The following is a 144,179-nucleotide window of genomic DNA, read 5'->3' on the forward strand; positions in this document are numbered from 1 at the left end:
AAATGCTCCGAAAGAAAAAAAAAATGCGTAGCTTTGACTTTTGACCCATGGGTCCAAAAAAATGCGAAAAAATGAATACAGACTTTCAATAAAGTACATGATCAATTAAGGCGTTTCCGAGTTATCGCCGAATAATATTCCCTTAGTAAAAAGACGTATATGTACATATACGTCTAGTAAGTACCCTATAAAGCGCTGCGGTGGTACCTACTCCCTTTTGCTAGCTATCAGTGTATACATGATTTGATACTTGCTAATAGCTCCCATTCAAGGCAGCCTATTGTGACGGACGAGTAACTACGGAACCCTACGCTGAGCATGGCCCGACATGCTCTTGGCCGGTTTTTATTTAAAAGCTTATTGTAAACGTACTTTACGACTTATGGAATGGGAGAATATCTGAAAACGTATTTATGACTTTATAATTATTAAACATATGTAAAATTAAACTAAATGGGAAATAAAAAAGACACAGATTTATAATTTTATTTCTTTGCCGGCGGCGTAATCGGGGTTGGGATATCGGGAACACGGTTTTTCGGTTACGAGTATAAAAGTAATAGTTACTTTTTGTTTTCAACGCACGCCGAGCTTTAAATAAGCTTTGCCACCGAGTAAAACACAAAAATGTTTCACTACACACACGGAAGGAAAATATTAACTGTATAAAACGTTATAAATCAAATCCAAATTGACGTTTTTTTAACAAGCAGACGATACGTCTGCGAGCGATACTCAAAAGTTTATATTAAAGGAAGAAATGGAAAAAGTTACGCTTCCGGCAGGACTGGAACCCGCAACCTCCGCCATCCGTGCGTTGCTTGTTAACCAATTGACATACGGAAGCTTACCAGAAACTCGCAAATCTTTCCGTTTCAATTTCAATGCAACTTGAGACTCAGGTGCCATTTAAAGATGAAATAGTCTTCGGTAAATATCGCTTTACGCCACCGCAAAGGCGTGTATACATAAGGAAAGGAATAGAAAGATTTGCCAGGTTCTGGTAAGCTTCCGTATTTCAATTGGTTAACAAGCAACGCACGGAGGTTGCGGGTTCAGGTCCTGCCGGAAGCGTAACTTTTTTTTGTTCTTTAATATCATTTAAAATAATCACTTTAAAGCCAATTCAACCAACACGAGGAAACAACACAATTTTCATTAGGTACTTTGCCACTATTTGGATAAAATGCAATTATCTCATCAGTTCTTAAGGAAAAAAGAGCCTTTACGAGGCTCGTAATACGAGCTGTTGTACTGAAAAATATATAAACGGTATTGTGATTATTCTTCTGTAAAATTAAATTAATTTTACTGAATGATTTATTTGGGTTACATAAATACTATACTCCGTATCTTTAGGTATTTAAATAAAAGTAAGCAAACAATTTGTATACATTTTCGGGTATTAATTATATCATTTATTGGTTAACCAACCATATACTAAACCGCCCGGAATGTTTTCATCTACCCTCACTAGGTTTCAGGAGCTATTTGAGGGTAGATTTTGTTTACTTTTATTTATATACCTAAAGATACAGAGTTACTAAATACACAGTCAGTTACATTGGGAATAACATTTCCAAGAAAAATATTTTCATTTGATTCGATTGATTGTCAGAATAAACGTGTACCTACAGTGGCTATAGTCAGCTACAGATTTATCAGTTTATTTATAATCCTCTGTAAATAGATTCCGAATAGGTAGGAATTAAAGGGTGTCTAGCGACAGTATCTCACGAGAGAAGACTACCAGTCTTTTTCTAACTTAGAGAGAGAGGGATGGGTAATCTATCCGCGGGCCAGATAATGTCGCGGCGCTCTTGCGCTAAGCCTACAAGGTACTTACAAGTGCGACCGAGTTGTTGTTCTGCTGCAGCCACCGCAAAATGGCGCTGGCGGTGGTGAAGTCGGGGCGCGGGGGCGGCGGGATGGCATGCTGCAGCGACGAGGCCAGCTGCTGCGCCAGCTCCAGTGCTCGAGCGCGTGCGGCGCGCCCCGGGCCGGTGCCGGCGCCGCCCGCCTCTGAACACAAATATAAGCCATTCAGTAAAATCTGAGGGCACGGTAGTACCTCCCGCTAAGACGAGCCAAGCGAAGCGCAAGGGCACTACCTACCTTTTCTCGAAGCGCTTGGTCGTTTTTTTGAACCCTCATAACTTAAACTTCTCGGGATATTGGCAATAGTGGACTTATTAAACTCTTAACTAAACTCGTAAAAGTACAAAGTTTTAATTGCATAGCTCTTATAACTTTAGATTTTATTGGTATCTAATAAACCCCGATTTCGTCACTCTCTCACTTACTGATGATCATCAAAATTCTAGGGTACTTCCTGAAGTCCTAGAAATCTGAAATTTGATATAGGGACTCCTCATCCTCATAAATAATAATATACATATTTCAGGATTTTTAGTAGATAAAACTTTGGAGGAGGCCTATGCCCTATAGAGGGGTTCTCGTGCACGCTTTTTTATTGTTAATTAAAATTAATTATATTCGCAATAAAGACCGAATGCGTGTGCTTCGATGTGCACGTCCCATTGCGTTGTAAAATAATACGATGCGACGACGTATGCTTGGATGTACGCGTGTCCCGGTGTGATACGGGTGCTGCAGGTCTGACGCATATTAGGTACGTGCTGAACACGCAAGCGGTGTGACTCGGCTTTAATAGCTCGCTTTAGTAAGAGGTGCCAGCAATAGATTTTCATACAACATTGCCGGCCTATTACTTACTCTATGCACGTCCGTTTATAACTAGATATTTGCATTGCCGGCATTTATTAAAATATGTATTAGCATTTTAAAAAGTTGCTCTTAGAACTGGGAAATGAGGACCAGAATGAAGTTAAATAACTACGTAAAATGCCCAAGAAGCTTGTAGGAAGCGTAAGAGCGCTGGTGAGCTAGCGGCAAGACTTACTACTTTCAATCCAGAGGTCGCAGGTTCAAAGTCCGTCTTGTACTAATGCGTTTCTTGGAACGTATTTCATAATTTGATATATATTTTATTTATTGTCAATAACAATATACATAATGGATATATACAGATGATTACTATTTGATATTAATTTATTATTATTTGTAAAGCAGGCAGGCAGTTGAAATAATTGATAACGCCTGTATCCAGAGCACCAGAGTCATCAATAAAGTTTTCAGTGTTGAATAGAATTTGCATTGTGCTTATCTAATTTATTCTTAAACTCATTAACACTTTGGGCCGATACTATATCCTCTGGGAGTTTGTTCCAAGCTTTGACCACTCTGTTGCTAAAGAAGTGACTATGAGAGTGATGAGAGAGGTGAGATTGTCGTAGGTCCTGCGAGACACCAGCTTATACTGATGACCTCTCAGACGGTTGTTGTTATTGCGCTCTAGCATCTTATGAAAATCTTTGAGGTCATAGTGTTGGGTTAGTATTTTGTATGTCTTAATAAGATCTCCACGTTCTCTGCGCTGTTTCAAGGTTGTGAGCTTCAGGATTGCAGTCTTTCTTCTTAGGGCATGTTTCTGAGTTTCTCCGGTATCTTGGTGAAACTAATACGTTGACCATTACCAGTAATTTTTCAATGAAGGAAAACACCGTGAGGAAACCTGCATATATCCACGAATATATTCAGGTGTATGTGAAGTTCCCAACCCGCTTTCGGCCAGCGTAAACTAGCCAACTATTTTGTAAATACAAGTTTCAATGAAGAACAAATAAAAAGCACCTACAGAACAATAGATGAAGGAAGCTATATGGTGAATAGTCAACACTTACGAAGCATTGATCGATGATTAGTGCAGCATCCGTACAGAGGAGAGACGCGTTATCTCAGGGGATTAAGTTAACCGGCTTATCTCTTGATGAACTAAACTAAGTTGCATGGGCATTTACAACCACTAGGAAGATTTTCCCTGTAAGGCTAACACATAAGTAACAACTCGGAAAAATTCCATCGTTTGGTGTTTTACTTAGGCACTTATTTTTGGCTAAACTCGCGACTCACGTTTTAGAATTGTTCAATACCTAACACATTTACTAATATAGTCACTGATTTATTAATCATATTTATTTCAAATTTGTGCCTAACACAATACAGCTTCTATGGCGATGTAACAATGACTGGATGTGATGTATACGTCCCAATGTAATCACAATGGCGTAACTTTGATACGAAGATATCCATATCGATATCTCGTTTTGTGTTACGGAAGACAGTATATTGTGACTGATGGCATTAAGACATACGATCTTGTCAGTGACGGGTGAGTGCGCATTACGCTCTAGTACCTAAGTAGGCATTATTAGTACCAATAATAAAATTGTTGTCCGCTGGAATTATAAACGTTAAGGTCCCCAGCAACCTCGGTTCTCCATACAAACGTATTATGCTCTCATTTTAAAATAACTGATTAGATTGCTCTGAAACTTTGTACTTACAATAGGATAAGGTATATCTAGAGCTGTAATAAGTTTATGTAGCCTCAGATACCATAGTTAGAAAAATTCAGCGAAATTAAGGTTTTCATACAAAACTTGTTTTTGCTCTATTTCGTTTGTTTTATAAGATGGAGCAATATAAACTAATTTCAGCCCTATATATAGCTCATGTCATTATATGCTCAGTTTCATTACAATCCAACACGTAGTTTTAAAATGATAACTAAACTCCGTTTGTATGGGAATGTGGAGGTGAAATTCGCCCGAGCTTGCCGGGAACTCTTAAGATTAAGCCCATTCAGCGCTAATCACAACAAATTATCGTTCATGCGCCTCTACGAATCATTATCGCTAGTATCGCTACATACCGGGAAAATGTGCTTTTTGCCACGAAATAGTGCTACGAGCGTAACTTAGCAGTGAATGAGTTAATGACTGAATTAGGAATGAGTTAGTGATGAGAAATATCTCTTTAAGTATTTTGGAACAGAGCAAACTATACCTCAAAAGATATAAAAGGAAAGTAAGTTAAAAAATCCTTTAAGAAATGCGGTCGTATAAAATAAATACTTAATTGATTTACATAATAGTTTCAAAGTCTCCTTTAAGAGGGGCCTAACGCAAAATTGTAGTTGTTAGGTATATTGAATTGTTACGTTTTAATCAAGGCATGAAAAACTCGTAAGGGCAGACTCCAACCAAGCCCAAACCTTAGTGGTTGTTGGCTCTCTTTGCTTTGCTTGGTTCTAATTTCTTGGCTTTACGCCCCCTTTTAAGTGTATGTAGTGTGTTTGTGTGAATGTCGAGCGGTATTTCAAATATCTCATATGGAATCGACCGCTCCTCTGGAATTTTGCTATAGAAAGTGGAGAACGAAGAAACGCCAAAGTCAAGATATTGAATTTTACACACGCCTATTAAACATTGTTCACTTAAGTCACTGTAAAAAAAAATCTCGGCAAAAAATGAATAATCATTCCATCCCAACGAGACTAAAATCTTTTCGAAAGGCCTCCACTCGCGCAAATTGCGCGGGAACCGAGTGAATTGCATCCGTCTAGGAACAATGACGCTTTGGGTTGGCTTGGGAAGAAAAAAAAAAACCTATAGCTTTACCGTCGTTATAAAACTGCGCAGGAATATTTTTAAATCATATTTCCATCCATCTATCGTACGATATGAAAAGATGCAAAGTAATGCGACTGTAATAGGATCATGTGACGTGAAGCGTGAAACGTGAAGCATTTTTGCAGTAAGTACCGTAAAACGGAGTCAATAGAAATATTAGAAATCGCGGGATGAATTGAGGCCCCGTAGGTTTGTGTTCTTCTCTCACTCTCACTGAGCGTAAACGTGAGCAGTATGGATGTACATGCTCAGGACCACAGACGTGAGGAGTTTGTGGAGCGTCTCTCGCGGCTCATGTATGACCGCGCGGTCAACTGCAGCCACGAGTCGACCATCTACGAAGGATCGCGCCGCACTACAATCGACCACCAGAGAAATGGGCTGAGGACCTACCCCGAGCCCTCCTACACAAGGAAGAAGAAGAAGACACCACACACTCGGATGACGCCAATATAGGCACGACGCACACCCCAGCCTAAACTGCCGGTCACCTTCACTGCGGCCCCGCCCCGCTCAAACGGTATCACCAGGCTAGGGGTTGTGGGGTTGGATAACGGGCGGTAGCGATAAAGCTGGCCCACACCAGATCGCCAGAGTCCACAAAACGACGGCGAATGACCGTCCCAAACGGTCCACACCGCGAATGGACAGTCTCCAAAAGCAGGGACGCGGAAGATATCTCTCACACTCTCACCCATGGAAGGGAGTCGAATGATACCCACACACACACACACACCACGGGTGTTGTTTTTAAATTTCAATTTGTGGTAAGTTTTTCCAAAAAAAAAGTAATCGCGAGTTCCCTTTGCAACAATATTCATATTGTAAGTCAAAAAATCAGGATTAGAACCCAGCCACGAGAAAATTCATCAAGATTGCTAATTAATATTTTAGCAACCGTATTGTGATCTAAAAGAGCGGTAAGATTTTTCAAAAACTCTGCTCTCTGAACCTAGCACCTTAAAAGTTATTTTAACCCTGTCACACATTGATATTTTTACTTGAATACTTCGGATCATCTCACTAATAATCTCACCATTATTATAAGTTCCAGTTATTTGTGTTGATGAGTTTTGCATTTTTTCCCAACCAGAATCATTAGGACAGGACGATTGAGCGTAAGAACTGACTAGTGTGGTGCTAGTTACCGAGCTGTCGTCCTCCTGCAGCCAGATCTATACGATCTCTCACGCAATTGTAACATGCTGGAATGCTCCGACTCTTCGATCGTAAGCGGAACTTGTCCTTGATTCTTCGCAGCACAGGCCTTTTACGCTCAACTTTTAATTCCATCAAAAAAATTAAGTTTCCCAATACCTATCACTACTACCGAAAGAAAAGATCCAAAATAACTTTTTGGCCAAGTGCTTCGGTATCACAAGACTTCACGACAACTTAGTTCGACTTGTTGCCCAAAAAGTAATACACTTTTTATACCAATTTTAAATATGACATCATGATGTTATCATTATGTTATGCAAATTATTCAGCTGTATACATACGCTGTGGAACCTGCGAGTCAGGGGCATCGGTTTCCCCGAATAGCCTCTCGCTGCACACGTCCAGTAGCCACCAGCGGGTAAAGTGCTCCGGCAAATGCCAACACCCCGGCATCGTTCACGCAATCACATCACTTAGCATCCAATACCGCGCGTACAAGGAATATCAACTTCGAATAAATTCATTTAGCTTGGATAGGAAAAGGAAAAAATCGGAGCGGAACGTGTTGGAGCAAAAATGTATCTAACGTGAAGGAAATAAAGCATTGTAAATATAAAGAACGGAGTAAATCAGAAATGGATATTATTGAATGAAAACTCACTCTTTTCGTAATATTGTGTCGAAATAGGAGATGGTTCTATGCGGAAAAAAAACGGGCTGAAGAATTGTTTTAAACATATAGATAAAGTCCCCAAGTTTTTCAATTAAAGGGCTATTCAGGACCATCGCTTTCTTTATTGGACACTGGGTTATCCGGGAGGCAGATAGAGGTCAGGCGGAAACATACACGACTCTGAATACCGAGTGAAAAATACGGGATTTACATGATGCGAATGTTAATTACACAACTTTTCTGTTTTTTTCTCGTTTTCCGTTGGCAGGAAAACAAATGAAGTTGTAAAATAAACGTCAGAATGTAAATTATCTGTTCAGCAAAGATACGCATTGCGCTTTTCTCTTTGTGGAAGTCGTGCCCATAAACGTAAGTTGAAATAAATAATATCCAACAAGAGTTTAAGGAATTCATTGGAAGGAAGTATTCAACAGCCTCTTCTTTAATAACGAAATAGCGGTACATATCTAAACGTATTGGAGATAAAGGAAAATTCGTGATCCGCATAAAAAAAACGATGATAATGAAAGTCTCTCTAAGAATGTTTAGGAAGGCCGCGCCGTGATAAGAAACAGCTCAAAAATTTAATCTTGACGCAAACCGGCTGAGATTACATTCTTTCATGTGTTGGCTTTTAATATTCTTGTGACAAACAATGTGTGTTAGCGGAGTTTGATTCGTTTTTTTTTGAGTAATTTAATTGCAAGAAAATCTACAAAGATTTTTGCCGTTTGTGTTTCTTATTGAGTTTCAACATCCTTTGTAACTCAAGTTTAAGAATGCCTAATGCTTTTATATTTTATACACCGGGCTATTTTTAATTTGCGTTAAGTTTATGGGAAGATTTCTTTTTCAAGACAGAAAAAGATAAAATTATCACGTTAAAGATTTATAAAACTGCATCATTTGGCTATCTACCAAAAATGTGTGTCCTGTACTTTTATCTAACTCCTTTTTTTCATTTTCCTTTTTATATTCAGGTATATTCTATGATATTCTAACTATATAGATAATTTCGCGAAAAATTGTAGGAGTTACATAAAGAATCAGCCAAGTGCCAATCCTTTATTCATTTCAACGCAACTATTTTTCTTTTTTTTTTGCGGTTGTCAAATGTTGACGATTGACAACTGATCCCCCATCTGTTCGGGCTGTCAAACTAAGAGGTTTTTTTCATAGACTTTGCCTAAATAAATAACCGTTCGGGTACGGAACCCTGATAAAAAGGAACGCTATGTAATAAAACAGTTTCTAGTTATCTGAACTGTGAACGGATCCCTCTCCCGTCATTCAAAAACTCATTAGTGTGCTACTGCAGAACACGAGACGCGGCAACGGTTTATTTCAAACTGCTCAGCAACTATTTATGTACTTTCTCATCTTGTTTACAGTGTACTCGATCCTCATGAATAACTCAACGAATGAGAAGTTATTCTAAGTGTACCCAAGTATCTGACATAACTTATTATGTAATTTATTTCCAAAACATAAGAAAAATACCGACTTTAATGAATTTCAGTAGGTACAGTCAGCATCAAAAGTAGCGGATGAAACAACGCGCCAAAAGTATCTGATATTCCGGATAACATTTCCGAATATAGATAATTTTTTTAAATTTGCGCTCACAAATATATCTTTTATACTCTTTCTTGTTCTATATTAAAGACATCACTTTTTGTTAAGCTGTTACAGAATGGTAGATACTTATGAAACGTTATTTGATCCGCTACTTTTGATGCTGACTGTACCTATAAACGTTTTCCAATAGTTTTTATTTATTTAAACTTTATCATATATCAAAAAAGGTACAAATGGCCATGGTATAGTTTTTTTTCAAGGATCCATTACTAAATATTAATATACTCGTATATAGATTAAGAAATTGAGACATTGATAATTTGCACTTGAGTTATCTAGCTAGCTAGATCCGTGACTACACTCACGAGATGTTTATGATGCGGTGATTTTTAAATATTTTTTGATGTTTGTGCAATAGTTAACTTCAGTTACTTAGGTACACACTATACATTATCTTATGAAAGTAGAAATTACTAATACATTATTCAATCATTAACAGTCCGTGTATAAAATGCGTTCCGCCATACAAGTATTTGATAATTTGTCAACCAAGCACAGATATTTTGACAAAAAATGTGGGTAGTCTAAGAACTTGGGAGAAATCTAAAGCAAATAAAGTTTGTAAAGGGTAAAACATAAATAAAAAGGTAGATAGGTACGTGTAGTTAAATCTGCGATGTCGGTTCTTGTGCACATTTGCGACCGCGACGCGACGCGTCCGGCCGGGCGGACCAGCGGCGGCGGACTGGCGCCGCAGCCACCCTCCGTTCAACAGTTTGCACCCTCCCGCGACATCGCGCCCCCGTCTCATGTACCCTATTTATTGTAGACTCCTTCCGTTAAGTCTACATTATGTCAACTGAGTAGGTAAGGTTAAATTAGGAGGTAGGTACTACTTTATACACAATCGTGTTTCGAAAATTGAGAAAAGTGGGTAGTAATATAGGTAATCTATTTTTCTGGTTGTAAACGTTACGAGTATTTTTGTTAGAGATTCAGCTTAGGCAAGATTTAAAAGAAAATGTCTAAAAAAGTTTGTACATCAATTACTTAACCCTTAAGAGGGGGCGTAAATTGGCGTAAAGCCAGGAAATTAGAAAGAAACAAAAGATTAAGCGCGCCGCGCGAGACTTGCGATTTGCACGGGTTTTGACGTTTTTCGTCAATATTTCCCTCTGGGTTGGAAGGGCAGATGGCAGTTGCTTTCGTAAAAAATAGTGTCGTGGCATAATGCCGGGACAACGCGAGGAAGAAAAGAAAATTTGAGAAATGTTGATGTTATACTTCTGTTTGAAATTTTGCTAGTTTTCGCTTACTCAGTCTGATATGGGTGGATTCCAGTGTGTTTTGGCAGAGCCTTCGTCAGTTGAGGCCAAACAAATTTATTTATTTGTGTTAGACTATTTAAGTAGATATAAGACTATAACATAAATATTGACTGTAATATTGATTCAGGTACAATGTGGCTGACATAATCATTAAGGATTGTAAGTCCCTAAATAGTAAAAGAATAAAATAAAAAAAAATAGCTAGTCAAATCCCTTGCCTATATCATTATCTAATTTATACTAAATTAATATTGATATGGTATGCACGCCAACGATACACAATGGAGTTGGCCGGTCGAAATATTTTACAGATGGATATGGCCAATATTTGTTTTTTTTTTTTTTTTTTTTTATGGCCTTGATGCCAGTCCTTTAAGCTAAATCTCATATAACAATAATAGAGACAGGGGAAAGCTATGACGGCGCCATCTTAGTATCCATATACCTTTGACAATTGCCAGCCTCATTGAAAATGAATGAACTAAATTGGAATTTTTTTTCTATCATGCCAACTAAAACTTTTTACTGTTTTGCTTAGAGTCTGCCCTCGCTAATATAGTCTAGTTTCCGAGCGAATATTTTTCATGGCATTTGCTCTTGATTGACACATGTAAAAATTCAATATAAAAACTGCATTTTTGCGTTAGCCCCCCTCTTAAATGCATGCTGTTATGCTGGAGGATGCTCAAAATGATAATTTATTATAATTAAGGATTATTAGTTTTCATTTAAAAGAAAACTATCCAATTACAATACAGACAATAATGCATAATATATGTGTTCAAACATTCTTAAAAGTTTTAACAATTTTCTAATATATAGGGTAATAGATAGGAATTTTTTTTTTTCTTTTTCAAGTGTTAGTTTCTTTTCTGTGCAATTTTATTTAAACAACTACTTAAACGATGTTAATGAAATTTGACACTAGTATGATTTAGCAAGGTTGATAATAAATATGGCAGGCCGTATGCTTGTTTGCCACTGACATAGTATAAAAATAAAATAAAAAATAAATTAATAGTTTAAAAAATGCAATGTTTTAAAACTTTAGTTAATTACAAATAATAAGTAAACAAAAATCAACCTTGTTTTGATACCACCATATGGTTCAATATGGCTCTGAACTTGTGGTAGTGATTACTGAGTTTTGGTTATCGTCTGAACATATTGCAAAATCTTTTACATTTCATGACCATAGATAGTTATATATATTACACAGAAACATGAAAACACACTTAGCAAAAATACATTTGTGTTAAGATTAAGTGTAAATAACTTTAATTTTCAATAATGATATTATTTTCTTTTTCAAAGATTATTAGATATTGAATTTCATTTGCATTATTGTTCCAGTGTCCAACAAAAAGTTTTGGTGTGGGCATAAAAATCGTGTTTCATACTTTCAGTTTTAGACAAACTGTTGTTTGTCATCATATCTTTGCTCGCAATTGCACAGACAAAACCCTGGGTTTCTTCAAAGAGGTCCCTGAATCATAACCAGTTCACCAACACAAGCAGGTCCACGTCGGATCCAGTGTGGGCCTTGTAGAACCGCCCGTGTACCACCTTACTCTCCTACTACCACAGATTTGTGCCAGTTCTCGGTTGCCAAGGAAAGTGGTGTGAGGTTCCCGTCTACTGCCACCACATCACGATGCATCCCACATTCATTGTTAAGTAAATAATTCCTGAAATTGCACACCTCGTGGTTGTGTAGATCTTTGGTGTTTATTATTATTATGGGGCATGTTGCAGGCTGTTGAGTGGCACTTCGACCAATCAGTGATCTATTGTGACGGCCCTTTAAAGTTCTTTACTAATGCCCGTTGATTCCAGGAGTAAATAAGTTGCACACAGCTGTGAAATCTAATTATCAAATAGTTTGTTGAGTCATAATAACATCATTGAAACATTAATATTGTATGTTTCATCAATAGCATATTTTATTTATCATTATGTCATGTGATACAAACAAAACTCCATTGACATATTCTTTATAGCTCCATTAAATTTATAAGCAGTAGTTAATCACCATGAGGCAACTAAAATATAATTGTTAAAAATCTCTACAGGAATTTTCTTGTTTTGACTTAAAATTAAAATAATAGCTGCTTTATTAATGAAGTTACATTACTGTACTATAGTTTGAGAAACGCGCTTGTGTACGTAAGTTCCCGCAAATGGATTTGATCACATTGACTTAAGTATCTAATTTTAAGACTTCACTGAGCACCTAAGTGTCTTAATCAGTCATGAACAACTTTCACTTCAATGGGTATTTTATTACGTTCTCCTGACATGTCGATCAGAGGTAGGCATACTTAAAAGAACAACCAACAATCGTTAAGTTTCAAGAATTTCAAAGAACCACAAACGTTTATTATCGTCGGTGTAAAAGCTCATTGCTTGGGAGACTAGTAGAGCCGTACGCGGGTCGTGAACTGCAGTTTGCCGATCCCGAAGTACATTTAAAAGAACTTACCCGCTATAATGCCATCCATCTGCAGTAAAGCAGCTTCCAGTAACTTAGCGGGGTCTGGATCGGAATCGACCGATGTTGGATTGTTGTCGCCATCAACCTGTGTTGTTTTTCCCATTCCACGAATATAGTAATTCAGCAGTTCAATACCAAATGCAGGTTCAATTTTTATAATTAATTTAGTTGGTGATTTAGTTTAGGAAAAGTTAACTTTTTACGGTCGAACTGTCAACAAAACTTCACAAGGCAAGCAAAAAAAGCAGATAGGATGCGTTCAAATGACGGCAAATTCGGACGATGCGTCATTTATTTGCTGCTCTTGTCCACGTTGCGTCACTTTCGTTTGACATATTCAAGAAAAGAATGGAAATATTTTTATGAATTTTATAAAAAACCTGATTTTACAAGCATTTTCTCACTGAATTATGTTTGAGTCTAGCTTGACGTTCTTGAGTTAAGGTGCGACCGCACCGTAGCTTAAAAAACGGTCACGATACGGAATCGCAGTGACGCGTCGTATGCGTACCGTTTTTGACGCATGCTCCCCACACCGCTGCTTAAAATTTAAAATACGCTGACGCACCGTAAATTGATCTGCGTAAAAATCGCAAAAAATATTACACGGAGATCTTATGGCAAACACCACACCGGTGACGTAAAAGACGCAACTGTTTTGTAAATGCAACGTTTTTTACGCAAAGATTTGCGAACAAAAAAGATTCGCGGGAAGCACGTCACTGCGATTCCGTACCGTTACCGTTTTTTAAGCAGCGGTGTGGGGAGCATGCGTCAAAAACGGTACGCATACGACGCGTCACTGCGATTCCGTATCGTGACCGTTTTTTAAGCTGCGGTGTGGTCGCACCTAGGGAGCGTGCATGAACTGTAGGAGGCAGCACAGGAGCCGTCAGATTTTTGGCGCGAGGCGTAAATGTGATGTTTTTTGTTCCGATGTAGCCCGCAAGATGGCAGAACCTACTATGCACAAGAAAACACGTGACGTGTACATGTGCATGTTTATAGTTCCGATTCAGGCCACAAGATGGCAGACCCTCAAACGCGCACGGTCCCTATAGTTATTGGTGTCCCAAGGGAGGAAAAGTAGGAAATTGCGTGCCGCGTGTAAAATTGTTACCCGAGCCGAAGGCGAGGGTGGCAAACACGCGGGATGGAATGTCCTACGTTTCCTCCCGTGATGCGCATACTATTTTTCTGCTCGACGGAGGCGGAAAGCGGCAACTTCGTTTAGCGCAGAGGGAGCAAAGTTGACGCTTTACGCCCGGAGGGTAGAAAAAAAGTTTTCACCACATAGTTGGTTAGTGGTAAAGTATAAACTTACTTTACTCTTTGTGGTAAAGGCACTCTTGATTGTTCAAAAACAGATGAGAAAGCTGCATTTATATCTGTCAAGCCATTTCCGTCAGTAGAAAAAGCGGCACTATGAAAATGTAGGCGCGATTGGTTATCGTCCCATAGATTTTAACGCCTATTTCTACTAACAAAGGTGTTTGACCGGCTATACTAGGGTTGCCATACGTCCCGTATATACGGGACTGTCACCGTGTCGAAGTATCGCGTCCTGTATTATATATAACCCGTCCCGTTTTTGTCCCGTAAATTAATACCACTGTAGAATACGTATATAAATGGTCACAATCGTCTCTGTTTAACCACATTGTTTCTATAAGAATGTGAACTTAAGGCCTTTATGCTATGCATTTCCAAATTTGTGTGGTCACTCAGTGGCAAAATATGTTTAACCCTTGCAACGCTAAAGATTTTTGGAATCTTTCGCTTGCTCGGGTGTCAATATTGGCACGAGCGGTTAAGACGAAACTGGAGGACATGTGAGAAATCGCCTTTTTATACAATGTAGTCCTCAGTTTCCTCTCTGGATATTAACATTATTGAAAACACTAATTCGATTTTATATATCAACATTATCAACCACAGCTATGCCCCTATATATCGCGGTTATATTATAACACTGTGCCACAACTGGAAACTGCATCCGTGTGATATTGTACCTACTAAGTTCAAAATAGGATAAGTTTGGAAAAAAATAAAAAAGCTAATACTTCATAATTTATTAATATTTTATTAGACCCTTTACCAAATTAAACGTAAATAAATAGAACTAGATTATGGTAATAAGTACCAATCCTTTATAATCTTAATTTACCGTTACAGGACGATAAGAGAAAATTATATTTCCTAACTGCAAAATAAACTTTTCATAAAAACAAGCAACAGCCATATTGCGTACATTGTCTTATACATAAATAATTAACATGTCATTGATTCTCTAGTTTTTGTGTATAAATATATAACTCTAATGTGACAATATTTTATTTTAAAATACACACATTTAGATATGAGATATATTATATTAAACAATTTCCAAAAATGTATCTTCAATATGTATTTTTAAAATATTTAAGTATTGATCTAAGGCACAATCTGCTAAAACTTGATATAGTAACTATCACTCATAATTACGAACTGGTTTTTCATAAAATAGTATCCCTTTTAATATTAATAAATATTATTTTCATTTCAATTGACAACACAATAAATGTAACAGCAAAATATTAACGACGCCTTCAACTGTTTAAAATTACAAGCAATTGCTTTTAACCACATTAATTTATATTTATCTATCTTAAAGTACATATATAATATAACAACTTAAAAAATATATAATGTTGGTAAGCTGTGTTTTGGTATTAAGGTGAGGGTCGCTATACTAAAGGCTTGTTGTTGACTTGGACTCAGTGCTTAGTAGGTAGTATAAATGATCTATAGAATAGACGCGGCATTATGACAAATTATTATTTTGCTTTGTGAAATTCTAACGTATCCCTTTGCCAACTTTCTACAGTTTTCTAATTTAGAAATTTAATTAAAATACTGTTCCACTCATTTCACGAATAATATTAACAAATTGCTGTGGTTTTAACACAACTTCCAATACTTACTTTGTACTTACAATGTAACTACTCCACAAAAATAAAGTATATATATTAGAATTTTAACGATAATCATTTCTCTCGTGACGAAATTAACGCGATTTACAAATCTGCGACTCGATAAACAATGTAAATATGTCAACAGCAATTAATAAATAAACCTTCACTAACGTGTCTTAGGCTGGATACCGACTTCACTAATGATACCTAAGTATGCATATTATAATTTCTTCAAATCCTGGACAGTTTCTAAGTGAGGGATGGAATAAATTGATGTCATAATTGTATTTGATTCAGAAGTAAATAAAATGTCATTACATTACTAGTCGACATCACAATTAGTAATGCAGAGATTTACGTTAACTGTTAAATAAATTATTACTACATATTTAAATCTCTGCAATTATTTAACCATTTTATAATTAAGATCTCTCCCTAGTCATATCTAAAATCTACAAAATATATTATTTTTTATTAAATATTAAAGGCAATATCTATCATTAGATATGGACGGATTAAGTAAAGGCGCCCAGTGGGGTGACCGGTTAATAATATTAATAGCTCTTAGAGTCTACCTTAACTAACAGTGGCGCGGCGGCGGGACCAAATAAAAGTAAACATTCAAGTTGCAAAACCAACAATGAAACAGCATAATATAAGAAACTCTATAAATAAATATGTTGCTCGTTTCAGGTAACTCACGGACGGCCCCGCGCCGGCGCCGGCCCTACTTTATACACGCGATGACGACATAACAAAACAAATACATAACTTCGTTGGTAAACATAATTTCAGTTCCATCTAAGTAATTTCGTAAACTTAACAGGCAAGACCACAACCGAAAGTAAGTACTTAAGAGCTACAGGAATGTAAATCTCAGGTTACTTTAAGAAAAATGGAACGGACTGACCAATTACGTTAAACACGAAAAATGTACTAAAACAAAATTAACAGCTACATTATAAAATTAATTTCATTAACCTATAGCATTTTAAATTGTATCATTAAACCAATATGTCTCTATAAGCACACGAGTGAAATATATTCTATTTACCTAACTGATAAATTGAAAGTCAATATAGAAATTTAACTCTTCAAAATAAGAGATCAATATCGTTTCCCATTAGGTTGAGCACTTCTGTTGTAGAACGCTGACTTACCGCGTCCGATCCGGATGCAAAAACAAATACGGCCACGCAATATTGGTGCCGCGGGATTTGCGGATACTGATCGGACATGGGCCGTAAGCATTCTCTTAGCTGGAAAACGATGGCTTTTAGCATTTAGGACGCAAGACAACAAAGTCTTTCGGATAGTACAATTATATGATACGGGTCAGTTTCTCTAAATCTAATGGGGCTTTTCTAAAGCTTAATATTAAATAAAATAAGTACCTTCGAATTGAACCATTCGGTTTTAAACTTTCATATGCATGCATTTAAGTGTTTTATACAACTAGTCTATTCCGATTGATTTAAAATGAATTTCATTATAATGGTTTTGTGCGACGTTGCCATGCCCCACACTTAAGTAATATATTGAGCAAGTGTGTCTGCAATATTTTTCGTTTGCAATTTTAAACAATTCAACTAACGATAATATCATATAACTGAACTGACGAAAGGAACATTGTATAGATTGAGAATGAAATAAGTACATATGACCATAATAACGCACCACTTCAGCTAAAAATAATAAAACATAGCTATTAAAGAAAAGACGTATTTTTAGAAAAATAAATAATAACAACAAAATATAACTTGTACATTAAATATTAGTCGTGGACTTGCATTACATGCATATTAAGAAACAATTAATAACATAAAAATGGAATGTAGAATTTATAATTCCTGTCTGTACACAATCACAATAAGTAAATAATCACGGAAATACAGGCTAGGCCCTCTCTTCTCAACAGTGAAATGTAAAAATATATTAATTTGTACAATTTCCACCATACTTTAAAACATTTGTAAAATTCACTATCGCACCAAAAATACTTTTTTTAAATTTAGATTAGATATAGTTGTAGTACAATTATTAAGTACTGAAAAGTAGAATGGTAAACAAATACAAGACTCCCTTTACTATCCATTTCTGTCGGACTTCACAATGTTCCTAACATTGCATCCGCGAGTTGGGATTTATTTGTGATGTAAGGTGCAACAACACACTACATTAGTTTTCGTGACTATGATTCAAATGGATAGAGAAGATACTTTTAGTTACTACAATAATATTCCCCACCAAAGACTCGAATCTCTCATCATGGAATGCTACGTCACGTTTTGGAATGTAATATTGGTACCACTTTCAGCTTTCAATTTATTTACTAAGTTGAACCCCAAATCTATCTGACCCCTTCACGATTAAAATTTAACATTACCCTTTTATAAACCCTTTTCTTTAAGTACTAAAATATCCGCATAAATATCTTCACGCATTTTAACATAACAATTATAACCGCTAAAAATATAACTCGACATAATTTGCACTTTTAAAATGATATCTTCGGGGGGACGTTCAGCGCATAGCGAGTTCGAAGCCCTTCAGCGCCCGACACAGTAGTTTGAGAACAGAATCGCGTAATCGAAGACGACAGTGAAGCTCCGAAGCGCTCGTACTATGCACACACCGCGCAAGTGCATCACGAAACACAAAGTCAATATTATTGGAACGGCCCCCCTGCAAACAGTCATTGGTGACTTTTGCTGAGCAGGTGGGAGTTGAACTCGTAGACGTTGCAGCACTGCTCGCCGCAGATGTTGCACTTCCAGGGGTTGGAGTCGCAGTGGCAGCCCTTGTGCAGGAAGTAGAGCGTGGAGTCGGGGAACGTGATGGAGCAGAAGGAGCACACGAGCGAGGCGGGCGCCGGCGCGGCGTCGCCGTGCGTCGACGTGATCACGCCGCCCTCCGACGGCGACGCGCGCGAGCTCTGCGGGACGGGACCAGCGGTTACTGATTGCTAGTATGACGATTGAAATCTGACACCGGCGATAGCTTGCTATGGGGTGACAGCTGCAGCCACCATATTTGTTAACCCCCTTATTCATAAACGTCTACTAAAGTTGACAAGCCGCTAATAATCGTTTGTCCCTTTTCGACGTATTGGTATGATGGAAAGGGACAAACGATTATTAGCGGCTTGTCAACCTTAGTAGACGTTTATGAATAAGGGGGTTTTAGTTCAACCAAAGAGAATTTCAAATAGAGGTGGATTCTCAAAGAAAATTTTGTAGCCTCAGTATATTTACTGCCGTCTTTCGACACATAATCGTCTTTTGACGACCAGTTTGGCCTAGTGGATGGAACCGATGGTCCTGGGTTCAAATCCTGGTAAGGTCATTTATTCGTGTGATGAGCATGGATATTTGTTCCTGAGTCATGGGTGTTTTCTGTGTATTTAAGTATTTATAGATATTTATTTATTATATATATCGTTCTCTAAGTACCCTCAACACAAGCCTTATTGAGCTTACTGTGGGTTAGTCAATTTGTGTAATAATGTCCTATAATATTTATTTATTTATGATTAAAACTATTAGCCATTTGACTTTGATCCTTATCCTTTCACTGACATGTGTTAAATTTGTTAAATATCAAAAAGTGGCGCCATCTAATCGATCAAAGGCCAAATGTAGGGCGGCATCGATGCCCGGTAAGTATTAAGTGTATGTATAACTGACTTTTTCTGGGATATTTTTATCAAGACAAACAGAAGACATTGTTTCATTTATGCAGCGCAGTTAGCTACAGAGTGAGAAGAACAAGCCCGTTTAACAAGCGATTGAAAAGGAGAGACAGAGAGAGAATAATGGTGTTCCTCACGTTGGAGCCGCGAGCGCGACCTCGGGCGCTGATGCGGCGGCGCAGGTCCTCGCGCAGCAGGCTCTTGAGCGGCGACACCTTGATGAGCGACGACAGGCTGGACGACACGCCGCGCTTGTCGCCGTTCGCCTCGCCCTGCGCCTCGCCGCCGCCCGCCTCCTCCGCGTTCGGCTCCTTTAATACGATACGAGTGCGGATTCATAACGAGCCACTAGGACTTACGAAATCAACTACATATATAGTTCGCGTCCCCTACTAGACGGTGTGCACAAATCACTGCACCTATGCAATTAAAACTGCACGAGGTCATGCGCTTGGCGAGGAATAGAAGCCTATGGAGGAATCTGGTCTTCAACGGAAGAAGATGATGTCACGATCCTCAGCATTGAGGGACCGACTGAAGAAGAGAGATAGTTCGTGTCATCCACGATGACGCGCGATTTGTCAAAACTAACCTTTAATAACATGACAATACGAGTCAAGGCACGCGTCTTCGTGAATGACACGATCTATACAGAAGTTTTTAGGTGAATCAACTTTTTCTTGTCTCTCGTTGCCATGATTACGTTCTCCTGGGTCACCCTTAAAACAGTGTTTTATAATAACAATAATTCAGTCTATATAAGTCTTACTGCTGAGCACAAGCCTCCTCTAATGCGCGAGAGGGCTTGGGCTTATAGTCCCCACGCTAGCCCAATGCGGATTGGGGACTTCACATACACCTTTAAATTTCTTTGCAGATGTATGCAGGTTTGGTGGAAGGTGTTTTATAGCATCTAAATTATCTAAATGGGTATTTTCATGGTAGTTATAAAGTCCTTTCCATAATGTTATCTTTCAAGCTTGCTAGTAGTACAACACTTCTTCTATCAAACTGTGCTTATATTGCCCCCTGGCTGGCGGGACAGAATAACCCGAATATACAGTGCGCAATTTTGTGGGTAACAAGAATCCGAAAAAATCGTACACATTTAAAATTCTGGTTTGAGCGACGATTTTGCCACTAATTAGCAGAGGCCGGAATTCTCGTGGCAGTTTGAATTGTCAGTAGGGACTTCTCATTTATCGACTTTCGATATACCTATATCGAAATGTAGAATAAAACTAATTAAATATCATTAAAAGTAGAGGTAAATAACAAGCGATCTAACGAGGTAGATAACTTTTGAGTACCGTAAACCTACACAACTATAGTCCAATACTGCAACTATGGTCCACAAGTTCGAAAGGAAATTAAGTATCTATACCAATGTTCCTTTTGGTTTACTCCTAGTTTTACCTTCCATTTATAAACATCCTTGCCTTAGAACTACAAAAATATAGTAGAATACACACCTGAACGAGAAAAAATTAGTTTATTTGTGGACCATAGTTGGGAGCTTTGGACTATAGTTGGGTGGTTTTACGGTAGTTGAAAATAAGAAATAGATATGTGTAATAAAAACAATGAAAACGTAATAGTTTCACATTTAATACTTCAGTTTGTTTTTTTTTAATTTCACGTTCAAATATTTGATTACCTAGTTTATTTATGAAATATATGTCGTTTTTTTCTTATTATGTGCTTAAATTATACTTCTTTTACAGTCATATTAATTAACTATTATGATTTACGTAAGAAATAATTGATCCACCCTTCTCCTAGAAGTCCTGTTTAATATGCCGGATTATTACTTTTACGATTGCAATTGAATACTCATAGCGTCGGACCACGCTAACTCTTCATGGCATTAGCAATGACAGAATGTAACAATGTCATACTTCATGTCATTTTTCATCCAATTCATAATTCCTGCGGAAACAATATAGGCCTTTGTCCTTTACACCTGCATGAAATAAGATCTTTTTCGGGTAAGTGTGATGAAAATATATTTTCTTAGTCATATTCTCCTACTTTTTCTTACTTACTTCTCCTACTAAGGTGGTTGTTTATACGTCAGCTAGTGGTAATCAGGTATTTTTATCCGCGCCCGAGTTTGTTTCGGTGCACCACCCAGATAGGATGACTAACGATTTTTTGACCTTGCCTGATACATACATTTATATAATTGAACTAATTAGCTTGATTAGAAAAATTAAATTACCTCAAATATGAGTAAAGTAGCATTAGTAAATTTTGGTTGCTAGGTCGATTATAGTTAATGAAGTGATGATAATAATTTCCAAGAACCCGGTTCCACAGAATAATTATTGACGCCGCTACTTTCTTTTTGCGTGGAAAGCTTTAACAAATTACAATAAAATACATGTTTTACTTTTTTTTTTTATGTACAGTGAGCAATTACTATTCGCCTAGTACCTTTGCATACAAACTTCTATGCAGTGCCTCTTTGTCACAGAATAAATAATAGTACTACCGTACAGAAATGACACTTCCTACAAAACCGAAGTTTGACAACGATTCAGGGACGAATTATGCTGTCCCTTTCTAATGTATGGCACTAGCCCTTTCGGCTATTTAGGGTTGTCAAAATTCAAGTCATTATCTTAACTGTGGTCGTGCACGCAAAGGGACGTCAGGTTGTGCCAACCGTAATAATTGCTCGGAGCAATGCTGAGCCGACCGGAACCGAGAATGACCGAAAGGAGGAGTGTCGCCCCACTGCCCTTGTGTCGCCCGTACTGTACCTGCTTGATGGGTATGAGCGTGATGGAGGGCGTGATGCCGGCGGGAAGCTGCGCGAGCGACGAGCTGGCAACGGCGCCAGCGCTGTCGCCCGACTGCGGCGAGCTGCCACCCTCGCCGTTCATGCGCGAATCTGCGACAACGCAACCACACATTCAAGAGCTTTTTTTAATTATAGAAAATCCTTTAAAAGCTGAATTTACTTTATTTATCATTTTATGCAGGTAAGTAATTCAGCCACGAGATATGAACATAAATACTTGTAGTTGCTTGATAAGATGTATCACCAATTTCTTTTTTTTAATCTGCTTATTAAAAAAACAAAAAAATTACTTAAGGTGTATCACGGCAGAAAATATTACATAATAGAACATTTTAATTGTGTGTATTAAGAGGATAGTGGAGGATCACTTCTCCATACAAACGTAGTTCTAATTTTGATCCCTGAATATTGACAATATGTATTTTTACACAATTTGATGAAGATTGCGTTGGGAGTAATTTGATTTGCCTTCTAGACATATGAAGATAAAAATAATAATACCAACATAAATATCCACTTCAGGACTAAATGTTCCAACATTAGGAAAAGTCAAGGCACATTTGCCTATTAGGGTTCCGTAGCCAAATGGCAAAAAACGGAACCCTTATAGATTCGTCATGTCCGTCTGTCCGTTTATGTCACAGCCACTTTTTTCCGAAACTATATGAACTATACTATTCAAACTTGGTAAGTGGATGTATTCTATGAACCGCATTAAGATTTTCACACAAAAATATATAAAAAAAAACAATACATTTTGGGGGTTCCCCATACTTAGAACTGAAACTCAAAAATCTTTTTTCATCAAACCCATACGTGTGGGGTATCTATGGATAATAATAATATATAATAATTCAGCCTATATACGTCCCACTGCTATGGATAGGTCTTCAAAAATGATATTGAGGTTTCTAATATCATTTTTTTCTAAAGTGAATAGTTTGCGCGAAAGACACTTCCAAAGTGGTAAAATGTGAGCCCCCCCTCTTCTATAATAAGAGAATGATAAAACTATACGATGATTATGATGACTATATGATGTACGATTACGCAAACTTCCACCGAAAATTGGTTTGAACGAGATCTAGTAAGTAGTTTTTTTAATACGTCATAAAATTAAAAAAAAAATTTTTTCATCAAACCCATACGTGTATCTATCTGCGCGAGAGACACTTCCAAAGTGGTAAAATGTGTGTGTGTGTGTGTGTGTGTGTGTCCCATGTAACTTCTAAAATAACAGAATGATAAAACTAAAAAAAAAATATATGATATACATTACCATGCAAACTTCCACCGAAAATTGGTTTGAACGAGATATAGTAAGTAGTTTTTTTTAATACGTCATAAATGGTACGGAACCCTTCGTGGGCGAGTCAGACTCGCACTTGGCCGCTTTTTTTTAAAAGGTACTTGCAGGACCAGACAGTCTATGAGAACACCTCGTTGTCGGCCATAAGTATCGGTACCAGATACAATACAATGCTTACCGGAATTATTTAGATGGTTGGACTGTCCCGGAGAGAATGTCTCGTTGTTGTCGGCCATAGATATCTCCACGTGGGGGGTCAGATAGTGCATGGGCGGTGTAGCGTTGTCAACGGAGCGGGCGCCGTTGCTGTCGCCGCTATCCGAGTACGCGGCTGCCACGGAAACGGACAGACCGGAGCCGAGAGCTCCGAGGGCGTTGATGGCGCTCGCGTCCATAGAACCGTCGGCGTACGCGGCGTTGGCTATGCCGGCTGCTAGCAGGGAAACAGAGTTGTTGCCGGTTCCTGGGTTGTCTAGGTCGATGCCGTGTCTGAAATATTTTCCGTCACGATATACTTATAATATTAAGAGCATAGAGTTACTAAGGTCGTACTTTAATAGGATTCCCCCCTCAAAGTTCATTTTATCTAATCTTTAACTTGCATAAGATATAACCAAAAGGCTGCCAGGGTGTACAAACATAGTTCTAGTGGCTCTGTGAGCTGTAGACCTTGCGTTAAGCTTAGAAAGTGTAAAAGTGATTAGAACAAAAAAAACTATTTAATCATAATTATCATCTGGTCACAAAATTTCACGGGAATTAGTTAAGAATTGTGGCCTGTAGACGAAAACATCCGGACATATTAAAATGGAGACCTTCGCTAACGCTTCGGTCAATTAAAATAACGGAATCGTAATGAGTTCAGGCTCTTTCGACGAGCTCTCGAAAACAATTTTAATTAGAAACTTGGTAGTGTTTAGTTTTGCGCCGTATTACGTAACTTGTTAGGATAAATAAAGTAAAAACCTTGTCTTTGACTCAAAAGACAATGAGGAAAATGTAAACACGTACATTTAATACGTACTTCCCATAAGTTAAGGTAAGATGGGATTTTTTAGCTATCAAAGCTGTTTTACCGTTTTTACCAGAATACAAGGGATTCATTTTGGCAGACTATTTGTGTACCACCTACCTTGATGACATGTTTGTGTCAATTGCGATTTGCGTGCCACAGCCTCAAAACTACCAAGTGAGAAGGTTTTGATGAATGTGGTGAATATTACTTTTCATGACGCGGGTAATAAATATAGGCTACATTTTTAACCAACTCAAAAGAGCTTTTATTTTTATAAAAGCACTTACTGATTTTTTATTTTTTTTCAAACGCCTCTTATTTTGACATACCTTTTTTTTATTACGTATCTATCAAATAAAACCTAGTAGTAGTAGGACGAACCCCAAGTTTTATTTAAGGAGAAATGATTCATTGAGATGTATTTTCACTTTATTCTGTATGTGTTTCTCAGACAAACAGCCTTCACCTTCACAATAATGCTATTTAAAATTATGAAGACTATAACATAAGAGTACAGTCTCAAATAAAATATAAAAGTGAAGTTGGTTGCTATTAGATCCAGCAAGTACCTACAGAGCAGCACAAATGCCATAAATATTCTAAATTTTTTAAAGCCCCAGTGCTTTTTATCAAAGTATGACAATGAAACTGTAATACAATATACCTATTTAATGAATGATATGATTATATAGTCTAAGTATTAAATATATAGGCAAGACACTACCTTAATATATAGGCAATAAGGTCGTGTATACATATTTTTGTCACTTTGTCCGTATCGATATTGAATACCTTGACTGCACCTATCACATACAATCCTTACCTGTTAAAGAAATGAACTCGGAGGCTCTTCATGGTGGGGGCACGGTAGCTGCAGAGGGGGCAAGTTTTGACAAGGTCGTGCTGGCCGACATGCTCGTTCTGGAAATGCGCGCGCATGGCAATCTGGCGCTGGAACCCTCGGTTGCATATCGGGCAATGGTACGGCAAGCTCTTTGTGTGGGTGGTGAAGTGTTCCGCTAGATGGTCCTTGCGGAAGAACCTCTTTTGGCAGACTCTGCATTCGTAAGGTTTGACGCCGGTGTGTCGCATCTTGTGGCGGCGCATGTTGGCGCCGTTGGAGAACTTCATGTTACAGACGTCGCACTCGAAGAGCTTCCTGTGAGGGCGGGCGTCCGCCTGCGCGGCCGCCACATTGTTATTGTCGGGCGAGCACTGCGCCATGTGCGTGGTCAGTGCGCGGCTGCTGAGAGTGCTAAACGTGTTGCAAGTTGTGCATTTTAGCAGTGTGCTGCCTCTTTTAGGAGTTTCTTCTTTACTAGCTGCGGTTGCCTGCCAAACATAAACCATTACCACATAATGTTTGAAAATTGAGACCAGGTGAGATTTTTCACCACTTCAGCTCGTAAAGGCTCTTCTTAAAAAACCGATAAGAAAATTGCATTTTACCCACAAGAGGGCCAAAGTAATTTGTAGCAAACCGAGTTTTTATCTCATGTTGGCTATTAGAATATGATGACTTTGAATGATAAATATTTAATAGTGTTAATTTGGATTTGATTTGTAATGTTTTACATTTTGTATTTTCCTCATGATGGTGTGGTAAAAACTTTTGTGTTTCACTCTGTTGCAAAGTGGGTTTAACCCCTATGCCCTGCCCCCTGTATTAAAACTCTCACGACGCTCAAGATTCCACTTTTCGAACTACTTGCTATGCTTGTGGTTGAATTTTGGAATCTTTCGCTAGCTTGGCTATCAATATGAATATAGAGGAGTTAAACAACAACTTTACCCCCTTGTAAAACCAATAAATACTGTTTGATCATAACTAGAGCCAGTTTACTGGCAATTAATAGATTTTAAAATGTAATTGCATTATTCATTAACATTTGTGAATGCCAAAATGCCATAGATAACTTTTTCTAAGGGTAGTAAGTAATAGGTGTTTCATCTGATCAGGGTTGTCTTGATTTCCTTAACCTGGATTTTTGTTTGCTAGTGAAGACACTTCATGCATCGCAGGTTACGATTAATTTATTTTTAAATAAAAATATTAAGCCTCTACAGCAAAAACGATATTATAAACGTCTGAGTATTTGCAAACTGGTTGTCTAATAGTAGTAATAGTTTACTTTGGGAATGTAGGTAATGATCTAATGATAGTCCTAGCTCTTACTCATGCATCACAGATCACCTAATTAGGTAATGGAGGATATAAGAGGACTTATGGTCTAATATCTGTATTAAGTTAACCTGTTCCAGGCTTAGTATAGATTTACATATATGTCAACTGAATGTCGAACTTAGCATTCCAATTTAAGGTTCAATTTAGATTGAACTTGTGCAAAAATTAACTTGCCTTTGAAGATATTTATTTGAATAAATCATCAAAGCTATACGGGACATGCATTTTTAGGGTTCCACACCCAAAGGGTCAAACTCCGCTGTTGTCCATCCATCTATCACCAGGCTGTATCTCATGAACCATGATAGTTAGCCAGTTGAAATTTGTACAGATTATGTATTTCTGTTGCCGCTATAACAACAAATACTAAAAACAGAATAAAATAAGTATTTCTTTCCAATCTCGAGGTTCTCATCCAATCACCAAAGTTAAGCAACATCGGGCGGGGTCAGTACTTGGATGGGTGATAGTTTTTATAGATAATGGTACGGAACCCTTCCTGTGCGAGACCGACTCGCACTTGGCCGGTTTTTTATTTTAAACTAATAATGTACCAATATCAATAAGTACTATAAAATGTTATGGGTACTATAAAATAGTGGCAAGTCAGTACTGCTGTTTGTGGTAATATTGCACCTTGCACCTATACAAGCTGTAACAAAAATAGTGGAGATCTGTTTAAGGCATATTTGGTATCCTGTTCTGATTAGGAAAAGGTAGAAGTAATTTTTTAAAAGGCATCAGTTAACCCTTCATACTAAAAGACAAAAAAAAATCGAAAAAAATCATAAAATAAATAGAAGAAACTATTTTTTTCTAATCACAATACTATACTGTATATGCCCCTATACGGATCCCAACAATTTTTGTTACAACTTGTATGTGTTGACGTCTTACTCTTAGGAAATGCTTCATAATGCAAAGTCTGTTTAATCCGCACAAAACATAAAATCTGGGCATAATTGTGATATGTGTTTGCTTTTATATTTCCATTTACTTGGGAAGTCCATTATAAAATAACATTGTATTTTAAGTAGAATTGTTGTAAGATACCAATTAGATAAACCTTTCATTTGAAACTTTTTATAGCAGTAGGCAGATAAAATGAGTACATGCTCCATTAAATAGCATTGTTACCTACATAGCAGTTTAAAATGTATATATATTCATAAGTCTTAGTTTGGACCAAGCTGGAATAAAAACAACCTTTGGTATTTGTATAGTCTTTAACATCTTATAGGCATATATGCTTGTCAAGATTCAAGGTGCACATATAAAATAAGAGCATTTTATTTGTAATACATATGAAGATGTTATAATAACTCTTGTTTCTTATTATTAATTTCAATGCTTTACTTTTTATTTTCATATGGCCTGTTATAAACCATTAATTATTTTCCCAACAGGCAAAGAAAATAATTCTCACCACTTTGTGTTGCCTTTAATAGCTGAAGTTAATTTGCTTGACAATATTTTAATGCAGATACCCATCATGTTAAATACAAAGCTAAAATATACTAACTAATGAATATAAATTGATCCTTGGGAATTTAGAATCTTGATGGAAATAAGGAAAACAAGTAATCACATCTAGCAGCTGTGCAAGGTGGTGAAACCCGTGAACAAGCACTTACTGAAGAGGTTACAAAATTCAATATCTCAATAAATTGTAATATTATATCACTTAAGTAGTGAATGCTGTAATAATGCAATCATGCTTTAATAATAACATCATGTTATTACAGAGTTTACATGATAAAACCGTACCTGTTCTAGAACCTAATCAAGTAATCCACAAAATATAACTTTGTTAATAATAATATAGAATAGAAAATAGTTGTCTAGTTATAATCAGAAAGAACAATACACATGGAATTGGAGTATTTTGGCATTAAAATGGGTCATATACTTAGCTTACTAAGAAAGAATTACTTTTTAATTACTAACCGGTTCATTTTTGACTACAGGCAGGTTCGGCGACACGGTGCCTGAATCGGCCTCTGTTTCCCCTTTTGATGACATCACATTACCAGCTCGCGGCCTTTCTGGACATCACTCTCCCGTCACACTCACTTAAAATCAAAGCACAAACATTGCATTTAATATAGAAACCTACAATAAATACACAGGTGATCAGTGAAACAACAATAATTGCAACGCCAAGAAATCACAAAACAACTTCGCTCGTAAAAGAATGGCGAGGTGACCCATTTACAAAAACATACGAATTATCGACTCACGCTATACACTATTTATAAACGTTATCTATCGTATTCATCCCAAACAACACTTCACTTATCCCGTCCACCAAGTTGAATAATGAACACGATAGTAAATTATAAACTCACGTTTAACTTGATACGTCGACAACCAGCGGTATTTTAGGGAGAGATCGCTATGTGGCCTAATTCGATGCTCAGAACTCGATGCACAAATTCGTGTTACGCGTATAACTGTAAATGCACAAATAAGTCGATCCCCACTATTAACTTGCACTGATTGGACATCTTTAAACTATATTTACGCCATTAAAAGCTTTGATTTTCTAAATTAAATAATAGTATTTTATCTACAGCAATCCCATTTTGATCATGATTCGAACAGAAAAAAAATTATACCTACTTCACACAACACTACACCTGTGATGTGATTTTTTTTTTTTAAGGTCTGTGTAACTAGTAACACTGATGTGGTATTACCACTTTTCTACAATATTCACTCAATTTCCATAACAAATACGAATATACTTTACTAATAAAATATCGTTCTTTGAAATAATTTAAGGTTTTGTGAAGCAAATAATTATATTAATCGGTATTTTACAGAAATCACCAATAGTCCGAACCATACTAAAGATTCACTGCACTTTTCATATACATTTGGACTTGTTGAAGTGGAAGAGTACCACCACACGCAAAAGCCGTAACAGCCATCAAAAACTCATTTAATAATTTACCGTATCACTACTGACTAACATCTAAATTAAAACTACTTTTACAATAGCTGTTACGTTTGTTATGCATGGAGCGGAAGATGGGAAGAACAATACAATAGACAGTCACAGTGTCAGTCAGCTGCGTCACTTACGTCACTGTCAGTCGATAAATATCTACGTAAAATAAATATATTTTGTTAATCAAACTAAATCAGTTTAGCTTGAATCTAACGCCTACTTTCGTAGTTGTTGTGCATTATTATCTAATATAAGTATCCAAACTCGGTTTGTTACATGTCTTCCGTGCGTCACACCGAAATAGAAAATGTTGTGAAATTTAACTTGTTTCGGTATTCTTATTACTTATTATGTAAAAAAGCAAAAGAAGATGTGTTCATATAGTGTGTTTTCATTCTTTAGTAAGTGGCGTTTATGGATTAAACCGCTGCTGGTAGCTTTGTACGTTATACTTATAATCGTTTTAGTGCCAATATTGATAGCTCATTCCATAAGCAATGGATTCAGTAAAGCTGACCAAGGCGCCTTGGTGGGAGGTGGATTCGTCCTATTGGCGTTGCCCATCTCTATATGGGAGATCACACAACATGTATTGCATTACACAAAACCTTCTTTACAAAAACATATTATAAGGTAATAAAATACTAACAATATCTGTTACGACAGCAGAATGATCAATTATTTTAATGTTTTTGTGGTCTGTAATCTCATTATATTATATGTTTTTCATTTAATGAAGAGTCTTTCTTTCCCTCCACAGAATATTATGGATGGTCCCAATTTATGCACTAAATGCTTGGCTAGGCTTACAGTTTCCAGAACAATCTATTTATATGGATTCTCTGCGAGAATGCTATGAAGCATATGTCATCTACAACTTCATGAAGTATTTATTAAACTACCTCAATGAAGATCAAGATTTAGAAGCACTACTGGAAACAAAACCTCAAGTTTATCACATATTTCCTCTCTGCTGTCTTGCACCCTGGGAAATGGGAAGGTAATTAGGACAGTAATATTGACACTAAATAATAATAATTTATTAGATTGCTAATGATGAATTAACATTAAAATTTTAGTAATTTTCTGTTTATTTAATTATCACATATCTTTTATCCATCCAGGGAATTTGTCCACAACTGCAAACATGGCATCCTGCAGTACACAGTAGTGCGGCCCGTAACCACCGTCATCTCCATGATCTGTGAGCTGTGTGGGGTGTATGGTGAAAGTGACTTCAACCCTAACGTGGCATTCCCTTACATGATAGCCATTAATAATCTGTCTCAGTTTTTGGCCATGTACTGCCTGGTGCTGTTCTATAGAGCTAACCGGGTGGAGCTGAAGCCAATGAAGCCTATTGGAAAGTTTCTTTGCATAAAAGCTGTTGTTTTCTTCTCATTCTTGTGAGTATTTGAGATGATTCAGATTTTTGACAATTGTTATGCAGTGCCATGGCATCAATATAACTTGATTTCCAACATTAGGTATGTTTGTTTAGAGAAAAAAGTAAGTCATTCGTCTCTTGCCTGCTCATAACTGAAAGCTGCTAGAGGTTTACCACTTAACTCAGGCAGTTAGCAAAGAAGTTGTGTTGTGGTTTTCTAATATAATGTACATATCTTAATCAGTTCCATGTAGTCATGTAACCTGTGGTACATATATTTATGAAGTTGCAATTGCACAAAAAAAAAATGTTACAAAGTGAAAAAGGCTATTAATATATTAAATTGTTATTAACTACTTAATAAACAATTTAGTAATTAGTAGAATTGTTGAACATAATTAAGTGCATAATTAGTAGTAACTAATTACTATTATTTTCTTACAGCCAAGGTGTAATTATAAATATTCTGGTTTATTGTGGAGTTATATCAAGCCTATTTGGAATACCAGAATCGGATACCAAAATTATGTCTTCAAAACTTCAGGTATGAAAATAAGCCTATGCCACCTGAGTCATTAAATCGGATTGACACAAAAATACAAACATACATAAATATATATGAGTGTGTGTGTATCTTTAACCCAAGATGAACAAAAATTTACTTCCGAGCACACCTTATTGAAATCTTTGGTGCTTAAAGACACTTGCCTTCACTTGATGTTCTTACAGCTCTCATGAAGGGCACCATCAAACTCTCAATCACACAACCACCCTTAAGGTGCAGTAGGTTCTAGATTTATGTTCTTCTCCCCCTCTCACTGAGCGTAAGCGTGAGATGGATTTGCGTGCTCGGGGCCGCGTATATAATGTTATTTAATTTTAATTATTTGTGTCTTTTAATAATAATAAAAGTAATCCTTGAGTTCCCTCAAGGATAATATTGCTCATTTTTAGAAATAATTCTCATACTTTTAGTTTTTAAGCAAAATTTATTATAATTTTTTAAAGTGCATTTTAGACCTATATTCGTGATTTTTTTCAATCGAGCTAAAGTCAAAAATGGATTCGAGTCCCTGAAGTCCCTAGAAAAAGGCCTCAAGATTGCTTATATTTTTGCCAACCATATTGTGAAAAACTCGCTACGACTTTTCAATAACTCCGTTCTCTGAGCCTACTGTACCTTAAACATTGCATTTTGTCTCCAGGATTTCCTTATCTGCATCGAGATGTTTCTAGCGGCCATCGCGCACCACTACAGTTTCTCGTATAAGCCGTTCGCGAGGCACGAGCCTGACTCGCGCTCCTGCCTCGGCTCGTTCCTCGCCATGTGGGACGTGTCGGACGTGAAGCGGGACATCTCCGAGCACCTCGGCGTTGTTGGTACGTCACCTTACAGCTCGTATAAGCCGTTCGCGAGGCACGAGCCTGACTCGCGCTCCTGCCTCGGCCCTTTCCTCGCCATGTGGGACGTGTCGGACGTGAAGCGAGACATCTCCGAGCACCTCGGCGTTGTTGTTACGTCACCTTACATCTCGTATAAGCCGTTCGCACGGCACGAGCCTGCTTCGCGCTCCTGCCTTGGCGCTTTCCTCGCCATGTGGGATGTGTCGGACGTGAAGCGGGACATCTCCGAGCACCTCAGCGTTGTTGGTACGTCACCTTACAGCACGTATAAGTCGTTCGCGTGGCACGAGCCATGACTCGCGCTTTTGCCTCGGCTCGTTCCTCGCCATGTGGGACGTGTCGGACGTAATGCGGGACATCTCCGACCACCTCGGCGTTGTTGGTACGTCACCTTACAGCTCGTATAAGTCGTTCGCGTGGCACGAGCCATGACTCGCGCTTTTGCCTCGGCTCGTTCCTCGCCATGTGGGACGTGTCGGACGTGATGCGGGACATCTCCGCGCACCTCGGCGTTGTTGGTACGTCACCTTACAGCTCGTATAAGCCGTTCGCACGGCACGAGCCTGACTCGCGCTCCTGCCTCGGCCCTTTCCTCGCCATGTGGGACGTGTCGGACGTGAAGCGAGACATCTCCGAGCACCTCGGCGTTGTTGTTACGTCACCTTACATCTCGTATAAGCCGTTCGCACGGCACGAGCCTGCTTCGCGCTCCTGCCTTGGCGCTTTCCTCGCCATGTGGGATGTGTCGGACGTGAAGCGGGACATCTCCGAGCACCTCAGCGTTGTTAGTACGTCATCTTACAGCTCGTATAAGTCGTACGCGTGGCACGAGCCATGACTCGCGCTTTTGCCTCGGCTCGTTCCTCGCCATGTAGGACGTGTCGGACGTGAAGCGGGAACTTTTCCGAACACCTTGGCGTTGTTGATATGTGTTACTACTACAGCTCTTATAAGTCACGCGCGGCACGAGCTCTACTCGTGATCTTGCCTCAGCTCTTTCATATGGGACGTTGTGAACAATACATAAATTAGCCGAATTCTTGGCTCTCAGAATGTGTGTATACATTTTAAATATTTTTGATTACAAGAAATGAGATTGCTTTAATTTTCTTGATTGTGTTTTTTATGCTCGAATTTCACATTGAGATGTTGCCCATCAGAAGAACTTGATTAAGTAGCTAATGACGCATTTATGTTGTCGGGAACTAATTCGTTTATGGAGTCAACAATAAATGTTTAAACTAACATAGTTACCATTTTTATCAGGTCTGTTATTCACACGCATGTACTGCTTGAACTGCTACTATTTATGAAAAACAAAAGAGCTGGCTCTCATATAGCTACGATACGATGTCATGTACGATAACTTTTGGCTTAAGCTTAAGTACCTAGTTTTACTTTACCATTATTAAAAAAAAGTTTAATTATTACTAACCCGTTGTACCATTATCGTGCACGTTATCAATCGACCTTCGCTGCATTTAGTGCACTAACACACCAACACAGGTATTCATATTCAAGCGAACATCTACCTTATGGTGTTGTAGTATGGTGTACCTATAATTGTTTGCATTTGTCTTGCTTATTGGTTTGTAGACACAACTGCTACCCAATCCTGTGTTTCACCTGAAGTTACGTACATACACACCGACACGTTTTTCAGCCTGCAGCTGAGACCTTCTTTTTTTCGATTTTGTAGTTGTAGACGAAAATAGCTTATACGTAATTACGTACCAGTCCAGATTATATAGAGAAGCGAAAAAAAAAAACAAATTATTAATAGCCAATTGACGCTTGTATCAAGTTTATGAATAACGCCATTAGATTTTACAATTCTTCTACAACCAATAATGTTATAACTACTGTTCTTCTTTCTGTGAACAGGGAGCTCGTTCAGCCGGCGCCTGCGAGGCAAGTCCATGTACCACATGGCTCGAGGGTACGACGAGAGCTCGCGTCTAGTCAACGAGCCGACCAGCAGCTCGGCGCCGAACCTCACCGTGGAGGAGCCGGCCGTCGACGTCCGGCCCACGGTGTACGGCTCCGTGGACACGACCGTCACCGCCTCCGCGTCGGACTCCGAGCCGCTGCTTGGCTCCGTGAATGACCCTATGGCATGAGTAAGGTCTGGACATATGTTTTTATAGGCACTATAAAAGAGGCGATGACGTTTTGGGCTGCGGGCTACCGGCGGATATAGCCTATAGCCGAGATAATTGAACTTCGTAAATTTCGAGCAACTATCTGTCACTTTAATTACGCCTTGAAGTAAAAGAAAAAGATGCATGAAATTTTGCGAACTTCGGTGTTCGCGGGAGGCCTTGGTTACCTTTGTTAAATACCTACCTACCTACTGTTGTAACTACTGGTGAAAGTTAGAAATGAAATGGTACTTAGAGCATAAATGCCACTGGACATTATTGTCATTGCCTCCGCGTCCGACCGGAGCCAATACGCGGTTCGGAGGAATATAACTTTAAGCCATGATTAAGTTTTGTTTACGTTCGCGGAAATTGCGCTCGCGGAATTAGTCATACGTGTTTTGATTTTCAACTTACTTTTTAATACCCGGTGTGTGTCCGCGATCGCTCTACATATAAACAAAGAGAATTTAAAGTAGGAGGTGGATTGTCAAAGAAAACTTTGTAGCCACGGTAAATTTACTGCTATCTTTCGATACTTTATTAAAACTTTTAGAATGCCATTTGACTTTGATTCTTATTTTTACACTAATATGTGTTAAATTTGTTAAATATCAAAAAGTGGCACCATCTAATAGATCAAAGGCCAAAGGTATAGCGACATCGTTTCGAGCGATGGCGCCAAAACCTTTAAGTTGTACCCGGTAAGATGGCGCCACTTTTTGATATTTAACACATATCAGTGAAAGCACCGACCTATAACAATGACTGAAAGAATAAGGATCAAAGTCAAATGGTGTTCTAAAAGTTTTCTATGTGTCGCAGGACGGCAGTAAATTTACTGTGGCTATAAAATTTTCATTGACAATCCACCTCTATTTCAAATTCTATTTGATTTAAAAAACGACATCTATCCTCGTAAGACCCACCATACAAAGTTTCCCTAATTTTAATTTGGATCCTGTTGTATAGTAGATTAGGATGACTTTCGTTTGTTTTACAAAACAATGAAACAAAAGAAATGCTACTTTATTTAGTTTTTTAAAGGTTCAAATTAAATTGAAGCTGAGTGAACATTGGGCCTTACGATGCTGTACATGTTACATACATACTATTTCGAGCATGTGAGTTCATTCTATTATCATTTGTTCCGTATTACAGAAAAATAGTAACCTGAAGGTTATTTTGATGAGATCCAACCGAACTATATACGTTATATAGTATAACTGGCAACAAAGGTATTCAGTATATAGGCTGTATACAGTATATATAGCTGTTAGCCGTATTCATAAAATTTGGGAATATTTACCTACTGTTTTCCCCCTGTTACCACATTATGCGCATTTCTATTTAAATGTGCCCCCAACTTGCATTTTGGATTTTGGAATTTATTAATATTATTTGCACTCAGAATAACAAGCTCTTTCAATCCTAATACCTTTTTTGTATGCTGGAACATGGATCTGCGTACGAGAAAACTATTTGAAAAAATACTCGCAGCACATGAGAGGATATGCATGAAAAAAAAAAGTTTCGTTTGTCCGTTTTGTTACGGTCATAGAAGGTTGTATTGAAAACGAACCAAATGGACCCAAAAACATTTGGATTGTTTTTTTCGTTAATCGATGGTAAGAGCTCGTGTTTCCTAAGTAGAAATAATATACTTGCAAATTCCCAATTCTAATACAAAATATGGGGGTACAACTTTTAATAGAAATATCGGTATACATGATGCGCTGGATGTTGTTTTTAGTCAATAAAGCCACAGTCTAGTAAGCGAGAAACAGCACGCGTCATTCGGAACCTGACACTGACACTGGTGCAAATATATATTACATATATACAGATGATTGTGATTACATATATACAGATGATTGTGACCATTTATGTAGCTAGTCTACAGCAGTATCGATATATGGGACGCGATACTTAAATACGTCGACAGTCCCGTATATACGGGACGTATGGCAACCCTAGTTATAGGGAGGAGATACCGTAATTTGTGACTTTGCTGCCAAACATCGGTTTTGTTAGACAGTGAAAATTCTATACGTAGTATAATTAATACTATTATATTCTGTGACTACAGTCATTTCGGTTTTTATCGGATTTGAACCTGGAACGAGAACGAATGATCCTTTTTAAGAATCACACGAACATAACCGCCGACATACAATCGAAGTTACATACACTCTCATTTAATAGTACATTACGATACAAGTGCGAAAAATAGGAACTCGTGTCGATTTAAAACACTCCCTTCGGTCGTGTTTTAATTTATCGCCACTCGTTTCGAATTACTTATTCGCATATGTATCGTACAACGATTTGCAGTACGTATGGCCCTTTAAATGTTCGACACAGTAACGTAATATGCTAATTTTCGCACTAGTGCGGTAAAGTAGCACCATATGTACTGTAATAGTGCATTGTGATACAAGTGTGCTAAGTTGGTCATTACACACGAGGCGATATTGTGCGCGGGAGCTGCAAGCGAGCGCGCAATAAGAAAGCCGATGTGTGTAATGAGTATAGCACACGCGTTTCATACGACGTTTTTCAACACACTATCGAGGAAAAAAGAAACTTTCATATTTATCAAATTTTAATTGTTGTTGCGGCCGGCGGGCCCCGGAAAGTCGGCGGTCGGAGGGGCGCCGGCTCCCGCCAGTCCACGTTATAAAATCTACTTGACCAATTTAAGAAGGCTCCGTTTCCATACATATTATTAGCAATCAGTTACCTGCTTAACTCAGTCGGATAATATAATGAATAACCGGCCAAGAGCATGTCGGGCCACGCTCAGTGTAGGGTTCCGTAGTTACTCTTCCGTCACAATAAGCTAAACTGGAGCTTAAAGTATAGTAAATTGTTAACCAAGGGATGAAACGGTACCTTTCACCCGAGTTAAACAAATAGGCAAATTTGCATAATCAGTTCCTAATTAAAGTAAGTTTTTTTACTATGAAGGGAAAACTTTTTGCGATAACTCAAAAACAGCTAAACTGATCATGTCCGCTATAGTTTTCATTTAATGTCTTTCTTAAGCTCTGCTTCCACAATTTTTTTCATATTTTTTGGACCTATGGTTCAAAAGTTAGAGGGGGGGGGACACATTTTTTTTTCTTTCGGAGCGATTATCTCCGAATATATTCACTTTATCAAAAAATGTTTATTGAAAACCCCTATTAGTTTTGAAAGACCTTTCTAACGATACCCCACACTCCAGGGTTGAAGCGAAAAAAAAAATTCACCCCCACTTTACGTGTAGGGGAGGTACCCTAAAAAAAATTAAATTTTTAGATTTTATTGTACGACTTTGTCGGCTTTATTGATTTATATATCCATGCCAAATTTCAGCTTTCTAGCACTAACGACCACGGAGCAAAGCCTCGGACAGACAGACAGACAGACAGACAGACAGACAGACGGACATGGCGAAACTATAAGGGTTCCGTTTTATGCCATTTGGCTACGGAACCCTAAAAAGCACGAGTATTATAATATACTGAAATATATATGGTATATGCATGCCTGGTACTAGTTTTCGTTTCTAGATGTTGTAATACTAAGAAATTAGAGCAAGTAGATGTTTTACATACAAATTTCTATATATGTATTTTTTCATGTAGTTTAAGCAACGTCGTTTTAAAATGAGACCGTAGCTTGGCGACGGGTTCGTGTGATTCTTTGGGCCACCCCACACTAGCGTTTTTGAGCGTCGGCGTCTAGTCATCGCTATGGAAAATAGCGTCGCTGCGCAGTAGTTGCGCCAACGTTGCGTCGAGCAGCAGCCATAGATTTGACTTGACGCCGACGCTCGGGAGGCGCTAGTCAACTCTATGGCTATGGGGTGGCTTTTTATATGGTTTAGCAAGGCTTTTCGATTATAAGTAAATGAATTATCTTTGTATGTACTATTTCATATTACCTACATCACATTTTATTGCCAAAAATAACATTGATATTAAAATTAATTTAACCTAACCTAACACATTTTACACTGTGATTAATTGTGGTATCAATGTGGCATTATTAATTTGGGTGTCTTTGGGTACATTCCAAATTGTTAAGCATAATATTATTTAATAATTTTGTTACTTTACAAAAGCCCTAAGTTCACATAGGGACAAATTTTACGCGATTTCTCTTAACAAGCTAGCACACTAGCACGCTTCACCCTATTTGCTGAAATATTTGTCTTGGATCTTTTTCCATAGTAAAGGGCCAAACGACATAAGGCAACTCATTGTGTGTTATTATGGTTGCGTCGCTTTCGTTTGCCATATAAAAGAAAGAGAGGCAATACGAATGTTTATATATAGGTACGAATCCCTATAACAAAAAACACTAATTGATCGGCAGCAAACAGTTGGGTATTGGTTGTAAAAGAGCGCCGCTAGAATGTGTCGTTTAACATTTTGTCCCCTAGTGAAGCTTTATTTATGGGTGGTAGTGGTAATTTGTTCCGTCTTCGCCTTATGCGCTCGATACGTTATTCGAGTTATATGTCTCTTACCCTGATGATGATGAACTGTAAAAATTAATCGATTAACGATTTCTTTTGCTGTAAGAACAACATGTTAAATTGAATCTATCCCAAATTTCCTGTAAAGGACGAGAGTTAGACGAATACGGCGAAGTGAATTGTCGCTAAAACTTATACGTGTAATAAATATCTAATGTAATATATATTTAATCACAATATGTTATAGTTTTGATAAAAGAAAAGAATGTGTTAAACTTTATATTATTATTTGTTGGTAATTTTTATTATTTATCGTAGACGTCCACGGTAACGTATGAAAGCAACCATTTATTAAATTTCTACCAAAGCTGTAACCTGAGTAACATAGCTTTTGTCACTTCAAGCATATGCTAAAATTGCTAATATAAATAAACGATCTTCTGATCTGCGATATTGACTTATATCTTAATATATTATGTTATGATTATAAATTGTGATATATACCGCAACTTTTGGAGCGGTTCGTCTGTTAAGTTTTAGAATTAAAAGTATTTCTTTATCCAGTATGCACGAGTTTGATTTTCACTCAAGTGAAGCTAAGTCACCATGGTAAGTAAATTATCCTTTCTTATGCAAGTCAATATAAGTGGCCAGTTTGCTACATGTTAAAACTCCAGTGGCACTTCTCGACCCTCAGCCCTCACACCGATGTTGCCCTTGAGCCATCTTAGTAGTTGCTTTTTGCAGGGGCCCATCTTTTCAGGGCGAGTTACCGTCTGCCGGTCGGAACTAAAATTGGATACCTTTTATTAGGCAGGCGACGCAGGCGTCCGATAGCCCAGTATTTAGTTCATCGCTTTCATCAAAAATAATTCGAAATGGAGATGGATTGTCAAAGAAAACTTTGTAGCCACAGTTTTACTGCCATCTTTCGACACATGATTAAAACTTTTAGAATGCCATTTGACTTTGATCCTTATTCTTTGACTGATATGTGTTAAATTTGTTCAATATCAAAAAGTGGCCCCATCTAATAGATCAAAGGCCAAAGGTAGGGCGGCATCGTTTCGAGTGATGGCGCCACAGCCTTTAGCCGATGTCCGGTAAGATGGGGCCACTTTAATCAATAATCATGTGTCGAAAGATGGCAGTCAATTTACTGTGGCTACAAATTTTCTTTGATAATCCACCTCTATTTCAAGTTCTCTTTGCTTTCATTTAATAGCCTATTACATTTTAGATTGGCGGATGCTGCCTCTGCGTGCGTCCCAAGACATGGGCAGGGGCAGCATCTGCTCGAAAGGGCATCTGCGTGTTGGCTGCGCCTCAAAAGTCACGGGAAAGATATACAAACAAATTTTAGTTCATTTATATTTCGTAATATTTATTAAAATATTAGTTTTAATTGAAAATATTGGAATGTAGCATACATTTCATATTATATAACCATTAATATAGATAGTGACATAAAATGGATGAAACAAAAATAATAACGACTATATTATAATCTTACAACAGAAATAAATCAAAGTAACAAAGAAATCAAAAGTGGTAAATACTGTCTCACGTAAAAAAATAATATAATAGTCATGCCAGGTAATGACATTTTTTTTTTGCAATGCCCGACCAGAAATATACGATCATTGTCAAGAGGGTTCTGTTATTCTCATGTATAGGGTGACAGTTCAGTTTAGTGTGAAAAATTTAGTTTCAATGAAATTCCGCAATATGGCGCGTGATCATATATTACTGGTCAGGCTTTAGCTGCCTGTACCTCAGCCCCGTTGCTCGTCTAATAATTTCTCCTTGGGCTCATGTCATGAGCCCAAACTGTAGGAGGTTCCCTTTTCCCGTAGAAGAGTTGTCCGACCTTACAACATGAGCTCTACATTAGCATAATATTGCAATGTTTAAGTATATATTCGGCATATTTAATCATTATTGTTGGGACCGGCAACGTTGTCTGTTATACTTAAAAAATATCGTAGTACCTATGAGTACCTAATACTGATCTTTAAAACTTATATACTTATCTTTTTGTAGATTGTCAACAAGAGTGTTTTCTAATTGAACATTTTATGCTATCGTTACAGAATCAGTTCATCACATTTAATTTTGCTATTGATTGTTATATTTTAATGTAATTGTAGTTGTAATTTTGATTAACAAAATCAAAAATACTATCACAGCTTGGGCTCGCCATTGCCCCTTTCCAACTGGCTCCTGCTTTTGGCAAAATTGTCAAGAGCGCTCAGTCCCGCTTTCAAGCTGTTCATCTCAATTCTGTTCCACAAAGTTCCCATTATCAGATAATAGAAGCTTAGTCCAGTGATAATTATCTTTAGTACGTTGTAAAATACGTAGTCCGGCCAGTAACCGAATGAGCCTAGTAGGAACATGAACATCAGTCCTCCGGCAAACAAATACAGCTTTCTTGTTCTGGACAGGTTGGAGTAGGCCTCATCGCAGACTTTGTAGGCAGCTGCAATCGTGTCATCCAGCGACCCGTCCTTATAGACCTTTTGGTCTTTGTACGAGCCTTCAGTCGGCCGCATATGCAGTTCAAGGGCAACTGCGTTGTGGTCCGAGTACGAAAATTGCTGCCCAGGCACCCTATCTTCGAGTGGGTTGCCAAAGTTCATTACCTCGCCCTAAAAATAAAAATGCATTTTAGATGATACCTACATATATCTAGGAAATAAGTAAGTACCTATAACATAAGTGTCTATCTATCATGAACAAGATTGGCCTAGTCATCTTTTCGCATCAACTTGATAGCGTCTATTGAGAAAAAAGTAATTCGCAGGTTTAACGAAGTTTTTTAAAATTGACTTCCATGTTATTTGAACCAGTCCCGATCTCCCCTACATTAAATGATGCTGATAATCTTACCGCCCACTGAGAGTTGACATGGTACAATATATGATCAATCCTCTTCCCCTCAGGGCACAGCTTCACTTGCTTCTTATCAGAGTAGCTGTTGTTGGCGTTGTCGTTGGTGCCGGTGGCTTTCCTAACAGCAGGGTTGGTATTCTCACACTCTAAGTCGTACGGGTCTATGAGTGATGGAAGTTCTGTTATTAATCTAAAACAAAGATATTTAATTTTACCAGAGACCAGTAAATATTCAAGTCGGACAGCACTGCGTTCCTCGCATGCCTTTTTTCTATTTTTTTCATTTTAGCTCTATACCTATAAAATCTGTCACCGTGGTACTGCTATTTATGACTTCGACCGACTTTCCTAGCCGCTATAGCGAAGTACAATTAAAGTATGATAAAAGTATTTTCGGCATTCTTATTTAATGGTCGTCAACGAAATAAATGTCATATAGGATCCTGTGTGCAAATGACACAATGAACAAGGCCTGCAGTCATAGAAAGTAATCTAATTTGTTCTTAGACATATGGCAGCGCCATCTCTTTTCGCTACCCCGGAATCAATTGAGTTGATTCGGTTAGGAGGTCGAACCATACTGTTCTACCTTATGGATGGTCAGGGGCCACAAGCCTTCGGAAATTGTCATATACTTGGAAAACTCGAGCCTTGCCATCGAGCCCAGGTGCCCGAGCGGTATGTCGCGTAAACGGAGGACGCTGGTCCGATTCCAGCCCCGGCCATTGGAGGCCTTGATCATTTTTTCCTTTGAATATGACAATATATTTCGTTTATAGTTTAACAATATAGTTCGACAATATATTTCGTTTTAGTTTAGTTGTCTACTTGTAAAAAACAAATTAAAATATTAATAATAATAATATATTCTTTATTGTGCACCACATAATGAAAAGGGAATACAGAAAAAGAACACACATTACATTAGGTAACAACAGGCGGTCTTATCGCTCAAAAGCGATCTCTTCCAGACAACCTCTGGGTAGCAGGAAACCAATAACTTACAACTATGAACGGGTAGTGCTGATAGGAGATTAGAACAATACTAATAGAAACAGCATCACATATCAATCGTGAATATATATATTGAAGAATTATACTAAATAAAATATATATATGACATGCATACATATATAAATAAATAAAGGCAAATTAAGGCAGCGAGAGGGAATGAGATTTGGCGCATCTAATATCCAGCGGCAAAGCATTCCATAATCCAACAGCCCGAAAGGTGAAGGAATTAGTATAAAATTTAGAAGGAGGAGGAGCAAGGAGATGCTTTCCCGCACACCGAGCACAGAAGAGAGATATTTAAAACGGTCTTTAAGATATGGGGGGGGGGGGTAGTGGGGTTGAAGAGAATATTATAAAGAAGGGTAAGAATGTGAGAGTTGCGACGAAGACGAATTGGCAGCCACTTGAGCTGGGTACGAAATTCCGATACGTGGTCAAATTTGCGTAGGCCAAATATGAATCTAATACAAACATTTTGCAATCGTTCAAGTTTGTTTAGCTGGTCCTCCGTGAGATCAAGGTAACAAATATCGGCGTAATCTAAAATAGGGAGAAGAAATTGGGCAAGCGCAATTTTGGTAACAAGCGGCAAAAAGTTACGAACTCTACGTAGTGACCCCAATGAAGCAAACATCTTCCTACTGATCTCACCAACCTGCGGTACCCACGAGAGTGTGCGATCTATTAGAATTCCAAGATTCCTTACTTGACTCGAATAGAGAATCTGGATGCCATCAAACACTATGGCTGGCAAGTTGTGAAAGTGAATCCTAGAAGTGAGTTGAGGACTACCTAAAATTATGGCGTTTTAGACGGATTGACTTTCAGTCCATAGCGTTTACTCCAACTGAAGATGCATTCCAAGTCCCGTATTGTGGAATTGATGGTTTGAGGAAGATCACTAATTGAGCACTGTGAGTAAATTTGGAGGTCGTGGGCATAAATATGGTATGAAGAGGAAATGGCGTTAGTAATAGTATTAATAAAAATTGAAAATAAGAGAGTTGACAGTACGCCGCCTTGCGGAACGCCGGTCAGCGTGCCGCAACCACGGAGCACAAGAAGAAAAATATTTTCATAGAAAGTAATTTAATTTCTTAGAGTATTATTAAACCATATGATTTATTTCATGCTTTAAAATTAAAATTTACGTTTTGAAATTAAAAATATAAGTATTAGGGTGGCAGTTTTCATACAAAAATAAAGAACCAGCATCATGGACGGGACAGCAATATAATGCCCGTGCATTAGAGATAGCAGCAGGCGGGCCAATGTATGAAAATCTATATGGAAAGCGTCTTTGCTTTAACTAAAAAAGAAATATCATGATTGGTAATAAATTAGTGATAACAGGTGACAACTGCCCCTGTATTTTTTGTTTTTATTAAAAAAATATATGATAGAGGAGGCAAACGACCAGACGGATCACCTGATGGTAAGCGATTACCGTCGCCCATGGACACTGCAACATCAGAGGGGTTGTAAGTGCGTTGCCGGCCTTTAAGATGGGAGTACGCTCTTTCTGTAATTATACCTGTAAGACAAATCGCCAGGCCCTGTGTTGAGGTCTCCAGCAAGGATGGATACATCAGCTGTGGATTTAGTCAGATTTACAAACTCTGCAGTGGAATGTGCTTGCAGAGTTCTATGTGCTAAGTAAATGTCATCCTCATGGTACTCAGCATGTAACTGAAAACAAATTAAATTATAATTTGAAATGGTTTTGTTGATTTTTGGGTTTTTAGTTTAAAGATTGCGGCCACGGCTAAAAATCGAAGGAATATACAAAGTGGGCTGGTTAACTCGACAGATTTTAAAGGTGTATTCTTGACCGCATTAAGAGTCTAAAATGTCATACAAAGTTTTTTGAAATTGGTATTGTTTTAGAGATAATGACAATTCTTATGAAAATGTGAATCAGGAATGCATGGTCAAAATCTATCGGATTTTACCCGCCCACGGTGTATATTCATTACAAATTTTACCTCACGAGCGGAATCATGGTTCCTATAACAGTTCATTAGGGTTCCGTAGCCAAATGGCATAAAACGGAACCCTTATAGTTTCGCCATGTCCGTCTGTCTGTCTGTCTGTCTGTCTGTCTGTCTGTCCGCGGCTTCGCTCCGTGGTCGTTAGTGCTAGAAAGCTGAAATTTGGCATGGATATATAAATCAATAAAGCCGACAAAGTCGTACAATAAAATCTAAAAATTTAATTTTTTTTAGGGTACCTCCCCTACACGTAAAGTGGGGGTGAATTTTTTTTTTTCGCTTCAACCCTAGAGTGTGGGATATCGTTGGAAAGGTCTTTCAAAACTAATAGGGGTTTTCAAGAAACATTTTTTGATAAAGTGAATATATTCGGAGATAATCGCTCCGAAAGAAAAAAAAAATGTGTCCCCCCCCCTCTAACTTTTGAACCATAGGTCCAAAAAATATGAAAAAAATCGTGGAAGTAGAGCTTAAGAAAGACATTAAATGAAAACTATAGCGGACATGATCAGTTGAGCTGTTTTTGAGATATCGCAAAAAGTTTTCCCTTCATAGTAAAAAGACTTACTTTAATTAGGTACTGATTATGCAAATTTGCCTATTTGTTTAACTCGGGTGAAAGGTACCGTTTTATCCCTTGGTTAACAATTTACTATATTTTAAGCTCCAGTTTAGCTTATTGTGACGGAAGAGTAACTACGGAACCCTACACTGAGCGTGGCCCGACATGCTCTTGGCCGGTTATTTTTATTTTCATTTAAAACCAAAGCATTTTCGCGCGTAAGATTAAATTGTGACACTTAAAAGCTAAAAGCTGTTTTGGGCAGATATCAATTTAAAATAATGTCTATTCCAGAGGGTAACAAATACCAAAGAATCAAATTGAGACATGTTTCAAGAAATAGTAAAAATTAATTAAAATGCTTACATGAGTGCAGTAAATGTTAACCAGCCTATTTTTTACTCGTATCCGACACAAACCAACACCTTTGCCTCCGAACCAATCCCCATGGTGGATCTTATGGATGTAGCCATTCAATGGCCATTGGTGGAAAAAAAACGTCCTGGATAAGCCACTTCGAGAAAACACAGAGACCTGATCCAAGGACTCCACTGGAAAATAATTTAAAAAGCCATCATTTCTGTTACAGAAATCTAGTTTGCAGGAATATGTTGACATCTGATAAGGCATCTGAAAGGGCAGATAAGATAAGTCATGGCATAAGCACTTCTGCGTGTTGCTATTTAAGTTATGGGAAAGTTGATTTATATATATATATATATATATATATATATAGAGAAAGAAAATAATTTTAAAAGCCATCATTTCTGTTACAGAAATCTAGTTTGCAGGAATATGTTGACATCTGATAAGGCATCTGAAAGGGCAGATAAGATAAGTCATGGCATAAGCACTTCTGCGTGTTGCTATTTAAGTTATGGGAAAGTTGATTTATATATATATATATATATATATATATATATATATATATATAAAGATCTCATGTATGATTACGAAATGGATGTTGTAATTTGCAGTGCCCTTACTTATTTAGTTATTCTGATGTTAAAATAAATATTATAGGACATTCTTACACAGATTGACTAAGTCCCACAGTAAGCTCAAGAAGGCTTGTGTGTTGGGCACTCAGATAACAACATATATAATATACAAATACATCCATAGAAAACACCCAAGACTCGGGAACAAATATCTGTGCTCATCACACAAACAAATGCCCTTACTATTAGCCTTTGCCTTAGTATGTATTTGTGTTTGTGTTTAATAGTCTCCATATTGACTTTTGTACGAGTTCTACATTTCCTGCCACCTGGTTCTATTTTCCTTTAAAATTTATTTGTAGTTTTACATGTATGTAAAATGTATAATTGTTGGTGCAATAAAGAATATTTACTTTCTTACTTACTGGGATTCAAACCCAAGACCATGGGCTTCATAGGCTGAGTTGAGTAGTAACTAGGCCAGACTGGTTGTCATAGTCATAAAAATGTGCCCCCTCTGTTAGATTTTGTAGCAATTTGATGCACAGAAAGCATATATTTAGGGTAAACAAATAGATTCAGGCCAAGCTAACTCAGCAGCGATTTTGAAAGCACAGATGGTGCAAATGTTATACAGTGTTGCCTCGGTTGGCCAGGGTCACCTGACACAGCTATAAGTTTCTGTATGTATAAGGACAATTTGCCCTGGCAGAGTCCAATTCTTATTGTAAACAGCTGTAATCTTCATAGCACAGCCATAAAGAGCACCGCCTATGCCTATGAAAACCACCCTTTTAACCTTTTGAGCACCAAAGACGTCATATGACTCATGCGGCGACAGCCCAATGTCAACCCTAATGCATACCGACAAGGTAGACGATTACGCGCCACAGACGATAGGTGTGATGTTCAAAAGGTTAATGATTTTGATGCTAATAAGTAGGCATCGGAGTTTTTATCACATGGTAAGACTAATAGCAAGCTATGGAATCGACATTAGCAATAAAATTCAACTCATATTCATACTGATATAAGGAGGCTAAGAAGTAACATGTAAACATGTTAGGATTGGTTGCTATATATTTAAGTATTAATATGTTAACAGTATAATTTGGTACTGTGAACATTATTATTGACAATATAAATACTGTTACTGTGGCGGTATTGTCTGTGTGACAATATAAATACTGTTACACAGACGATAGGTGTGGCGTTCAAAAGGTTAATGATTTTGATGCTAATAAGTAGGCATCAGAGTTTTTATCACATGGTAAGACTAATAGCAAGCTATGGAGTCGACATTAGCAATAAAATTCAACTCATATTCGGACGTACTACTGCAAACAGGAACCAACCCACACAACGTCAAAAAATTAGTTAAGTATACAGCTAAGCCGTAAAATGCACCTTATGTCGACCCTGTAAATATCAAAGTGATGTGACAAGTATTACCTATAAAAATATCATGGTCACAAAGTTACCAGCACTCTGTTTACAACTTTATAATAAAATAAAAAAGATCCATGTCACATGGTAACCCGATACGTTGCTTAATATGCTTATTATATTTATTCTAAAAAGACCCAAGCAACATGGTTCCTAGTTAAAGTATCTTCATTATTATTCCACATGGAACCATGCGGGTTGGTTCTCGTTTGCAAAACAAAAATCGAACAAGTTGATATGTTCACAAAGATTCCTCTTTGAAGCTAGAGAAAAATATAACTAATAGGAGAAAATACAATGACGGCACTAAAGTATCATGGCTGACAACGAAAGAAATTGAGCTGAGAAAACATGAAGTTTGCAAAATATATATGAGGTCTAATTATGATGAGGAATTTAACGAAGTAGACATAAAAAAAAAGGTTCGCGGAAGGGTGACCAATATATCTATAATATATATCGAAGGATATAATGGAGCCCCTGTGGCCATCTGGAAAGCCTATCCCAGATGCAAAGTTGAAGGACTTGAAAAGCCTTCTGCATCTGATTCCACAGGTGAACCATGATTTCTATGTTAAATTGATGCCCGTTGAAAATATTGAGGATGACCTGGAAGGCTTTTCAGGTGAACCAGACTTCGAAATTGAGGAAGAAACCACTGAGTAGTAACAAAATAAAATTGGCAACAGATCTCATTTTAAGTATGTCTTAAGTTAAAATTGGATATTTTGATAACATAGAACTGTTTTTGAGTAAACTATTGAATAATTTCAGCGTTTTTGTGTAAAGTACGAGTATTGAGTACTGTTTAGTGTTTGTACTTTATATTCTTTGAAATAAAACAAGTAAAACATAGCTTATTATGGTTTTTTTATTACCTACTAGTAAAGTAACAAGGAACCAACCCTCACTGAATCTTTTTTGTTAACAGGAACCATAGACTTTTTAAAGAAAAAAACGATACACATTTTGTTTTTTGAGCAAGTTACCAGTAAAAACTGTAGAAAGTAAGGATTTGTTCGGTATTTAAATCAAACTTTTTGATTTAACTTTCCCATGTTTTTTGTTTACATGTTTTAAACAAAAACTACTTTCTCTCGAAACTGCCATCGTGTGGGTTGGTTCCTGTTTGCAGAAGTACGTCCATTCATACTGATATAAGGAGGCTAAGAAGTAACATGTAAACATGTTAGGATTGGTTGCTAAGTATTTAAGTATTAATAATGTGTTAACAGTATAATTTGGTACTGTGAACATTATTATTGACAATATAAATACTGTTACCGCATAGTAAGAAAATAAAGTAGAATACCTGTAGAAATAATGTGAATAGGGCAGGTTGCGTTTCAGTTTTTCTTTGATAAATAGATAGTCATCCTCACTCCAAACCTCCTGTAGGCACACCACTGTATGACAACTTTCTTGTAGATATGTGGAGATTGCTTCCATACGTTCTTTCCTGTTTTTAGAGACAATAGGTATGCCCCTAGAAATATAAAAGGTTCTTACTAATCAAGTAAGCTTTTAAAACAATATTCTAATTCCTAGGTTCTGCCCTATTTCATTTTAACTTTTGATTTTACTAATAATATTTAGTTTCGTAGTAACTTACCAGCAATTAAGCGTAAAAATATTTAAAGAAAAGTCAGACATGGCAAGAAAAAATAGCCGACCCTTAACAAAGAAAGTTATAGTTTTAACTACTATCTTAGGTTTTTTTATCACTTAGCTTTAACTGTGCTGCTTCTTATTAAAAATATCAAAATTAAATTATTTTTCTAGGTATCGTTTTAAATTTGAGATTGACGCCAATTTCTATCGTTTATTCCTGCTTGATAGCAAATAATGGATAACAATGATAACCTAAATAAAAATCTTAAATGTCACAATATTGTCAGAACAAAGTTTCGTAAACTTTAAACCTTCATCATATGATGAAAAGGTCTAAATTTCTTGGTACTCTCAGACTACCGGATTTGTTTGAGATACTGAATAAATCGCTCGTTTATATTATCACACCGTCAGAGATTAAAAGCCAGTCCAGATGGAACGATCTAATTAACCTATTTGATGAGGGCGGCTACCGGGAAAATCTAAATTCGTCAATTGCGGGCATTTTTCTCTGTCACTCTAATTACGTGTTAGTGAGAGTAAAAGAGAAAGATCCCGGCAAATTGCGAATTTCGGTTTTTGCGGTAATTTTTGTCTTAAAGGACTGGCATCCAGGCCATAATTGTTAAAAAAAAGATCAGAAATTAAATTGGCATCTATCTCCAATATTAGATTTATGGTGATATTTGAACGCTTTAAATTAAAGAAATGCTCGCGAAAACTAGCGTCACAAATTGGTACTCTGGCGTCCACACCTCGACTTAATCGATAATATCGCCTATCGGTCATAATCGGCGATCAAAATTCGCGTTCGAGCCAAAAAATACAGGTGCTCACTAGGGTAGGGCCCTCTGATTTGATTTCTTTTAGACAAAGGTAGCCAATTAAAGCATTTTTAAAACGTGACGCAACGCATGTTGAGTCAAATTAAAGTGTATTATATTCTATAGTGCCAATTACATCCACACTTCATCATAATTTTTTTTACATTTCAAACGATATGCTGATATTTGGTGAAACGGAAAAATACTCAGGCCTGATAAAGTGTGGATGTAATTGGCACTTCAATCAGATTGGCGAAAAATTGTTCCCGTCTGGACTGGCCTTAAAAGCGTTAACACACGGTCGAACCTATTGAAGCGGTCCTTGTCGTTAGGATCCGAACGACTTCCACGCATTCCAGCGGTAAGAGACGAAGGTGTTTTTCGATGTAGCAGTAAGACTTAAAAGCAGATAAAAGTAGGCAAAAAAAACAAATGCTATGTACAATAACTGAAGATATTCCATAACATAGAAATTCCAGTGCTTTATTTCTGATAATTTTAGCCTGTACGGGGTGCGCCTAATACTAATAGCCGTACGGTATGCACCGAACCACGACCTTGATCCGGTCCACATACCTCTATCTCTCGCTCTAACCCGTAGAAGTGTCCTTATCGGGTGTACCTTCGGCAAAACAACATATTTCTGTTTCTACGAAGTGTCACAACCGACTAGGCTAGGAGACCGATGGAGTCACGCTTTGGAGTAAAGCTATAATACGTTAGACATGTATGTAGATTTATCGCCAAGAAAAATACATAAGTTAAAGTAACATAATTTTTAAGCATTTACAATAAAAATCAAACAATAACATCAATGATTTCTGGTTCTAATGCTTCCTTGAATCCAGCAAGCTTGATGGCCGTAGAGATTTTCATGCTGCCCGCATCTTTTCTCTCTTTTCGTCCAGTCAGTTTTGTTTTTGGAGGCTTGGTTTTAATATTCGGGTCACTGTGTAGCTTCAAGTGCAATACTAACTTGGCCTAAAATAAAAAATAAGAACTGTTAAGCAGTCCGACGAAACATGCATAATACCTAGTCCTAGTCATAAATTCTATTACTTACAAAGTTAATTGTATCTAGAGACTATGATTTTAAAGTTATTTAATAAACTTTTATTATGTACCTATACCTAACGAATAAAAAATGCCTAAATCCATTGAGCCAAAGAAGGGGGCAGCCCAGAAGCCCCGTAATGTTTATTTGTGCAAAGCAGTGCAAGTTTAAATTTTTGCCACTAGATAGCAGACCCTACAAAACAATGCACAAGAGACCGTGCGTGAACTGTAGCGGGCAGCACTTGCTTATAAGAGTAAGGGTTAAAGTTTACGATTCAGGTCATGAGATGGCAGACCCTACAACGCGCACGGTCCCTATCCTGTAAGTGGCCTTGGGCTTCTATTGATCTTGCAATTTATCTAACATGTTAAATCAAGTTTAAATGTATTATTTATTTTGAACTTTGCAAAAAATTAATGTAATTATTACCTTAGTACTCAACTCTGCTCCACACATTTTACATTCATGTCTTATTCTCTCATGTTTCATTAAAATATGTTGTTTTAAATTACTGTTCCTTGAATAAACCCTGAAATAAATAGATAAATACATAGCAATATGTATTAACTGTATAATGAATATAAATAAATGCTGCCTTAATAATAACTACTAGAGGCTTTATGTCACTACTAACATTTATCTATAATTTTATATGCATTAATCATGAGTCATGGAGCGACAGTGTACAGGCGGATCTGTGCCAACTCAAAGCCGATAACTGGCAGGAAGTGGCACAGGATCGGGACAGGTGGCGTTCTCTCGTTTTGGAGGCCAAGACCCTCTTTGGATCACTGCGCCACAATAGTTAGTTAGTTAGTTAAGAAAATTTGAATTAGAGCTGTATTGTCAAAGAAAAATTTGTAACGACGTAAATTTACTGCCATCTTTCGACACATCATTAAAACTTTTAGAACGCCATTTGACTTTGATCCTTATTCTTTCAGTGATATGTGTTCAATTTGTTAAATATCAAAAAGTGCCGCCATCTTACCGGGCACTATCACTAGTCTAAAATCTCTAAGAATGAACTTTTGACACTTGAGTATTGACGTAATTAGTGATGGGGCTAAGACGTATCGTGTGTAAAATTTAGCGATTAATTATGAATTAACCGAATCGATTTTACTACAACAGATTTTTTTCTTGTTATATGCCTATATAATATTTAGTCTCACAAATCTTCTCAAATTAATAATTGATATCTATTTTATTTTATTTAGACATGGTCACAACACTAAATAAAATAAAAAAAGACGCAGACCGTAACTGTTTGCATTCTAAATTGTTATCGTAAAATATTCAATAACTAAGATATGAAGAAATGTAACATTCATTATGTTATGTTTATGAAAAGTGAAATATTGTGTTTACGTACATGACAAGGTGTAATATCGTTATGGGATTTTGTTTATAAAGTGTCTTGCGCGTTTACGTTCTACGGGCATTGCGATGTGTCAAAAGTTAATTCTTAGAGATTTTAGACTATACCTAAAGGTTATGCTGCTATACCTTTGGCCTTTGCTCTATTAGATGGCGTCACTTTTTGATATTTAACAAGTTGAACACATATCAGTGAAAGAATCAGAATCAAAGTCAAATGGTGTTCTAAAAGTCTTAATTATGAGTCGAAAGATGGCAGTAAATTTACGTCGCTACAAAGTTTTCTTTGACAATACACCTCTATTTCAAATTCTCTTGGGTAAGGCGGCAGGTTTCATGAGTAGATATGTTTATATATGGTAAATAACGCTACCTATAACAATGATGAGGCATGCAGGGCACGCGGCTTTGTATGGCGAATGCAGGTCTTCCATATTTACTGGTCTGATCATAACATACCTTCAAAGAGCAATGTCCATATTGCTAGGCTCAAATATTTCTGGACATATCATTGTGAGATATTGAAATACAACATACTATAGCATGTATAAATAATGATGAGATGAACAAATAAATTTTAAAAATATTTACCGTTCACAGTTGTCATAAGGGCATGGAAAAGTTGTAGTTTTAATTTTTGAATGTGTTTTAATGTGCCGCACCATGTGACTGCGTAGTTTAAAATGTCTATCACAGTAATTACAAACAAATGCTGAAAATAAAAAAACAAGTAGCTGAAACGATAAATATGTAAACAATCTTTGAGCTATGCAGCAGCAGTTTTTGAACTTTTTTAGTTTTCTGTGAAGCCCTAATAGGGGTCATCCATATATTACGTCACAGCAACAGGGTCACGCGGGAGGGGGGTCCCCCCTGCCAAATGTGACAGAGGGGGGGGGGGGGGGTGTTAAAACTCGAAATTTTGTGATATAATTCATAATATATGCTATGTGGTATAAGGTTTTGGTTCAACCCCCTGTCAAATACAAAAGCTGTCAATAGAACGGCACGTCACCGAAGTGTCAAAACAGAAATTGAACTATATGCGTATGCATCTAGGTCTATGTTGGTCTGTGGTCTGTGACGGATTCCTTCAGCACAGTGTGTAATTTTGGCTTGATTGCGGCCATGTGTGGTTTATGTGTTTAATTGATAGCTGTTACTATTTTAGAGGTATGACAAAGACACCGAAGGTTTTTTTATAATAATTTTCGGTGTTATTGTGATTTGCGAGAAAAACCCATAGAAACCAAAAAAATGCAATATCTTTTCTCAGGTGCATAATATGCAAATAAATAAACTTAATTCTCATAAAAGAAGTTTGAAGCCATGACATAAAAACTACATAAAAAAACACAGTACATTAAGACACAATTCAGGTTTTTGTTAAATAGGATAAATATTTTTTTGTGGGACAGTGCCTTAATGGTCGCATTTTATTTTTAAATGGACTGAATTAACACATAATAACATAGTTGTATATTAAATGCCAGCTCATAAAAATGAAGGGGTGACGAGATATGAATTTAATTATTTTTTTTGTTGAGGGTTGTCACTAAATTTTCTATGGAAATTTAATTATCATGTTCAGTTATATTCATTTATTCTGCTCATAAATAACATCGTTAAATTTGGTTTATTATATTACTTATATGATTAAATCACTCATAACTTTTTAAAACCAAAAGGTTAAAACATAATCTTCACAATTTTTTTGGTTTGTAATAGGCATCATTATGTTTGACTGTTACAAAATTGTGCTACGCAAAAGAACGTTGGGTCATATTTTCGATGAAGGACATTGATTAGTAATAGGAAGGGGTCCGCCCTCGCCCAGCTGACGCTAAAACCCAATAGTGTCCGGAGAAGCAGGGGTGAGGCGTCATGGAGCCGTAAAAGACCCATGGCACTGCTTTGCCTCAGGAGAAATTGACCCATTCTCCTGGGGGATGTCATTTTGGGCCTCGACCGAGTAACTTAATGCTAGAGGGGCATGAGGGCGCCCACAAGCTTGTTTAGTGGAAGAACAAATCCAAAATGATATCAGATAGAAAATGGGTTTGTTGGTTGACGTAGTTCGGCCCAATTCAGGAACGGAATGACGGTAATACGGGCAGTACTGCTTTATCAAAATCAAATCGAAAGACCTTTGCCAATATTTTAGGCCTCGAAGAATGGCTTGTTGATGACCTACATACTATTCCTGTGGCATTGTCATGCGGTTTTGAAATAGATTCTGTGAATTTTCAGGTATTTTGTAACAATTTGGATACCAAATACGTCAAAAAATATGGCTGGTACATGACCGTCACGGTTCATAAAATACTAATACATGGTGCGAAAATCATAGAATCTATTTCCTTACCCATTGGAATGCTCTCAGAACAAGCCGGTGAATCAAGGAACAAATTTTGGCGTTATGATCGAGAGCACCATACACCATACGCAAATTCCACCGAGCTTTAGAGTCTTCTGACCCTCTTTTGTCGACTATGTCTGTCGGTGATAGACAAAAAAACGAAAACATTCTGCCATTCCAGAAAAAGTTCTACAACTTTTAAAACACAATGGATAACGTATCCATGACGACCCGTCACCGTAAAAATAATCTGATGATACTTGTAGTGAATTTGAACGGGATACTGACTATAACGAACATAACAACATCGTATTATCATCTGAGAATTGTATTGTGATGATTGATGATGATTGATCACTAAGCTAAATTTCATCTAAATCTGTGTGATAGAGCAACAAACATCCAAACACACAAGCTTTTACATTTATAATCTTAATAGGATTTATTTTTGCGGCTAGTTTTGAACAACCCTATTTCCATAGAAATTTCTAAAATACTTAGAAACGCTATATCTCTATACCCCTTCTATTGTCGTGTGTAATTTTTTAGGACATAATAAACAACAATATTTTTCATATTTATAATGAAGAATAAAATGCGACCAACACAAGGTTCCATTAAAAATCAATAAAAAGGGAAAATAAGAAAATCTTAAATAATTCTTATAATACTACAGTTACATTTCCTATTTTATTATACGAATAGATAGTGCAATGTTACGTTACATAAGATTCTAACAAAAATAGAAACAATTATATTTTAGGAGAAAAAAAAAGTAATTTTTCCTTCAGGTCATTGACTTTTCACAAAAAAATAATTTCTACAAAAGTATACAGAAATTTACTATAGAATTTTTTATTAATTGTTTGCCATATCAAGCTCTTTCGAAAAAACACAAACTACACGTGGCCGCAGCCGGGCCAAAATTACACACTGTGGTCAGGCGTCAAAAAGGTTAATGGATGACACCATCGTATTCAGGAGACTATAAAAAAATTGTTGGGGTTTAATAACTGCTTACATAAACAAGCATTTTTACACTAAGGGGAAGTAAGATATTTTGCACTTATTTTCAGCACTCTAAGGCGCCATTCATTTATTACGTAAGTTTTTGGCAGTTTTTGGCTCCCTTCCCCCCTATGTAAGAAAAATAAGAACCTACCGACCCCCTCCCCCCTGTTTAATATTATTACGTAAGAATCTAAAGGGAATAAATTAATAATGTTACTCAAAATTAAATTAAAACTTTTAATTGAACCTATAAATTTACTGGTTACTTTTTATTTTATGATGTAATAATCAACTTTTTATTTTTCCTTCTAGCTTCATCAGTCCGCGCTTTTTAATCTAAACTTTGCGTATTTTTACTCTACATAGAACTATCACATCTCCTCCCTACCCCCCCTAACCCTAAATCGTCTTTCGTAATAAAGGAATGGTGCCAACCGCCATTAGGCACTGATTACAGTTTTTTTGGCACAAATGACAATGTATATAAATTTAATTACCTCTTCCCATGTGATCCAACCTTATGTGCTTCTGATATTTAGACCACAGGCTAAATGTGGCATTACACTCAGAGCACCTGTATATCTTATGATTACGAGCATGTTTCTTCTTTTCCTTGAGACTCACAAATTCTTTGTGACAAAGCTCACAACTGCAACATACAAAGTTTCAGTTAACACTTTCAGTGCCGGGCACCCCGTTTTCGGGACAAAATGAACACACATATGTGTTCTTGGCAATGAATGTGTTAGCTATTAGTAATATGTAGAGAAATCAACATTTGAGGGAGTATTGATAGATAAATTGACATTACATCAACTGATACAGTATTACTTAGCCGAGGCCATGTCACAATACTGTTTGATTTCAAATAGAACAATCATTAGCAAAACTGTGTTAAATATGTAATATGAATGTAATCCAAAGTATACCTGAATGACATAATTCCAGTATGTTGGTACATATGAGCTGTTAACTGATGTTTCTTCAGAAAATTCAACTTGCAAATGTCACATGAAAATGATATCTTCACTTTGTGAGTAATGTTTACATGTCTCTTCAAGTTCTGTCTGTTAGCATACTTCTTTAAGCATGTTGGGCAGCTGCAAAATGCGCCAATAACTTTATACAATAAACCCTTTTACTTTTTAATATGATATATTTATTATTATTGTGGTTTTTGGGCCTTTGAGTGCCACGTCGACCAGGTAGTGATCTATTGTGACAGCCCTTTAAAGTTCATTACTGATGCCCGTTGAATCCAGGAAATTCCAGATTCTTTGGGCCGTAATGTTCTGTACCTCATAGGATTGCAATATGTGCCGCCCTAAGTGGGTACTTCTTTTTGACATTAGTGGTCCACAGGAGCAGAGAATGTGCATTGCAGTCTCCTCTGACTCATGGCAGAACCTGCATGTCGCGTCTTGTTTCTTCCCAATTTGAAACATGTGTTTGTTCAACTTACAGTGTCCAGTCAATATTCTGGTCACCGCGCAGGTTTTGTGTCTTTTGAGCTCTAAGAGCTCCTTAGCAAATTTGTTGTTGAACCCTTTGATAATATGATATAAGGGAGTTTTTAGAAAATACTGTACCCAAATAATTATAGGCGAGCAGCTATTTAGCTGATGAGCCTATGTCACACAGTGTCCTGTATTATACAATTCAAAGTTTGTAAAGTCGTATCACATCACTAAGTAACATCAGTCTAACTTATTTTTTAAAAGCCACTTGTCCAATCTGTTTTTAAAAACATTGACCGAGGGAGCAGTTACAACACTATCCGGTAAAGAAGGTATCAGTAGTTAAGGAAAGTTAATCACTGTCAGTTTTTGTAACAATAATTAAATTTAAATAAAAAATTGCTTTTTGTGTCCTTTTTATAAACTATAAACAATATTACAATGTAAAAATTCCCATAAAGATTACATGTTTAATTAGACATAAATTTACCAGGATATAAACCGTGATTATCTTTTATATCGTTTTTATGGAGCTCCCGATATATTACGGTCAATTTAAGTCTAGTGAAACTAACCGTGAATCATTCAAAACTGTTACATGCTTAATTGTCAAAACTAACAGCAATTAGCTTTTCTTAACTACTCACTCTAATTGTGTACAGTATTTTCTGAAAACTCTCATAAGTACAAGTAAATAGTAGTTGAATACCTGAATAGCATATCACTTTCAGTGACTTTATGTATATTATTGATGTGTCTATCTAGATGACTTTTGTTCGTATAAGCTTTGCCGCAGTTAGTTTCCGGACATGGAAACCCTTTCTGAAAAGACAAATATCACTTGTGTAGACATTATAAGGCTTAGATTAAACGTTTTTCTTTACCAAGTTAGTATTTTGATGCCGCGTTTTCGATAACTCGCAAGGCCCAATATAATCGAGAATAGACACGTTTGTTTTCATAAATGAAAACAGCCAATAGTAAATATACTTTAAATACTTACGATGTTATTATGAACTAACAAGTGCTGCGCCAATCTATAAGGTCTGTTAAAAACGGAATCGCAACCTTCAAAAGTGCAGCGATGTAAAGTTTTCTGTTTAGTTTGCATGTTTGTATTATAGCTACTACATATATTTAAAACAAAAACTTCTATACAATATTATTGTGTATTTATACGAAGATTGAATTTATCTCATAACATAACAGTCTGTTTCCTTTTATACATCACAAATTTTGAAATTCACACGCATGTAACCATAGCTCGAGTTATAATATAACCTATAATAAGCGAGCGGTAGGTGCATGGTGCACGTCATAGAAAAAAAAATACTTGTCAAACCCCAAGAATATTTAAGCCACACTAAACAACGCCCAAATATTATTATGATAGTCCTAGTCAGTATTGCATTCTCTGGTCTTAACATTAACAGGCGACCGGGCCCGACAGACTCGGTCAGTGTTGTTGTACACATAATCCCACATAAAAAAAAAACTATCCTTCTCTTTTCAATCCGTTTTAATGTACTCTGTGGTGAAATTGACATGACATGATAAATAATGACGTGATTCGAGCGAGATTCACTGGCTCTCACATTTTACTTGTTCAAAATTTTTTACTGTAATTATTTGTCTATTGCGAGAGTATTTTAATTATTGATATTAAAACTATATAAAAGTCATAAGTTGGTGCCCAAAAATAATACGATAAAAGAATCAGCTGACGAACATAAACAAAGGGCATGATAATATTCTGTGAAGTGGCGAAATATTTACAAAATACATAGTGATCCGTGCTGTAGCTATGGATATTGATGGTTCATCTATGCCAAATCCCCAAAGTATTGGGGAAATAGATCAAAATTTACTTTTACAGTTTAGCTGTATGAATACTACAGATAGGGAAGAACTAATAGGTCAAATGCAGAGACTATTAGGACCAAGTTTGACCCATAACACAGCCAGTTTTTTTCTTGATATGAGTAATTGGTAATCATTTTACTATATTGCTATCTGTTATTTAAATATATTTCTATATATTTTTCGTACACACATTACGATGGCAGTTTTTTGTAATGTTTGTTATATCTAGTATACACATGGTTCTGTTATTAGTTTACATTTTAATAGCTCCTTTGATTTTTCAGGAATTTGCAGACTGCAATATGTTGCTATTTAGACTATACCTTACCACAAAAACTTCCATCAATGTCATTGAAGGCTGCTCAAAGTCAGGAAACTGCTGTTGGTCCCGGGGTTTGGTAAATACTTTCTTTTAAAAGATTTTTCGTTTTTTTATTTTTCTTAACACTGCAGTATGTGGTCCATTCCACTTCATATTCCATTTGTTTAAAAAGTGTGTTGTAGAAATAAAACAGCTTGAGTAGGTGTTTCACTATCTCTGAGAAATTTATAGTACCAATTAACCATTAAATAAAAAGAATTGCCTTCCCAAAACAGTATGACATCATTTTTTTTTATATATATTTATTTTTATTTATATTTTCGTCAGCATTCAGGATTCCATTGAAAATCTCCTTCAAAATTTTGAAATTAACTAAACAATGTTACATTCATTAAATGTAATTAACATCTTTCCACTAAGTTGCCAAATGTTTTACGATCATGAAAATAGCAATTTTTCAAATGAATATTTAGCGAAAATTACTTTTTTTGTAATTAGTAACAATGTGACAGTACAAAATGACATGAAAAAGCTTAAGTAATTTTACCCCTAGCATGAGTCATATTGCAAAAAAGTCATTGTTAAGCTGAATGCATGACTAATATCCCAAGTGACAGTATTATTGCTTTTATTATTTCAGTTTTGAACAAAATTGGACCATTGCTAATACAGGGGCTGAGAGTTGGCCTGGTAGCTGTAGACTGGTACAAGCTGGAGGAGAGCCACTTGGTGCCACACCTGTTTATGTGCCTCCTTTACCTCCGGGACACTCCACCACTGTTATGTTAACATTAGTTGCACCTAGCAGGCCTGGTACACATAGGGGCTATTTCCACTTAGTGACTGAAAAAGGAGACCAAATAGGAGGTGAGTTGTGACAACAAACCAAGTTTATTTTGTGATATTTAGTTTGTTTTTAGGTTTCCATCCCTCAAAAAGCAAAATGGACCCTTATGATTACTTGTATGATGTCTATAATAGCTAATTTGCTTCGAAAGGATCCAGTCCTTGGAAATAGAAATTTGGTAGACATGTAAATATTTTTTTCTGTTTATTTTTAAGTTTTTTTTTGTAATGTTAAGTAATGTGTATATTGATTATTGATTGATTGTATAATTATGTTTCATACACACTTAATGGTGTTACTGAATAAATAACTGAACTGAACTGAACTGAAATTGGTTACACAAAGACAGACAAAAACGTTAAAAAATAAATTTAGAACACTTATTATAAAAAGTAACAAATGAATAATGCTACCATAGCTTTCGCTTGGAAACCGTCGGATGGAAGCTGTGGCTCCGGGCGTCCTGTACACTCTTGGCAACAGACCATCCTAAGAGCTACAAGCTGTCGGGTTGAGCTGAAGCAAGGCCAGAAGGCGAGCTGAAGATAGGAAAGCGTGGTGTGAGCTTGTGAAGGCCCTTTGCACGTCTGGGGTGCTGTAGGACAACAACAACAACATTATAAAAAGTTGTTAGACAAGTTTTGTTGTTAATTAGAAAAAGTTTTGCTATATCAGTTGGTATCAATTGAAAGGTTGTTTTACAAATTTCAAATACAATTTTAACACTTGGTGCAGGGCACCCGTTTCTGACAGTGAATGTGTTAAGTGGGACAGTATGGGGAAATCTGTAACCCGTAACTATTGAAGATAGGGTAAACTGTCTTAGGACCATTAGGTCTTTTTTATGGAAACAATTTTGGCACAGTCAAATTTTGCTACTCTTGCCAGCCCAACTCCTCACGAATCCTATCTAACCTTTGATGTTGAGTAGGACCTCAGGGAGGTCTCTCAGGGATCCGAGATGTTTTGCCTTGTATGGGGCCACTCCTCTGCATTCCAGCACCACATGAGAGGCTGTTTCTTCTGTCTCCATGCATCCTTGGCATAGGGGCCTGTCTGTGACACCTGTTATGAAAAGATGTTTGTAAAATATTCCATGACCTGTTATGACACTGGTTACCATACTCACTCAGTCGGATCTTCCCTAGTTGAAGGAGTGCCCTTGTGTGTTTTTCGTTGATTCCAGGCATGGCTTGTTTGGCCTGTCTGCAACCAGTCTGGTTTCTCCAGCGTTCTGTGTGTAGTATTCCTGTGTGCCAGCAGCATTGAGCGTACTTTGCAAAAGAGTTTGGAAGAATCGGTTCCATACAATGAAATAATCTTTGCATGATACTGGGTCGATCCATATTAAAAATAATGATAACCATGTTCATAAAAATGGCATTTTAAACAACTCACACTTGACAAAAATTTTGTTTAGACTACTATGCTTAAATATTTTCACAAAAAAAATATTTAATGATTACACAACAGTTTTCCTCTATTTTCAATAGTTTCGGATTTCCCGATACTGTCATGACAAAACACCCATGACTCAGGAACAATATCAAATATACACGCTCATCACACAAATAAATGCCCGTAGATACCAGCAGAGATGTGAAAAATAGTTTATAAAAAGTATTTAAATACAAAATACTTACTTGATATACTGTGAGCGCTGATGGCTTGGCTGTGACTAGCAATCCGGAGGTCGCGGGTTCGAACCCCGGCTCGTACCAATGAGTTTTTCGGAACTTATGTACGAAATATCATTTGATATTTACCAGTCGCTTTTCGGTGAAGGAAAACATCGTGAGGAAACCGGACTACTCCCACCAAGGCCTAGTTGCCCTAGTTTACCCTCTGGGTTGGAAGGTCAGATGGCAGTCGCTTTCGTAAAACTAGTGCCTACGCCAAATCTTGTGATTAGTTGTCAAGCGGACCCCAGGCTCCTATAAGCCGTGGCATACATAACGCCGGGACAACGAGAGGAAGAAGAAGAGACTTCCTTGATATACTATTTCAAATGCAAAATAGGTATTTTCAATATTTTGCGATAAAAGGTACTCTTGAGTAATGAATACCTAGTCTGAATTAAAAAGTATTGCTCGGAATTTACAAGAGGGCAAGGCTTTCTTTATTCTTTAAAAACAGTGTGTTAATCGGTCCTCTAGAGTGCAAATTTCGTGTTCTTTCCTACATAAAAGGTTTGAAGAAAAGTATATAGTGTCTATTCCTCATAACAGCACTTGTGCTTTAAAATCGCTATAACGTTACTGTGACTAATGGCTACCAACCTAAAAAAATAAATCAAACGTACAGTTTCAAATATTGATTTGGGTGCATAGTAAAAACAATTGCGTCATAAGTCAGAAACACCCATAGACTACGAAGGCCGCTTAGCGTTGCTTTATAGTCTCTATAGGCTGCTGTGGCCAAAATAGAGAAGAAACTGTCCAAAAATGAAATTAGCAAGGAGCAAGTACCAGGGCCTCATGGGTTACGAGGTGTCGCTGACCAGCCGGGCCGGGGCGGGCCGGGCGCGTGAGAAGGTGGCTCGCGTATCTTAGCTTTACTTTTGGTTTGTTTACCTATGTTTTTTTTATTATGATACAGGAGGCAAACGAGCAGACGGATCACCTAATGGTAAGCGATTAACCCTTGGGACGCCTAGTGCCTGATCCGCACCAGTCCTGTCAATTGCCAGAGGGTCTTCAATTTTTGTAGCCGTCAACTGCCTAGTCCCGGATCTGTACAAATTGTCTCAACTGCCTTGTGCCTTATCAGTCACCAAATTTATTCTAGCATATTCTTACTTAATTTCGAGATCTAATAGTTTTATATTACTTGCATATCAATAAGTACTAGTATAAGTCGCGGCAGTCAACGGGTGCACGTAGCCTATCCGGCTTTTGAGGGGGATGGGATGAATCCGGCACTAGGCATTTGACGGGTACAAGTACGTTTGTTTGTTCGGCGTTCCAGGGGTTAACTCCGCCTATAGACACCTGCAATACTAGAGGGGTTGAAAGTGCGTTGCCGGCCTTTAAGATGGGAGTACGCTCTTTTCTTGAAAGTTTGAAGGTCGTATCGGTCTGGAAATACCGCAGGCGACAGTTCATTCCACTGATTCTACTAGTTTAAAATATTATTTTTGTTGACTCGTAGGAAAAGTATTGTATGCAACGTTGTATAAGTAGGTCAAAAAAAAATGCTCGTGATTCCTTTACATTCACGCCACCCGCCTTTTTTTACCCTTCTGATACAACTGTTGCATAAAATACTATAAAGTGATGGGTTTTAATGGTCAATTTTTAAAAGCATTCATTTAAATTTGTAATGTCTCACCTCTCGTTGGTTGGTGAAAATGTCTCTTGTTTGTTTCACCAGGGCAGAAAAGTTTGTTCACTTCTCGTGCCTTGAAACCCTCGCAACGCACAAGATTCCATTATGTGGTCACGAGCGGCGTTACTGAACAGATTTATCAGTTCCATGTTAAAAGAATAAGAGAGTTGCAAGGATTGCAACGTCAAAAGAGATTGTAACTCCTTACCTATTTTACCTAATAAAAAGTATTTCAAATAAGTCACATCTCTGATTACCAGGATTTGAAACCGGAACCATCTGCTTAATAGGCAGGGTCACTTCCTACTAGACCAGATAGGTCTACTTAAAAAAAACGCCTGCACCGTCTGGGCTATCAAAATCGCTGCCAACTTAGCTTTTTCTAACTTTAAAATTTTCCTAGGCTGTAATTTAGGTATTACTCAGTGGATGAGGTAAAACCGGATTATTACATATGTTCCCCTAATACTTTTAAAATTATAGTATATGTAGATTTTATATTATACAAATATCTTTATACTTTACAGATACATTGTGGGTGGAAGTCACGGTGGAGTCAGAGATGACCATGGCTCTGGTGGAGCAACTAGCTGCACTACCAGTCCCAAGTAGTAGAACAGATGACGCTGCCACATCTAACGTTACTCAGGTCAGCTTTTGTTCTATGTATTGTATTATCAATTTATAAATATGACGTGCACTTCTCCTACAAAAGAATCAGGACCAGGAACCTGAATCATCTGCCATTTGTATGCAAATTAACACGCCAAGACCATTGGTACAAGCTACTTAGCAAATATAAATTTACTGAGTTGCTTATCTTGAATAGATGCACTCTGATAATAAGTAGGATGTTTACACATAGTACATACATACATATGTAAATACATATTTGTATGTATATTTACTTTACGCCAATTCTTGGGATTAGTTGTCAAGCGGACCTAGGCCGATTTTATGAGCCGTGTGGCAAGAAGCTGGGACAACAATAGAAATATTTAATTTTGAAGACTATCAGCCAGAATTATTATTTGCTGCCGACTATTCTCGTGGAAAATGAATAAGAAAGCTATAAGGGGTCTTACAATATTGTCACTAATTGTTATTTAGTTGGATGTAATTTGTCTTTCTCATTTTCAGATGCCACAAGATGACCAGATGTGTTGATAAGAATTGATGCAGTGTCACAAAAATTTTAATTTAATTTTACTTATACATCACAAAACCATTGGTTTAAATTTTTATCATTATATTATAATATTAATATTTGATTTATTTAAATAAAGTTTTTTTTTTCAATTCAAAAATAATGCATTTTGTAGTAAAAATTAAGTTACTTGTATTCTTTCATGTTCCATTAATTTCTTAATCAATTGAACCACAAATGTACAAATTAAACTGGTTGCTTAGAGATAAGTAATACAGTTCGTAAGAAGCTTGCAAAACATTTCCTGTCCCTTCGCAAAATGTCCGGCCATCACGATGGCTCTATTTATTACTCACGCTTGTCTTTTTACTTTTATTCCAGTGCTCATGCACGTTTGAATACTAAGTAAATCATCAAGCTCTTGGAAATCTTTAAATGGAACTGAGTGAGGTAACTTATAAACTAGTAAGTACATACATCTTTTTTTCCATTTACAATATGTTGTGGAGAAGGGACATTCTGAAAGAGGGATTTTGTACAAAAATTACGAACTGAATTCAGTGCAGAAAAAAAGCAGAACTGCCAATCTGGATGTAAATATTTTACAAAGGTATGTTTCCTAGTGGGATCTCATGCACCCGAACTAAGTAATGTACATTGTATAATGAACACCTCCAAATGGCTTCATGCATGAATTTTTTGGAAGATATCAATCGATCCTACTTCCGGTGACGTTCAAATGTTTCTAATAAACCTGCTATTTATAGTACACCAGAAACTTCCAAATTGTGAAAGTAAATGTGGTTGTGGCGCACCAGGAGTAAAAGAGTGCAACGTACAAAAAGCGGGCGCCCTGTGACGTCACGTCACACACGGCTGCGTCAAAATGTAGGCACAAGAATCATGAAATTGTTATTTGTTTTACAAGGGGGCAAAGTTGTTTAACCGCTCGTTCTAATATTGATACCCGACCAACCGAAAGATTCCAAAATTGAACCACGAGCGTAGCAAGAGGTCCGAGAAGTGGAATCTTGAGCGTTGCGAGGGTTTCAAGGCACGAGGGTTAAACAAACTTTACCTGAACGTGTTTATTAAACAAACATTAAAAAATATTTCTCATGCATGTAGCCCATTGTAGAGTAGCTGTAAGACAACAAAAAAAATATGAATTTGTTAGATAGTAATGAAAATTTTACAAAACATTGTAATGAAGTGTTTATTTTAGTAGCATCACTTATCTTTTATTTATAAATTGCATTGCCATTTAGTAAAATAAAATTGGGGTTTTATTTGTAGTTGTAAAACAATTATGTATGTGAAGAGTACAATTTGAAAGCAATAAATGATTTTAAATTATTTTTATCTACATTCATACCTACACAGTAACATTTTTTATATAGTAAAAATACGACATAATACTTATCTTATGGTCATATATTTTTAATATAATTCCCAAATATAACCACTTAAACTGCCATCTCCATATCAATCTTAGGATGTGGATTGTAATTTTTAATTATAAAATCCTCATATTTAAAATCATTGATGGAATCTACTTTGCGTGCAAACTCTAATGTTGGGAATGGTTTGGGTTGCCTTTCCAGTTGTACTTTGAGAGGCTCAATGTGATTTAGGTAAACATGAGTATCGCCAGTTGTGTGCACAAATTCTCCAGCCTGAAAAATAAAATATTGAGCTGTATATTAGGGCTAGCATCAGGGACGGCTCTGCTCTAGGGTGGTGAAATGAAAATAGACAACCGCAGAAGGGGTGTAGAAATCAACCAAAAGTGGCACCAGTTTTGAGGCTTTGAACATCTCACAATAGCCAAAAAATTGCTAGGATCACCATTGGCTAGAATATTCTATGATAGTCCTTAATATAATACTATTTAAATCTCATATTAATCGTAAGGGTCTCATATGATTCAACATTTAGAACACTGATTTTAGGTCACTAAACTCCCTGTTGTTACCTGGTTCTATTTTCCTTTAAAATTCATTTGTAGTTTTACATGTATGTAAAATGTATAATTGTTGGTGCAATAAAGAATATTTACTTACTTACTTACTTACTCCCTAGGAAAGAAAAATCGATCTTTCAAAAACCCATGTTGATTTTTACAAGCTTTTATTTAGTTTCAGTTTTGTTTTTATTTAGTTTTGAGTTTTTCGGAACTTATGTACGAAATATCATTTGATATTTACCACTAGCTTTTCGGTGAAGGAAAGCATCATGAGGAAACCTGCATACATCTGCGAAAAAATTCAAAGGTGTATGTGAAGTCCCTAATCCGCATTGGGCTAGCGTGGGGACTATAGCCCGAGCCCTCTCACACATGAGAGGAGGCCTGTGCCCGGCAGTGGGACGTATATAGGCTGAATTATTTTATTATTTATTATATTTATTTAGTTTCACCTGTCCCGTTGTCTATCGGTCTGTAATCAAATATTGCAAGTTAAATTTGATCCACTTCCCGGTTTCCGATTGAGCTGTAAATTTGCATACATAATGTTTACACTGGCATTATTAAATCCATAAGTATTTAATTTACAATTAAAATTAACAACTTGATAATATAAAAGTTATGTTATGTATGTAATGCAGTAGAAAAAAGTTTGCTCCCATACAAAAATTGGTGTCCCTGATTTTTGTATGGGAGCAAACTTTTAAAACAACTTTTTGAACAAAAAGTAAAAAAAATCAACAGGGAGTCTAGACACATGAAATCAGTGTTCTAAAAGTTGTATCACCCTTAAAGCAGTTTGTAAAAGACCAAGGTGAGATAAAAACAATTCATACCTCGAGACCTGTAATGTGGGCAATCATATGGGTCAAAAGGGAATAGCTGGCAATGTTGAAGGGCACTCCAAGGCCCATGTCCGCACTTCTTTGGTACAAGAGACAGGACAGCTTGCCACTGGCTACATGGAACTGGGCCAAGCAGTGGCATGGTGGCAGGGCCATTTTACCCAAATCTGAAGGATTCCACGCACATATCAGCATCCTTCTGTCTGCAGGATTTTTCCTGAAAATTATTTAACAATTCTCTTCTGGCTTAACAAAGTCACATATTTCTATATTCACTTCCATTTTAAATTAATGGTGACATCTAAAAATATCCATAACTTATGTGGTAAAAATCATGACATACTTTATACTGTTAATAATGTTTTGGAGCTGGTCAATTCCTTGCCCACTGTAATCAGTTTTAGCATCAATATACTGAGCACCACTGTGTCTCCATTGAAATCCATACACTGGACCTAGGTCTCCTGCAGAAAAAAAGCAACTATGATTACTAACAGAGGAATCTAGAAACACAGCAAATATTATTGACTTATACATATTATTACAGTTATACCTTCTTCTCTCTCTTTAAACCCCAGATTATCTAGAAAAGCTCTTGACCCATTGGCATCCCAAATATGTACACCTTTGGAAGCTAAGACCTTGGCATCAGTTGACCCAGAGATCATCCATAGCAATTCTTCCAGAACTCCTCTAGTAAAAACCCGCTTTGTGGTCAAAAGGGGTAATGTATTATTTTTAAGTGAATATCTTTGCATTGCCCCAAAAATGGACAGAGTGCCGACACCAGTTCTGTCGACTCTTTTATCACCTGGAACAAAACAGATGTATGCAGCCAATGTAGACCTTGGACAGTTACGTTTTACACGTTAGGATATAAAGATTCGTTAGTCATACCTGTGTCTATAATTTGCTTAACAAGCTTAAGATACTGATACTCATCATGGTGATCCGTAAAGCCGTTGGTTGCCATAACTCACTAGATGATCTGAGGACTAAACTAAGTAACTTGGTAAAACTAAGTGATTTTGAAGAAATAAATTAAAACGGATTCGTTTCCGTGATAACTCAGCTCAATTATAGTCATAAGATGTATTAAATACAAAATAATGTAACAAACACTTGACAAATCGTCGACAATTCGCGCCAAAATTTCATGTGACAGTGACACGTAACAACTAGGTTTTTTTTTAACAATTATGGCCATGACAACTAGTATTGCCAAGCCCGGTTTGAAAAAATCAGAAGAACTTTAGTCCGGTTTTTTTGCATTAAGTGCCAATTACATCCACACTTTATCAGGCCCTACGTCGGGCCCGAGCAATAATATCAAATATATATTGTTAACGATGTGCTGATATTTCGTGAAACGTAAAATGATTATCAGGCCCGTCATCGGGAAATGTGGATGTAATTGGCGCTTTAGAAAGAAGGTAAGCTATTTTGACGTGCCTTTTTATTGAAAAACACTTACAAAAAAAGTCACGGGCAATATGTAACAATTATTAATCATATACGATCTTTTCATTCTTGTGCTTTCATAAAATAGCATGGCGAAATTTGTAATTATGACATTTATATCAATAAAAAAGTCACATGTCTTGTTGAACCGGTTTTAAAATAAAAATAGCGGTAAATACCGGCTCTATAAACCGGTTAATCTAGCAAGAACTTTATGTAAATTTTCCTTTGAATCCGGTTTGAAAATAACGGTTTTTCAAACGAAACTGAAATAAAAAGTTTTGCGTCAAGTACATGATAAAGGTTTGGAAAATTAACCGGTTTCCGAGCCTTGATGGAAACAATGGCAGCATTAATTTATTGTCACTTCATTGCACTAAAGAAACAAAAGCACACAAATCTCTCTCGACCTTTTTTGTTCGGCGCGTTTCTTGGGGACGGGAGTGCCATTTACTGTGCATTTACTTTAATATATGTCTCTGGATCGGCCGGCAGTATGCATACCAAACAATAGATGACGCTGTTTTGCTTATACGTAGAACAGGACAGTGGAAATGATATAAATGAACCTATCTTTTCTTTACATTTGAAATCCATGCTTGAAATTTGTCAATTTCAATAAATTGATTTATCACGATCGATATATCGATACATTCATTAATTTTGAAACAAAATATGTGAATAAACTGACAAAAATCTTTTAAAAACGTACGCGAAAATCTTATACCTTTAAACGAGCAATTCTTGTATATATATATAAATATATATATTTCTGTGATCTCGGAAACGGCTCTATAGATTTCGCTGAAATTTGGTATATGGGGGTTTTTGGGGGTATACAATCTATCTAGATTAGTCTTATGTTTGGAAAAACGCGTGTTTTCGAGTTTTCATGCGTTTTTCTTTCGGCGCAGAATATGGTCGCTAATTTCGTGTTGCCGGCCACTGTCCGCCTGGTCCAGCGGTTTAAGACGCGGACTGCTAAACGAGTGTTACGGGTTCGTATCTCGCCCGGTGACTAACTTTTGTTTTTTTTTTTATATGTTCAAGTTTATATATAATTTTTAAATTTTTATTGTTTTAGACAAGTTTAATTTAGTAAAAAAATGTAGTTAAGATTATCACCTATAGACCACCATATTACAATAAATAGTTACAACCGAGCAAAGCTCGGTCGCCCAGGTACTTCACAATTAAACAAATATTGTTTACATGAGTACCTCCTATTGAGTATTGTATTCTTTGGTCATCATACCTATTTAGGAGATCAGTAGACATAGCCCAAAATCAGTAGATTTCCTGATAAGTCAGAAGACTTAGCAACACCGTGTGACGTTCAGTGGCCACAGTTTTTTTAACAAGCGTTTTGATATTTCATTGTAACTAATTTCTTGCACATGGTGCACGCAACCACCTTGTTGAGGTACTCCGAGGTTATATAATCGGTGTAAAATTATAATATTTCTTCAACATACTTGACTATAGGAAGCGTGCATGAACTGTAGGAGGCAGCACAGGAGCTGTGCTGCCTCCTACAGTTCATGCACGCTCCCTATTGGGACCGTGCGCGTTGCAGGGTCTGCCATCTTGTGGCCTGAATCGGAACAATAAATATGCACATATACATGTATTTTATTCTCTTTGGTTGTCACTATGGCAACGGATTATTATTGGACATAATATTTGTAAATAAAATCAATTGAATAGAGAATAAATAATTTTCCGTGATTAATTAGCAGAATACAACGTTGAAAAGAACATTTAATATTAAGAAATTCGACGGTAAGGATATTTAAGGCAGATTCATAATTATTGCAGTCGCTGTTTTATGACCTACTAATGAAGAATCTTTTGGTCTCTGGCTAGTGTATGTACGGGACATGTAATATCTATATATCTACCAGACAGACTGAGGTCGTGCCCGGTGGAGGAACGAAGTTGAAATCTGTAGCTCCCAGGCACGCCTTCCCCCAATAATGTACATTACAGGGGGACGATAGATGTACCCAGGGGCACACATACAATCATGCATTCTAGCAATAAATATCTGTTCTATGCTAACTTCAGTCGGGTAATAATTTAAGAAGTTATTACGTGTAGGGTAATTGCGCTAGTTTCCGCCCAGCTCTAGTTTTTGTCCACTTGAGGTAATATAAATATAAACCTACCTTGCAACACATATATAGACTTATAGCAAACCTTAATGTCTAAGCTCATCAACTCTTCAACTCATCAACATAAAAAAGATGTTTCCGAATTAAAAATGAAATATATTATTCGCTTCTCCGTCAAGTGTATAAAAATTAGAGTCTGGACGGAAACTTGAGCAATAACCCTATCCTTTCGCCAGATGCTTTCTTGCTGCTAAGGGGGGACAGGAAACAATATATACCTTTATTATGTTCCTCTCAGCAAAAAGTGTCCTGAAAAATGATAATGTAACACCTTTACTTTTTTTAGAAGGTTTATGGAGTAGTCTTCAGTTATTTGGCCAGTAAAGATGCCTGGCCACGAAGCGCCTTCTGTAGAACTTGGCAGCGCTCCCCAGACGCCAAGTGTCGGGCCATCGCCCTCGCCTTCTGAAATATCAAGCACAAGTACTCCCGAGCCACAAAATTTGCGACCGACACCTTTGTTTAGGTACCATTTATTAAATTGTATCTGCCCGCGACTTCACCGACGTGTAAGTTGTTAAACTGACCCCAATCCACTCCTTTAGTAATCTTCGTACTACAGTGCAAACCCCATTGCACCCTAACCTTGTTATGGATTATATGGAATTTGTATGATTTCGCAGGCCGGGGCTGTTAGAATTTGTCCCCTTTCGCGGGCTCGAGGGCCGGCGAGAGCCCTGCCTTTAGAGCAGTATTTCCCAAACTATGGGTCGCGCCCCATTGGTGGGTCGCGAACGAATATGGAGTGGGCCCTGATACTACTATACTTATAGGGAACCTGACCGTTACTAATAATATATTATGTAAAAATGTTTCACAATGGGTCATTAATCAAGTTGTTCGATAGTAAATCCATTCCTTGAATCTTAATGAGGATATATAGTTTGGCCCAGGACTGTCTCATTTCAAACATCGATAGAATCATATTGTCTTTGACTTACGCTATCACTAATGCTAGCACCCAAAAGAAAGGGTAGAGTATAGTTTTCCTGCTTCTGACTGACAAGTTGTGTTTACCAGACTATACTCGTAGTTACTAGGATTTAATTTCACTCACAGTGAAACTACCTACGAGTATATTGGTATATTAGTCACTATAAAAACATATACATCAGGGCGCTGGCTATGCCGCCTCCCGAGCCCGAGCAGCCACCGGGGCAAGACGAGCTGGAGCGCCGCCTGCCCGGCTACAGGCGCATCGTGATACCGCGGGATCTCACGCTCATCGAGCTATTGGTGAGGGTGTCTACACAGAAAATATATCTTATCAGCCGCCGGAGATGGAGCACCACCTGTCCGGCCACAAGAGCATCGTATCTTATTCTAAAGGGCCCTCCACACTCGTGTGCGAAGCGAGGCGCGAAGCCGCGAACGCGAGTGCGGAGGGCCCTCGCGTCGATTTCGCAGATTGTTCACGCCTTCGCGCCTTATTCCCCGTTTTTTGTCGGTATTTGGCCCGCGTCAAAGCAGACGCGAAGCGCGAACTTGCAAGACTCCACACTCGCGTCGGTTAATCTGAACTGTCATAACCTTCTATGGCGGCTACTTGGTTATATTGGGTGCGAACTTGATCAACCAAAAATCAATTTCACAGTTCCCAGTTTGAATCAGTGCGTTGCCGCAAACTAAATCCGATCTGCGCCATCTTCGCTCGCCGTGAACTTGTGCGAGTGTGGAGTCTACGTCAACGTCGCGGTATGTTCGCTCCGCGAAGTCGCGCCGCGATTCACGCGCATAGTCTGGAGGGGGCTTAATACAGGACCAAAGCAATAGATTACCGACTTATTTATTATATAATAGCGTAGGTATACATCTTACTAACAGCAACTTCCTGGAGAAATAATATAAGTAAACGACCCCAAGCGAGAGCCCTTACCTTACGATTTCTATTAGCATCGTTATTTCTCCAAGTTACTAAACTAATTTAGCATGTAAATGTAAGGATTAGCCATATGTCAAAACTTTAGGCCTTAAGTTACTAGCTTTCTAATTCTGCATGGCGGGTTCATGTTCTTGAGAGTGAAAGTGTATCTATTCTCTCATTATGATTTCAACAATTGAGTTATCTAACGTCAGTAGTTTCAAATGTCGCCTGTGAAGCAGAAGCTTTTCAAACCACACTTCTGCTTCACAGGCGACAAAGCGATACAAAGCTCACAAGAATCGACTTTGCCCCAGCAGCTTTCTTTATTGCTCTAAAATTTATGTTCGACCAGAAACAATCGAGTGGCGCTCAAACTGACGAGGAAGTTCTCCGCATCCGCGAGGCGAAGCTGCGCGTGATCGCGGAGCAGGTCGGGCTGCGGCGGCTCCCGGTGCTGGCGCCGAGGCTGCGCGAGCTCACGCTTGACGGCAGCGCCGTCGCGACATTGCGCGACCTTGGCATCGGACTTGCGCGTTTAAAGGTTCTGTGAAGCTGTCCGATTCAATGGGCCTACCGCTAACGTCAAAAATCGTAATTTCGATATCCGCTTCTCTACCTATATCACTAAAATAAGCGAAAGCGTTAGGTAGTTTCCCACTAACCCGGGGTTAACCGGTTAATGGCAGTGGGTTAACGGTTTAGCGCCACTTGCACCATCCCACTAACCCGGGGATAACCGGTTGAACCGTTAACCCAGTGTCAAATTGTACTGGTAACCGTAGTAACTCCATGTTTAACCGGTTAACCGCTTAGAGTTTAAGCGCTTAGAGTCACACCAAGATAACTTGGCAGCGATTTTGACAGCCTAGATAGTGCAGCAGTTAGTTAGTTAGTTAGATAGTGCTAACTTCTATAAAATTATGACGTTTACGTAACAATTGCACAGGCTAGGGCTCGGCTATCAAAATCGCTGCCAACTTAGCTTCGTCTGACTCTAGCGTAGTGGTTTAGCATTTTATTTACTGAATTGACGAGTCTGAAACGGACAAAGAACTGTAAGCCGACTCTTTAGCGCCTAACTGCACGGTCGGCAACGATTATATACAACCGACCATGTAGGTAGAATCTGTAGAACGTGTGGTTGGCTTCCAAATTTTATTGCGTCCCGACACTCCCGACGAAGTTCTGGATGACCTTGAAACGTCGCCAGGCGTGTCGTGATCAATCATCACTGCGGTACAACAGGGTCCCGCGCAACTATGACTCAACGGTATTAGTAAGGATTTCAAAGTTTTAATGATTTGTGTGAGAAAAATTGCACCAACCCAGTCAAAATAAGTATCCGTTGTTTTTGTAATGTTGTCTTTAGATCCTGAGCATAAATCGCTGCGGTCTGACGAGCCTCGATGGGGTGTGGGGCCTGGGCGCCTTGCGGGAGCTCCACGCCGCCGGTAACCGACTGCGCGACATTCAACTCTTGGCCGGCCTTCAGAAATTGCATACGTTGAATTTAGCAAAGTTAGTAATGTCTAAAAGTATGGTCATGTTATTATTACGTTTATAGGACTAGTATATACGTTTCTAGGATAATATGATTATATGACAGAATTTAGTGGGGGTAACTTGAAATGTATGCGCCTCCAGCAATAGGGCTTGTAATCTAGCTTCAAATTGTAAGGGAAGTCTGTTAATTCACAATCCAAACCTAAATTTTTTCCACATATTTTTCTTAGTAACCCGATAGCAGACTCAAGTCGGCTCTGGACTTTGGGCGTGTGTGATTCCTTGCGCAATTTGACGCTGCGAGGCACCCCGTTGGCGGACGCGGAGGACTATCGCGCGCGGGTCGAGACTGCTCTTCCCAGACTGCAGTACTTAGACGACCGTCCGATGCACGGCGATGAAGGTTAGCCAGAGTTTTTGTGATGCCACTTGATTTTGCGAGGTAGCCCACTAAAGAAAGGAGGCTTACTACGAGGAATTTATACATTGACCCGCCTGTTATTATCTTCTTCGCACGTGCGTAATTATATTGCTGTCCCGCCCATGATGCCGGCGGTCATGACACTGTATGAGAAGCACAGCACTATAATTATGCGCTTGCAATAGAGATAGGAACAGGAAGGTCAATGTACGAAATTCCTCGCAGTAAGCGTCCTTCTCCTTTCTTTATCGGATGCTATCGCGCAAGGATCGAAGCAGCATTTCTCGTTTTGCTTTGCTAGAGTAAAACGGGAGAGCGAGAGAGAGTGATGTAGAGTCTATGTGACATATGATTCGATACACAGAGCGTTAGATTGTAAGAGTTACCTGATAATCTGATGGCAGAGATGAGACTAGATAACATGCCCCGGAAGAGTAGGTTCAGGTGCCGATAGACCTCATAATATTAAGAACTTCTGCCCAAGAAATTGTCCTCGTAGAAGTCGTTATAAATATATATACTACCCCTACCAGGAGAGTATATTTATAACGATGAGATTTATATATCTCGTGCTAAATTGCAACCCCAATGAATCAACCTAGGGAGATGAATTCAGAGCTATACATGCTGTACCTCAACCTATCCTATGTCTTTTTCAGGTTATAAATTATAAACTCTGTGTGTAACGAAATCAGTAGGCCCTTTTTGCGTAATGGAGGAATAAACATTTAATTAAGGTCCAATTATAAAATAGTATGATTCGGTATAAATAATGTACATATATTCTGGCAGAGGATGATCTTGAAACAGAGTTGAAGCCCACGTTGAGTTCGGACTCGGACAGCGAGTGCGAGGTGGACACCACGGCCACTTCCATGACTCCTGACGTGTCGCTGGAGCCGCAACCTGGACCGTCCAATTCACAACTAGAGGTAGGTACATTAATTCAATTATAAGGATCGCTTCTTAGTAAGAACAATTTAAACTTATAAGTATATCTCTTTATTTCATAGGGTTAGTTTTATAAGTAATAGTAAAACCCTTAAACGTGATTCACAGAAAAAGTAATACTACCTATATCATACTTGAGTCTAAACCCCCGCATCTTCGAAATCTCGCCATCGTATTTGTTTACGCGGATATGTCGTCGCCGGGCCGAAAGTCACATCAAACCTGTATTGGGCTGGGCACGAAATCGGAAAAAGTCAAATAAATGAAGCTTCATAGCTATAGTTAATACGAGTATAAATATAATTGTGTAAAAACCATATTAATGTCAACATTCAGGGAATAAAATGGACACTAAGTTTGTATGGAGGAGCGTGTACTTAGGTACCCTTTCTACTTTTAAACTAATTAACTAAAATTCAACCAGAATTAAATGTAAATACTCGTAGGAAAATAAATAAATTTGGCCATGTGATCGACTAGTGTATTTACGTTGTGAACCTTAGTACCCTTCGTTTTTTATGTGAAGACTGATACGATCTGGATTTCTCAAAACTATCCCTAAATATCCTATGTATTTGTAAATATGCCTACGGTATAAAAAATATTAACACTATTGTTTGACAATAAATTTTTTTAGTAAATAAGTATTATATATTTTTTAGAATTTATCTCCTACCGGGCCCTACCGTGACCAGTTACCGTGAACAGTAGTAAGCCCTTTTGTTTGGAATTTAAATCTTATATTTTCCTTTTAATTAATATATCCCTTTCGCTATCCTAGCTAGCTAAAGGAAAATATGTATAAGTAAACATTGTAATCATAAGTAAATATTGCAAAGAATTGTACGTACAAACATACTTTATCTACTGTCACGCCCGGATGAAGACGGGTCTCTAGGCTAAATAATACCCATTTTATTTTATTTTAAATAGGTATTCCTAAGCACTATATAATATTACTCTACCAGCGTTTCGTAACCTAATTTCAGATGAGAAGAAACGCCAAGAAACTCATCTGAATGTACTATTAATGTATGGAATACTGAAAACAATCGTCTATTAAATCATATACCTTTAAACGAGCAATTCTTGTACGAAACGGCTCTAACGATTTCGCTGAAATTTGGTATATGGGGGTTTTTGGGGGTATACAATCTATCTAGATTAGTCTTATGTTTGGGAAAACGCGTGTTTTCGAGTTTTCATGCGTTTTTCTTTCGACGCAGAATATGGTCGCTAATTTCGTGTTGCCGGTCACTGTCCGTCTGGTCCAGCGGGTTAAGACGCGGACTGCTAAACGAATGTTACTGGTCCGAATCTCGCCCGGTGACTAACTTTTTTTTTTTTTTTTATATCAAGTTTATATATAATTTTTTAATTTTTATTGTTTTAGACAAGTTTAATTTAGTAAAAAATGTAGTTAAGATTATCACCTATACACCACCATATTACAATAAATAGTTATAACCGAGCTAAGCTCGGTCGCCCAGGTACTATGACTTTATTTACCCTTTAATACCCTTATTTACCCCAGTTATAGATAAGCTCAATTGTCATATGTCCTCAAATAACTTTGTTCCCCTATCTCACCCAATGTAAAAATGAATAAACCTTAATGTACGATCCTCAGTAACCCATCCATATGCTACTGAAAATAGATTTTAATTTATTTTGTACTTAAAAAAGCGGCCAAGTGCGAGTCGGACTCGTCCATGAAGGGTTCCGTACCATTTATGACGTATTAAAAAAAACTACTTACTACATCTCGTCAATCAAACCAATTTTCGGTGGAAGTTTGCATGGTAATGTATATCATATATTTTTTTTAGTTTTATCATTCTGTTATTTTAGAAGTTACAGGGGGGGGGGGGGGGCACACATTTTACCATTTTGGAAGTGTCTCTCGCGCAAATTATTCAGTTTAGAAAAAAATGATATTAGAAACCTCAATATCATTTGTGAAGACCTATCCATAGATACCCCACACGTATGGGTTTAATGAATAAAAAAAATTATGACGTAGTAAAAAAAAACTTCTTACTAGATCTCGTTCAAACCAATTTTCGGTGGAAGTTTGCATGGTAATGTAATGTACATCATATATTTTTTTTAGTTTTATCATTCTCTTATTTTAGAAGTTACAGGGGGGGGGGGGGGGACACATTTTACCACTTTGGAAGTGTCTCTCGCGCAAATTATTCAGTTTAGAAAAAAATATATTAGAAACCTCAATATCATTTTTGAAGACCTATCCATAGATACCCCACACGTTTGATATGGGTTTGATGAAAAAAAAAAATTGAGTTTCAGTTCTAAGTATGGAGAACCCCCAAAATTTATTGTTTTTTTTTTTCCTATTTTTGTGTGAAAATCTTAATGTGGTTCATAGAATACATCTACTTACCAAGTTTGAACAGTATAGTTCTTATAGTTTCGGAAAAAAGTGGCTGTGACATAATCGGACAGACAGACGGACATGATGAATCCATAAGGGATCCGTTTTTTACCATTTGGCTACGGAACCCTACAAACAGTTAAAACTCTAATGATTTTAGTATTGTATACAACCAAACTAAATGTGAAAGAAAAGAAATAAACCTAACACCCAAATAATGACATTTGACTCTACCCTAACTCTACCCCAAATTCACCTATTCTAATTTCTAATGTGTGTAAAACTAGAGGCAAACCTCTATTTTTACTAGGAGGAGTGTGTGTGTGTGAGAGGGACCCTCATTTAAGCTCTAAAGTCTAAACGTTCGGCCGACAAAACCGAGGTATAGCAAACCCTAGTGTCTGTGTGATTGCCTCCCACCGCTGTTTTGACCGAAGCCTGGGTACAGACCTACAGACGAATAAGGTGCCCTAACCATGTATATAATGTGTATAAATAAATATATTTAACAAGACAACGCTTCTTTAATTACCAACAGATTTCAATGAGCAAGGATTACTCCTAATGGTCCATACGTGAGACCCGGCCTCATTCCCCTCTGTCAGACCTTGAAGAGAACGTATTATAATCGTCACCTATGTTGGTAAAAAGTTTGACGACAGGCCCCTCTCGCGACCTGGACCTAACTCTCTACCGGATTCCCGAGTAAACCTGCTTATCACTGCTAGGTTAGGTGTACTCGGTAGGTTGACCATGCAACCGGACACTGATCTGGCTCTAAAATACAGAAAATCACAAAAATAAGTAAGTATTGACACTAAAATAACAATTGAACAGATTGACAAAGAGCAGCATAGTAGCAACGCAATGTCAAACATTCAATTGTCAAAATAACAACCTTTGTTTTTACGTCTGCGAATAAGCCAAAGAAAGTGACAATCCGACGGTCAAAAATATAATGCCCGTTCTAGCTTAAAACTGCGCTATTTATAACACTCGGCAAACGCACCAGACGTGTTAGACGTTTCTATCGTACTTATCGTATACGTCTGACTAATTTATTACCCTTTAAACTCGAGTACCATTCTTGAGTAGTTTTAAAAATCACTTTTTCTGATTAACGACCCATTACGAAACATGATTTAGTTAAAGTTTTTGTTTGTTGTTTAGGATTTCTCGTGGGAATATTTTGTTTCTGTTCCATTAAACTTATGGAATTAATTTATTAGATATATACATACTATTTACTAGTATATCGATTAATATTGGAACATAATGATTGAGGTTTTTAATTTATGAAAACGATATGGACCGATTATTTGTGCCAATTTTATTATTTTATATGTTAACTAGATCTGCTATTGCGTCTAGTTACAAGCGGGCGTCCGCTATCCCTTAGGGTTTCTTTTTTTAGAAATATAGAAATTGCCCCGGTTTTATTGCTCTTGAGTATATTTTGATTAGCTCTAGAGATCCCGTTTAACAACAGCTCAAGCAAAATTAGCAACCGAGTCACGTACGGTTTTAATCTAAAAAACTTCTAGTTACCTGATACCATCTCTTTCTTCTTTGCATTTCGTTACTTACCTATTATAATGTATTATCATAACACACTAGTAGCTAAGTCATAGACTTTATCTGTCACAGAGCCTAGAAGCTGATGTGGATGTTGTTAGCCCATTGCGTCCCTCCCGTCGAAGACCGGCGACGACCGAGTGTGTGGGAGCGAGACCGCGCGTGCAACTTCCGCCGCGGCCCAGCACCGCGCACTCCACGCGGGAACGAGCGCCGAGCAGGCTACATATGCTGAACACGCTCATGGGTAACACGCTCCTACTGTATATGGTTTAGTTATATATATGATCGGCGACGATCAAGTGTGTGGGAGCGAGACCGCGCGTTCAACTTCCGCCGCGGCCCAGTACCGCGCACTCCACTCGGGAACGAGCGCCGGGCTGTGCTCAGTCATATATTTTATATATAACGTCTATATTTTATCTATTTCGTCGGTGTCATCTAATTCATATTTTTATCTGTGTTGAGGATGCGAGCTTGTGGTGGTTGTTAAAAGTCCAGAAAATACGCCAGAATGTTTATTACACTGTTATATTACATGAATTATGTTAAGTACAAAACTGTTACAATGTTAATGTTAAAATTGTTAGGAATGCATTCGGTCGCGACGGTTCCGAAAAGTGCATTATAACTTGTGCAAGCGGCCGCATCACCAAACTAAACTGGGTCGCGGGACTCGCGGGCGCCTGTCACGTGTTCACGTGTTCGGTGCATGTGTACTGAACATCTTGCCGACAAGGGCAAAAGATAGAAATTACAATAGAAATTTAAATTGTAAAAATCATAAAATGGAAGTATATCAATAAAACGTGTACAAATGTATAAAATTACAAATAAAAATGTAAAAAACTAATTTCGAAGCGCTATCTCTATTTTGTATCTGAAACTAGCTATGTATGTGTGCGTGCACATCTACATAAGCATCCGTACGTGTAGGTACTTTCGTAGTACATAATATTAGATCTACTTGGGCGGTTTTCAAGTTAATTTTTTGTTTGATTTCTTGTAACTTTCATAGTTTTTTTGTTTACAAGATATGAAACAAAATATTAACTTGTGAGCCACCCAAGTAGACCTAATATTATGTAGAAAAGTTTGAAGAGAATGGAACCCAATAAAAAGACATACTTTATAGTAATGCAAGTATATAATATGGTATCCAAGATAGTAATAGTTAGTTTGAAATTGTTCTTCTCTTTTCCTTTGTTCATAATTCATATTTGTGCACAAAGCTGCATTAGCTTCGTCTTCTCTGACTGGTGTCTCAGTCTGACTTAGAACTCTTTCATGTGAGCATAATTAACTGACTTGCCTAGTTCTCAACTGGATTCAAGATATTCCAGAGGTAAAGTAAGGACAGGTAAAGTGCACATTAGGAGAATTCCTGATAATTTCGTCTCGCTCACTAGCTCCGTAAATAATTACCTCCAGATATTATAAACACGAGTAGTGATGTCGTGGTTCGGGTCCTTCTTGTACTAATGAATTTCAGGCATAGGATGTATGTCTTGTCTACGCATGTACCTCCATAGATGCACTCTATATCGTCTAAATTAGTGGAATCAAATTGCACAAATCTTGGCAGAGTGTTATTGGATATGTTTGTCGTAAAAAAAAAAATCATCGCTTGTTTTCATCGCTGCATGAGCGCTAAGAAGTATGGTATTTTCTTCTTACCTTCCAAAATATCTAAACCTCCCGAGGTTTAGATATTTACGAAGGTAAGAGGATAACACCAACTAAGAATACAACACCATTTCCTACATTATTTTCCCTGAATGGCAATTTTTGGGCTGCATTTGGTGAGCTACTACCCCCTACCCTATTTATGTATAGTCACGTCTGAAAATATATTTATAGATATTTTCAGACGTGACCGTACCTACACTTTGTCCACGTATAATTTCTTGCAAACAATTTGACCAGTATAGCAAGACCCCTTACAGATAACTTTTGGGTCTTCTAGCTTCATAACCCCTTGGTGGATCCTGTTGATGTAAGGACTTAAAAACATAATGCCCTCAATAACACGTTTACCCAACTTCAAACTAGCCTTAGGTAGGTATCTTAATAATAATGTTACGTTGCATAAAATAAATGTGAAGTTCGGATTTAGACTGCACCAGCATTACTGCTGCAGTATTGCAGCGTGACATTACTGCAAGAAATGACAAATTTAATATGAATTTCTCGATAAATCTTTTTTTTTATGCATTTACTGCAGTAATGCAGTCGACTGCAGTAGTATTGCAGCGTAATAATATTGATACTCAAGCAAGGGAAAGATTCCAAAATTGAACCACGAGCGTAGCGAGTGCTTCGAGGAGTTGGACCTTGACCGTTGCGAGGGTTTCAAGGCACGAGGGTTAAACAAACTTTGCCTCCGATTGAAACACAAAATTTTTGACTTGACCACACCAACGCGAGGAAATACTAACTATGAAATACCAAAAAACAATCTAACCAAATAAAATCCAAATAAACGTAATTATAAAATTATCATTTAAAAGTCAATTCTATCAGCTAACAAGGAACCAACTCAAAATTTGCATCTGATTACATTGTCCCCATGTGGATGAAATGCAACTTTCTCATTCGTTTTTGAACAATCAAATAGGGCCTTTACCAGTTGGCGTGGTGAAAACATAATATATGTATGTATGTGTTTGCAATAACGTTTACGAGTTGTTAATAAAGTCAGTACGCTGTTTGTTCATAAGTCATAACTCACAACTGGTTTTGGAATTTGTACAATTTTTTGTTAGCTATCCCCATGAGGATAAACAATTCTTGGTATATTAAGTATGTGAAATTACAAAAGTGCGTAATATTGGCGTCAACAACGACATCAAGAGTTCAACTAGTTCAAGCCCCAAGTCATATGTCAAAATAACACATCTCGTCTATTTTAACTGGTAGTACGGTCAAATTAACTCAAATTTCACTAAAGTCAGGAACTAATTCTAAGGACTAATAAAATCACTACGGATTGTTTTGTATGGGCTAAAAATCGAACTTTATACAATCGTTACTAAATTCACCCCCCCGGAAAGGGGTGAAATCGGCTGAAAATAATGTAATGGTTATAACTAAGAAGAGAAAAAAGATGTACTCGGTGTAATTTGGCGTACGTTTAACAACACTTATATCTAAATTCGCACGTGTTATTTATGTTAATTTAAGCTACGGAACAGGTAAAAAAAAAACAACATTAAAAAAAAATCTATTTTGGTTTATTAGGTCTGGGGAAAGTAATGTACTCGGTGCAAATTGAGTAAATAATTAGAAAAAATATCTAAATCCAATGTCAAATTCGCACCATGGTGCGACACCCGGAAAGTAGTTTTTCATGTTTTACTGTCGTTGTACTTCGGGGGAAATTTTAATACTATTGGAAATTGATGCAATCATATTCATTTGATTTTGTTTACATTCGCACCCCATAAAAAATTGGCATTTTTATACGGAACATGCAGTTTTGTAATCAAGTACCAAAACGTAGAGCAATAAATACACAGAAGCGACAAGCGCGTGATTAGTGGCAAGAGAAGGAACGCGTGTAGATGCACCGACGAAGCACGGCTCTTGAGGCACGAGTAGTGGCATGTACTGCAAAAATAGTAGGGTTTATGAGTATGCAGACAGACAAGTCAACAAATTAAATACAGGTACGCTCAATGTTTGTTAAATTCGAAAAATCGCGTTTTTCCATATACTTACGAAAACGTTAGACTACTTAGTTCACTCAATGATTGTTTAAAACAATAGTTCCGTTTTAATGCCAGAAGAAAGATTTGTGCTCGTTGCCCGTCAAAAGTGTCAAACAAACTGTCTCGGAACAATCGCTGCGCGTAAGGTTTGAGATCCGGATATCCGAAATATCCGGATATCGGGTCATAAGATCCGGATATTACGGATCCGTTAAATATGGTTATTGACCTATAACCGGAACAATTTTCTAATGAAATTTATGAATAATTTCATACCATTTTGTCATTGAAATATAGTATTTTCATATATTTAATCAATTCAAATACTAACAGCACATCAATTTTGATAGGTACATCATGTCACACAGTAACTTTATACAATGAATGCGAATGTTGCTTAATGCAAACATTAGATCATTGGATATCTTGATGACTTGGGGCTATAGGCTCAAAACAAAAGCAACCTGAAGGCCAAGGCTAGGATAGTAGAGTAGGAAGGAGAGAAAATTGGTCTGATAATCAACCACTAGAATATCTCCAAATGAATAGGGCTAAGATGGTCGGCTCTTTATCATTTGTCATGAAGGGCATAGTGACAAGTGATAAAAATAGAACCATGCTGCCACCGCAGATCGAAAAGAAAAGACCTACCTAAAGTAATCGGGAAGAGGAGATAGATGTTCGAATCCAAAATGCCCTAAGATGCTCAGCAGCGCTTCGCCGAGTTCTAGTGTCCAAGCTGATCAGTAGACTGTCCATGATTCAAGTCTATAAGACAATAATTAAATTTTGATGAATGACATCGGTAAGTATTACACTTGGACTCTGAATCAGAAAAAAAAGAACAAGTTCTTAGTGAAGAAGACGAAATTCTGGCGGAATATTCTGGGACCCATCAGAGATGAAGATAGAGAAGATGAAAGCGTAGGAAAAATAGCGAGCTAGAGTAGCCCTAAAACGCCCTCGGAGTATCCAACTAGCGTGGAGTGGTGCAGAATAGAGCAGAGTGACGTTGTTCTTGTATCAAAGGCCAAGATTCTTTTTGGGTCACTGATCCAGTGAAGTAAGTATTGCTTTCATAGTTAGTATTTCATGACGAATGAACACGAGGTGAGGCATTGGATGTATTTCCAACTATGCACCAGCTAATCCAGATATAAACCCCCCTTATTAAGTACGGTTTTAGAGATAACATTATGTTAGCTATTATAGTAATCAAGTAATCATTTAAAATTAGTTGGGGTGATATCATTGTATTAAAACATAGTTAAAAACGTTATTTCTTTGTTATCTAAATCAGTTTATTCGGATATTTATTTTGGTGGATATTCGAATAATTAGAATATCACAATATTCTAATTGCAAACCCTACATATAACTTCCCAGTAGGGACACAAATAGGTAATGTAAATACTGCGAGGGGGATCTTGTTTAGGAAAAACCAGAGCGATCGAGTATATTCCTTCAACAAGATGCTCTCCTACAGCATATAAAAAGGGCTTAACAGACCCACATTGGGACCAATTTACCTGAATAGAGACCCACAAATGCTAGATTCTTGCAACTAGGCTTGGCGAAAGAAAAATGATGGACCAGCGTACACCTCTGCAAGGAGCTATTGTCTTGCAAGTGCAAAGAACGCTGTACAGGGTGTGGGGGAGTAAAACACGGATTTAAATACACTATGCTTTGCGCATGCGAAGGTGCATGCTCTGGGACAAAATAATACGTAAAAAAATAAATATTTTTGTTTAATTAGTGTGTAACTTTAATTAGCTAGATCCGGAGTAAATTACAATAAAACGATCTCAGTATTCTTAATTTTGATAATAATACTTTTATCGAAAATATTTTAAGTTACCTTTATCTTAAACATCATTTGCCTTGCAAATTGTATTGAAACAGCCATCCGACTCTTGGTGGTGTCATCCGGTATGGAACAAAAATAGTGTAATTTGCTTGTTTATAAACCGATTTTCAAAATTTTAATGGAATTTTATAGCTTATTAATGTAGCATTCATATCTTGATACAATTTCTTCCTGTAAAGTTACTAGTAAAGTTGATGAAAACAAAAAACGGATTTTTTTTCGGGAAAATTTAAATAAAACTTAAAATTTCTCGCAAACTATGGTATTTACAAGGTCAAATGTATAAACAATATTGTAGCGCATTTAATTTTGCTTTTTATGACACCCTACACAAGCTTACATGTGATATACTTGCTGTGGTATACGCAATATTCTGAACACGGCACCGGCCATTTTGATGACGTCATAACTGGTGACTTAACCACGTTAGAAACTGTCTCCCGATGGTTTTTTAGTCAGAATAACATGCTTAACAACATACTAAAATATGATGCTGGTTTCATCAAAGGCACCTTTTGGGCCCTATATGACCATAAGGGAAGCGACTTCATACCTACTCGTATATCATTTTTTTATACAATCAAACACATTTGAATAAGTAGTCGATAAAGCAGTCAAACACCGATAGATTATTAATATGTTGTAACATGACATCACTATTTTTGATCTCACATAGACAATTTACGCACAAACTTGCATTTCATTTTTGGTCGCACTTTTGAAGTTTGACAGTCGTTCTTGATATCCTATTTCTATGTATCCGGATCCGAAAAATTGTCGGATATTGCAAACCCTAGCTGCGCGCTGCGCTATCTCCCCGCCCCGCGCGCCCCGCGCCGCGTGCTGTCAACCACCTTCGCTTGCAGTTCGTTGCGATTAATTCTATTTACTTTTTGACAAACTTCCGGTAAAAAAAATCTATTTTTTATTTAGTGCAAATGTAGTGTCTTTAGATAAGTACCGTTTTTAAAAAATTTCACGTCTCTTTTAATTTCCCCCGAAGCACAATGTACAAAATAATTAAAAATACATGTTCCATAATTTGCCCAGGCGTGCAAAGTTAACTGAATGTTTATAATGCTTTAAAAAGCTTAACTTGAGATTGCACCAACCGACTGACTTATCCTCAAGCCGCAATCGAAAAAAAAAAATTTTTTAGGGTATCATACATTGCACATCTTTTTAATTAAGATATACTATGCACCAAGGTGTTCTCTATACACTACTTAGCTTGAACCTAATAGCTTTTAATTTACTCCAAAATTACGGCACTTTATAGTTTATACCTAAAATTTAACGGTCTTCCGTACATAATAGAAACGGTGCAACTCGGGGGAAACAATCTAGTTGCGCCATCTAACAAATCCAAAAAAAGCACGACTACACGACTTACTTCCATACTTTTTCTTAACTTGACTATACTATGGGTGTTTTTAAGGCTCTATGCAAAACAATCTTTTTTTCCTGTATCCGCCGCCTAAAAGCATATAATTTGAGTTACGCTCTCATTTTAAACTAAAGTAAATATGGGTAAGTGTGACATACTTTTGTAAAAGTTAACTTTGAACTAATAAATCAAGACCATAAAGTTAGATTTCGAACTGTGCCCTAAGGTACAATATTATAAGGTTCAACTTTAGCTGAAAACAATGTGTTTTATGTTAGTTTGATGATTTATAGATGGTATTTAAGATCTTTAATGAAAGTAGAGTCAGAGTCACACTTCCCCAGCAAAATGAGGTGTGACTAAATTGTTAGTGCACGTTAGACAACAGTCTTTAATATTAAAATGCAATAACAATGATACGTAACGATGATAATTTATTAATTTTGATCTATACTATATACTTCTGATATGATCTATAAAATATAATCCGGGGTAACTGTGGCATATACAGCTCCAAGTTTTTGACCCCAGCTTGTATGTTCCAAGCTGGGGTCAAAAACCTTTTTTAAGTAAAAAATACACGTTAAAGAAAAAAATATTTAGTAGAGCTTTGAAAAAATAATTTGTCAAAACAAAAATTACCTTCTCTATTTAGTAAAATAAATAAATATTATAGGGACATTCTTACACAAATTGACTAAGTCCCACGGTAAGCCAAGAAAGCTTGTGTTGTGGGTACTCAGACAACGATATATATAATATACAAATACTTAAATACATAGAAAATGCCTATGACTCAGGAACAAATATCAGTGCTCATCACACAAATAAATGCCCTTACCAGGATTCGAACTCAGGACCATCGGCTTCGTAGGCAAAATAAATAGGTACCTACATGTCGTCGCGGTACCTTCGGACTAAAAACACCCTTCTATTCTATAGCGCTGTGGCGTTCGTTGTCTAAGCCGGCATACCGGTGAGATAAAAAAATAAGGTAGGTACGTAAATTAATAAGTCCACGCAGACGAAGTCGCGGGCAAATCTTAGTCATTGATAATACAAGAAATAATCGTTTACGATCTCTGATACGGGGCAAGTGTAACACACAGTCACACTTGCCTCAAGTGAGATAGACATACTTTCCCAGTCACTCATTTTTTAGGCTACGTTTTTAAATGCACATTACTTAATTCCTTATTTCCCCTTATTTAAAAGAAATTTTAAAATTTACTTGAAGATTTTTATTTTAGTATTTACCTATTCACAATAAACGGATTTGACGATTATGCTTCGAATTTTATAAAGATAAATGCTTCGTGTGAGCTGCAACTCGTAAACAATTGTGAGATACTTCTCGTAATACATTTGATTGGATCGTTTATTTACTCATGACAACAGATAATAGCAGTATCAATATCTCAATTAGTTAAAGTAATATGAAAGTCAGTTACACTTGCCTCGTAGCTACACTTATCCATACTTACTGACCTTACTTAAGTTTTCTTTTAAGCGGATGTTACGTAAGCATTTGCTAAAACAAGAGTTCGAATAATATCCATCATTATTATACTTATAGTATGTATTCTATAAATATATGGTTGTGTATATATTGTTATTATTTATTTATGTAGTTTATAAGTATGGTTTGTTTTTTTCTTATTTATTCAATATATTTCTTTCTCTGCACCAATTCTAGGTATTTCTGTTTGGGCCTATGATTGACTGGTAGAAAATGCCATTTGGCATTAACGCAGCGGCTTACGTAAGCGAATAACTCGCGAATGCGACGCGGCGCGGCGCGGGGGCCCAACGGCATTCGCGTTCACAACGAGATCGCCCACGTAGGACAATTCCGTAGGTACCAAAGGATTGAATTCACCCGCGCCGCTTCACGTTCGCGAGTTATTCGCTCACGTAAGCCGCGGCGTTAGTCCGCCATTTGTACATTGTTGTATATATTCTGTGCAATAAAGTTTAAATAAATAAATTTGAACATTGTACGGAATTCCTCGTGCTAAGCATCCTTTCTTTAGTCTTGAATAAGGTAAAATCTTAAGGTAAATAAGTGTTATTTTTTGGTACAGATGAGGAGTGGCGCAACAGTGGCAGCAGATTGACTTCGCAGCACCCAGTGTGCGGTAACATAGCGAGAGCCTTGCGGCGCCCGCAGACGGCTCAGCAGACGCATTTGGGTAAGTGAGCAACCCATGGGCCAGAGGGCCTAACACGAACTCCTAAGCTTGCGAATTGCGGGCATCTTTCTCTTTAACTCCAATTAAGGCGCAAAGAGAGATGCCCGCAATTTGCGAACTTCGGTACAACTTGTTCAAACCAAACCAAGATATGGTTTGACTCTAACGTTTTTCCCGAACGTCAGTACGTTCAACAATCAGTTGATAATATGTTGGCGCAGATTCTGTGTATTACCTACAGAACTAAGTACCTACACGTTTACCTGCCATAAGTCGATCATACGTATTATCTATTGCTAATGTAATATAACGTAAAATTAGTTGTTTAAGAGTGCAGTTTGTTCAGATAGGGAAATTAGTAAAGTACACATTTTAGTAGGTATAACAGAATGTGAACGCTACGCATGACTAGGTTCGCCCAAGTTCACTAGCTTGTAGATAATTATGTTAGTGGAAGCCGTAAGAGCCCAATTTCGAAAAAAAACCGCAAATTGATGTACAGTTTAGCCATTCGGCACACGCATACCAGAAGTAAAACAAAAATTTTGACCCACAGTTTCTAAAAAAAAAATCCCTTAGGAGGGGAGTGCCGAGTCCTTTATTTTTTTGTATGTGATTTTTTTTTCAGTAACCTATCGTGTGTGGTATCTTATGAAAGGGCTTTCTGAGGCGATTCTAAAAATATACCACTTCATTACATTTTAACCATTTTTTAAATTAAAACAAAAATAATTTTCATAAACATACCAAGTTTGGGCTCCTCCCGATACGATATGGCTGATTTGTTTTTTGTACAATATACCACAAATGATACGGGATATCCTCATATTTAACCCCAATCAAGCAATCGATAGGTTTCTGAAAAAAAAAAGAAAATTGACATAAGGTGACTGTGGGCAAGACCGGCATACTTTATTTATTTTTTACGTCGGAGTATTCTAGCTCCGTTAATTATTCACCTACGTGACCGCTTGTAATCAAATACGATGAAGAATTTCATAAATAATAGTTAAGCTATAGTGACAGACTATTTTAATCATGAATTAAGCAAAGACAATAGTATTTTTTAAAATTCGGCGAGTAGACGGACTTCCCGTGTAGTTTAAGGTTAGTCCGTCTTGTAACGATATCAGCCATACTATGGGTGCTTAAATGTTCGTATTCGAATACCTTACAAAGAATGAAACAAGACAATGAAAAGTGTACTCTAAACTTGTTAATATAGGGCTTAGATCCGAAATTAACACAATTTTTCATATTTAATATATTACGTAAATGGGGTGGTAAACCTTTTTTTGGAAAATACTTATACGTCGCATTATCACTTCGAGTTCCATACACGTAATGACTTGTTTAGGCAGGTTGCTCTGAAGTTCGTTGTCACAGCGCCATCTGTTCCAGAGTGAGGGAACTAGCGCGAAAAACTGACTTATAAACTCGACGCTAAACCGGCAAACGCTTTCATATTTAAAAGTTATAACGTGTTGACGGACTTGCCTTGTAGACGGTCTTGCCCACAGTGACCTTACAAAAAAATATGGGGCCTCGGCACTCGGAAATTATTTCCCTCCGGCCGTTCTGGCAACTAGTTGTTGAAAAATAAGAAATAATCTTGTTACGCAACTAGTTGCCCAAAAAGTAAATTTATTCCTGAACCACAACTACCGTAGATGACAGTGGAGTTTCGCAACCAGTTGTCGAAAAGGAATTAAATGTCTTTGTTTACAACTGGTCACCAAATAAGACTTTCTCATTTCACAGCTATATATATATATATTATTGATAAAAAAATAACATGTTTGACTTATTGCTTTAAGAAGTGAGTTGTCATTGTCGCTTCGTATAACAGTAATTGAAATTAAACAAAACAGAGCAAAATGTCGAGCTTCGAAACATCAAAGAAACTCTTGCAGACGCCAGAGATCGAAGGGGAGTGTATATTTCCATGCTTCAGAATCTTGAATGCTTCCGAACAGACTTCAGACCGGTACCCAACATACTGAGGATAAATTTCTTGTGCAAGCTCAATTTTTTTATTTCACCATGATTTTATTCTTGCAAATTCTTATTCAAATAATGATTTTATTCTTGAATTCCCAACACTGTATGCAAGTACTTTTATATGTACGTTTGTTTTTGAAGCCTTGGAAACTAGCCACATTTTCTCTAACTGTCTGAGCTCTATTCTTCGTTGGTAACTGGATATCAAACAGGAATAGATATTCTTTTTGGGCAACTAGTGGCCTAACACGGTGATATATTCTTTTTTGACAACTGGTTACGAAACTTGGTTGCCAAAACGGCCGGAGGGAATTATTTTAGGAACTGCGGGTCAATATTTTTGTTTTGACTTCTAGTATGCGTGTGCCAAATGGTTAAACTGTACATCGATTTGCTATTTTTTTTCGGCGTACACCTTACACTATGTCGATGTAATTGTAAAATCTAGTGTAGACTACATTGATACTTTAATTTCAACGTTGTAAACTGAGGTTCTGGACTATAACCGTGAAAATTTCGATTTTCAATTGTTCGTCAATTAAGGGCATTTTTCTCTGTCACTCTAATCATCTTAGTGAGAGTAAAAGAGAAAGATCTTCGCAATTTGCGAATTTCGGTTTTCGCGGTAGGCCTCCTTTGCCCGATCACGATTGACAGTCGAACTAGCGCTATTCGCTGCGTGCAAACCGGGTGGTGGTATAATAATCAAAATTTAACTTTCTGCCTCTCTTTCGTTCTTGCATAAGCGATAGAGAGGCAGATACAGAAATGTTTTTTATTGATCGCGGTAGAGCCTCTGAGCGGCATGAGCTGTTAGATGTCATAGGTTTTGGAGTAAACATTGATTGGGTTCCCCGCGGTTTACATCGATTTTTGACTAGTTTTGAGTCGTTACTCCTACATTTGCACTATAGATAGAATTCTAAGACAAACGGCTATCGGTTCTTTAATCTTTTATCTCCATTCTGGTCTGCCGGATTTTGAAAGAAATGAACACTTATTTTTTTGTGTTTTTTTTAATAAGTATATTCTTTACACATTTTCTAATAAAACACTTTTTTCGTTACTCGATTGCTGTGAAGGATTTTACATGTATGAAAACTACACATTTTGGTTCGTCTTTGACGTCCCTAAAAATTGGTCAGAGATTTTAATTTTAAACTAATGAATACAAAAGTTATGGCCAGTAAACATGTATTTTAGCCTAAAATTGTTCAACTTTGATGCCAGCTATATCTCGAAGACTGAAATTTGAAGTAAATATGCTTACAGCCGTTGCTGTTAATATGATAAGCTACAAAAGACATTAGAAAACTAAGGGATTCAGATAGAAGGTCATTGGCGTTAGGGACCCCCTTAAAGATAAATATGATCCTAACAAAATGAGTTGTTGCGAATTGTACAAACATTGATACACACAACAAGAATAGTGACTGCAAAAACTACAAATTTCCAAAAATATAGTAAAAGTAAGAAAAACGAAATACTTAAGTGGATAATTGCCGTAAGAAGAAAAGAGTTAGTCACCGAACCTGCTAAAAAATGGACAAGCAAGTTCATTTTTAACTGAAAACAACAATGTTAAAGTACGAGCCCCAATGCATTTTAGTTCGTCTAGTCACACTTTAAAGTACAATTACTGATTTCAAAAACTGGTATTTAACCCAGGTTGACTTTGATGATTAATCAAATACGTTACACACATTTACCCCTTATTCATAAACGTGTACTAAAGTTACGATGCCGCTAATAATCATTTATCCCTTTCCATCGTACCAATACGTCGGAAAAGGACAAACGATTATTAGCGGCATCGTAACTTTAGTACAGGTTTATGAATAAGGGAGAAAGTCACTAAAACCAGTTTAATCTTGCGTTGTACAAAGTGTAATAATGTTATTTAATTTAATATAATTATGTCATAAAATTAACATCTCACGTCACGTTTCACGATGGACCCAGTTTTAAATATATATGTTTTAAAATGTGTTCAAAACGCGAAAGTTTTAAACGATATATCTCACGTCTTATTTTATATGTGAGACAAAACAGGTCGTCTAATATTTAATTTATAATATGAAGTGATGAATCCAAATTTGAAGTCGCAATTGGCAATGAACGAACTGAATACATTCGAGAAAACGAATGCATTTTACAGTCTTAAGCTCAAGATCAAGCTTCTACCATCTATGATGATTTGGGGCTGCATGTCGTCACAGGTTGTAGGCTGTCTGAAATATATAGATGGAGCCGTCAATGCACAAGAAATACAAAAGCATCTTGCTAGAGAGTTTTTTGCCGTGTATTTCGACGTTAGAACATAGAAATGCATTTACCTAAATTAATAAATAAAATAAAATAGCCATTTATTTCGACCTTATTAAATTATTATATTTTTGTCAGGTTAAGTTTGTCAAATAATGCATTTACCTACTTCTCATCAAAACTGCAATTTTTACTTGATTATAAATTTATAATTTTTTCGAAAAAACAGTTATTATCGGTTATTTTTCGGGCATAACCGTAACCGAAACCGGTTATGAAATTTGGCCGGTTATTGCATTCCCTAATGGGCCCGTTCAAAGATTACTTCAGCTGTCTATACAATGCTCAAACTTTCCTCAGAATATGCCTTGTCTACCATTAATAACTATTTGATAAGATGTTTAGTAAACACCCCTATAATGGAACAGGCACCAGTAATGGGATGGCATAGACAAATCCCGTAAAACAAGTATTTACCATCAGTTTTTAATCGCTGGCAATCTTTTACCATAAACAAGAGCCAAAGAGCTGCTTAAGTTGAATTTTTCGTTGATATTTGTTAGTTTGATAATTAATGGCGACATACATCCCATGACTGGAGCAAAAAACCGTAGTTTTAATTGGTTAATAATATTGAGACCAATTGCAGTAGCTTTCATTAAATACACAAAAAACATAAAGGACGAATTCGACATTCAACTTTTAAAGCATAAAGCGGTAGAAATTTTACAGATTACTCTTAAATGTCCCATGATTGGTGCCGTTAACCATTGCCATAAACCAGTGCCCTTATCTAAAATACCTAATTTACCTGTAATTATTCTTATTACAAAAGCTAATGAAAATGTATTAACACTATACCTACAGCTTGAAGCAATTAGTAGTGTAATTAAGATAAGATAATAACTTATGTGTCTACTGTCTACGAGTTATCTTACATCAAGTCGTGTGGACGCAAAAATGAAATTGGCTGGCCGATCCCACTTGATTGGATTGTGAGACTATGGCCGATCAAATGGAGGTGCGGACGAAAGATTTTCGACATTAATACGGGCACGACGATACGACGTTTGGGGGAATTTTTAAATCGGAGCGCTCAAATACCACCATAAATCTAAAATTGGTGATTAAATTGTGTAAGTTGTGTATGTGGACGTTAGGTGAGACTGACGCCAATTTTTTTTCTGACAACTCTTATTCTAAAAGTTACAGGGGGGGGGGACACATTTTACCACTTTGGAAGTGTCTCTCGGGCAAACTATTCAGTTCAGAAAAAAATTATATTAGAAATCTCAATATTATTTTTGAAGACCTATCCCACACGTATGAGTTTGATAAAAAAAAATTGAGTTTCAGTTCTAATTAAGTATGGGGAACCCCAATATTTAGTTTTTTTTTCTATTTTTGTGTGAATATTTTAATGCGGTTCACAGAATACATCTACTTACCAAGTTTCAACAGTATAGTTCTTATAGTTTCGGAAAAAAGTGGCTGTGACCTACGGACGGACAGACAGACAGACATGACGAATCCATAAAGGTTCCGTTTTTTGACATTTGGCTACGGAACCCTAAAAACCACTGAATAACGCTGTCATAAACTGATACATGTAAAGCCTCTCCTCTCCTTATGTCCTTCTATTAAAAATATGTGATTGCATTTAATTTACTATATTGTCGTTGTATTGTATGTCTTGCATAATACGAGTTTTTCTTAACATTCTGGAAGGCAGAATTGAAAAGCCGAGAGAAAATGTTTGTAATGAGTGAAAAATAATGCATCGTATGAGCAATATATCAAAAGACTGGCTCAGGAAAGAAAGGATTGGCAATTCCTCAATCGACAAGAGCAAAGTTCTTAAGTTATGATGATGATGAATACGACTTTTAATATGTTACGCAAAGTCAGTTGACGAAAGATTAGAAAATATATGTGAAATAAAAAACGCGTTCGTCACGTTATGATGTCGATTAAATTTACACTAGGGGTACAGATCTATGTTACTTTTTTAAAATTTAGTTTGTTGGTATAACAACTAGCCGACACATGATGTAAAAAAGGTGACTCATGCGCTAATTGCAGTTGAAGATTGAGAAGTTGGTAGGGTCGGACCAAGCCAAGTCTGCACGAACTTGCTATGGGAAAGTCAAGACAATTCAATTTTCTATGAAAATATTAAGTTTATAGCTTTCCACAATCTGTCGCGTCAAAGTTGGTGCTCTACTGCAATGAATTTATACATAATTGAATTTTTCAGAAGAAGAAGAGAAGCTGTTAGTGAGTGAGAGTGTTGAAAACGCGATGCGCGCTGTCGCGAAGGAGATACCCCGCGCACCTTGCGTGGAGGATTGGGCTCAGTTCAGGAAACTTACCGGGTTAGTTTTGCACTAATATTGTTCATATTTTATAATCCTTTATGATACCCTCTGATACCCGTCCTGACCAGAATGCAAGTAGTAAAAGTAGCATGGTTCTTCACCTTTCACCGATAAGGGACCTCTTGACAAGGCCAGGGAACACCGACTGTGTCTGTGGGCGTGTTCTGTTTATAAATTCGTTGAAGACTTCAGGTGCCCGCAATTAACACAATACACATTACGCATACTTTGCGGAAATAAAGCGGTTAGGCACGTATTTTTTACTTGTTCATTTTACAGCTGACGGTCTTTCCACCGCGATACAACCGGCTAACGAAATAAGCTCCTGGCCTGGCTGGAATAACTACGGCGTTGATAGAATAGAACTTAGCGGGGCGGGGGGAGCGGCGTAATTCTGTGGTTCATCACGCACACAAGTAAAGGCAGCATCGACAATATACGACGTACGCTGGGACAAACACTAACATGTTTAATATATACTTAGGACTATTGTAAATACCACTTGGGGACAAGTTTTAACAAAGGAATTTTTTTTTGACCCTATTAACCCATTACTGCCTATTGTACCAACTTGGGTACACCTGGGTTACGGCATTTGATTCGATTTTGTACTGTAATTCTACCTATTAACAGCATTCGAAAAATGGTGGGTCCCCAAAAGTGGGCGTGGGCATAAATACGAGTATAATGACATAATGAGACATGAAAGTCTAGAGCCTATCACGAAGGTCACCGATGACAGGATTGACAGGTACTTAACTCGATTTCTCAACGTTATGTCATGACGCCACCTGCAAACAAATTTCTATGCAGGTGGGTCACTTAACTCTGCAGCTTACTGTACTATTTACACGTGGACTGGTAGTTTTTTCTTACTGTTTAAACGGTTTCTCCCATTGCTTAACTCTTGGACTGAGTGAACAAAGATGAGTAAACATGGATGTGCGTGTTTGAGTTAGTTGTTTACTTTAAAAATAATGAATTTATGAATAGGCGTCACAATATTATAACCGTGAGACAATTTGGAACAAAACAAGTTGTAAGATTTTTGTCCAAATATTCTTTTCCATAGCAATAGATAGTATAGGTGGAAATAGAGCTTTCTATCTCCTACTTACCTAAAATCGATTGGTCTAATTACCATAATAGATACCTACACTAATAACCCTAAGGCCCTCAGCACACAGCGTAAGCGTATCTTATAAACATTACGAGTACGAGACGCGTAGAGTCAAACCAAGATAGGTGGGCAGCGATTTTGGCAGCCTAGACAGTGCAAGTTTTATTTTAAAAGTCAAACTTCTACGAAATTATGACGTTTACTTAACACTTCCACAGGCTGGGTTATCATTATCAAAATCGTTGCAGACGTATCTTGGCCTGACTCTGAGTTCTGGGCACCAATCGTTTTATAAGTGATACCTATCTTACTCGTATTAGTTGAAATCATGTTGTCGCTGGCGTCAGTTACCTTCGATCTACGATCTTATTTTCTCGCCAGGTGAAGATTTTTTATTGTTTGATTATGTCAGAAGTTTTGTTTTTTAGACGTGTATTACGTATAGGCGCCTTAGAAATTTCATACGCTACGCCGACGCTTCGTGTGCGGACTTGTTTGAAGTTGTTCATGCTCGTTGCGCTCTCGTTCTACGCGCGTATTACGATACGCTTACGCCTCTCTTACGCTTACGCCGTGTGCTGAGGGCCTAACTGCCATCATTTACTTACTCATTTTTATTTCTTAGCATCGACATCGAGTTCGACTTTGAAGCACGACCACAAGGGGATGCTAGCACCGCGTTGGATCGTCTGGAACAAATAGAAAAAGAGACGTTGGAAAGGCTGCAAGAGGAGGCTTTGAAGGAGACGTGTAGTTCAAATATACCGTCCACGTCGGCCGGGAGGTTCGACTTGCGAGCTCCGAGCGAATGTGACGCGTGGAGCGGCTCGGGGGACTCCATCCGGGAGCCCCGCGGCCCCAGGTCGGACCCGAGGCTCGAGGTCGACGTGCTGTTTAATAATATTATTGCTATGGGTATTGAATCGCAACACTAATTAGATATACAATAGAGGGATTTGAGAATGACAACTTTCATTATGCCACGGCTTGAATAGCGAATCTAATGTCACATGTACAGTCAGCTGCAAAAATATGTTTCGAGAGAATCGTCTCATAAATATGGTACTACGCTCTTATATATTACACTGGAATAAGATGCAATGGGACATATTTTTGAGTAAGATGTGTGCACCCATATTTTTACACTTGACTGTATGATATAGAAGTTGGTAGTTATTTGTAAAAACACTAAAAACCTCAGTCCGCGTAGCCAATATGTGCCTATCGTTGACGCTCCGTGGCGAACGAAACGCAACTGTCACAGTCGCACTAATTTGGAAGAGCGATAGAGAGAGATGACTACGCTACGCTACGGAGCGTTAACGATTGTAACGTTGGCTACGCGGCCAGTAATTCCACTTATTGAATTGACGCTACGACGTGTCACGTTATTTAAATAAACGGAGTAGATTAGGGAATTGTTATAATTAATTCTAAAGGTTGATTCTCGATGTTAAGGTGGTTCGATTAGGTTACCCAAAGCTTAAACCTCACTAGATGGCGCCACAATTGCAAATTTTGAGTTTTAATTTTTTTGTGGAGTAGTCTTGGTATTTCTATACTGTAAATTATGTTTAGCGCACTCATTAAATAAATATTGAACTATTACAACAAACATTGAACACTTCATTGTACAAAAACTACCCCTTAATGTCGACAGAATGTTTCTTGACTCTATTTCTAAGTATCACTCACACATTCAAACAGTCTTACTGGGATCCTTCTAGTAGATAATTTGGCACAGCGTGAGTAGGCTTCAATAGCGTTGCGGTATGTACGTGGAAATACATGCAAGAGGATGTGGGTTCGAGACTCATAAATTTTTTTTTTGTTATCAGTATTATCAAGTAGGTACCTATTATTAATAAATTATTTTATGAGAAATATGAGCGTTTTCCATAAAAATATTAAAAATCTGATTCTCACACATCATGATATTTTTGGGTTCTTCCAACTCAGAATCACTAGCATAATCAATCCTCGTGTTAAAAAAAACCCGAAAATTTGTATTGAAATTTTAGTTTTACATTGAAATTTCTTTCACACTAAAATGTGACGTAATGGTATGGATATTTTAGGATATCTTTCTTTAATGCTAGGGTGGAGAAGAGTCTAAGTAGAATGAACCTAAGAAAGTCCAAATTAGTAAGTCAGATTTTCCGGTATTTTTTTCAAAAAAAAACGCTGTTTTGTTCTAAAATTAAAGCAATCCCTTACTGCCCAGCTTTTAAAAAAGTAGGTACTATTTTACAGTAGAATTAAAACATTTTTTTTACGATACATTTAATTAAATTACAGTGAGTTACAAAATTGCATGGCCTTCTATTTATAACCATTATAAAAAGAAATAAGATATTTACCATGTTTGTTTATATTATTGATTTCCCGATATTTTGTTTCAACTAGAAGTTTCACACAATGCCTAGAGATAGAAAATTATTTATTTATTTTATTTATTGACAATTTCATTCAACGGATCACATCATTATGTGTTTATGTATTGCATTGTTTTCTACCTAGTTGGTTATTAAATTCTGTTACTTCAATAATCTTTATCTACATAAAATATACCAACGAAAGTTTAATAAAGTATATATTAAAATGAAGTACACAAAATCAGGAATTACATATGACAATAAAATTTAAATTCGCCTCCTCTGGCTTTGACACAGGCCCTCAAACGACGAGGCCAGTCATCAATAGCGGCACGCACGATTGTCATGTCTATTTCCGTCACTGTCTTAACTATGGCCCGCTTGAGGGAGTTAAGATTTGTGTGGGGTTTAGCACAGGCTTTCTCCTCAATAACCTGCTATATGGCATAATCCAGGGGGTTAAGGTCCGGGCTGGAGGACGGCCAGTCTTCGTGGGCAATAAAGTCAATTTTGTTCCTTCGAAACCAGGCTTGAGTTGTTTTGGCTGGTTTTGAAATAGGGTGTGGCTTAAGGGCTTCACTATTGGTTCGAGAACGGTTTCCAGTTTCCGGTTTTCACACCTTTTTCACAGAAATGAATCTGTGTTAGCCCTGAGTATGACACACCCAAAATCATGTTTGGCGGGTGCCCACATTTGTGCAACGCAATAGGGTTGTTTCCATCTACAAATCTTAGGGCATAATTGTATCCCAAAAATTTTTTTGGATTATAAGAACATGTTAAACTACTTTTAGGGGACCTGTAATGACCATATTTTTGTAAATATTGAATTTAAAATATCTTTTGGCACACGTCACGTGACCAAACTCGAAACGTCATTGAAGATTCTGATGACGTCACAACTCTCGGATTGACACTGTTGACAGTTAGGCGATTAACAACAAATGACAAATATCAGTTGACAGTTCGTATCTTCTACGTGTGTATGTAGTTATGTGTCAAACCATAAACTGTGACGTCACACAATTTTCAAAGAGCGTTTTGGGCGCGAAGCCATCTTTCAAAATATATTTTGTTAATTTAACATATTTAAAGCCGTTTTTAGTATAAAAGCTGAATTTTGAGGCAACTTTTAGTTAATATAGAAAGTAATACAAGCGTTTCAAAAAATTGGAATACGATTCTCTTTTAGGCCCCAATTCATTATAGATACGACGAGATAAGCGTTATGTGTGGTATATAATTATAGCTCACAAATCCACCACATTATGTCATTTTTTATTTTTTCGGTAGCATTTGTTTTAACGGAAATAAAGAGGTTGCAAATCGAGTAACAGAACTTCAGAACAGATATCATTTGATATTTACCAGTCGCTTTTCGGTGAAGGAAAACATCGTGAGGAAACTGAACAAATCCCAAGAAGGCTTAGTTTTACCCTCTGGGTTGGAAGGTCAGATGGCAGTGGCTTTCGTAAAAACTAGTGCCTACGCCAAATCTTGGGATTAGTTGTCAAAGCGGACCCCAAGCTCCATTGAGCCGTGGCAATATGCTGGGACAACGCTAGGAAGAAAGAAAGAAATCGAGTAACAGAACTTAGTAACCAACTAGGTATAATAGTTATGATGTAAATGTCCATATCATGTTGGAGTCATATATGTATTAGCCAACTAATTATTCAAGATCAATACACTTAGCTCCCTTAGGTATTCGCCTAAGTACAATCTCGGACAAAATTGAGTTTTATAAAAGTGAACTAGTTTCTAGGTCATATTTTCTATGAATTGGTCATTTTTGTAGACTCCAATTACAGTTACACTTTTCCTGGTTTTTCGCGGACCAGAATATCGATGATTTTTGTAACTTGATTTAGACGTTGCTATCATTTTCAATCCAAAAACACATAAAATCACAATTCAGAACATGCGGCAGCTTTGTTTTCTATCAAGTACCTCAAGCACCAGGGCGGCTACCGGGAAAATCGAAATTCGTCAATTTCGGGCATTTTTCTCTGTCACTCTAATTACGTCTTAGTGAGAGTAAAAGAGAAAGATCCCCACAATTTGCGAATTTAGGTTTTCGCGGTAGGCCCCCAGGTCCTGTCAAGTTTCAGCAGTGTTGCCAGGTGAGCGGAAGAGAATTATCGTACTTGAGTGTCAATATTATTGTACCGTTGAAAAAAATATCGTACGCCAATCAAAAAGGCAGCCCCTAAAAATGTCTTGCAAAATAAGCTTAAACTTCCAATTAATAATAAAAAAAAAGACAATTTTCGTCTAAATTGCGCCAAAAATCTGTTTATGTTTGTGTATTTTTGGGATAGACTCAAACGGTATACAGGAAATTGTGACATTTTAAACTTTAAACTTACACCAAGGAGCCGAACACCCAAAAGATACTAATTTTAGCCTATTTCTGAGAGAAAGTGTCATATTTTGCTTCAAATTACTAGACTTTTAAGGTGGCATCATCCAAGGGCTGAAATTATAGTACTTTAGTGTACGATAATGCTCTTTGGAACATTACGTCATACCGGGGCCCAAATTATCGTACATGTACGACAATTATCGTACGCCTGGTCACACTGAGTGTCAGTGTCGACAGAGTCAGCTAAAAACGCGTCAAACATCGCAACGTCGCGCCGATGCATGGAGTGGCAACGCCGCAATGTATTTGTACACGACATTTGTCACACACACATGAGTAAAATTTATAAAAATATAACGTTGATTATTGCATGATTTCTGTATGAAACAAAGTTTTTCTATTAATTTAGCGCAAATGAATATTCGAAAGTAGATAGATGCGCAACTATTTATGTAATAATATTGTGTAATTAATTAATAAATAGCGATTGTTTTTTGTATGAAAATCGAACCACCTTAACATAACGTAACACTAACACTCTTATCACTTGAGTAGGTGGTGAAAGTTAGAAAACTAGCTATTTTATACTAAAATTATTGGTAACGCTGTGGTAACGGTACAATTGGATGTAAATGAAAATTAAACATGTTTTCATGATTTTTTCTCTCGAGCGAACTTTTAAGGTTTTGCTTAGAGTCTGCGTTGTAAATATTATGTTGTTGTTTTTAAATATTCGTTGTTATTATATTGTCTATTTTTCGTGTATTTTTATTTTCACTTCATATGCTCATGAATAAAAAATGCTCATGTGTAAAAATTAAATATAAAAACGACCACTTTGCGTTAGCCCCCTCTCGAGGGCCGTCTTTTTACTAGTATCTAACAGTAGTAGTAGTATTTGTCAGATTGTACGGTCTTACGGTATTCTTGATTCTTCAGCAATTTGCGGTTCAATTTGTTTATAGGTACCTACATACTTATGCGAAGAACTGTCCAATGTAAAGTGATACTGATCAACCGTAAACTGCTCAAGAATCAATTCCCTTGGTTGTACATGAGAATATCTGCATCTAAGGTGTGCTATGAGATAAATAGAATACCCTGTAAGGTCGGTTTATATCTACAAACATTGAGCGTGCCAGACACGTGCCGTGGCAGACACCGTTTATTTATATCTACAGACATTAAGCGCACCAGGCCCGTACCGGGACAGACTCCGTTTTTATTCACATCTAGCAGAAGCGTGCCGTGTCAGACATCGACAGACACCGACACAGGTTCCGGTGCCCTATTCACACTGACCGGCAGATAGCCACAGACCTGTACAGACATGCACCGCGCAGACAAAATATTCTTTCCGCGCATACTGGCCGGGCACGGCCCGTGTCTGTCGGCGTCTGCGCGGCCGTGTTACTGTATAGAAGAATATTATTTTGTCTGCCACGGCACGTGTCTGGCACGCTCAATGTCTGTAGATATAAACTGACCTTTATCGTTCATTGATGTAATGATATTATTTGTTTTTGAACATTTATTTTTTGGCCATTGTTGTGAATGTTTGAGATGAATTAAATACCTATGATGGAGTTAGCTAGTTTTTTATTAAGTACTATGGTAGTGATACCTCTATAAGGTGAACTCTGACCCCAAGATGTTAAAAGATCGTCGTGTTCATATGCGATTATCACAGGGCCTACTGCGAACACCAAAGTTCGCAAATTGCGGGCATCTTTTCTGTCGCTCAAGAGACAGAGGGCCTGGAGGCCTACCGCGAAAATCGAAGTCGTCAATCGAAGAATCGTCAATTGCGGGATTTTTTCTCTGTCACTCTAATTACATCTTAGTGAGAGTAAAAGAGAAAGATCCCCGCAATTTGCGAATTTCGGTTTTCGCGGTAGGCCCCCTGCCGCGAACTACGTTCGACGTGTTGCCTCTCTGTCACACTTGTACATTCGTACGTAAGTGTAACAGGGAGGTAACACGTTGAACGTGGTTCGCGCTAGGCACTCAGATGTCCGCAATCTGCGAACTTTGGTTTTCGCGGTAGGCCCTCTGAGGTCTTACCAATCCCATGCATCCGTAGTTCGAGAGTGAAATGGGTAATTTCCGAGTCGTGTACCGAGTCGGTATAGATTGAAGGTAGGTACCTACTTTCTCTTTCTCATCAATACTACGCTATCGACAGATTTCTCTATTCTTGGGAAATTCAAGCAAGTAAGGTCACTAGCTAGCCAGAATCGAGCTCCTAGACGCTGGCAGTAGCGGACGTGTACATAGTGCTAAGTAACTACAAAGCGCTTCCTAATCTTAACACAGAGAGTCAGTCAGAGAGCCGGCGCCGCGATTACCGCACGTGCCCGCGCCAACATGAGCGTTCTAGACGCGATCACGCGTTTCGTAGTGTTTAACCTACTTACTGTTTACTACAGTATCCTCACATTGGGATATTTCGCTGTGAGATATGTCAAGAACCCCTTTTCGGATCCTTGGGCCCAGAAGCTGCGGCTGGAACCACCGGCCTGCCTGACAGATCCTAAATATGGAGTACATAAGTACATTAAAGTTAATGTGAGTTTCTTGTTGACTGTTGTTAATTTAATTTAATTGATTTCTAATTATGATAATATGGCTTCGCACGGGTCACACAAAACCTTAATAAATTATACACCTAAACCTTCCTCAAGAATTTATCATACAAGGGGGTAAAGTTGCTGTTTAAGTCCTGAGCATGCGTAACATTCTCAAATTGAACGACGAGTGTAGCGAGTGGGTCCAGCTAATGTGAAAAAACTACTTTGCACTCTGTGGATAATAGAAAGCATTTCTCTCACCGTTTTCAATGGATAAAAAGCCTTTCCGGGTGAGAGTGGTGAACAAATTCAAGTAAGTACCTGCCTATGCAGGTTGTAAATTTAGTAACCTGCAATATTTTACGATGTGAATATATAGCTAATGGTCAGGAGCAGGGCGGCGACACTTAGAAATGTAGTTGACATTAGTAAAGATAGCGGCGATTTCTATAGAGACCGTGCGCGTTGGAGGGTCTGCCATCTTGTGGCCTGAATCGGAACCATAAACATGCACATTTACACGTCACGTGTTTTCATGTGCATACTAGGTTCTGCCATCTTGTGGGCTACATCGGAACAATAAACATCACATTTACGCCTAGCGCCAAAAATCTGACGGCTCCTGTGCTGCCTTCAGCCTGCCTAGCTTCATGCACGCTCCCTATTAAGATGACTTCCGATTATGCAAACTACATCACCAGATGACACTATAAATTTGATGCAATTTAAAGTCATGAATACAACATTAAGAAGTTTGCATATAATATACCTTGTATGTCAAGACCTATCTTTATTCATAATGTTGCAACCTCATAAGATCCAAAACGCACGCACGCACGCACGCACGCACGCACGCACGCACGCACGCACGCACGCACGCACTTGAAATGAGTAAGTACGTTTTTGACTGACACATTGTCAATCAGATGAACAATAAATTGACTTCGTTATTGTTTAGCTATTGTATACGATTATATTTAGCTAAAATTTATATTTACTAATGTATAAGAAAACGCTCTAAAATGTCATCTTTACTCGAATATTGTGGCAATTTTCCGTTTTTGGAGGTACGTGACAAACACGTATACTGCTCTTGCGGTAATCAAGATATACCAACGAAGGTAAGCAATATTAAAAGACATTTGGAGACAACCAAACATGTCGGAAACGTAGAAAAAAAGGGCAAAGTGAATTTAATATGAACCTTACAAATTTTATGATAGCAGCAAACATACCCTGGGTGCAACTACAAAATGAAAACTTCCGTAATTTCATAAAAAATGCATAAATGTATTTACAGTACATATGGGGCTACTTTATAGCACTAGTGCGAGAAGTAGCATATTATGTTACTGTGTCGAACATTTAAAGGGCCATATGTACTGTAAAACGTTGTACGATACATGTGCGAATAGGTAATTCGCAACTCGTGTCGATTTAAAACACTCCCTTCGGTCGTGTTTTAATTTATCGCCATTCGTTTCGAGTTTCCTATTTTTCGCACTTGTATCGTAATGTACTATATATTTTCCATGGATTTATTTACGATTAGTTTGTTACTTCATTAATACTACTTTGTTATTACATGTCAGTGTGGTATATAGGTGGCGCTGTTGCTAACAATACCAATCTGTGTACTCTCTCGTTGTGAAAATAAAAAATAAATAGTATTTATTGCTTTTATGGTCTAAAAGTGTACTAAAAAGGACTATTGAGCTCTAACTCTGCGGACTTAGTGTTATCTACAAACTTCGGCAAGTGAATTAAACAAAAATGTAAATAAACAAAGCAATGAGTTGGCAAAAAAGTGATAATGTTTTGGACTAATTTAAGATGTTTTTTTGGTGTTCGTGCTAAAACTATGTACTAGTGATATAACTTAAGTGATACTCTCTTAAATTAAGGACAGTGACATTATTTTTCGATTATAAATACGTGAATAAATTAAAAATAAGAGATAAGCTGACCGGGCTGGACACTCACTTTTAACAACAACGCCATCTATGAAATACGGTACAAACTACGTGAATAACGCATCAGTTCATAGATCGCAATAAGCGAGGTTCTAATACTGGGAAAGTACGATAGAGGGCGTGGACACCAATAGGTTAAATATAGTTTTTGGGCTTTAGATTTACACTTAGAAATCATGGAGAATGCTGAAATAATGAAATTATTAAAATCCATTGAAACAAACCTTAAAAATCAAAAGGCGGATTTGGAAGCAAAAATGAATTCCATGGAAGAAAGCATAACTACAAACATAAACAAAAATATTAACAAAAAATTTGAACAATTGGAAATTAAAAACCAAGAATTGGAAAATAAATTATGCGAACAAGAGACGAGAATCGATGCGTTGGAAAGAAATATAAGACGAAAAAACATCGTATTCTTTGGTTTGGAAGAAAAAGAAAAAAGCTATATAGGCTTGCAAAAATCAATACTTGATTTAATTAATAATACGATGAGAGTACGTTGCAATGACACTGAAATTGAATGTGTAAGGAGACTAGGGAAGAGAGGAGAAAAAACGAGACCAGTCATTTTGACCGTTACAACTATGGGCAAAAAACTTGAGATTTTGAAAAACGCCAAAAATCTAAAAGAAACTAAATACTATATCAAAGAAGACTACCCACAAAAAATCTTGGAAAAACGAAAGATCTTGCAAGCAGAGGTAGAGAAAGAAAGAGAATTGGGCAATAGAGCAGTAATAAAATACGACAAAATTGTTAAACTGGGAAAATTGGAGCCGCAGGGCCCGCAAGACAAGCGTCATAACAAAAGAAATTTGTCCGCCTCACCTCAAGAAGCGGCGAGTACTAGCACGGCCCGCACTACACAAACTCAACCAGTAAAAAAGAACAAAAGAGACATGAACTCGTTTGTTATTCGAGATCCTAATATAAACAATGCCCTAAGTTTTCAAAACAAGCACGGACAACAGAATATAGATAAATAGCAATTAACAGCGCCCCCCCAAAAAATTCAGAAGTTAAACACACATTTCAAAAATAATCTCCCAACACGGCTGGTCACCGCGGGAGAGTTCGACCAAAACCCCCCAAAGAAAGTAATTTTCAACATTTGCACTTACAACGTAAGGTCACTATCGACAGAAGAGAAGCTCATAGAGCTTAAAACGGCATTACAAAACATCAAACACGATATAATAGGATTGAGCGAGGTCCGACGATTAGGAGAGAATATTATCGAAGACGAAGACTATATTTTCTACCATATAGGCAAAACCAAAGGCATGTATGGAGTGGGCTTTTTAATCAAGAAAAAATACAAGAACAACATAAAAACTTTTACAGGAATATCGGAAAGAGTCTGTGTACTCGAAATTCAGTTGGAAGACACACTATTCGCTATAATACAGGCCTATGCGCCTACTGAAAGCTCATCTCAAGAAGATATAGATAAATTCTACGGAGATATGGCGAAAGCTCATGACTCTACTTTTACTAAATATATAATCTCTATGGGCGATTTTAATGCACAAATTGGGACACCTAAAATACAAGAGCATTCAATTACCGGCCCTAATGGTTATGGCGATAGGAGCATTCGCGGCGAAAGACTTATTCAATACGCATTCGAGTACAATTTAAAAATAATTAATACCATGTTTAAACTAAAAGAATCAAATAGATGGACTTGGATCTCTCCCAACAAAAGCTCAAAGAATGAAATTGACTATATTCTAACCACAAAACCACACCTGTTTTCTAAATATGAGGTACTTTCGTCAGTCCCCTTCGGGTCTGACCACAGAATGCTTAGATCAACGGTAAACTTAAATACAATAAAAAAGAGCAGGCGCAGGTTTTCAAACACTTCATCAACGCTGAAATCATTAGAAGAGCGAGACAAATATACTAACAACCTAAGTAATTATATACCAGAACTGATATCGACCTGCAACAATTATAGCGCAAGTGAATATTGTCAGAAAATTACGCTCTCTATATCTAAAAGCTTACAGAGTACCGAACGACACAAAAAATGCAATATTTTATCACAAAGAGCTTTAGAACTTATGAAAGAAAGAAACACTCTACAAAACAAACCGAAACTGAACAAATCTGAAAAAGAAGAACTTAAAAGTTTGTATAAAGCTACTAACAAGGAAATAAAAAAATGCTATAGCTCTCACAGAATAGATACAATACAAAAGTACCTTGAAATATCAAGATCCGGCAAAAAAGCTTACAAGGAACTGAATAAATCGAAAATATGGATTCCGTCGCTACAACCGGGCTCTGTCGTATGTGAACCTCGAAGGGAAGTTTTAAAAACAGCAACGGATTTTTATGAAAAACTCTACAGTCAACATGAGGCAATTGAACAAATAGAAGTTATTTCAAAAAGCACGAGTACCTCTTCAGTTCAGAAATTCACGGAATCTGAAGTTTTAAAACAAATAACAAAGCTCAAGTCAGAAAAAAGCTCAGGACCTGACGGGATCTCCAACGAAAGTATTAAATTTGCAAAGACTCTACTCTTAACACCTATAACGCTGCTGTGGAATAAAATACTGGATGAAGAAGTAGTTCCGCAGTCATGGACAGAATCGGAAATCGTACTGTTGTATAAAAAAGGCGATCCAAAGGATATTGGAAATTACCGTCCTATAAGTCTCATGTCCTGTCTTTACAAGTTATTTTCTTCAAGCCTTTTAGAAAGAATATCATCGGACATTGACAATCACCAACCGATAGAGCAAGCCGGTTTTAGGAGCGGATTTAGTACAGTGGACCACATTCAAGTAGTAGACCTAGTGATTGAAAAATACTTGGAATTTCGTGGACCACTGTATATAGCTTTCATTGATTACAAAAAAGCTTTCGACTCCATATCTCATTGCAGCATCTGGACGGCATTACGAACACAAAATATCAATGAAAAATATATAAATATTTTAAAATATATATATAGCAACAGTTCGAGCCGGGTGAGACTAGACAGATTAGGCACAGAGTTTAAAATAAACAGAGGTGTGAGGCAAGGGGACCCGATTTCCCCTAAGCTCTTTATAGCCGTGCTACAACATATAATGGCGAACTTGCCATGGTCAAAACGAGGAATTAATATAAAGGGAAAAGTTTTAAGTAACTTAAGGTTCGCTGATGACATTATACTTTTTGCGGAAAGCCCATTACAATTAAGTACCATGATAAACGACCTTAATGAAGCCAGTATAAAAATTGGACTAGAAATGAACCTTGAAAAAACGAAAGTAATGACAAATTCACACAATGTACCAATTTTAGTAAATAATATACCTCTTGAGTTTGTCGAGCGCTACGTATATCTGGGAAAACAAATCTCTTTCAGCAAAGATAGAAACTCTACAGAAGTCGACCGAAGAATAGCAATTAGCTGGAAGAAATACTGGGCAAATAAAGAAATTTTTAAATCACAACTCCCTCTGCCTACCAAAAAAATAGTGATGGATTCGGAAATACTACCATGCCTCACCTATGGTTGTCAAACTTGGACGTTCGATTACACAACCAGGCAAAAAATACAAATAACGCAGAAGCGAATGGAGAGAAGCCTACTAGGCTTAAAATTAAAGGATAGAGTAAGGAATGATGATATCCGAAGAAAAACTAAAATTAGAGACGCCTTAACATTCTCACTCGAGAGAAAGTGGAAATGGGCAGGACACGTGGCCAGATATAGAGACGACAGATGGACCATAAGAATCGTAAAATGGCCTGGGCCACAGGGCTCAAGAGGCAGAGGTCGACCATGTGGCAGATGGTCTGACGAATTAGTAGCAACAGCGGGTCCAAAATGGCTAGAGACAGCCCAAGATAGAGAGAAGTGGAATAGCTTGGGGGAGGCTTTTACCCGAAAGGGGCCCACATATTTTTTAAGTTAAATTATTTTATTTTAATTTTAATTTCTATATTTATTTTGTTTAAAGTATGTGTGGAAGAAATAAAGCTCTTTTATTATTATTTTTATTTATTTATTATTACATGTCACACGGAAGTTTAAATACAAACTCAAACATCATCCTGTGTGCAAGATTATTTTCTGTGCCAGGATATAGATCGTGTCATTCAAGACGACGAGTGCCTTGACTTGACCTGTAATGTCATGTTTTAAAAGGTTAGATTTGACAAATCTGCTGTTATTGTGGATGACACAAACTATACTGTACTGTATACAAACCATGTCGATAAAGTCATATCGATAAACTATCGACATTTTGTACAACTATAATTTGTTACGTCAAAGGTTTAACTATACTTAAAATTAAGAGGAAACGCTTTTATTCTCGTCACGATGTCATCTCTCTATGTCTCGTCTCATCGTGGTCACGATGTTATCGTCACGACACAGGTTGAAAATGTTGAAACGAAGGAAAATTTCGGGTTTTTAATTACAATACATAAATTACTACTGAAATATGTTTTCCGCAAGAATCGAGTTAGTTTATTATATTATAAAATATTTATTATCCATTAGCATTTCTATAATGTTTATTTTTGTGAAGATATCCAAGCTTCAATTCACTACTCCGTTCCGCTGTGTAGCGCTTATCGATATACATAACATGATTAAAATCGACCAGTCCTATCCGCATCCCTAAAAACCATGTTTACGCACACATTCTATTCTATCATCGATCAATGCCATCGATCGATTGGTCTTTCGACTATTCCATGACCCTATGGCTGCTGCTCGACGCAACGTTGGTAGAACTGCACAGTGAATGCCATTTTCCATAGCGCTGACTCATCGCTGACTACAAGCCGCCGCTCAAAAGACGCTAGTGTGGGGTGGACCTCAGAGAGATCCCATACTAGCGTCTCCCGAGCGTCGGCGTCTAATGAACTCTATGGCTGCTGCTTGACGCAACGGTGGCGCAACTGGGCAGCAACGCCATTTTCATAGCGCTGACTAGACGCCGACGCTCAAAAGACGCTAGTGTGGGGTGGCCCTTAGAGGCACACATGTAGATAATTATTTCTGGGGCTAAACTAACTAACGTGTTTTGCTAAAACTTTTGATCCAAGTTCGCATTAGATGCGGAATTAAATTTTAAAGTAAAATCTGTTAAAAACAAAATATCGGAAAAATGCACATAATAAGGGAATTAGAAGTCTCGTTGACGATATAAATTATTGCAGATGACTAAATTTACTCACCTGCAATAATTTACGATGTGAATAATTATGTATAGGTCATACTGAGCAACTTTTACTATGAGACGATCCCCGAAATCATGAAACTGCTAACTATCCATAGAGTTGACTAGATGCCGACGCTTGGGAGACGCTGGTGTGGGGTAGCTCTAAACATATAGGTACACGTGGTAATAAATTATATAAAAAAATATCTGTCGCTGACATTTCTTAAATAATCTAACGCCGAATATAAGTGTCTTTACTGTTTTTCAAACTTTCAACTGAGGAAGTTTTATGTTTGCTAGCTAGAACAAATAATATTGTTCTTTCTAATTCAGAATATCAGGGTAACATTAAGTCTATCTAGGATGGCCGCCCAAACTATTGCTAAAGTTCCAAGTAGGTAAAAAAAAAACGTTCGCTACAAAAAACCTCACGATATTTTTTATAAAATTATACCTTAATTGGACTCGTTTTTGCCCGTATGACGCCTTGGTCCACAGTAAATTTTAATGGTGTAGCACATGGCACGTAGCTTTAGTAGGTAGGTACTTACTATGGGATAACCCACAGAACGTGACTAGGCACAATTAATACCTATTCAGAGAACGTCAATAAACCAGTCTGTCAATAAGCCTGTCTGAATAATTAGAATAATTACAAACACTCCTTTGATACACCTATGCTACATTTGTGGTGGCAGATTATGGGACACTTGTGGCGCACAATTTTAGTGTGCCACTAGGTATAATCAGAGGCAAATTCACAACATGCAACTTCGAAAAGCGCATTGTGGTTGGCATGGTGGATGGAGAACGGGGTAGTGGACATCCAACAACCCGCTGGGTGGACATTGCAAAGGCCTGCCAGGGATCTACATAGGCGCCTATTATTAGGAAGTCGGAAAATCGTGCAGAATAGAGAGCCTTGGTGCAAACAACTATCTCATGTGGTCGCGACCGTCAGTCATGAGGAAACGAGGAAGAATTAGAAAAAGATAATCAGAGGTCCTACAGCGAACATCGATAATCAGAATACAGTTATCTGGCTCTATTGCTCTAGTATATTTGAGCGATAGAGAGGCAAATAATGAAATGTCGATTTTCAATGTTTTCGTCTTTAATTTCTCCTTCCTATCTCTCGAATAGGCTTAGGCAAATATGAGAGAGAGCCAGATTACGAAATTTCGATTTCGCAGTAAGCTTAGAGATATCAAATAGGAGACCGGTAAAATCTATGTCAGTTTTAGGTAACATCGCATTTTGAGTTGCGTAATGTAGGCCGTGGTCAAGTCTGATAAAATTCTCATTAAGGATAACGTTGTGGTTTAACTTGTAACCAATTGCGTTATAATCTAAGTCACCGAAATGAATCTGATGCCCACCCGTGACAAATTGAAAATCTCATTTTTGAAATTGGTATTAAAATATAAGTACAATAAACCGAAACAAGGCCTGCTCCTTTTTGGAGCTAGTATATATATTATATCAGAATTTGTGACACAGTTGTGCTTTTGAATTAGGTAGTTACCGTAAAATGAAGCTATTTGAGATATTTGGAACGGAACCAAGAGGTCAAAAAGTTTAAATCTAAATGTTTACGACAATATATTAGTCATTGTCATACCGTCATAAATTATTAAAATTTATATTTAAGGAATTTACATCTTGAAGTCCCAAATAGCCTTACCTTACAGAGTACTTTAAAATTTGTAGAAAAGCCATGACAAAGCGAACAGTTCCTCATCAGTCATCAGTAGAAAGTTTGCCTTGCCGTAACCATCTGTCCTTAGCTCATAAACGGTAGTGTGGTTTAGTCAATATAGAAAGAATGTCGTAACGCCACTCGCCGATTTCTTAAGACGAAAATGGAGGACCCGCGCGATGGCGCCTTTTCATGCAAACGTAGTCCTCTTGTCCTCTCTGCATATTAACATTATCGAAAATATTTTGACATTATATCAACCACAGCTATACATAGATCGCGTCACGGCGTCATTCACGACGCCGACGACGCGTGCCTTGACTCGTATTTGTCATGTTATTAAAGGTTACATTTGACAAATTTGCGCGTCATCGTGGATGACACGAAACGAGCTATTGGGTGGGCCACAAGGGCAGTTTGAAAATGGAATAAAAAAAACCTACAAAATGTACAACATTTTTAATACTAATTTCAAGAACTACAAATTATGGGAATTTTATGACTTAAAATAATGTGTATAGTATTCTCAGAGACCGCACGTCCGCCAAGCACTGTTGCAGTGTTCGAGCCGGTTGTTTCAAACATTAATGATCAATATTTGCGCATCACATTAGCACTTGGAACCGCGCGCTAATCTCGTCAATGGTATTCCTGTCGATATACCCATCATGCGGTAATCGATTTACGGATTTTTATGGTTTTGGTAAAAAGCTCAAACACAAAATTCAGGCTCTGAGGGGCCTACCGCGAAAACCGTAATTCGCACATTGCGAGGATCTTTCTCTTTTACTCTCACTAAGACGTAATTAGAGTGACTGAGAAAAATGCCCGCAATTGACGAACTTCGATTTTCGCGGTTATAGCCCTGCTCCTGTGAGGGGCTAATACCGCGAGCCACGTTCGACGTGTTGCCTCTCTGTCGCACTTGTAAATTCATACGTAAGTGGGACAGGGAGGCAACACCTCGAACGTGGTTCGCGGTAGGCCTTCTGCTCTTACATCAAATTTTGTAAAAATATACTCAGAAAGGAAAATGGGGATTACGTTGGATGCAGAAGCGGCCGTCCCCTTTCCTCTTAAAACTTGTGTGGCGAAGACCGATAACAAAGAGTTGTGCCATACGATTTATTATAAAAGATACAATAGTATTGTAGGTGTCTAGTACTGACACACATTATTACCATAACTACAAATTTATAAATATGAAAGTTTATGCTAAATTTAATTAGGATTTTTTATATATACTTATGCCGTGTTTTATTAAACTCTGTTCATTTCAAGGGTGCACTTCTGAGCTTAAATAGTTAATTTCTCAAAAACACCGGTATTCGAACTACAGGTCAGGCAATGAATGCTCAAAAAAAGTTGAGGGAAATGCATGGAACACAATTTTTGACTTCGTAACTTTGTTTGGACTAGTTATTTAGGAGGTTAACGTATCAAAAGTCCCCGTTGCCCTTAGCCGGGGGGGGGGAGAGGGGTTTGAAGGTCCCATTTTACGGTTTTTCGATTATATACGGTTTTCCTTACAGAAAACAGCAGCCAAATAACACTAGATCCTACTCATAGTGTTGTGTTCCTGCGGGTGAGTAAGGTTGCCAGAGCTCAACGAGGGGGGGCGGGTTTAGGGTCGGCAACGCGTATGTAACTCCTCTGGAGTTGCAGGCGTACATAGGCTACGGAGACTGCTTACCATCAGGCGGGCCGTATGGTTGTTTGCCACCGACGTAGTATTAAAATATATATATCTCGGAAACTATGCGTCTTAGCGACATGACCACTTTTACAAAATGAGAGTTGATTAAATTTGTGACAAGTTTTATTTCGTCAAGTTTTTCGATATCTTGTGCAGTTTTTGGTGCAGGGTGGGAAAAGTGGGGTTGAAGTTTGTATGGGGAATCAATAACCGTTGAACCGATTTAGATGCAATTTGGGATGGCCTAGAGCTTTGATTTAGTTGAAAATATACCAAACATTACTTCAAACCTAAAAACATAAATAAATAAATAAATAAAATAGCCTTTATTTGCGACCCCTTTTTTTCTGTGTTGCATGCTAAACACTTACAAGGAATTTTCAGTTATAAAAACAGTTAATAAAATATTATTGTGCATGAGATTTTTTTTTTTTTTTTTTATTCATTTTTTTTTTTTATTTCGGGATCCCCCTGTGGGTATAGGCCTCCTCCAGTTTTTGCCATGCCTCTCGATCTTGGGCTAGATAATGCCACCCCATGCCGGCAGTTTTCTTTATATCATCAGCCCAACGCTTGAGTGGGCGTCCTGAATGTCTGTCACCACTCCCTGGTCCTCTCCATTCCGTCACTCTTTTCGCCCATCTTGAGCTATCGTAACGTGCAATATGTCCTGCCCATCTCCACTTCATTTTCTTGACATATTGTAATGCATCAATTACTTTGGTTGTTTCCCGAATGTCTTTGTTTCTAATCTTGTCTTTTATCTTGACATTGAGTAGGCTCCTCTCCATTGCTCTCTGACAAACCGAAATCTTTTGGGCATTTTTTTCTGTTAAGCTCCACGTCTGGCAGGCGTATGTCAGTGTTGGTAGGATGCAGGAGTCCATAAGTTTCTTTTTAAGTGGTACGGGCATTTTTGATTTAAACAAATGTTTAAGTGACCAGTAGCGTTTCCAGCTTGATGTTATGCGTCTCTCTATTTCTGCTGTGTCTGTATCTAAGAATGATATTAGTTTGCCTAAGTATATGTATTCATTTACATATTCAATGCTCCTTCCTTTTATTTCAATATTCTTTTTCTTGTAGTTAGTCATAAGCTTGGTTTTATCATAGTTAATTTCCAATCCCACTGATTTGCTATTCTGATTAAGGCACTGAAGCATGTTTGCAAGTTCCTCTGCATTATTGGAAAATAATACGATATCATCAGCGAATCTTAAGTGATTTAAATATTTAGACCCTATTCTAATGCCTTTATTTTTCCACCCAATGTTGTGTAGTATAAGTTCTAAAACTGCAATAAATATTTTTGGTGATAATGGATCTCCTTGGCGGACGCCTCTCCCTATTTGAAAGTATGGCCCTAATTTATCCAGCTTTACTCGGCTTTTACACTTTTTATATATATTAGTTACTAGTTTTATGTATTTTTCCTCTATATTATGATATTCTAAAGCCTTTCTAATTGAATCATGAGAGATAGAGTCAAATGCCTTCTGGTAGTCAACAAATGCCAGGTACAGCGGGGAGTTAAATTCTTTGTACTTCTCAATTAGCTGGCTCAGTACTTGTATGTGGTCCATTGTGGAGTAACCAGGTCTAAATCCTGCTTGCTCAACTGGTTGTTTTTTATCTATTTTTGGGCCTATTCTTGTCAGTAAGCATTGGGAAAACAGTTTGTACAGGCTTGACATGAGACTTATCGGTCTATAGTTAGATACGTCGCATGGATCTCCTTTCTTGTATAATAGAGTTATTTCTGACTCAATCCACTGTGAAGGCACGATCTCTTCTCTTAGTATGTCATTAAATAGTTGTGTTAGGTGCCTGATTAGTATGTCTTTGCCCACCTGTAAAGCTTCGTTTATGATGGAATCTGGTCCTGGGCTTTTGTTTTTACTGAGATTTTTTATTGCAGTGTCCACTTCTCTTGTTGTAAATAGCTCTGGAAAGCTCTCCGTCCTATCTATTATGTGCGGCTGTACGTGATGGCTTTCATTTGGCTCTCTTTTAGCATATAATTTTTTATAGAAGTCAGTAGCGACTAGAACCAGATCCTGCCTATTTTCAGTGACTCTTTGACTGGAGCTTATGAGTTTTGGTATCCACTTTTTGTTGTCTGACGGGACTCTTTTTATTCCTCCGGTTGCTTCAATGCAGTTTTCAAATTTTCTTAGCTTATAAGTTGTATATTCTTGTTTAATTTGTGTTTTGACTGTTTTGTATAGTAAATTTAAGTCCCTTTTTTCTTGGCTTGTTTTGTTTACTTTTACCTTGAGTATATGTCTTTTTGCTATTAAAGCCATGGTACTTGGAGATAGTATAAACTTTTCTTTTTTGTATAGTATTTTTGTTTCTATTAAACTCTCTGTGATGGCTTTCTCTAAGGCATTGTAAGCATACTGCGTTACCATGTTGTTCTTAGTGTATTTTTTTAATTTACTTTCCAATAATCTGCAGTATTCTGTTTGCTCTTTACCTGAAATTAAGTTTGATTTAGAGGCTGTATATTTTTTTCTACATTTTGGTTTTATTTTCATTTCTATTGTTCCACGTAGCAGCCTATGGTCTGAAGGAAAGTGTAGTTTATGAAGTATTTCAATGTTTGTAAAAAGATCCTTTTTTGTGGATAAGATGTAGTCTATCTCATTTCGAGTCTTTCCATCAGGTGCCACCCACGTCCATCTCTGGCTTACTTTCTTTTTGTAAAATGTATTCATGATAGAGATATCTTCCTCTAGTGCAAAAAGTTTTTAAACGATCTCCGCGTTCATTGCAAACACCAGAGCCGTATGGGCCTAGAATCGAGCCAATTTTCTCAGTTATGCCAATCTTTGCATTGAAATCACCAATAATAATTAGGAAGTCTTTTGATTTTTCTTTTGCTTTATATATATCTGCGTAGAACCTTTCTAATTCCTCATTGGTTGCCTTTTCGGTTGGGGCATAAACTTGAATTATAGAGCATTCCTTTCCTTCAATATTAATATTTAAAAGTGCAACTCTATCCGAGATGCCCATAAATTGTATTATTTCTGATTTATGTTCTTTTTTTACTAAAAATCCAACGCCTCTTTGGCCTTTGGTTTGGCCATAGTAGTAATGGATGCACCAGTCTAGTTCTTCAATTTCATAACCCACTTTTTTTACTTCCGATAAACCAATGACATCCCATTTAACATTTTTTAGTGCGGTTTCTAGTTCTATCATGCGATGGTTATCTTTTAATGATCTTACATTATAGGTACACACATGGAATTTTCTAGTTGTTTTTGATTTGTACTGTTTGTCTTTGGTAACTTGGATATGTTGGATATGCTGTATTTTATTCACTGGAGGGTTTTGGTCGCAATCCCCACGATGACCAGTCGTCTTGGGGAGTAGAATATTTTCTGTTGTGGTGTATGTGTGTTGTTTATTTATTTGTGTTGGTTTCCGTTTCATTTTAGTTGTCAAGATAGGTGTTTTTTTCAGACATGGAGTATGCCCGCTCCCGCATAAGCTGGAATGCATCCACTTTTGGGATTTTTTTCGTGGAAGTACTTGGCTGGTCTCTCGGGCTTGGGGTTTCCGAGTTTCTTTTTCTTTTCTCATTTTCTCGAAAATTGTCAGCTTTTGCCTTACGTTTTTCCATTTCTTCCTTTGAGTAATCTTGCGTTATGTAGGTTTTTTCTTTCATTTTCTTTTTGTTTCTTAGTATTTGAACTTTCTTTTGCAAAGTTGTTGTTGACAGAAGAATGGGTCTTATTTTTTCGTTGTCAATCTTTTTGCCGATGCGTTGTACTTTATTTATATCACTGTTTTCTAGTTCCACATCCAATTCTTTAATAATTCTTATAGCCACGCTGTGCAGGTTAAAAACATAAACAGTATTAACCTCAGGAATTCAGCTTCGGCGAAGAAGCTGAATTCCCCCCACGCCCCATTTAACACCTTTAAGGGATGATTTTAGAGATAAAAATTATCTGAGATAAAATCTATGTCCTGTCTCCATACCCAATTTCGTCTATATCGGTTCAGCGGTAGAGGAGAGCATGTAGAGAAACAGACAAACACACATAGCTACTTTGGCATTTATAATATTAGTAAGGAAGTAGGGATATCTAGTTTCAGAAAACGGGTCAGTTTGCATCGCGTTGCAGTTTATTCACCCCGAGTGCAATGTGGCGAGAAAGCGGAACGGCTCTCGTGCTGCACTTCAAAACTGTGTTTATGCACGCCGGTAAATGACTAATCATATCTTATTTGCCCTGCTTACCCTAACATACAATTGCAAAAGCTATTTCTAGATAACGAAAATAAATGTAGAAATGTTTTAAAATTCCGGATATGTTCCCTTTATATCGCACCATTCACACATAGGTCAAATCGTCTAATTGTATCTTCTCTTTTTTGGGTTTGCTTTTCTTTGGCAGCCTAAAACCTCAGGAGGAACGACCTTATCTCGTAATCGATGCCTCTGATTTACCTAGAAATTTTATTAATTGCTACGTTTACTGCAGATACCTATATTTAATTTAGCCGTAACATACCAGATGGTGTGGCCACTATTAGCCACCAGAGTTCAGCTCAGCTCTATAGTTGAAAAAATATATCGTCTATCATGTTACTACATCCAAGATTGGCTCACCAAAAGGCCAACATGATGATGATGATGATGGTCATGTCACTAACTACCCAAAGAGGGTCTCTGCCTCCAAAACAAGAACACGCCACTGTTCCCGATCCTGCGCAGCGGTATCTGCATGGGTCGACCCACCGGGCGGCCACCAGTCGGTCTTCCCAAGTACGCCTTCTTGGTAGCCCGATCCTCTTTCATTCTAAGTAGGTGGCCGAACCAGCGAATTCTGTTGGATTTGGTTTCGCCGATGATATTGCCCACCAACTCTTCGACTTCGGCATTCTTCCTTATCCTCCACGTGCCGTCATCCCTCTTAATAGGTCCCAGGATTTTACGAGAATCATTATGTTATTAGGTTCTGGTACACTGTCAATGAACAAGATTGATCGTCTTCAAAGCCCATAGTAAATATTTATCAAACACAAACTCATTTTTGATACTGTATTTCCTCGCTTGTATAACATAAATAAATAAATTAAATAAATATTATAGGACATTATTACACAAATTGACTAAGCCTCACAGTAAGCTCAAGAAGGCTTGTGTTGTGGGTACTCAGACAACGATATATATAATATATAAATACTTACATACATAGATAACATCCAAGACTCAGGAACAAATATCCGTGCTCATCACACAAATAAGCATTTATTACCAGGATTTGAACCCGGGACCATCGGCTTCATAGGCAGGGTTACTACCCAGCTACCCACTAGGCCAGAACGGTCGTCGAACACACAGGCTTGACTATTATGCATAGTTTTGGGCATGTTTTGTCATGTTTTATTGAATATTCATCACTTAAGTATTATTCAAGTAAACCGCCATAATGAGGCTGACAACAGTGTTAAAATTATTGCTAGTGTAAGAAATTAGTTCGAATGAAATTCCGCAATATGGCGCATGGCGCATGATCATATATTCCTGGTCAGGCTAACTTTACACCGACACCGACTTGAACAGAACCGAGTGAGGAGTGTCAGTCGTATAAACGTCATATTTTTTTATAGAAATTTGATATTTATGACTTGGACTCACTTTGTCATAGCAAATCCCATGCAGGGTTAGCTTGGTCCGACTATCGTTATTAAGTGTTGAATATTAAATAATAAATGACAAAAAAATACCCAAAACTACACATAGTCAAGCCTGTCAAGAGCGAAATATTGTATTGTAAATAATAAACCGCTGGAAAAGAACCGATTTCGCTAAACATATCAATATGTCATTATAGTCTGGTTATTACGACTTGGTTATTGTAGTGTAGTGTTATGTTATGCAAGCGAGGAAGAGTTTGAGTTTGATAAATATTTAGACGATCAATCTTGTTCGTCGACAATGTACCAGAACCTATGTTACGGTTACGGAATATACCTACCTAGTAAATTTTACATGTATGACATTGACACACTTTGTCATAACAAATGCATGCAGGGTTAGCTTAGTCCGACTCTAGTTATGTAAGTATGCAGCCTTGATCTTATTTGTTAGTTTTTGAAGTGAAAGCGGCGCTGTGCACTTTTTGTGATGGGGAAAAAATGTTAAACTCGCGTCAGGGCGTCAGGGGTCTCGTGACCGTCAGATTGAAAATTCGTAAGACGGACATGTGACCAGGGATCGGAACCGATTTTTTGCAAAAACATCGAAATAACCATATATTTCGGTTTATTTTATACTCTAAATGTAGGACTCAGTTGTGTTTTCAGATAACGACTTCGTATTATTAGATTGCCTAATTAGAAATGAAGTAATTAACAAAGAACGAAAAAATACCGTTTTCGTTCCCATACAAAAAATACCGGTTTCCGATCCCTGCATGTGACATCATGGTGACGTGCAAATTGAATGTCATAAATGCCTGGTTACTTTTGAAAAATCGTATCTCATTCAAGTGCGACATTTTATTTTTCACGTCAGCAGCTGGAACAAGGGTAATTTGCTGCTTAAAAACAGTGAGCAAAATCGCATTTTGCTCACCGAGTGAGACAAAATAACATTCAAGTGACCTTCATATTCGAATGTCATTTCAACGTGCGGGGCCTAATACAAGTTCGAAGTATTTGGATTCTATTGTCTTTGTCCCTTTCACGTCATTAGCAAAAAGAAAGAGACAAAAAAGAATGCATACGTAATTCAACGATATATTGACGGTTTATAATAGACCCCCGAAATAAGTCAGACCGCATCGTTCCAAAACACCCTACGAGTCTTCATTCGTTATAATTAATTAATCAAATAAAAGTTTAATATTTAATAAAAATACCATATTTTATTATACAATCAAAACAATGTACTTATACAAATTTACGCAACTGTTACGCAGTAAATAATTCTACTTAACGACTTTTAACGATCTCTACTATAGTTGACAAATAATTGTATCCGCAATTCGGACCGTATCTTACAAAGTTTTTTTTTAACAAAAAAAAGTTGACGATTGAACTGTCAATTGATGTTCGTTAATTGATTATTTTCGTATCATTTTATTGAAATTTCTTTCGTTTTGTTTTAAAGCGGTAATTAAAGTTAATTGTTAGAATACCTTCAGAAAACATGAGTGAAATAGTGATAAAGACGGATTACATTTTTTCAGGTTGTATTTTTTGATGGCTGACTGACGTGAAAAATTTTGTGTACTACACGAGATCAAAGTTATTTACATCTCGTGCGCTTATGAGTCCCTTACTACGCTCAAGATTCTAAATTAGATTCACTCGCTACGCTCGTGAATCTATTATAGAATCTTTCGCTTGCACGGGACTCAAAACAAGCACTCGAAGAAATATCAAACTTTGCTCTCTTGTTGTACAAATAACTATTCTTCATAATCAAAGTGCTGTCATAACGGTTAAAGAGGTTTAATCTTTGTTAATTGTGTTGTATTGTATCTTTGTGTTGTTGGGTGTCCATGATTGTAGATACTCAAATTTTTCCTTTCCAAAAAGTTAAATAACAAAAAAGAAGCGTGATTGTTTTACTTAATATGATGGTGAACGATTCATTAACATTTACTGATTGTGTAGGCTGTATTACGTAACACTAAAATTCGCATTTCAAAATATCTTCCACACTCAAATTTATTTACGTAGGTATAATAGAGAATTATCTCTTTTTATAAAACTGCTACTCAATTTCTCCAATATATCAAAAATGCACAACGTTAATTTTCAAGTTTTCACTTCTATGTCTGCCGGTACTCCCGGAGTGCAACCCGTTGTTTTTTTTTTTACAGTTTCCGAAAGACCGCAACACCTTACTGACTGTGGATCTGGATAATATATATTTTTTAAATGTTCGGCTCAATTGAGGATTATCTATAATTATCCAAAATTAACTTTCTACGACCAACTTGAGATAACGACCTTATAAGGACATTTAATTTTATTTTATTTAAGTATTACGAATTATTCCTGTCATTCACAACGACGCGTGCCTTGACTTGTACTGTCATGAACACAATGACGATATGATATTAAAGGATAAATTGGATAAATTACTGGGCGTCATCGTGGATGACACGAACTATACAGAGCGTATTACTGATATAACCACAAACATAAACTAGACGCAGGTTTAAGCGCTAAAAAACAATTCTGAAAGATTTGTTTAGTTTAGTCTTCACTACCAGAACATAAATATTTCTTAATTTTTTTTCGAGCGGCAATGTATTTCGTACATCATGATCACTTGTGACATTTGTGACGTCGTGTCATTGATGAGACGTTTTGAGTTATAACAAAGTAGTGATACATTGCTTGCTGAATTATTTTCTATGAAAAAATAAAAGTCGTTCATTTTTTATAAAACCTGTGAAAATGTGTTAATTACAGCCTAAACTAACTGCCCTTTGATTATGTGTTCGTATCAAAAATACACGCTGTATAGGTAAAGCCTGACCGGTAATATATGATCACGCGCCATATTACGGAATTTCATCGGAACTACATTTTTCATACTAAACTGAACTGTCACCCTATACATGAAAATAACAGCGCCCTCTTGACAATGAGCATATATTTCTGGTCGGGCTTTATACATACTTAATTCATAATTAATACCGTTAGGATACCGTTGTAAAATAACTTCTAGAATTCTTAATTTGACAGATGTCAAACAGTAAATTGTTTTTATTCTATAAACTCCATGTGATGGACATTAATAATTATACATTCTGCTACTTTTTTGTGGACAACTCGTTATACTGGATATTAATAATTGTTGTCTGAAATTCCAAGGTGCAAGTGTAAGGATTTTACGGAGGTACCCTATATTTATGCTACGTTAACTCATCCTTAACTCAGTTGCGTCGTAGTATCTATATTATACAGGGTGTAATCGTTAACCCCCTTATTCATAAACGGGTACTAAAGTTACGATGCCGCTAATAGTCGTTTGTCCCTTTCCGACGTATTGGTATGATGGAAAGGGACAAACGATTATTAGCGGCATCGTAACTTTAATACACGTTTATGAATAAGGGGGTAAGTGTTTACATGCTATTATTCCATAAATATAACACATACTTATAAAAAAAAAACTGCCATCGAAAGTACGTTATCCAACATCAATAATTTTGTTTAAATAAAACTTGAAATATCCAAAATATTTAGTTTAAATTTAAACGGCCCCATACATTTACTCCGATAACATTCGATAAGTGGTTTAATTGTATACAGTAAGAGATGTAAATATGATTTTTTCTTTACATGATAAGTCTGTAATAAGATAACTAACGTAATATTTTTTTTTTATAAAAAAAAAATCTTATAAATAAAAAACATTTTTTATAAGGACGTATTTACATTTTTATTACAGTCGTTCTTTGTCTGGAACTTGTTCTAGGAAACGCTGCCGCTGTAACTCATTCGGAAAAGGGCTTTTTCTTCTGCCTTCCTGCTAGGAGGGATACAAGTGACAATTTTCTGTTCTAGGACACGATTTTATTTCCTTTTTGCGTACAACTTTTTTTGCTTCAATAATATTTTGGAACAATATTTTCCTCATACTAGGTGATGTGAAAAGCAGTGTGTCACATAGTAGCAAAATTATTTCCATCTTGGGCGTTAACACTTGAATTCCTCACTGCGCTCAGGATTTTATTTTAGAATTCAATTGTAGAACCCTCCGCTTCGCTTGAGACATAATCTACTGTTGTGTTTTGTAGAGTTGGCAACGCGCATGTAACACCACTGGATTTTCAGGCGTCCATAGGCTACGGTGACTGCTTACCATCAGGCGGGCCCTGTGGTTGTTTGCCACTGACGTGGTATAAGTGTTATAACAGATTAATCATGTAAACAATTATCATATTTCTATCTCTTACTACTGTAGACAAATAAACGACTCGACGAACGTCGGACTAAATGTATGGTTTTTATAGTTTTAGTTTTTATTAATTGTTTTATTTAAAAAAGTTATTGATCTAATTTTACTTATTATTTAACGTACTTTTGAAGTCAGTTTTTTTATAACAAATAAGAAAAAACATTTAATACATGAATTATAAATAATTACAACATAATATTGTACAGAAACAGTAGATTAAAATAAAATGAATACAGAAATAAAATAAAAATACCCCACAAACTATTAGCCCCGTCAAAAATTAACTTTTAAGCCCCGAACTGTTCCCTACCTGGCCCAAACGTTCCAAATATGCCAGCTGCGTTGCCACGCTGAATGGCTAAGGATATTTGTTGGACCAGATAAGATCCAGCCCGGGGGTCGCAGCCTCTGTCTCTCAACCGGCGTCCAATATCTCTAACCAGCTTCTTGGCCTCGGCGCACCATGGCCCAGCCGTCTCGACAGCGACTGGAATAAAGTCATACACTGGTCCGAGGTTGGCGTATTTCCCATGTTTAAACTTAGCAGCAGCCTCAGCCGCTGCACCTGCCTTCTTACTTGTGTGGCTGACATGAGTGGGAGCAAAAGTACACAAACATGTGGCATCCCACAGCAGGCTCCGACCTTTTGCCCACGGGACCAGTGTTAGACCGTCCGGCCTTTTGCCATCTGTACGGCTTAAACCAGGGGGTTCCAAAATACAGGGTATGTTTGCCGAGACCAAGGCGCGTCGAATCAGCTCATTAATAGCTTGGTGCCTAGGTATTCGTCCCACACACCGCACACAACTGAGACCGTGGTGCCCATTAAATTCGACCATTGCTCCACAAGGACATCTGTGGGGCTCACATACTTTACTTCCAAGCCGTAAGGCAACGCTCACCCTCACAGTGTCATTGTCTAGCAACGTTCCTAAGTGGGGCGATGGCAACGCGTGTAGCCAAGCCCCTGACTCGGGCTCCGCAACAGCCTTCAATCGTGCCGCATCTGCCCCAAGAGCGCCGTCCAACAAACTCGTATGTATATTTTTACAGAGAATGTCGTCCCATAATAATTTAATAATAATTATAACTGTTAATAATAATTAATTTATAACTGTTATACTTATTTACAATTACGGAATACTCGTATGTACACCACACCATGCACTTACGATTACAACCTGTAATACGCTACAAGAAAATGGCAAGAAATAACTATTTCGTGGTCTCTTGAACTTGGCACAGAAAGAACGAGCTCAGTTGTAGGTCAGTGGTACGATGGGCTCACTGAGAATTACGTAAGTTACGCACACCTCAGTAGGTATACTGCGCCCAGTTCTGTTCCATTCAGTTCGGACTGGTTACACGGCTTCGTTGGGGGTTTCAAAGTAATAGTACATTACGATTTTACGATATGTGTAAGTGCGAAAAATAGGAAATTCGCAGCGAGTGGGGATAAATTAAAACACGACCGAATGGAGTGTTTTAAATCGACACTAATTGCGAATTGCCTATTCGCACATAGGATAAATATATCTGGAATTTGCCTAGTTTCAGAGTTAATACCAATAAAAAAAAAACTTCGTATTATTCGCAAAGCGCTTTTTTGATGGCGATTATGCCATTATGGGGCGCCGCGTAGTCTAAATAACCTTATTGATAGATGTCAAAAAGGGACAACTAGTAACACTATGAAAAAACTAGGTTTTACGAAAAAACATTTTAAACGCATTAAATTTTATTTTTTTTGGCGAAATTTACATAAAGTCTACAGTAACATTTTTCCCTTCTTTTGGCCTCAGAAATATGTGTGTTACACCGTGTATAGGTATTTCTGCTTCAAATCTTGCAGGTAACTTAAATATGAACCACTTCCTGGTATCTGATTCTGGTTGACGTAACTGGTGACCGAAGAGCTGGCGGCTTCCTCGCATAACGTATCAGTATTGCGATACAACGAGGAAATGCCGCCAGCATCCTTGGTACAATGCCTCAAGGGCCTATTTTAGATATAAGCTAGTTATAGTATTCATCTGTATATATCCATTATGTATATTGTTATTGTCAATAAATAGATTTATTTCTGATTCAGTTGAAATTAGGAGTACTTCCACAATTCCGATGTCAACACAATAAAATAATATGCTGACATGGAGCTGATCCGATGATGAATTCACAAGATAGCAAACAGAACTCCTCGATGGAAAAACAAAAACCCATCAAGTTAGGAAGGTCTCGAGAAGTACTTTATAAATCAGCAATAAGTGTGTGCCACAAAAAAACAGCGGCCAAGTGCGAGTCGGACTCGCCCATGGAGGGTTCCGTACCATTTATGACCATGTATTAAAAAAAAACTACTTACTATATCTCGTTCAAACCAATTTTCGGTGGAAGTTTGCATGGTAATGTACATCATATTTTTTTTAGTTTTATAATTCTCTTAGGTACTTATTTTAGAAGTTACAGGTGAGGGGGGACACATTTTACCACTTTGGAAGTGTCTCTCGCGCAAACTATTCAGATTAGAAAAAAATATATTTGAAACCTCAAAACCCCACACTCACACGTATGGGTTTGATGAAAAAAATTTTTTTGAGTTTCAGTTCTAAGTATGGGGAACCCCCAAAATTTATTGTTTTTTTTTCTATTTTTGTGTGAAAATCTTAATGCGGGTCACAGAATACATCTACTTAACAAGTTTCACCAGTATAGTTCTTATAGTTTGGGAAAAAAGTGGCTGCGTCATACGGACGGACAGACAGACAGATATGACGAATCCATAAGGGTTTCGTTTCTTGCCATTTGGCTACGGAACCCTAAAAATAACTGTGCCATTCAGTTTCCTTAAAAAAAACCGTGTAGTTACCTATGTTATTGATTGTTACCTATTTAAAGTCTGTGCGGAAAAAGAAGAGTCATGGAGTGTATGGGGCCCAATACATTTCACGACTCTTCTCTTTCCGAACAGACTTCTATCATGTGTGAGCCGAGAGGAGTGTTTTACCTGAAGTGTGTTATATTTTACAGAATGTCAAGTTGCATTATTTGGAAAGCGGCGATCCGTCTAAACCCCTCATGATATTTCTGCATGGGTTCCCTGAATTCTGGTTTTCTTGGAGGCATCAAATCGTCGAGTTCAACAAAGACTATTGGTAACACTTTACTCTACTGTCCTAGAGTTAGACCAAGGTATCTTTTCAGCGATTTTTTAGCACAGAGCGTAGAATTTTTTTTTAAAGTGATGGACAGCAAACTAGCAGACGAGCGGAACCGGGAAGCGGGGAAGCGGTCATCGTCGCCCATGGACATTAGCAATATCACAGGAGCCACTTAACCATTGTCGACCCTTGAGAATCATAAATACCTGCTTCTTGAAAAATCCCATGTCGTAGCGCAAAGGAAATAACCTCAGGAGGCAACTCATTCTACATTCTGCACGTTCTAGGAAGAAACGAGTGAGATGCGCGCTTATTCTTGGTGTGCCATGTATTAGCACCAGTTTTCAGCCATGCACCAGTGGTCAGCCTTTCTTGTTTTTCAGATGTTCATACCAAAAGAAGGTGATATTATAGTTTGATAAACTATGCTTTGAAAAATAACTAAATTTTTAAAAGAACCGTCTAGCATGAACCACAACACTACTTCAAAGAAGTGCTGTCTCCTGACAGGAAGGGATATGTGATATGCGCCAATTTTTTTTTGGAGCGTTACATGTCACATGATATTTTGATCAGACGTTAGCAGCTGAATTGTGATATTTTGTTAAAAGAATGTGCACTGCTTCACATAATTAATATTTAATCTATATGGAAAACGTAAATAATAAATATAAATTCATATTAAAGTAACATTTTTAAGGGGGCTGCTTATTGGAAACTACTTTTTTGTACAAAATCCTATAGTCAGCCACCTCTGGCCGCCTACTGGGTTAGAGGCAGTAATTTTAAAAAGGTCGTAAACCCAGAAATCAGCCGAGGGAGGCTAGGTTTATTTTTAATTTTCAAATGCAATGTAAGTCGTTAAATCAAGCACCTTTAAATATTTATATTATTATGACTTTATTTGATTGAAATACATCAAGTACCCAATAGTCAACCTGTGGCTGACCACTGGGCACTGAGATCACGGCCGTTAAAATGGGATGGCTGGACACTGGGTACTTAAAGGCCGTCTATTGGTACACAACTATTTACACAGGGGCTAATTACTAGCAAAAAGGCCCTTTCATTATATAATATATAATAAATATTTCCAAAAACTAAATTAAATTATGTATTATTCCTTATAAAAATTAGGTACACTTTATTAAATGATTGAAGAGAAAAAACATTAATAAATCTTATTGGTCAATTAGTAGGCAAATGAGACGATCTTGGACATAAAAATTGCGTAAAAAGGCTGACTACTGGTGCCTTTACCCTATCTAAGACGTGAGGATGAGATTTGCTCCTTTGATAAAAACGAGACTGACACCAAATAAAAAAGTTCTTTGGAGCATTTCCCATTGTACAGACGGTAGAACATGCTAGGAGAGCTGACGTCTCTCCGAAGGCTAAGAGGAAATGTTATATTAAACATCATAATTTCATAGACACTTGATTTTTATGATAACACTTCCACGCTCTGTGTTAGAAAATAGCTGCAGGGTTATCTTGGTCTAACACTACTTACTTTGCCTACTCTTATTTATTCACTTGAGGTGGTGAGTGGAGTACCAAGCATAGCGAAAAATGTATTGCTGTTCGCTTCCCCACTGACACGATTGTATAAATATGGAATTAGATATATATATATATATATATATATATATGTTTTTTTTAACTACTCAATTATATAAAAAATATTTCAATAGAAATTACCGACTATTCAACATTTTATTCAACAGAAGTTGATCTAATTTATTGTACATATACCAGAGTACTTTATTACAGTTTGATTTTACAATAATTATTATGACAACGTATCAACCAATTCATGTAAATTCAACGATGCATTTCAGGTGTATTGCTGTGGACATGAGAGGGTACGGAGACTCGGAAAGGCCAGATGAAGTATCTGCATACCACATTGATCTCCTGGTGGAAGATGTTCGTGACCTTGTGCGCCAGTTAGGTGAGTACATCACGCTATGGATGTAGCCATCGCGTAACGTATTTGTTTCCCATTCCAATCCGGGAGGTATATTCAGTCGGACGCACTGAATAAATTTTAGGGGTTCCTTAGAAAACTAGAAATTCTTATATTATAGTTTCGACATGACCATCTACAGCGTCCACGATACAGCTCTCTGTTATATAAATACTAAGTAGTAAAAATAGCTAGAAAAAAATAAGAGCGACAAAATATGGGTTTTGAATTCTAAATTTAGTAGGCAGCCTCGGGTAGCGTCACGAGCATAAGCAGGAAGGTGTTTATACGATGTTTGTCCTGCTCGTTGCTCTAAAGGTATAGTATAACAGCAGCAAAAGACATCTTTTGCTATTTTTCTGCAAAGGGCCTTTAAAGGGGAATATATACCTTTCTCTGTCCCTCTCAGCAATAATAACCCCTTAAATTGCGTATAACGCTTAATTTCAGGGCGAGAGAAGTGCATCCTAGTGTCCCACGACTGGGGCGGCCTGATCGCGTGTCGGTTCCGAGACGTGCACCCGGACGCGCTGGACGCGCTCGTCATGCTCTCTAGCACGTCCCGCGAGGCCTGGCTGCACGAGCTGGTGCACAACCCAGTGCAGAGGAAAATGTCTTGGTAAGGAAATGTCGCTTATCTAATGTCTTGACGTGCACCCGGACGCGCTGGACTCTAAGTATTATGTAGGACTCACATCCCTCGGGTCTTTCTACTGAGAAAGACACAACCCGGTGCAGAGGAAAATGTCTTGGTAAGGAAATGTTGTTTATCTAATGTGTAGACGTGCACCCGGATGCGTTGGACTCCATGTAGGAATCTCACCTCCCGGGTCTTCTATTGAGAAAAACACAACCCGGTGCAGAGGAAAATGTCTTGATAAGGAAATGTTGCTTTCGACAAATACCTCTCGCATTCCATCCTAGACCGCATGATGATAGAATACGCACATATCGAAACGAGGCTGGTGTCCGACTGCGGACACTTAATTATGCAAGAAAAACGTCGTTAATAAGCTACTGAGAGAGTTCCTAGGGAAACATATCTAGACGTGCACCCGGTTGCGCTGGACTCTATGTAAGACTCTTACCTCCTGGGTCTTTCTACTAAAAAAGACACAACCCGGTGCAGAGGAAAATATCTTGGTGAGGAAATGTTGCTCGTCTAATATAGACGTGCACCCGGCGCGCTCGTCACACTTGCCCACGCGTGATCCATGCCCCGCGAAACCTGAGCGCACGTGCTGTTGCAAAATCCGATGCAGATAAAAATGTATTGGTAAAGATTGGTGGCATTTTGGTACCTAACTAATTGATCCTATTTGTTACCGGATATGACACCATTCGACAGAAAGCATTAAACTTGGCATGCATGTTGCTTAACTAGTTAGGGACGAAAAAAAGTGTAAACCGTCGTTGTTTCCCCTCCTTTCCCTCAATTTGCGTCCTGACTTCCAATTAACCCAACAAAACTGCTAGTTAACAAATTGAATTTTCTACAATTAGGTAGTTGTTTTTAAAACTATTGTGACATTTGTGACTATGTGGCCGTCCACGATAAAGTATAAAAAGCGCCGATTTCGACAATTTAGAAAAACCACTAAAGCATGAGTTTGCAGTTTCGCTGCGTAAACTATTACAGTGTTGCAAACTGAGTGTTGCAGTCAGAGTTGACCAGACGCTGACGCTCGGGAGTCGCTAGTGTTGGGTGGCCCTAATGGTAAATGTAGAATTATATAAGTCTTTCGAAATGGGTGTAGCAGATTCTGTATTGTCCACCAATCTGTTTCAGGTACGTAATGTTGTACCGGGTGCCATCTCTCCCCGAGAAGCTGATCACGATGGACGACCTGCGCGTGTTCGACGCGTGCATCCCCGCGCAGCCCGGCAGCCTTGACGTCGAGTGCTACAAATACTGGTTCGGAAAACCTAGTAAGTATGCTAAGACCTGTTTCCACTGTTTCCAGCGTGAGGAGTAAAGGGCAAATTAGATCCACACTTTGCACCGGCCCCACTTCGGGCCCGAGCTAGGTGAGCTAGATTTGATTTCCGTTTCACTAAATACCAGAACATCTTTAACAATATTTGACATGTAAAAAATACTTTATCTCTTAATTGCCAAAAATGTTTAACGTTTGATATTATTGCACTTGAACAATTTTCTCACATTTCAATGATATTTCATGAAACGGAAAATGATTACTCTTAGCTTGGGTCCCGTTGCAACGTGTGAATCTAATTGTGGTCACCTAACGATTAAATGTTCAGGAAATTGTTCCTGACACTGACCTATCACACATAGACAGTTAGTCCTCATAAGGCTAATCTGCCAAAAGTGAAGCCGAAACTCGATCGATGTGTGCGTGCGACGCTCGTGTCTTACGCTCAGCGACACACACATATATACAAAAACGGGTTGCCAGAGTTCATTTATTCCCCTTAAAGTAGATGGATTTTAACCACATCCTTATACTTGGCTATCAATCATTTGGGAGTGTGTATGTAGATATTAAATTTGTAGCAAAAGCTTTCAAGGTTTCTTTTAAGGACTTTGCATTTCTGTACTTTGTGAAATAATGTTTAAATAAAAAAACGTTTATTTTTTTATTTTACAAATGTGCACAGATAATAGCTGGTAGAATTGACTTTGGAATAATGATTTTAAATGATAAATATTTAATGACGATCATTTGGATTTGATTTGGTTTGATTTTATTTGACTAATATTTTCTTCGGGTTAGTGTGGTGAAAAGTTTTGTGTTTCACTTGGGGCAAAATTTGTTTAACTCTCGTAACTTGAAACCCTCGCAACGCTCAAGATTCCATTTTTCGACATTTTGGATCTTTATTTAGCTCGAGTAGCAATATTAGCACGAGCGGTTAAACAACAACTTTTCCACTTGTAAAACAAATAACCATTTATCGTCAGTACTAGTAATTGTACCTGCAGGCCTAGCCAAGGTGGCAATCGCTATTGCTTCGAACAACGAAACGCTTTGTGTCTCTCTATCAGTTTCCATATAAGTGCGACAGTGACAGTTGCGTTTCGTTTTTACAGACCTTAACTGTAACACCTGTGTTCCACAAATAAAATTTACTTTACTTGCTCATCAAAATGGCGAGAGCATATTCGACTATGTTTAGTCGGTTTCCATATTGCATCGTTCCTATTTAATCTAATTTTTTCCGTCCATCTCGCAGACAGAAGCGGATCAGTCGGAAATCTAAAAAGAATATCACACAAAATAAAAATATGAATTTAAACTGTAATTTTATAAAAGACAAAACATAATTTGAAATAAAAGAATGAAAAACTAAAAAAGAATATTTTCTATAGTCATACAAGGAACTTAAAGTAAGCATATTAATTTTATCAATGTAATCGTCATGCCTCATTTGGAGGAAAAAAGATTCATATCACCTGGCAACATTTATAAGTAATGGCGGCTGACGAAAATTTGGATTTTTGTATTTACAATTACGTAAAAATATCACATTAAACTGGATACTTACGCATGAAATGTTATATCAGGCGGTTTGTTTTTATTCACTGATGTGTTGTGACACCAATTCACCGCACAAACAACCATCTTTCTTGTATTTTTTAATTTATAACCGGGAGGTGTACACAAACCAACTCGACCTTGAGTACTGCGAGGGCCGTTCGGATACGATGACACGAGGGCGACATAATGTCGTACTCGAAATGGCTTCACTAGGGATGTACAGACTAGGCATCTAGGTTAGTTATAAATCTATGGTTCCTGAATATTTCTAGGTCGATAAGTATTAACGACGTTACCTAGTGTCATTGTTTACTTGTTGGACCAGAGGGCCTACCCCGAACACCGGAAGTCGCAAATCACGGGCATCTTTGTTTTTAACTCCAATTAAGGCGAAATTAGAGTGACAGAAAAAGATGCACGCAATTTGCGAACTTCGGTGTTCGCGGTAGATCCTCAGCAATTTACGGTGAATTTTCGTTGTGACATGACAAGTGAAAAAGGTGCCAATTACGCTATTTTTTGTCCGGGACTTTAATACGCATCCACCTGGAAGCTTTTCTGTGTTGCCCTATGGTTGACGGGTAGATAATGCGTAGTGGCATTAAGTCCGTCTGTTGTAAATAAATAAATAAATCCTATAATTTGTTTTACCTACAGCGGCCGTGACCCCACCAATCAACTACTACCGCGCGAACTTCGTATACAGCTTACCCAACAAAGCTCGCTGCGAGCGCCCCGTCCCAATGCTTGTCGCCAACGCCGCCAACGACAAATACCTCTCGCATTCCATCCTAGACCGCATGATGACAGAATACGCACACATCGAAACGAGGCTGGTGTCCGACTGCGGACACTTCATTATGCAAGAAAAACCAGAAGTCGTCAATAAGCTACTGAGAGAGTTCCTAGGGAAACATAAGCTTTAAACTAGGTAATTTTGTACAAAAGTTTTACTATTGTTTTATATAAATTATATTTTTTCTTTACATACTCATACTTCCTATTACAATTCTTTATTTCACTGGTTCACCAGGTACGCTAATATTTATTATCTGTAAATCGGTTAATTTGTAAATAATTATATAAATAAAAATATTCTATCAATGATGTCTGTATATTTTTAACCTAGCCCGAGTGATTAGTGTAACTACACTCTGGTAAACCCACTTTGTAAGTAGAAAAAGCGCGAAATCAAATTAAAAATGGGAAGACAACATTCACAACTATATTTCTTAATTTTGCCGTCTTTTTCTATTTTTTTATATGTATAACTGGAGAAAGATAAGGCGTGGGTTAATACAAAGAACATGCACAATTGCTGGATACATGGCTGGAAACCAAACTTCTGGCTAGGGTCACCTTTTGGCCGCGACCTTATAACGGTCCGAGGCCTGTTCGATTGAGTGGAAGGATTCCGCTCAAAGAATACAATACTCACAAGGATTCCGCTAGGCACAAAGGGTTGATCTCCCATTGAAAATTTTAATTTCGCGTCTTTTTCTACTGACAAGTTGGGTGACTAGGTGTGTTTCAGTATAAGTTCCATATATAAAGTTCCTGCTACAAGATCGGCAACGAGGCTTTCGACCACTGTAGTTATCGAGGTTGTGGGCCAGGGGGCAACCATATTGTATTGATTGAGTCCCTACCAAAGTCTAAAAGCTAGCAAGGTCACCAAATTTCGATTTCTGGTTGACAGTCAGAGGGTCTACCACAAACATCGAAATATCCTTATTTCTGTAACTTTCCTTTCTTTTCGGCTTCGATGGAGACGTCGCCCAAAGAGCATGTCATAAAAAACTTAAATAACCGGCCAAGAGCATGTCGGGCCACGCTCAGTGTAGGGTTCCGTAGTTACTCTTCCGTCACAATAAGCTAAACTGGAGCTTAAAGTATAGTAAATTGTTAACCAAGGGATGAAACGGTACCTTTCACCCGAGTTAAACAAATAGTTAAATTAAAGTAAGTCTTTTTACTATGAAGGGAAAACTTTTAGCGATAACTCAAAAACAGCTAAACTGATCATGTCCGCTATAGTTTTCATTTATTGTCTTTCTTAAGCTCTACTTTCACGATTTTTTTCATATTTTTTGGACCTATGGTTCAAAAGTTAGAGGGGGGGGGACACATTTTTTTTTTCTTTCGGAGCGATTATCTCCGAATATATTCACTTTATCAAAAAATGTTTCTTGAAAACCCCTATTAGATTTGAAAGACCTTTCCAACGATACCCCACACTCTAGGGTTGAAGCGAAAAAAAAATTCACCCCCACTTTACGTGTAGGGGAGGTACCCTAAAAAAAATTAAATTTTTAGATTTTATTGTACGACTTTGTCGGCTTTATTGATTTATATATCCAGGCCAAATTTCAGCTTTCTAGCACTAACGACCACGGAGCAAAGCCTCGGACAGACAGACAGACAGACAGACAGACAGACGGACATGGCGAAACTATAAGGGTTCCGTTTTATGCCATTTGGCTACGGAACCCTAAAAAGGCGGTCACTGGTCACTATGTCCAGGCTGACGCATCTAAGAACAAAAAAAGTTTTGTATGGAGATTGTTTCGCAAATCATTGCCAACGAAGAAAAAGAAAACGTCAGTGCTATTTATTCTGTCAATTTTACATCAAGCCAACTGTCAGCCTAATTGTTTTGTTTGTTATGATATGAAGGCTTCAAAGTTTTTTTCGGGTATTTCGTGCAATTTCTCGAAAATAGTGAACTGTGATCAGAGTAAAGAGCGAGTTTGTTGCAATGCCACCGAGAAAACCGTTTACTAAGTGTGAAATATGTGGCCACTCGAGAAAATCAGAATAAAAAGGGATTTTATGGTGAAATTTCCCTTGGATGAAGACCGGTAAGTATTGCTTTAAATATTTTTAAACACATCGAAAATTTGATATTTTATATTCTTTTTAGGGTTCCGTAGCCAAATGGCATAAAACGGAACCCTTATAGTTTCGCCATGTCCGTCTGTCTGTCTGTCTGTCTGTCTGTCTGTCCGAGGCTTTGCTCCATGGTCGTTAGTGCTAGAAAGCTGAAATTTGGCATGGATATATAAATCAATAAAGCCGACAAAGTCGTACAATAAAATCTAAAAATTTAATTTTTTTTAGGGTACCTCCCCTACACGTAAAGTGGGGGTGAAATTTCTTTTTCGCTTCAACCCTTGAGTGTGGGGTATCGTTGGAAAGGTCTTTCAAAACTAATAGGGGTTTTCAAGAAACATTTTTTGATAAAGTGAATATATTCGGAGATAATCGCTCCGAAAGGAAAAAAAAATGTGTCCCCCCCCCTCTAACTTTTGAACCATAGGTCCAAAAAATATGAAAAAAATCGTGGAAGTAGAGCTTAAGAAAGACATTGAATGAAAACTATAGCGGACATGATCAGTTTAGCTATTTTTGAGTTATCGCAAAAAGTTTTCCCTTCATAGTAAAAAGACTTACTTTAATTAGGTACTGATTATGCAAATTTGCCTATTTGTTTAACTCGGGTGAAAGGTACCGTTTCATCCCTTGGTTAACAATTTACTATACTTTAAGCTCCAATTTAGCTTATTGTGACGGAAGAGTAACTATGGAACCCTACACTGAGCGTGGCCCGACATGCTCATGGCCGGTTTTAGTTGTGAACTAGGGATGTACAAAAACTATCGATAACTGTAGTTTTATTTGTATATCAGTGTAAATAATTAAATAAGTAAAATAATCAATTTCCTGTTTATAATAGTGTACGGCAGCGACACAAAATCTCATATTAGCAATTAAAAACAGCCCTGCGTGCAAAAGTGTTTATGGTATGGCACCCAAATTGTATAATAAATTTCCCAATACAATAAGAGAATCTGAAATGCTTGTATTTAGGAAACATTTATTGGAGTTTTTAGTACAAAATGCTTTTTACTCTTTAAATGAATATTTCGACCATATTCCGCATAGTTATTAAATTTAGTATAATGTAGTATACCTACATTAGATTAATTTTATTTATGAATATAAGATTTGTATGCCCGTTAGCTGGCTGAATACACTGTTCTTTGAAATCTATTTGATAACATCCACTTAACTGTATTCTAACAAATAAATGATTTGATTGATTGATTGATTGAAAATATGAGAAATTTCCTGTGAATTTGCAAAGTGCTAATTTGATCCTGCCTAATGGGGAAGAAAAAGTCCCTTTCCAACAAGGTGCTGTAAAAAAAAATCGGGTCCACATTAAGCCCGACCACGTATTAGTCCACTCATAGAACTATCCACTATATAACATACAACTTAAATATGGACTCGATCCTAACCTGATTTCGAGTACAAAAATTGTAGACAGGAGTCTATGTTTCAACCATCCCCATTTTATCGATATCGATAAGAAACGCAAGCATGTAGCGTACTACACTATTTTAATCGCTTATGTTGGTACTATGGTTCTTTGACAGATCTTTGTCGTATATTTTGGTAATGATTTGAGAAACAAACTGATTTCACTCGCTAGTATGGAAGTCCCGTCTCTTAAAACGTAGTGATTATATGCTCTTTGACTATGTCGACCAAACTATGTAGTTACGTTAAAAAAAAACATCGAAGTATCGTTCTATGCGCCATGTGCAAAAGCCTATCGTTTCTGAACGTCGTCTTGTCAAAAACTGTCACTGTCAATTAGTATTTTAAGTTTAAGAGCTGATTGAGCCGGTTAAGCCGAGTTCAGGTATTTTCATTTCAAATGATTCTGACTATTTCTTACTAGTCAATCCACATTTATTCAAAAGTAGATTTGTTTCATTGCCACCATGTATCACTGTGGAATGCGTCAATTGGAAGAAAGACATGTGGCCAACCAAGTTGATCTTATGGTTTGGAGCAACAGGCTTGATTTGTTAGCATTAAGTAACTTCAAAGGTAAGTTGGGGTAAACTATCCTTGTACATTTTTTACCGTGAAAACGTTATAAAGTGTTTCTATGTTAGCTTTTATGAAAATCTGATTCTGCCTAGACTCAATGAAATATTAACATAACTTTAACATGTTTTGTTAGGAGAAGTTCAAGTACATAGACTTATAAGTTGGCAGAAAGTGTGGACATTATCTCCACCTAAAGAAAATGTTACTGTACAGGCTCTGGCTTGGAGACCTGATGGAAAGGTAAGGAGTAATTTTTTTTTCTGTAGAATGATTTTGTAATTCTGGGAACTCCATGGTATTCCTATTTTTGGAATAAACTCTATGTAAGCAGTTTTGCATAATTGTCTTAACCCATACAATGATAAATCGTATATAGTGTACTATATTCAGGCATTAGCAGTTGGCTACAGTTCAGGCAGCGTTCACATAGTGGACATAGAAGACAAGGAAATCCTTGACAAGTATGATTTGGAGCAGGAGCCTTCGGAAGAGTTTGAAGACTCAAAGCATTATGGAATTACTTGCATCACTTGGGCAGTCAGAGCTACTACTCTAGAAAGTGCAACTGAGTATAATATTTATGTAAGTATTAATTTTGTTTCATAATTGAAGTAAATCATACAAATTTATACAACATACCAACTAATAGGTGGTATCAATACAATGTTCTGCTGCCAGAGTGCAGCACTAGCACATATTGTAAACCATAGAGTAACTTATACATATGCCTTACAGTTTTTGAGAAGTTTGCACTATGACATTGATGCACCAAGGCAGTTTATTTACAGAAAGCCTACCATGAAATGTGAAAATCAAACTTTCATTATCTGCATCTCTATCATTCGAATATGCAAATTTCGATTTTTGTATTTTGTGGTAGGCCATTATTTATTGCTTGTGGCACTTTCTATGCAGAGTTTTGGGTAATATTCCCTATTGAATATCTTTTTTCTTTTCTTTTTAATCTTCAGGTAGGACCATGGTGTTTGGTGAATAAAATAGGCAAAAAAACTTATATTTTATTGCATGAATAAAAATGAAAACCTTCAATCTTTCAGGATGATGCATCAATATTTCTCCAAAAAACACCATCTCTTAGCAGTGGCTATAAAAATCAGGCTTCTGAGGATAATGTTAAGGACATCAAAGAGATGCAGGAGCAGACCCAACTCAACATGCTGCTGGTTGGCTATGGCACAGGACACATCTACATGAGTGTATTTGGCCGATACCCATATGGAACTATCCATCTCACCCAAATTGCCAAAGACGAATTTGGAGAGTTCAAAGTACTAGACATAAATCTTTCAGAAGATTTTAGTATGATGCAAGTATTTTACTTAGACAGAGCTACGAACAACCTGTATGTATCACTTATTAACACAAGTGTGTTGTCGGCCTATGCAGAGCAGATCTTTGTTGTGGCAAATAAACACAGCCAACTGACTCAGTTGATGTCTCATCTTGATCAGACAATGATATCTATTACCGAAGCTTGGGAGCATATTTTATTGGAAATGGATACTAAAATGGCATACTATGCTGCATCTGTCCCGGAAGGTGGAGTGTCTGCTGATCTACTAGAGCTACTTATGTTAGGTAAAAAAATACTTCTGTGACTAAGTGCACTGTGTTCTCAATCTTAATATTCTGTGCCGATATGTTGCAAGTCTCACGAGACAGCATCATTCATCAATCCTGCACAGTATTTATTATAAGTTGTAGTTTATAAAGTAATATTTGGGAATTGTTTCTCACTCGCAACTGAGTCTGTGTGTGTTGAGAGCACTTAAACAGAACATAACATGGTTCTATTAGTTAGTGAAAGTCAGAATGGCGGGTGTACCTAAATAAAAATAATTGAAAAGCATACCATATTTTTGTACCAAATTTAGTACCTCCATTAAAAAAAACTGTACCTCACGGTACGTAAAGTTATCATCAAAAAACAGTACACCCGCCATCCTGAAGTCAGAATGGCGAGTGTACTTTATTACGCTATGTTCCCGTGGTTATGGATAAATTCTATAAAAGCCAAATTTTTGTACCTTCATATTCAAAATATAATATGAGTCATTTTATTTGTGCTTTCCAAGTTTTACTCATTTTATATTGTGTTTGCTATTACAATTTTGCAGTCAAGTTACCGATTTCATATTTAAGAAAAAACGCTAAGGTAGATTTTTTTTTTTACGCCAGGATTTAGTACCCTTAATGTTTAATCTGTTAAGTTCAAATAATTCAGAAAATCATGTCATAAAAATGATTTTTCTTAGGAAGAGAATTGGCGCCTAGCCTTTTTTAAGACATGATTTACTGAGTTATTTGAAACCAAAAAAGGTATTATTATTAATACTGCATTTACAGTCAGGAACAGATATGCGAGCAGTGTGTTCAGGGGGCCTACCGCGAAAACCGAAATTCGCAAATTGCGGGGATCTTTCTCTTTTACTCTTATTAAGACGTAATTAGAGTGAGAGAGAAAAATGCCCGCAATTGACGAACTTCGATTTTCCCGGTAGGGGCCCAGAATGGTTAGACTTTTAACCAACTTCAACATTAATTTTACATCAGAACTCCAACATTTCTTGTTAGGTTAGATAGGTATTTGGTGTATTTCACTAATTCAACTACCTATATGCAGCTTATGTAGTTGAGTTGAGAAAAGCGCGCGAGCAGCGGAAGTTCTCTGTGTTATCATTTTGTATGATTGTGCTATGCGACATTGCAGTGAGTCTGCATCTCACAAATATAATACTTATAAGTAAAATGTTATTATGGAATTTTAGGTGTTCCCTCTGATCAGCTGGAGCTATTTCTTCTGAAAGAATTAACGGCAAAAGGGTTAAAAAAGTTAGGAAGCTCCGTTGAACTGAGTTATTCTACAATTCAGAAACTGGTTCTCAAGCAATTGAACATTGTTGGACAAAGCCTAACATACTACCTGGCTGAGCTTAGGGGCTTGGCAAGGATACCAGATCGATATAAGGTAACAAACCTAAAGATATAAAAAAAAACTACTTTCAAGAACTTTGGTGGGCCAGTAGCCTCTTAATTAATACATCCTGTGCTCTTTTTTTCCTTTTCCTCAACCTAATTCCAAATTTTAGAAAACTTCTAGCTGGTAGTTGAGGTTGTCAGAGGAAATCCTGACCTGTATATTTTCGTAGATACCCTACCTGGTATTTCACTCACCTGAACCCTTTTCCAGGCCACACCAATCTAGAACATATAGGTACCCAAAAATTGTTATTCAATGAAATCAGATATGTCTCAGCCCTTGCAGCCTATATTATGTAGATGTATATGCGCAAAATATGCTTTCGAGTTTGAGTCAAGAGTCAGACGTTTATGGACTTGTGTGTTACTTACAGATACTCGGCCTCGAGGAAGCCACCGTGACCGAAGCCATCCGCGCGTGCTGCGCCTTCCTGAACAAGAGCCTGGAGTTGCAGCAAGTGATCGATATCTCCATGCGCCACTACAAGGCTTTCTTCCGGTGGCTCTTCGTCGTCATCGCGAGGTTGCTAGATGAACAAACGCCCAGCGAAATCGTTAAAATAACTCAGCAAGAACTCACGCAGCTTGCAGAGTTTTTGTACAACTTCGACAATGTTCAAGTGGAAGGGAGTGAAACGGTGTCCGAAAAGCCAGTGAAGTTCAATTTGGAAAGGCTCGGGCAATACCTTCAGGACCAAGACCTAACTATATTAACTGACAACGATGATAATCCATGGCATAAGTTTCTTGCAGAAAATGCGTGCTTGATGAAAGATAACGAGACCATTTTCTCTATGTCCGAATTTCGAAAGTTTTCCTTAGTTCAACAACAAGCGTTTTTGAAAAAAGCCATAAATAAAGTGTTCGACGTCACTGATAAAGACACCGGAAAACACTTTTCAGTTCTGTACAATCTGAGATGTTATGAAGATAAAACAAGTTCATATATTCAGAATAATCTACGGGTATCTCAAATGTTTGATCCGGCTCAGCAGAGATTCATGATGGCGTTTACGAACAACGCAAACGAAAGTGATGGAATTTGTTTCATGTCAGTGGCTATCAAGGAGAAATCTTGCAACGCTTCAGCTATTAGATATTACATTACTTCCGGTTTGATACGGGACCCAAACAAGGAACAGTTTGAAGAGGAAAATGTAGCAGTATTGGACTTGCAGTTTTATTCAGCAGAGTATTTGTCTGTGTTGATACGGCACCCGTGCAGCAGTGAAAGTACGATATTTGTGCAGTTGCCTCTAAAAATAGCGTTGGATAATGCGAATGAATTCAATGTTAAAGCGAAGTCCTGTATATTTAGTGAAAAAATATCTCGAAGAAACATCACGTCTCTGTTAGACCAGGGCATTTACACCGTGCTGGATAAAATGGATGGTTTTAGAATCGCCGTGTCGGGCGGGCGCCGCGTGGCCGTGGTGCTGTCCAGGAGCCGCAGGAAGGTGAGGGTGTTCGAGATGGAGGCCGACGGCGACGACGACGAGGATGAAACTCTGGACTCGACGCAACACTCGCTGTCGGCAACTAACGACTCGTCATACAGAAGTGATCAATGATGAAGGGCCCATCTATACAAGAAAAAAATCGAAAATTGCATCATCAGTCAGTGAAATTTGAACCCATAGTGCAGGAAATAGAGTTGATTTTTCTTTGTATGAAATCTATACGAAAATGAAATGGGTTTAATTTGAAAATATTTAAATTTCATCAAACTTGATAAGTACTATACAGTATAGAACCTTGCGCCTTAGTATAAGGCCTGAGTGAACGCTCGAAGCGGAGCGTTAGGTGGGGCGTGCAGCGTGGCGTCGGGCTCACAAGTGATGTGAGCAGTGTGCACTAAGGCCGCTTCTATACGTTTGCATTTGTTTAACAAGCACGCCTTGCCTCGTTGCACGCTCAACTTCAGCGTCCACTCAGGCCTTACATTTAGAAGGATAATATAAATAAATCCCTCATGAAATAAAATGTTCAAAGTGGCTCAGAACATTATACAATATAACTTAGCAATTTGGTTACTAAGAGATACCTACCTATTAATAGCTAGGTATCGTTAATTTGTTGGCACTCTGCATTCTTCTAGATTTTGATTTTTAATACATAATTCAATATTCATACCATGATATGAAAAAAAGTGCAGCCACAAATCTAAAGTCGGACATAATTAAATAAAATTAGACTATTATAAGTTGCTGATATACCTAATTTATTTTTTCTTACCTACTTATCACAATTTACAGTAGTAAAGTATTCATAATAACAAATTACCAATCAACATGGAACAGAAATGATTTCAACTATCTATATTAGTAAACTGCATGGAGTATGTCAATCGGCCTGTTACATTGTGATTGTCTTATACAAAATTGTATTTCAAGTGGATGGCATAAATTATATTAAACTGGCATGTGGTGATTTTATTTGAATATTTTCGAACACAGAGTTGAAGTCTGTATCCAAGCCCTGATTGTCTATGCCGTAGAGGAGATGCTCCGATGATGGGTTCCTACTTGGCCCTCGGCTGGGCCCGGCTACCGGTTGGCTTTTAGAACTCACTGTGGTTGGGTTATACACCTCATCTG

The 144,179-nt window shown here is 37.4% G+C and overlaps 10 protein-coding genes across 12 annotated transcripts in view; 5 read left to right on the plus strand and 5 right to left on the minus strand.

The window, feature by feature from the left end:
* Positions 1 to 14,852: 14,852 nt before the first annotated feature.
* Positions 14,853 to 29,403, minus strand: LOC133517225 (zinc finger protein ztf-16-like). Of its 2 annotated transcripts, XM_061850439.1 has the most exons (8): positions 29,372 to 29,403; positions 29,098 to 29,202; positions 28,697 to 28,821; positions 25,388 to 25,896; positions 23,728 to 24,038; positions 22,200 to 22,330; positions 19,572 to 19,745; positions 14,853 to 18,678 (listed from the first exon to the last, which is right to left on the minus strand). In XM_061850439.1, exons 3-8 carry the CDS (start codon positions 28,769 to 28,771, stop codon positions 18,439 to 18,441), a joined length of 1,440 nt encoding a protein of 479 aa, XP_061706423.1. In that variant the 5' UTR covers positions 28,772 to 28,821; positions 29,098 to 29,202; positions 29,372 to 29,403; the 3' UTR covers positions 14,853 to 18,438. The 2 variants fall into 2 exon arrangements, with proteins under 2 accessions (XP_061706423.1, XP_061706425.1); XM_061850441.1 differs by lacking the exon at positions 29,372 to 29,403 and having other exon boundaries at positions 28,990 to 29,365.
* Positions 29,404 to 29,790: 387 nt separating this feature from the next.
* On the plus strand, positions 29,791 to 39,668 carry LOC133517199 (transmembrane protein 184C-like). The gene is made up of 6 exons (XM_061850405.1): positions 29,791 to 30,335; positions 30,463 to 30,702; positions 30,827 to 31,108; positions 31,534 to 31,633; positions 32,295 to 32,469; positions 34,378 to 39,668. The coding sequence occupies exons 1-6, from the start codon at positions 30,073 to 30,075 to the stop codon at positions 34,611 to 34,613; spliced, it is 1,296 nt and encodes a 431-aa protein (XP_061706389.1). The 5' UTR covers positions 29,791 to 30,072; the 3' UTR covers positions 34,614 to 39,668.
* Positions 39,669 to 40,443: 775 nt separating this feature from the next.
* On the minus strand, positions 40,444 to 49,807 carry LOC133517201 (putative neutral sphingomyelinase). The gene is given in 7 exon segments (XM_061850406.1): positions 40,444 to 41,753; positions 41,995 to 42,187; positions 44,546 to 44,700; positions 45,931 to 46,059; positions 46,061 to 46,115; positions 49,264 to 49,437; positions 49,564 to 49,807. Coding segments are annotated over 7 exon segments (1,215 nt in total). The 5' UTR covers positions 49,605 to 49,807; the 3' UTR covers positions 40,444 to 41,285.
* Positions 49,808 to 51,147: 1,340 nt separating this feature from the next.
* On the minus strand, positions 51,148 to 58,944 carry LOC133517202 (gastrula zinc finger protein XlCGF8.2DB-like). The gene is made up of 7 exons (XM_061850407.1): positions 58,654 to 58,944; positions 58,360 to 58,472; positions 57,123 to 57,293; positions 56,691 to 56,842; positions 53,415 to 53,535; positions 51,873 to 51,972; positions 51,148 to 51,367 (listed from the first exon to the last, which is right to left on the minus strand). The coding sequence occupies exons 1-7, from the start codon at positions 58,759 to 58,761 to the stop codon at positions 51,185 to 51,187; spliced, it is 948 nt and encodes a 315-aa protein (XP_061706391.1). The 5' UTR covers positions 58,762 to 58,944; the 3' UTR covers positions 51,148 to 51,184.
* A 235-nt stretch (positions 58,945 to 59,179) lies between these two features.
* Positions 59,180 to 66,512, plus strand: LOC133517205 (protein ILRUN-like). Its single transcript, XM_061850410.1, has 5 exons — positions 59,180 to 59,639; positions 59,798 to 59,911; positions 60,476 to 60,702; positions 64,537 to 64,658; positions 65,150 to 66,512. The coding sequence occupies exons 1-5, from the start codon at positions 59,455 to 59,457 to the stop codon at positions 65,174 to 65,176; spliced, it is 675 nt and encodes a 224-aa protein (XP_061706394.1). The 5' UTR covers positions 59,180 to 59,454; the 3' UTR covers positions 65,177 to 66,512.
* On the minus strand, positions 66,355 to 69,142 carry LOC133517203 (thymidylate synthase-like). The gene is made up of 5 exons (XM_061850408.1): positions 68,865 to 69,142; positions 68,521 to 68,778; positions 68,311 to 68,431; positions 67,959 to 68,184; positions 66,355 to 66,832 (listed from the first exon to the last, which is right to left on the minus strand). Exons 1-5 carry the CDS (start codon positions 68,938 to 68,940, stop codon positions 66,623 to 66,625), a joined length of 891 nt encoding a protein of 296 aa, XP_061706392.1. The 5' UTR covers positions 68,941 to 69,142; the 3' UTR covers positions 66,355 to 66,622.
* A 1,926-nt stretch (positions 69,143 to 71,068) lies between these two features.
* On the plus strand, positions 71,069 to 98,851 carry LOC133517206 (uncharacterized). Of its 2 annotated transcripts, none has more exons than XM_061850411.1 (11): positions 71,069 to 71,210; positions 71,889 to 72,068; positions 72,718 to 72,838; positions 73,819 to 74,007; positions 74,836 to 74,984; positions 75,200 to 75,372; positions 76,183 to 76,322; positions 80,384 to 80,558; positions 89,363 to 89,470; positions 95,994 to 96,111; positions 97,860 to 98,851. In XM_061850411.1, the coding sequence occupies exons 2-11, from the start codon at positions 71,929 to 71,931 to the stop codon at positions 98,167 to 98,169; spliced, it is 1,623 nt and encodes a 540-aa protein (XP_061706395.1). In that variant the 5' UTR covers positions 71,069 to 71,210; positions 71,889 to 71,928; the 3' UTR covers positions 98,170 to 98,851. The 2 variants fall into 2 exon arrangements, with proteins under 2 accessions (XP_061706395.1, XP_061706396.1); XM_061850412.1 differs by having other exon boundaries at positions 71,126 to 71,210; positions 71,892 to 72,068.
* Positions 98,852 to 104,287: 5,436 nt separating this feature from the next.
* On the plus strand, positions 104,288 to 134,784 carry LOC133517209 (epoxide hydrolase 3-like). Its single transcript, XM_061850415.1, has 6 exons — positions 104,288 to 104,542; positions 128,075 to 128,199; positions 130,047 to 130,159; positions 130,625 to 130,793; positions 131,964 to 132,103; positions 134,335 to 134,784. The coding sequence occupies exons 1-6, from the start codon at positions 104,342 to 104,344 to the stop codon at positions 134,601 to 134,603; spliced, it is 1,017 nt and encodes a 338-aa protein (XP_061706399.1). The 5' UTR covers positions 104,288 to 104,341; the 3' UTR covers positions 134,604 to 134,784.
* A 3,586-nt stretch (positions 134,785 to 138,370) lies between these two features.
* Positions 138,371 to 144,002, plus strand: LOC133517207 (anaphase-promoting complex subunit 4-like). The gene is made up of 7 exons (XM_061850413.1): positions 138,371 to 138,388; positions 138,453 to 138,579; positions 138,716 to 138,822; positions 138,973 to 139,164; positions 139,641 to 140,181; positions 141,372 to 141,571; positions 141,957 to 144,002. The coding sequence occupies exons 2-7, from the start codon at positions 138,471 to 138,473 to the stop codon at positions 143,151 to 143,153; spliced, it is 2,346 nt and encodes a 781-aa protein (XP_061706397.1). The 5' UTR covers positions 138,371 to 138,388; positions 138,453 to 138,470; the 3' UTR covers positions 143,154 to 144,002.
* Positions 143,780 to 144,179, minus strand: part of LOC133517210 (uncharacterized) — a 1,911-nt gene continuing 1,511 nt past the window's right edge. The window contains exon 3 of the mRNA XM_061850417.1: positions 143,780 to 144,179. This exon is cut by the window's right edge and continues 24 nt beyond it. Coding sequence (XP_061706401.1) covers positions 143,989 to 144,179 — 191 coding nt within the window. The 3' untranslated portion in view covers positions 143,780 to 143,988.

Source organism: Cydia pomonella, chromosome 4, assembly GCF_033807575.1.
Source record: "Cydia pomonella isolate Wapato2018A chromosome 4, ilCydPomo1, whole genome shotgun sequence".
In the NCBI taxonomy this organism is placed as follows: Eukaryota; Metazoa; Arthropoda; class Insecta; order Lepidoptera; family Tortricidae; genus Cydia; species Cydia pomonella.

Coding starts and splice junctions, on each gene's coding strand:
- LOC133517203 (XM_061850408.1), bottom strand. CDS start 68,940: ATGGCAACCAACGGCTTTACGGATCACCATGATGAGTATCAGTATCTT. Junction 68,185..68,310: donor AACATTATTAACAGTATAAA/GTATGTCATGAT, acceptor AATAATTTTCAG/GAAAAATCCTGCAGACAGAA. Junction 66,833..67,958: donor CCCACATTACAGGTCTCGAG/GTATGAATTGTT, acceptor TTTATTTTTCAG/GCTGGAGAATTTGTGCACAC.
- LOC133517207 (XM_061850413.1), top strand. CDS start 138,471: ATGTATCACTGTGGAATGCGTCAATTGGAAGAAAGACATGTGGCCAAC. Junction 139,165..139,640: donor CAACTGAGTATAATATTTAT/GTAAGTATTAAT, acceptor TCAATCTTTCAG/GATGATGCATCAATATTTCT. Junction 140,182..141,371: donor ACTAGAGCTACTTATGTTAG/GTAAAAAAATAC, acceptor ATGGAATTTTAG/GTGTTCCCTCTGATCAGCTG.
- LOC133517205 (XM_061850410.1), top strand. CDS start 59,455: ATGGATATTGATGGTTCATCTATGCCAAATCCCCAAAGTATTGGGGAA. Junction 59,640..59,797: donor TTTCTTGATATGAGTAATTG/GTAATCATTTTA, acceptor TTGATTTTTCAG/GAATTTGCAGACTGCAATAT. Junction 64,659..65,149: donor CCACATCTAACGTTACTCAG/GTCAGCTTTTGT, acceptor TCTCATTTTCAG/ATGCCACAAGATGACCAGAT.
- LOC133517225 (XM_061850439.1), bottom strand. CDS start 28,771: ATGTCATCAAAAGGGGAAACAGAGGCCGATTCAGGCACCGTGTCGCCG. Junction 24,039..25,387: donor CGAGTTCATTTCTTTAACAG/GTAAGGATTGTA, acceptor AAAATATTTCAG/ACACGGCATCGACCTAGACA. Junction 19,746..22,199: donor CGCTCATACCCATCAAGCAG/GTACAGTACGGG, acceptor ATCGTATTAAAG/GAGCCGAACGCGGAGGAGGC.
- LOC133517202 (XM_061850407.1), bottom strand. CDS start 58,761: ATGCAAACTAAACAGAAAACTTTACATCGCTGCACTTTTGAAGGTTGC. Junction 56,843..57,122: donor ACTGGAATTATGTCATTCAG/GTATACTTTGGA, acceptor TGTATGTTGCAG/TTGTGAGCTTTGTCACAAAG. Junction 51,368..51,872: donor GAGCAGAGTTGAGTACTAAG/GTAATAATTACA, acceptor TTTTTATTTTAG/GCCAAGTTAGTATTGCACTT.
- LOC133517209 (XM_061850415.1), top strand. CDS start 104,342: ATGAGCGTTCTAGACGCGATCACGCGTTTCGTAGTGTTTAACCTACTT. Junction 104,543..128,074: donor ATAAGTACATTAAAGTTAAT/GTGAGTTTCTTG, acceptor TATATTTTACAG/AATGTCAAGTTGCATTATTT. Junction 130,794..131,963: donor GTGCAGAGGAAAATGTCTTG/GTAAGGAAATGT, acceptor AATCTGTTTCAG/GTACGTAATGTTGTACCGGG.
- LOC133517199 (XM_061850405.1), top strand. CDS start 30,073: ATGTGTTCATATAGTGTGTTTTCATTCTTTAGTAAGTGGCGTTTATGG. Junction 31,109..31,533: donor GTTGTTTTCTTCTCATTCTT/GTGAGTATTTGA, acceptor ATTTTCTTACAG/CCAAGGTGTAATTATAAATA. Junction 31,634..32,294: donor TTATGTCTTCAAAACTTCAG/GTATGAAAATAA, acceptor TTTTGTCTCCAG/GATTTCCTTATCTGCATCGA.
- LOC133517206 (XM_061850411.1), top strand. CDS start 71,929: ATGCCTGGCCACGAAGCGCCTTCTGTAGAACTTGGCAGCGCTCCCCAG. Junction 74,985..75,199: donor CATACGTTGAATTTAGCAAA/GTTAGTAATGTC, acceptor TATTTTTCTTAG/TAACCCGATAGCAGACTCAA. Junction 75,373..76,182: donor TCCGATGCACGGCGATGAAG/GTTAGCCAGAGT, acceptor ATATTCTGGCAG/AGGATGATCTTGAAACAGAG.